General features: G+C 34.5%; 1 protein-coding gene across 1 annotated transcript; it reads left to right on the forward strand.

Moving 5' to 3' along the window:
- The first annotated feature begins 97,499 nt into the window (after nt 1-97,499).
- LOC139864643 (protein DETOXIFICATION 31-like) lies at nt 97,500-100,061 on the forward strand. The gene is made up of 7 exons (XM_071853220.1): nt 97,500-98,041; nt 98,251-98,337; nt 98,435-98,491; nt 98,955-99,193; nt 99,532-99,650; nt 99,787-99,873; nt 99,987-100,061. Exons 1-7 carry the CDS (start codon nt 97,506-97,508, stop codon nt 100,059-100,061), a joined length of 1,200 nt encoding a protein of 399 aa, XP_071709321.1. The 5' UTR covers nt 97,500-97,505.
- Nucleotides 100,062-144,179: the final 44,118 nt, after the last annotated feature.

Raw genomic sequence — 144,179 nt, forward strand, 5'->3', positions numbered from 1 at the left:
ACTTCGTAAAATTTATGGATTCGTATGATTTAAACTCTTGAAACAAAATGATATTCTATCCGTTGGAATTCACGCAAGGCCCCGAGCATACCTGGGAACGTGAAGACCAAATAAAACGAAAATATCCTCACCTGTTTACAAACAACGCCGACTGATGGCAACAACTAAAATTTCAGGACGAAATTTCTATTAACAGGGGGATACTGTGACAACTCGAAAAAAAAATCGACTTATTTTAAGTCAATTCTCAATATGAATTGATATTTCTGACATGATTAACAAAACTTGATAATTAAAATAGCTATAATAACTTGAAATATAATACGATTTAATTATAACTAAATATGTAAAATCATATAATATAGTTGTTACATTATTACTATTATTAATATTGATATTAATATTAATATTAATATCAGTATTAGTTATATTATTACTTGCAATATAATATGATACATTTAAATTGTTATATTAGTATTACTAGTATTATTGTTATCAATATTAATATCAATATTATAATTTATAATAAAATTATGATTACTATTATTTATTCATTGTCATTATTAAAATAAGTATTATTATAAAAATATCATTTATTATTAATGATATTATTATTATTAACATAATTATCAATAAATATCACTATTCTTGTTATTTATATTATTGTTGTATTAAAAGTATTATTATTATTATAATTATTATTATTAATGCAATTATTATTATTATTAATTTGTATTTGTATATATTAATTAAATGAAAAAAGGGCATATACCTAAATTAGGTATTAACACAACTGCTTTTTTTTTTAAAGATCACGATCTTCGTTAGATTTTATATATATTTTTATAAGAGAAAAATTAGGTATTAATCTGCTTTTATTTTTAAATTTGAAGATATCTGCTTCTTTATCTACTTTTTATTTTTTTGTATACTTTTGATTTCCTGATGCAAAAATGAGTCGACACCCACAAAGTTCATTACTATAAATCAATCCAAACGAGTACCAGTTAATCACACATTATCAGTATCATTATTCAAATTTATCAGGAAAAAAATTAATAATAACAAGCTCGTATTATCTCTGTTCTTATGCATTTTTTTAAAAGCACGAATTCGAGTTATATTTCAAAATCTGTTAATGTAGAGTTGTTAGGAATCCTTTAAATGATCTTTCTCCAAAATTTGAAGTTCCAATTCGTTGTATCGATCACGAATTTGCGAGTCAAAGTTTCAATTTTAAATAGTCAAACGATTGTTCATCATCAAATTCGAATTCGTTTTAAGGTTTCAAGTCAAATTGACGATTCCTAAAGATTCTAGGAGTCATTTACAACATATTTTATTTAGGAATCATGATCTAAAATGTTCTCTAAATCAAAATCAAGTAAATTTTTTTTCTTTTCTGCGTCGAACAGCAGCAGGCTGTGATGATATTTTTTTTTTTGTGTTTTCAATTAATATAACAATTAAATCTAATATTAATTTGTTATTATTATGTATTTAAATCACTAGACTGAATAATACACCCCTGGTCTCGATCGATTAAATTTTTGGAGAAGAAGAGGGAAAACATAAACGAGTTAAATAAATTTGGTTTAGGAATAAAATCAGAAAAAGCAGAAGCAGTGTAGTGGTTAAGGGTGTTAACGGGGTAGCGAGAGGTCACGGGTTCGAGTCCCGTCTTGGGCATATTCTTTTTAGAAAAACTTCAAAGGTAGTTTTCAACTCTATTTTCATTATTATTATTATTATTATTATTATTATACTCTTGGGCATATTCTTTTTAGAAAAACTTCAAAGGTAGTTTTCAACTCTATTTTCATTATTATTATTATTATTATTATTATTATTATTATTATTATTATTATTATTATTATTATTATTATTATTATTATTATTATTATTATTATTATTATATTCATGTTAATACTAAACTTAATATTATAATTATCATAATCATTAATATGATTATTATTATCATTACCATTATTATTACTATTATTAATACTAATAATATTGTTAGTATTATCATTAAAAGTTATTAGTAACATCATTACTAATAAAATTATCACTTTTATTACTAAAAGTATTATTTTATTATTATTATCATTATCACTATTATTATTGTTATAATTATCATTACCATCAGTATTTTTACTACCCTTATAATCAAATACCACTTTTGATTACCAATATTAATATTATTTTACTAAATAGATATTATGTATATAAAAACGTATTTATAGTTAATGTTACATATAAGTATGTATTAACCATATTATCAATTTTATACGAATATTCATATATAACAAATTAGATATTTTTAAAACAAACCAAATATATATTAATATAACTATATAAATATTTATCATTTTAAATACATATACACAAATTAAATATATATAATATATAATATAAGTTATAATATGTGAAATTGTTTAATTACGATTACATGTTTTAATATATATGAAACTGATATAGGTTTGTGAATCCGAGGACAACTCCACACTTATTCAGTACCATCATACACAAATTTACTACAAACTATCGTATCAGTATCGTGAGTTTTCATAGCTCCCTTTTTATATATATATTTTGGGCTGAGAATACATGCGCAACTTTTATAACTGTTTTATACGTTAGAAACAAGTACCAAACTGTTAAACTATGCTATACCCGGCTATGTCCGACTAAGTCCCTACAGTGATATTTTTAATTGCTGCTGCATGCTTAATTATTGGGGGTAGGCCTATCGGGAGTAACGTCCCCGATACATTTGACTAAGTCTTTGTATTACTCAATAATGAAATTAAACCGACAAGGACAGAACAACTTGTCACGGGGCAAACTTGAACGTTTAGTCTAAATATCACGCACTGGCATAACTTTTGGATCTGCGAGATCTACTTTATTAAATCTTGTGGTCTATATCTATTACTGAAATTATTGTTTTTGACAAACCTATGAACTCACTCAACCTCGTGTTGACTTTTTAAGCATGTTTATTCTCAGGTACTTAAATATTGATTCCGCTGTATATCTGCTTTGATGATGATTGCTTGCCATGCTTGGAGTCTTTATGCATTACTTACCAATTCATTTAAAAACATTTAATGTAATCTATTTATCTTCCGCTACAAAACTCAATAAAACGTCTCATATAGAGTCGTTCTCGTTTATACAACTGTAATTTGATATAATTAGTCACAAATACCCCAGGCCCTATTTGGGGGTGTGATACATTTAGAGGAAAAGTACATCCAAGTTATTACCATCTTTCTCCTTCCATCTTTCGATAACCATCCACCAACACCCTCCAAACTTCACCACCGCCACCCTCTTCCATCACATACAACCGCCACCACCTTCGTTTTACTATCACCACCATAACTAAACCACCATAAAAATAAACGAATTACTCGTTACTATTGTGCACCCCACGTTGTTAATATTCGAACACCCAGAACAACAGCTACGGCTATCACTATATATCTTTTATGTTAACCCGAGACCGAGAACCACTTTCTCTTTCCACCTCTTCATCTACAAAACCCACTTCTGTTTTCGAGTACCATCAACCATCTTCGTAAACCTTCCATCACCACCTTATCTCCCCATTACTACGACACCACTTACACCACCATAAACACACCATCTATATTGCTTTAAAATCGAGACCCATGTTATGTTGTTGCTATTCGATCATCACCACCTTCAACATATAAACCCACCACATCATCACCTTAATCGTCATCCTTACACCACCACTATCACCTCTGGTAAACACCATCACTGCCATATCTCTTTCGTTCTGTTTATTGGACGATACTAACCACGAACACCAACTACGAACCAACATCTTCAACCATCATCAAGTACCTATAATACCCAGACCCATTCGCCACAACTATTGCTATATTCTGTTTCTAGTTCCTATTATTATTCGACACCAAACATCACTACCACTATGATACTACGACTGTTTTCTATTTCTAATCGATCACTCAACAAACCATCACCACTTGCAGTCATTATTGTTGCATTTTTTTCTTTCTATTTTACGTTGAAACCGCCATAAACCATCGAATCAAAGCTGTAATTAAATTCGTTGGTTACTGCTGCTGTTCACTCGACTTTTTATTTATTCTTCAGTCGCTAAATGAGAACCAATCACCACAAACCAAACCAAGTTGTCCATGATCACTAATATTGGAAATAAAAACGAATGGTGTTGATGCAGTATGGTATCATGAGATCGATGACAGAGAGTAGATGACGATACATAAAATAATAGAGGTTGAAGATGATGAATAGTATACGAGTATGATTGTGATGATGTTGTAGCGAATTTACGATGATGATAGTGAATTTGATGAGAGTTGTCGATTTGTTGTCAAGTGGGTAGGGAAAAGGGATAATCCACCTTTTTACAATGTTTGCTACTTTTCCTTTACCACCGAAATAGAAAACAGTGTGTTAATGGATCGTTTATTTCGTGGACTTGGACTTAAACTTTGCTTATTGATAAGTGGGCTTGTGGACTCAGTTTAATTGTTGGGCCATGTCAATGGGAATGAGCGACGAATTGTTAAAGTAATATAGGGCCGAGATTAAATCAGAAAAACAAATGACGGATCAATGGTTAGGAGTGTTATTGGGTTAGTGGGAGGTCACGGATTCAAATCCGGGCTTGGGCATTCTTATTTTTTTTAAGGGCTACTCCTTTGAGGTAGTTATTACTAATACTCTTATTATTATTATTTCACTATTATTATTATTGTTATTATTATTATTATTTATTATTGATTAGTGATTGTTATCAAGTAATTATTATTATTACCAATATTAGAAATAAGATTATTAGTATAATTAATATTATTATCATTATTAGTATTACGAAAACATATATTATTATTATTAATATGAGTATTAGTATTATGACTATCATAAGTATTATTATTGTGACCATTATTACTAAAAGTATCATTATTATTAATAATAGTATTAGAATTGTCATTCATTAATATTGGTATTATTATTAAAATTTCTATTAAAATTATCATTTTTATTAAAAGTACCATTATTATTTAAAATATTATTTCTAAGAAAATTAACATTTTTATTTTATCATTATTATCATTTTTATTAAAATTATTATTATTACTAACATTATTTTTATTATTAGTATTATTATCAAGACTATTAATATCAGTATCATTACTAAATCTAATTACTTTTGGTATTATTATTATTATCATAAAAAGATACAAATTTTTATTTATTATTATTGATATTATTTTACCAAATAAATAGCTATATAAGAATATATCTAAAACACATCACATAACAACATTAATATTTTCATAGTAAATATTATTAATTATTTATCTAAAGGATATAAAATAAGAATAGTTAATTTAGTTATTAAAGAAACATACAAGTTACTAACATAACAATTAATAATAAAACATAAACTTATTCGATTATGATTATATGTTTTAATATATATAATTGATATAGGTTCGTGAATTCGAGGCCAACCCTGCATTGTTCAGTTCCATCATATGCATATTTTTACTGCAAAATATCGTATCGTGAGTTCATTTGATTCCCTTTTACTCTTTATATTTTTGAGACTGAGAATACATGCGCTGTTTTTATAACTGCTTTATTAAATGCTTCTGAAATATATTTTGAACTGAGAATACATGAAATGCTTTTATAAATGTTTGACGAGATAGACACAAGCAAAACATTCCTCGAATGAATTATTATACAGACAGAAGTTCTGTGGATTATTATTGAATTAGTTGGACGTGATAATTGTCACTAATTATTGTGAATATTTTCCCCTGATTATTATTGCTTGGTAACCTAAGAATTAGAAACGGGTATGCCCCTAATTCACGCGAATCCTAAAGGTAGCTACCGGGTTTAACACCTCCACCCATAATGTTCACTAGACGGAAGAGCTAGTGGGTGTGGTGTTTAGTACTTCAAATTTTATATATTATACAGACGAGATGTTCTGTTTTGGGGATATTATTGATGCGCATTACATAATAAGGTCGGTTACCAAGCCAAGCTATGAAAGCAAAGTGAATGTTATGTATCGAGAGAATGATTTTTATACACAGGTTATATGTATTATTTTTTTGTGCACGAGATATGTGTACAGTTATTTAAAAATTGCGAGGCAATCTACGGGGGAGAAAAGGATACGAACCTACTCTGCTAAGCATTATGAAAAATGGTTTTGTACACAAGATAGGTGTACTGTATTTAAATCTTGTGGTCTATCAAAATTATGAATTTTATTATTTATGATAAACCTATGAACTCACCAACCTTTTTGGTTGACACTTGAAAGCATGTTTATTCTCAGGTACGAAAGAAATCTTCCGCTGTGCATTTGCTCATCTTAGAGATATTACTTGGAGTCATTCATGACATATTTCAAAATACGTTGCATTCGAGTCATTGAGTTCATCAAGAATATTATCAAGTCATTTATAGTTTAGATATATTATGAAATTGTATGCATGCCTGTCAACTTTCGATGAAATGAAAGTTTGTCTTTTAAAACGAATATATATATATATATATATATATATATATATATATATATATATATATATATATATATATATATATATATATATATATTCGTTTTAAAATGTAAAATGTATCATATAGAGGTCAAGTACCTCGCGATGTAACCAAATGTAATGTATTCGTCCAGATGGATTAGGACGGGTCGTTATAGGTGGTATCAGAGCGGTGGTCTTAGCGAACCAGGTCTGCATTAGTGTGTCTAACTGATAGTCGTTAGGATGCATTAGTGAGTCTGGACTTCGACCGTGTCTGCATGTCAAAAGTTTTGCTTATCATTTGTTATCGAAAATTACTTGCTTATTATTCTTAGTCTAGACACATCTTACTGCATTGACTGCATGATTAGTGTATAGACAAAACTCATATCTTAGCGTATCTGCTAATTCATATCTTAGCGTATCTGTTACTGTAAAACTTTTTGCCTGACATATTATGAAATCCCTCCGTAATCTACGAAATCCTTTGTTCTATATATATAGATATTCTATGTAATTAGAATACCATCCGATAGCCGAAAATCATTTCATATCAAAAATCCTTTATTCAATCGTACAAAATGGAACTCGTCACTAGTTCAAGTTCCTCGGATTCCAACAGCTATTCCAATATGGAAGCACACTTGAGCTCCGAAAGCAGTATAACCGGAATGGATTAACAAATCAGTCATCACTAATTCTGGATGAATTGGGGATGGGTTCGTAGTCGACTTAATCAATAGAGACGAGAAGAAGGCGATCCTTACCACCAAACAAATTCACCTCTTGGCGAAGAACCTGAAGCACTTACCGGTGAACCTATCTGAAACACCATTTTCAGCCTCATTTCCAGGGTAGCTCGTCACGATTATATTCTATACACAATCCTAAACCTTACTCATCCGCTTGTTCTGACCGACAATCATTCCGAAATAATGGAAGAAGTCAACGAGCTTCGCGCTCGAGTAATCAATTTGGAGAATATGGTGCAAAACCTACCAGCTTTAGCAACATCACCAGCAACAACAGTACCACTAACAGCCCAAGATTCAACATCACATGCCTCAACATCTCATTCTGTACCTCGAGTATAATAATCGTTCTACGTATCGTTCTACATCAATTATCTTCGTTCTTCATGGCGATTATGTAATCTCTAATGTTTTAGAGATTATGTATTCTAGTTCTAACGGTAAATCAAATGAGATTAATATTATATTAACTCATTATATCCATGATCACATCTGAAGAAAATATATATGTATATATGTTTTCATAAAGATTGTAATTAAAAATTCTTTTATACAAACTGTTAATGGTGAAAATATTTTAACGGGTAGGTAATACCCGAGGAATATTTAGATTTAACATTAATAAGTTACAATGTATATTCTTCGAATTTGAATCAACGATCATTTATTATCCTACTTACATCCACAGATATACGAATCCGTTCACCACAGAATAACCATTTTCATTCAATTTCATATTTGGATTTTGACTTATCAGAATCCAACAAGTGGCATAATGAAGAAAACATTTGACAAAATAAAATTTGTTAGAAACAAAAAAATTAACTATGAGAAATTTTGTTAAGAAACCACGCTAACAAAATCCTAGCTAACTGTTCCTAGCTAACTATTAATTCCTTATTACATTTATTTATCGCAATTTAATTATCACAATTTTTATTTATCGTCATTTAATTTCTGTTATTTATTTTACGCACTTTAAATATCGGGACACGTATACAAGGTTTTGACATATCATATCGACGCATCTACATATATTATTTGGAATAACCATAGACACTCTATATGTAGTAATGCTAGAGTTAGCTATACAGGGTTGAGGTTGATTCTAAAATAATATATATACTTTGAGTTGTGATCGAGTCTGAGACATGTATATAATGGGTCACGACACGTATTAATTAATTCGAATATTATATATTAAACTATATATGAATTATTGAATTACTAACTGTGGACTGTTAACCGTGGACTACCAACATTGGACAATTAAAATGAATTAAAATATTGATTATAACATATGAAACTAAATAATTTTTCAAGTTTGCCACTTGATTTCATCTTAAACCTCATATTATCTTGACGATTACAATCTGCGTTCAAACCTTTCATAATTCTTGAAAACACCTCAATCGAGAGAATGAACCTACCGTACTTCATCTACAGGAGAAAAGATTGATGCATATAGATATGCACCTGAAAACACTCGGAACCTGAGTAAACGTTTAACACGTATCTATGCTAGCTTCTTTGGCGTTGTTATTACCGAAAATAACTTTGCAATCCCTTTTCAAAGTAGCAAATTTTGTCACAACTCCAACAAATCCAACTTCGACTTTTCGTTCGAAACAACCTTATTATAACCTTGATATATACGTTGTCTTTTCGCCTTTGTTACCGGGGAACCTTTTATATTCCACCATATTACCAGCAGACGTACCAGCAACCTCGTTGCTCCTTAGCTTAAATCTCTCCGACAAATCACTGTATTTATCTATTGAAGTCATATCATGAACTCATCGGCATCTTGTAACGATAATTACCATACCAAATACCGAGAGGCATCGATCGATAATCTCGAATTTCTCAGCGATTCTACGACAACAATTATATATATATATATATATATATATATATATATATATATATATATATATATATATATATATATATATATATATATATATATATATATATATATATAACTTCTATCTCCTGGATTTACGAACTTCAATTCTGAATTTCTGAAAAGCGCTTTAGCCTATGAATCAGTTTTTTGAGTTTTGAAAAAGCTGGTGAAGCAGTGAAAACTGAAGACTGCCTTAACAGTCAAATGTTTGATAATAAAGAATAGCATGCTGAAAAAGCTCAAAAAAAAAAATTTGATACTGAAAAACGAATTGAGCAAACCATGAAGGAGACTCTGGACAAATCACAAGGACTAAAATCATTAGCAAACTTGTACATGAAGAATCCAGATGATCCTGTTTCTGATGAAATCATTAGCAAATACCCTGCTCCTTACTTGTTCCGAATCATTGTGAATGAATTTCTTCATCACACTTTGAATCTAAAATCATAAGATATCATCGTATCCTTCATTATAAATATCCTCAATATTTCTAAATATATATTCATAAATATTCTTGTCTGATATTATCTGTATTACATCATAAAAGAAACTGTTAGTTTCTAAATTTCTGGAAAAAAAATCGAGTTTGAATTATGAATATTTTGAAGTAGTGTTGAAAATTGATGCATGAGTTAGTGTAATATAATGACACTTGATCAATGTGATTATATTACAGTAAGTCATGCTGAGTTTCTAATGGAACGTGATGATTCACAGACCATAACGTCATCATGTGCCATGTTTCACGACTCTTGCATTCTACTAAATCTCTAAACAAAATCAAGAATATATTTTCTTGATCACTCTATCTTTTTCAGTGACTTCTGATAATTTGGCAAATGTTTCGAAAATATGAATTGAAGTATAAAATATGTGAGTTGTGGAAATAATGGGACGGAAGAAGTTCATTTATAGTGAAATATCCGACAGAGCAATCAAAACGGATTATTGCATTTAATCAAAGAAGATTCTAATTTTCTTAATTACCGGAGAACCAAATCTTATTACGAAGATTTCTTCTAAATTCATTGATTTCCGAAAATCAACCGTGACTACGTCACCGCTTAAGACAAACCTGCATTTACTCTTTTCACTCTTTTGTGATAGCTTCACTCGTACTCTTTACATAAATGAATTGTTTTATCCATATTACTCACTGATGATAAAAACTTTAATTCCTAGCTCATATGTGTCATGAAAACATATTTATTGTCAGCCATGACCATCCAAATCAAATTTCGGGACGAAATTTCTTTAACGGGTAGGTACTGTGACAACCCGAAAATTTCCGACCAAATTTAAACTTAATCTTTATATTATTTTGACATGATAAGCGAAGTCGGTTAAGTTGAGTCTCAAAAACTTTGAACTGTTTCATATATGCAATTACCCTTCGACTATTCTCGACGATTCACGAATAACTATTTGTAAATAGATACATATATATTTAAATATATAAATATATATAATAATTTGAAAAAATAATTGAAAATAATATACAACTTAATTATTAGAAATAAATAAGCAAAATAATATAAGAAATAATAAAATTAATTATTAAAATAAATTTGTGTATATATAAATAAAGTATATTGAACAAAGTATATATGGTTTTGAATTTATTTTGTAATCGTCAGTAACACTCAATCACCATTCAATGGATAGTAAACAAGTTAAATTCAAACTTATAGGATTTTAAAATGAACGGTGATCCAAAAATGAGTTCTATAAATTTTAGGTTTACTAAAAATGTATTTAGGATCTAGTTATTAAATTTTAACACTTTTTATATTTTACCCAGAATTGAGAGGGACAGTTGATGTAATTTTTATTTAATAGTTAATGACTGAATTTTATACCATAATGACTGAATTAAATAAAGAAAGTTAATTTAAAAATTTGAGAATTTTCTGAAGACTTTTATCCGCCACTGATTTCAAATAATGCACGATACACAGTCCGTGAAAAACTGTCGGTAGGAAAATATCAAGGAAGTAGATGTCTCCTTTAAAAAAAAAAGTGAGATTTTGAAATCTCTTTTTCTTTCTTGTTCATTTGCTAATCTCATACAATTATAGATGATAATTGAATTGAACTTACTATATTATGATTACTGCATAAACACGTTTACTTTATATTATGATTATTATATATATATGTTTATATTATATAAACACGATAGATTCAATCATCAAACAACTTGAGGAAACTTTCTCCTAGTGCTCACTGTTTCTTTTTGTTTTGTTTCCACTGACCATCACATATCTCATGTATCTAGTCTCTATATATGATATACACATATACATATGCATTTAGAGGAAAAGCACATCCAAGTTATTACCATCTTTCTCCTTCCATCTTTCGACAACCATCCACCAACACCCTCCAAACTTCACCACCGCCACGCTCTTCCATCACATACAACCGCCACCACCTTCGTTTTACTATCTCCACCATAACTAAACCACCATCAAAATAAACGGATTACTCGTTACTATTGTGCTCCCTACGTTGTTAATATTTGAATACCCAGAACAACAGCTACGGCTATTACTATATATCTTTTATGTTAACCCGAAACCGATAACCACTTTCTCTTTCCCTCTCTTCATCTACAAAACCCACTTCTATTTTCGAGTACCATCAACCATCTTCGTGAACCTTCCATCACCACCTTATCTCCCCATTACTACGACACCACTTACACCACCATAAACACACCATCTATATTGCTTTAAAACCGAGACCCATGTTGTGTTGTTGCTATTCGATCATCACCACCTTCAACATATAAACCCACCACATCATCACCTTAATCATCATCCTTACACCACCACTATCACCTCCGGTAACCACCATCACTGCCATATCTCTTTCGTTCTATTTATTGGACGATACTAACCACGAACACCAACTACGAACCAACATCTTCAACCATCATCAAGTAACTATAATACCCAGACCCATTTGCCACAACTACTGCTATATTCTGTTTCTAGTTCCTATGATTATTCGACACCAAACATCACTACCACTATGATACTACGACTGTTTTCTATTTCTAATCGATCACTCAACAAACCATCACCACTTACAGTCATTATTGTTGATTTTTCTTTCTTTTTATTTTACATTGAAACCGCCATAAACCATCGAATCAAACCTGCAATTAAATTCGTTGGTTACTGCTGCTGTTCACTCGACTTTTTATTTGTTCTTCAGCCGCTAAATGAGAACCAATCACCACAAACCAAACCAAGTCGTCCATGATCACTAATATTGGAAATAAAAATGAATGGTGTTGGTGCAGTATGGTATCATGAGATCGATGACAGAGAGTAGATGATGATACATAAATTAACAGAGGTTGAAGATGATGAATAGTATACGAGTATGATTGTGATGATGTTACAGCGAATTTACGATGATGATAGCGAATTTGATGAGAGTTGTCGATTTGTTGTCAAGTGGGTAGGGAAAAGGGATAATCCACCTTTTTACAATGTCTGCTACTTTTCCTTTACCAGTGTGTTAATGGATCGTTTATTTCGTGAACTTGGACTTAAACTTTGCATATTGATAAGTGGGCTTGTGGACTCAGTTTAATTGTTGGGCCATGTCAATGGGAATGAGAGACAAAGTGTTAAAGTAATATAGGGTCGAGATTAAATCAGAAAAACAAATGACGGATCAATGGTTAGGAGTGTTATTGGGTTAGTGGGAGGTCGCGGGTTCGAATCCGGGCTTGGGCATTCTTATTTTTTTTAAGGGCTACTCATTTGAGGTAGTTATTACTAATACTCTTATTATTATTATTTTACTATTATTATTATTATTGTTATTATTATTATTATTATTATTTATTATTGATTAGTGATTGTTATCAAGTAATTATTATTATTACCAATATTAGAAATAAGATTATTAGTATAATTAATATTATTATCATTATTAGTATTACGAAAACATATATTATTATTATTAATATGAGTATTAGTATTATGACTATCATAAGTATTATTATTGTGACCATTATTACTAAAAGTATCATTATTATTAATAATAGTATTAGAATTATCATTTAACATTAATATTGGTATTATTATTAAAATTTCTATTAAAATTATCATTTTTATTAAAAGTACCATTATTATTTAAAATATTATTTCTATGAAAATTAACATTTTTATTTTATCATTATTATCATTTCTATTAAAATTATTATTATTACTAACATTACTTTTATTATTAGTATTATTATCAAGACTATTAATATCATTATCATTACTAAATCTAATTACTTTTGGTATTATTATTATTATCATAAAAAGATACAAATTTTTATTTATTATTATTGATATTATTTTACCAAATAAATAGCTATATAAGAATATATCTAAAACACATCACATAACAACATTAATATTTTCATAGTAAATATTAATTATTTATCTAAAGGATATAAAATAAGAATAGTTAATTTAGTTATTAAAGAAACATACAAGTTACTAACATAACAATTAATAATAAAACATAAACTTGTTCGATTACGATTATATGTGTAAGACCCTAATATTTATTGTACAAAGCTGTAAATAGAGTACATGAAGTGTGGGTGACGTTATGTATTTAAACTGAGGTCAGAAGCCGAACTGGGCAAAGTGCGCTCAGCGCACACCTAATGGTGCACGTGGCGCACTGTCCACTGTAGCCGGGTTCTGCTTGTTTTAATCAGATATTTTGATGGGCTTTTTGGTAATTTCACTTGGGGACGAGTTAAAGCCTACCAGACCAGTTTGGGGTGAGTCATAACTCCATTATCACCAACCTTATCCTTTTCCACTTCAATTTTATAGAGAGAGAGAGAGAGAGAGAGATTCTTGTGTGAGAAAGTTCAAGCAAGGGAAGAAGGAGCTAGTTTTGGGTCTTAGCTCGAGTTATAAAGTTGTTCATCTCCTCTCTAGCTACGTTTTGGTTGTAGTGGTATGTTCTAACTTTAATTTCCTTACTTTGATTTTGCGTAAGGGTTAGGGTTTGGGTAAATGAAGAACATAAAACCCATATTTGATGATTTTGGGTGTTCTTGGGTAAGATTGAGTCATGAAGACTCAAGAATTGCTAACCTAGGGTTTTAAAATGATAAATGAGTTTATGAGTCATAATTGGTTAGTTAATTACTAGCGCACCTAGTTAATAAAATGAATGGTTATTACGTGAGTTGGTGGATGACCCAAAATGGGCGTGTTGGCTTTAAAATGGTCAAAAGAGTAACGATTGACCTAGTGGGGAAAGAAGGGTACGAAATACCCTAAATGTGTATTAGTTTGTGTGCTGATTGAAGTACTTATTATATTAGGTACTTTGCTTTGAAGATTTCGGAAGTATAAAATCGTCACCAAATCGTTAAGGTGAGTGGAATGATTATATGCTTAGGTATATAATGTATTTATTTGTATGCTATGGTATGAACCAAAGAGCCAGTAGTGCCATAGTATGTGCGATTGTGCTATGATGTGAACCAAAGAGCCGATAGCGTCATAGTACATGTGTTGTAGTGTGAACCAAAGAGCTGGTAGCACTACGGCACGAGTTGTTAGAGTGTGAACCAAAGAGCCGGTAGCACTTTAACACGAGTATGACTCGAGTTGTGATGTGAACCAAAGAGCCGGTAGCATCATAACCGATGCGTATGGTGTGAACCAAAGAGCCGGTAGCACCATGACGCGAGAATGGTTAACCATGGTTGTGTATCGTTTTGTAGCATATTGTATTATGTCGATTATATGTTATTGATTACGCTAGTTACGGTTTGTTGGAGATTATTAGCTTTGTACATGAGATGGTATGCTAATTGTATTGATAGCGTGTATGCGGTATATGTGTAAGTGATTGCAAGTAGGTATATTATATATATATATATATATATATATATATATATATATATATATATATATATATATATATATATATATATATATATATATATATATATATATATATATATATATATATATATATATATATATATATGAGTATAATTATTGCATTCACTAAGCTTTGCTTACCCTCTCGTTGTTTATATTTTTATAGGCTCCGGTGGAGACAAGGGTAAGGGCATTCGTACAGATTAGAGATCCCGTTTGTTTGTTAGGGGACGCTTTTGGATGTAATAGCTTTTGGAGTTCGACCGATATTTGGGTAGTTTAACCCCAAACATCATGCTCATAGTGTCGTTTGGAATTTAAACTAGTGTGGTCGAAACTCAAACTTTTGTATGAAACTCGTATTACGGCATATGTGGGCCTGTTTTCGTAAAACTTATTTTATTATTGAATCGTGTGAGTTTTAACTATTATATCATGTTGTGAAAAGCGTTTCGTCTAAATATGTCGGGAAGTGGGAGATCTTTATTTGAAAATGGACAAAACCGGACAGAACTGAAATTGGCTTGTGCGCGCCGCGCACCCTGAGGTGGTGCGCGTGGCGCACTAATCTGAATTAAAAAAAAAAATTATTTCGCGCGTTCGGTTGGTTATTGGTTTGGGTTGTTACAAGTGGTATCAGAGCATGGTCTAAGGGATTTTGGCGACTTGAGATAGGTGCCTAGACTTAGACTTAAATGTGTATGCGTTTAATGCGGGACTTGTAGGAGACGGGTCGGACCGGGAGTTGATTAGTGGTTAGGTTTATGTGAACTAACCTTGCGCTAATTGTTTTGTGTTGTGTTAGCAATCATCAAGCGAGATAGACGTTGTACTAGCAAGTTAATGCGACGTGCTCGCGTAACGATGATTAGCTACCATTGTTACGGGTTCAAATCGTGTCAAACAAGTGATGTACAACGATTGTTGAGCAAGATGGGGTAGTGTGGTGTATATGTATATACATATGTGTTAAGTTCTTTCTTTTCGTTGCTTAATCTTTTCCGTTTTATAGTATGAAGGCGAGAAACGGACCCGAGAACAATGAAGGGGGTACGAGCGAGGATGTCGAGTTTATGGCCAAGGTTGAGGCCATTATGCAAAGGCATCATACGGCCTTCCTGGAGGATGTTAAGAAGATGTTCTTGGATTCGATTGACGAACAAGTAGTCAATCTAGTCAAGGAACAAGTTAAGATTGTTCTTAAAGAGGATAACGCTGGAAGGCGAGACTTCCACTATAAAAACTTCAAAGATGCTCAACCTCCCACCTTTGAAGGTGAGCGAGACCCACTCAAGAGTGCTCGATGGATCTCTGATATGGATGGGGCTTTTCATACTAGTGAGTGCCCTCTCGATAAAAAGATGAGGTTTGGTAGTAGCATGATGAGGGGTGATGCCAAGTTGTGGTGGGACGCGAAAATCCGAATTTATGGTGAAGAACAAAGTATGAGTTTGACGTGGGACGAGTTTAAAGAATAATTTTTCAAGGAGTATCGAACTTCGGCCGATCTTTCAAAACTTAAGGACGAGTTACGTACTTTAAGGCAAGTGTCAATGGATTTGAACACTCTCAAGTTCACTTTCTTATCAAAGACCCAATTTTGCCCGGAGTATGACGGGATTGAACATATGTTGAATGAAGATTTCTACCGAACCTTGAATGATAACTATCAAGAAAGGATTAGTAGGAATTCGGCGAAGACATTCGATGAATTATTTAATATCGCTAAGGGTTTTGAGTCGCTTGCTCCAAGAAAGAGTGACTTCACCTTTGGCAAACGAAAATTTGAAGCTTCTAGCCACTCGAACAAGAAGAGCAAGAGTGTGATCGAGAGCGTCGGTAGTGTGAGGAAGGGGGCTTCTAAGAATTTTGGGCCCACGTGCTACAATTGTGGTCGACAAGGGCACTTGGCCCGTGATTGTACGAACTCATCTTCCAACAAAATCGTCTGTTTTAATTGTAATAAGGAAGGGTATAAGAGGTCGGAGTGTCCCGATTTGAGCAACGATAATGTTAAGCGGCTAGAGAAGGCGGCAGGTACGGCTAGGGGTCAAAATTATTTGATGACCAATAAGGAAGCCAAGCAATCTAACGAAGTTGTCTCAGGTACTTTCATGGTTAATTCTAATCCGGCAAGGATACTCTTTGATACTGGTGCTAACTTGTCGTTTGTGTCACCAAAATTTGCGCCTAAACTTAATAAACCGAGCTAAGTTAAGTCGTCTGATAGAAGTTGAAATAGCGGATGGCAAGACGGTGCTAGTGGTTGATGTGTGTAAAAATTGTAATGTTGTGTTTGGTGCCGAAAACTTTAAAATTGATCTCGTTCCGATGACTTTGGGTGATTTTGATATCGTGGTTGATATGGATTAGCTCGATCATAATAGAGCCGATATTGCATGCCATGAAAAATCTATTTGCGTGAAAACCCCAAGTGGGGGAGAGTTAATTATTCATGGCGATAAGCGAAGAAGACTTGTGCCGATATGCACTTTTGCACGGACACGTCGTTTCCTTGTTAGTGGTGGCATGGCTTTTCTTGCCCATGTTGTTGATACTCGTGATGAGCCACCACCCATTCGTGAAATTCCGGTGGTCAATGAATTTGAAGACGGTTTTTCGGATGAGTTACCGGGTGTTCCGGCGGAAAGACAAGTTGAATTTCGCATTGAGTTGGTTCCGGGGGCTACCCCATTGCTAAAACTCCTTATCATTTAGCACCGACGGAAATGCAAGAGTTGTTAAATCAAACCCAAGAGTTACTTGTGAAGGGTTTTATGGGCGCTCCGGTTTTATTCGTGAAGAAGAAGGATGGTAGTATGCGGATGTGCATCGATTATCGGGAGTTGAACAAAGTGACGATCTAGAATCGTTATCCATTGCCTAGGATTGACGATTTGTTTGACCAACTCCAAGGTGCAATGTATTTCTCGAAAATCGACCTACGGTCCAGCTATCACCAAATACGGGTCCGTGAGGAAGATATTGAGAAAATGGCTTTTTGAACGCGTTATGGGCATTTTGAGTTTGTGGTAATGCCTTTTGGTCTTACGAATGCACTGGTGGCATTCATAGATCTTATGAACCGAGTGTGCCAACCTATGTTGGACAAGTCGATAATTGTGTTCATTGACGATATACTTGTCTATTCGAAGAGTATGAAGGAACATGAACATCATTTGCAGAGTGTGTTAAAGACGTTGCGGAAGGAGAAGTTGTATGCTAAATTCTCCAAATGTGAATTTTGGCTAAGGGAAGTTCAATTCCTTGGCCATATTGTGAACAGAGATGGTATTAAAGTAGATCCGGGGAAGATTGAGACGGTAAAGAGTTGGGGATGACCGACTACGCCTACGGAAATCTGAAGTTTTCTCGGATTGGCCGGTTATTATCGTCGGTTTATCCAAGACTTTTCTAAGATCGCTTCTCCATTGACGAAATTGACGAGAAAGAACCCAAGATTTAATTGGGAGAACGAGCAAGAAATTGCTTTTCAATTGTTAAAAGAGAAGTTATGTCAAGCTCCGGTGTTAGTGTTGCCGGAAGGGGTAGAAGACATGACGGTTTATTGTGATGCTTCTTTAAATGGGCTCGGGTGTGTTCTAATGCAAAGGGGTAAAGTCATCGCTTATGCCTCTCGACAATTAAAGGAACACGAAACGAGATATTCGACTCATGATCTTGAGTTGGCAGCGGTTGTGCATGCGTTGAAAATTTGGCGCCATTACTTATATGGTGTCAAGTGTACGATTTATTCAGATCACAAGAGTTTGAAACACCTTTTTGATCAAAGATATTTGAATTATCGTCAACATAGATGGATGGATATGGTGAAAGACTATGATTGTGAAATACTTTATCATCCGGGTAAGGCGAATGTGGTTGCGGATGCGTTAAGTCGAAAGAGTCAATATCCAGCAATACGAGTAGGATCGTTACACATGATTATTACTAACGTTTTTCTTGTAAAGCTTGGCTAGACTCAAATCGAAGCTTTTGTTAACAATAAGCATGAGGAGCGAATCGTGGGACAAACGGAGTTTATTACCTTAGGTCCGCATGGTTTGTTATCTTTTCAAGGAAGGGTATGGGTGCCTAAAATGGGTGATCATCGACGAGTGCTACTTGATGAAGCACATAAGTCAAAGTATTCTATTCATCCGGGCGCGACGAAAATGTATCTTGATTTGAGGAAGGAGTATTGGTGGCCGAGCATGAAACGTGATGTTGTTAAGTATGTTGAACAATGGGTCACGTGTTTGCAAGTGATAGCCGAACACCAAAAGCCGTATGGTAAGTTACAACCGTTAGAAATCCCGAAGTGGAAATGGGAGCACATTACCATGGATTTCATTACAAAATTACCAAAGACGGCGAGAACCCAATTTGATTCGATTTGGGTGATAGTTGATCGATTAACAAAAAGTGACTTGTTTCTTCCCATTCGGGAAGCGATATCGTCGGAGACCTTGGCAAGGTTGTTCATCAAGGAAGTGATATTGAGACACGGGGTTCCTATATCTATTATTTCAGATCGAGATACCCGTTTCACATCTCGGTTTTGGGAGAATTTTCATGAAGATATGGGTACACAATTGAAATTAAGCACGGCGTATCATCCTCAAACTGACGGTCAAACCAAACGTACGAATCAAACTTTGGAGGATATGTTACGGGCGTGTATTATTGATTTCAGTGGTAGTTGGGATGAGCACTTACCTTTGGTGGAATTCTCGTACAATAATAGTTATCATCCTAGTATCGGGATGCCACCTTACGAGATGCTCTATTGGCGTAGATGTCGAACCCCGATTTGTTGGGGTGAAGTGGGCCAAAGAGAAATCGGGAGTACCGATTTGGTTTTAGAAACAAATAGCAAGATTGATATGATTCGGACTCATTTGAAAAAGGCCCAAGATAGACAAAAATCTTATGCCGATAAGTGAAGATGACAAATTGAGTTCCAAGAGGGTGACATGGTGATGCTTAAAGTTTCGCCATGGAAAGGTGTTATTCGGTTTCGAAAATGGGGAAAGTTAGCTCCTCGGTTTAATGGTCCTTTTAAGGTTTTAGCTCGTGTGGGTGAAGTCGCGTATCGTTTGAAATTGTCCGAAGAGATTGCGGGGATCCATAATACATTCCATGTTTCCCATATCCGTAAGTGTCTTGCGGATGATTCATCATGGGTGCCATTAAACGAGATTGAGCTAAACAATAAGTTAGAGTATATTGAGGAGCCGATTGCTATACTCGATGAGAAGGTCAAAAGGTTGAGAAATAAAGAGGTGAGAACTTTTAAAGTTCAATGGCGTCGTAGTAAAGGTTCCGAGTTTACTTGGGAGCCCGAAGAGTTCGTATTGGTTTATCTTCCCTCTTGTCATGCGGCTTGGATCGCGAGGACGCGCTCTGATTCTAGTGGGGGAGAGTTGTAAGACCCTAATATTTATTGTACAGAGCTGTAAATAGAGTACATGAAGTGTGGGTGACGTTGTGTATTTAAACTGAGGTCAGAAGCCGAACTGGGCAAAGTGCGCTCAGCGCACACCTAATGGTGCGCGTGGCGCACTGTCCACTGTAGCGGGTTCTACTTGTTTTAATCAGATATTTTGATGGGCTTTGTGGTAATTTCACTTGGGGACGAGTTAAAGGCTACCAGACCAGTTTGGGGTGAGTCATAACTCCAATATCACCAACCTTATCCTTTTCCACTTCAATTTTATAGAGAGAGAGAGAGAGAGAGAGATTCTTGTGTGAGAAAGTTCAAGCAAGGGAAGAAGGAGCTAGTTTTGGGTCTTAGCTCGAGTTATAAAGTTGTTCATCTCCTCTCTAGCTACGTTTTGGTTGTAGTGGTATGTTCTAACGTTAATTTCCTTACTTTGATTTTGTGTAAGGGTTAGGGTTTGGGTAAATGAAGAACATAAAACCCATATTTGATGATTTTGGGTGTTCTTGGGTTAGATTGAGTCATGAGGACTCAAGAATTGCTAACCTAGGGTTTTGAAATGATAAATGAGTTTATGAGTCATAATTAGTTAGTTAATTACTAGCGCACCTAGTTAATAAAATGAATGGTTATTATGTGAGTTGGTGGATGACCCGCAATGGACGTGTTGGCTTTAAAATGGTCAAAAGAGTAACGATTGACCTAGTGGGGAAAGAAGGGTACGAAATACCCTAAATGTGTATTAGTTTGTGTGTTGATTGAAGTACTTATTATATTAGGTACTTTGCTTTGAAGATTTCGGAAGTATAAAACCGTCACCAAATCGTTAAGGTGAGTGGAATGATTATATGCGTATGTATATAATGTATTTATTTGTATGCTATGGTATGAACCAAAGAGCCAGTAGTGCCATAGTATGTGCGATTGTGCTATGATGTGAACCAAAGAGCCGGTAGCGTCATAGTACGTGTGTTGTAGTGTGAACCAAAGAGCCGGTAGCACTACGGCACGAGTTGTTAGAGTGTGAACCAAAGAGCCGGTATCACTTTAACGCGAGTATGACTCGGGTTGTGATGTGAACCAAAGAGCCGGTAGCATCATAACCGATGCGTATGGTGTGAACCAAAGAGCCGGTAACACCATGACGCGAGAATGGTTAACCATGGTTGTGTATTGTTTTGTAGCATATTGTATTATGTTGATTATATGTTATTGATTACGCTAGTTGCGGTTTGTTGGAGATTATTAGCTTTGTACATGAGATGGTATGCTAATTGTATTGCTAGCGTGTATGCGGTATATGTGTAAGTGATTGCAAGTAGGTATATTATATATATTTGAGTATAATTATTGCATTTACTAAGCTTTGCTTACCCTCTTGTTGTTTATATTTTTATAGGCTCCAGTGGAGACAAGGGTAAGGGTATTCGTACAGATTAGAGATCCCGTTTGTTTGTTAGGGGATGCTTTTGGATGTGATAGCTTTTGGAGTTCGACCGAGATTTGGGTAGTTTAACAACAAACACCATGCTCATAGTGTCGTTTGGAATTTAAACTAGTGTGGTCGAAACTCAAACTTTTGTATGAAACTCGTATTACGGCATATGTGGGCCCGTTTTCATAAAACTTATTTTATTATTGAATCGTGTGAGTTTTAACTATTATATCATGTTGTGAAAAGCGTTTCGTCTAAATATGTCAGGAAGTGGGAGATCTTTATTTGAAAATGGACAAAACCGGACAGAACTGAAATTGGCCTGTGCGCGCCGCGCACCCTGAGGTGGTGCGCGTGGCGCACTAATCTGAATAAAAAAAAAAAAATTATTTCGCGCGTTCGGTTGGTTATTGGTTTGGGTTGTTACAATATGTTTTAATATATATATATAATTGATATAGGTTCGTGAATCCGAGGCCAACCCTGCATTGTTCAGTTCCGTCATATGCATATTTTTACTACAAAATATGGTATCGCGAGTTCATTTGATTCCCTTTTACTCTTTGTATTTTTGAGACTGAGAATACATGCGTTGTTTTTATAACTGCTTTATTAAATGCTTCTGAAATATATTTTGAACTGATAATACATGAAATGCTTTTATAAATGTTTGACGAGATAGACACAAGCAAAACATTCCTCGAATGAATTATTATACAGACAGAAGTTCTGTGGATTATTATTGAATTAGTTGGACGTGATAATTGCCACTAATTGTTGTGAATATTTTCCCTTGATTATTATTGCTTAGTAACCTAAGAATTAGAAACGGGTATGGCCCTAATTCACACGTCTAAAGGTAGCTACCGGGTTTAACACCCCCACCCAGAATGTTCACTAGATGGAAGAGCTAGTGGGCGTGGTGTTTAGTACTTCGAAGTTTATATATTATACAGACGAGATGTTCTGTTTTGGGGATGCTATTGATGTGCATTATATGTTAAGGTCGGTTACCAAGCCAAGCTATGAAAGCAAAGTGAATGTTATGTATCGAGAGAATGATTTTTATACACATGTTATGTGTATTATTTTTTTGTCCACGAGATATGTGTACGGTTATTTAAAAATCGCGAGGCAACCTACGGGGGAGAAAATGATACGAACCTACTCTGCTAAGCATTATGAAAAATAGTTTTGTACACGAGATAGGTGTACTGTATTTAAATCTTGTGGTCTATCAAAATTATGAATTTTATTGTTTATGATAAACCTATGAACTCACCAACCTTTTTGGTTGACACTTGAAAGCATGTTTATTCTCATGTACGAAAGAAATCTTCCGCTGTGCATTTGCTCATCTTAGAGATATTACTTGGAGTCATTCATGACATATTTCAAAAGACGTTGCATTCGAGTCATTGAGTTCATCAAGAATATTATCAAGTCATTTATAGTTTAGATATATTATGAAATGGTATGCATGCCTGTCAACTTTCGATGAAATGAAAGTTTGTCTTTTAAAACGAATGCAATGTTTGTAAAATGTATCATATAGAGGTCAAGTACCTCGCGATGTAACCAAATGTAATGTATTCGTCCAGATGGATTAGGACGGGTCGTTATAGAATTCGAATAAATGGTTGGCGATGGTTGATTGGCGACACATTGACGTGTCACTACCAATGGTGCCAGTTTTGGCTAGCAAGATCGGTGATGGATTAACAATTTAATATTTTTGCTGGGAATGCTCTAATTATGTCTTTTCAACCTCCTATCCCCATTTGATTTTTTATTTTAATTCCTCTCACTTTTTTTATTTTATAGTAATTCTTCCTTAAACCTTTTTTACAATTTATTTATTCTTTCTTTACAAATTTTTTTTTATAATTACACCCCTCATGCCCCCACACACACATTTTACTATTACTTAGCAAAAGTATCCAAATTACGTGTGTTTTAATTAGTCTAATTATTGAAGATTAACTTATGCGTGTTTCGTGTTTTGAAATGGAATTTTGTCTTTCTTGTTATGTTAGGCTCATTTTCGTTAAAACATTTTAATTGAAAACTTATAATTAAGTACAATGAAAACTTCTCACACGCAACGGAACGTGTTGACCCCGTAGTTGTTATGGTCAAAATGAAATGATCTCAAACTCATATTCTAAGATCATCCGTTATGGTAAAGGGCGTGGATTGATGGCGTGGTTTTTTACGACGTGGTGGTATGGGATTAAATATAAAGTATGGTGGTGTGGGTCGGGGTGTGGTACTGATGTAGTAAAATACGATTGAGAGTTGAGTAAAAGAAAGATAAAAGTAATTTTATAGAAAACAATTAATATAAAAAAATTTAGACCAATCAGGACCACTCACGATATTTTATTCTTAATCGTTTCCTCGTCTAAAAGCCACATAGTGTAACAGAAAAATTAGGGTGTGGGTTGATGACATGTCATCACTCTCGACGTAGGTCTTCCGGTATAAGTGTATAACACATGGTCTAGGTGAGCCAAATTCAAATAAGTTCAAATTTTTTACATCATAACTAAATATTACAGAAATTAATAAATGAATTTTTCTAATGATAATTTTTAGTAATGCCGTTAAAAATTATATTTATGCAAAGAATAGTGCTGATACATTGAGTTTGTTAATGGTAGTTATTTTCAGAAATTAAGTGGTTATTTTTAATATACAAATAAATAAATAATGGATGCCTGAATTTTTTAATGTTAGTCTTTAAAATTGTCGGTAAAAAATATTTAATCATTAATAAATATATGGTTAAAGCTATAAATACGCTATAAACTTTCACTTTTGTTCCAATGTAAGCTATATACCCAATAAAATATCAGTGTATCAATTTTTTAATGTAGGCTATTGGTAACCGATTAACCAGTAAAATCATTTTTTTAACATTTTTTTATTTTATATGGCTACAAATAGGCTATATACTTTCATTTGTGTTCCGATGTAGGCTATATACAAAAATAATTGGTTCCAATGTAGGTCAAATACGTAAGCTCATTTTTGTTTTCCCGGTCAACAAATTCAGTGCGTTCATATTAGCACACTTTTTGAAAGTATATAGCCTACAATGATAATAAAAGCGAAAGTATATATCGTATATATTATATAGCTTTAACCCATAAATATATATATACTCCCGAATATTGTAACATTGATATCTCTTTGGGTGAATAAATATTGTAACATTGTTATCTCTACAGTACATATACCTATATATATATATATCTTCTCTTCTCTTCTCTACATCTTATAAAGCATGTGGAGTTAGTCTGACATGTCAGTCTGAGATTTAATCTGACAAAACACTGCCACTTGGAATTTTATGCATAAATCTTTATTATACAGAAAAATTACACGTGTCCCTTTTTAATCCACATTTATGTCGTTTTTCTTAAACACATACGCACCTTCAATCTATTTCTTAGACTCAAATCTTTCTCTCTCTTTAAACCTAAAAAAAAAACCCTAAACACCTTCTCATGATCGATTCGTGCTTATTTCACCGTAATATGTTACGCCACCACCACCAAAAAATTCGTAGCAAAATTTTGAACATGATGGTACCAATTTTTTTGGATTTTACATAACAACGCGTAATCGATTTTTCTGCGGGTTTTACTCTGATTGTTCGTAGATACCTTCAGATCTTGCATCATCTGTTGATAATAGGTATAAAATCCAAAAACGTAATCGATTACGAAAGACATAAAATCCAGGCCGGGTTGTAGCAGTAATTTGGTCTTGGGTTTCGTTGGAATCCAAAACCCTATAATTGATTGAAATTGCTTGAAGCTTTTTCGGTCATTTAATCGGTATCCGGAGGTCGGCGATTCAGATGCTAACGGCGGCTTCATAAAATTGCAGTTGCAAAAACCTACAATCTCTTCCTTAAACCCGCACTCACTGCCGCCAAGTGGTCTGGTACCGTCGTAATATTATTTTAATTTTTAAATTATTTTATAATTGTGTAAATTTCGAGATTGACTTGGTTTTACCGAAATTATGTGTAGAGTGATACTACTTGTGTTGGATCTTACATATTTTATTATGCAAAAAAGATGATATATTGATTTAGGTCGATCTTTTCTATTCAGTAATTTCGGGATTGAATTGGTTTTAATGAAATAATTGTGTACTGTGATACGATTTGTGTTGGCTCTTTACGTGGATATGATATTGAGAAAGATGACATTTTTAGGTTATTTGATTTGGATCTGAGCATTAAGTATCATTGGTGTGTTATTTGGTATAGATTGTATGATGAATGTTGATTAAATAGCTTTTGATTTTTTGTGTTAAAAGATAAACAAAATTCTAAAAAATAGTCATCTTTAAAGCCATGTACTGATAATATATAGTTTGATAGGTGATTTTTGAGTGAAATCATCTCACATTAAATTTATAGTTTGCTTTATAATGTGATTTTTGATGGTTCATGTTACTGAGTTTGCAGATCCTCAACAATTTAGCCATTGCTTTGTAAGATCATTTAATAAAGCATGTGGAGTTAGTCTGACATGTCAGTCTGATTTGGATCTGAGCATTAAATATCATTGGTGTGTTATTTGGTATAGATTGTATGATGAATGTTGATTAAATAGCTTTTGATTTTTTGTGTTAAAAGATAAACAAAATTCTAAAAAATAGTCATCTTTAAAGCCATGTACTGATAATATATAGTTTGATAGGTGATTTTTGAGTGAAATCATCTCACATTAAATTTATAGTTTGCTTTATAATGTGATTTTTGATGGTTCATGTTACTGAGTTTACAGATCCTCAACAATTTAGCCATTGCTTTGTAAGATCATTTAATACTCATAGAACTCTTTTTCTGTATGTACTTATGATCAGTTACTTGAATTTGGGATCATTTGTTTGGGTTTATTTTGCACGGAGTAGTATTTGTTGTACGCTCTATATGTATGTTGTATGGTTAAAAGAATTTATTGTAAAGCATGAAACTTCTAGGTGTTACACTAATGACTCACTTTAATGAAGATTCAATGATGTTTGACAATGCAAATAGGAAAGAATGAGAACATGGCTATTGAAACTTTCTTTTGTGCGTCTTATTAACATAAGTGCAAGTTGGGTGAATTTTTATGTAGTGTGTAGGGAGTATTGAGTTAGATGATATATACCAGCACCATAATGCATGCTTTTTGATGATATATTTTTGTGGTTGAAGAGAAATTAGTGGATGTGGTTCTGCATATTTGAAGGCTTGGAGAAAGACAGTTGGCCATTTTGATAGTTAAGCTGAAAATACAATTTCTAATAATAGATAGCTTATAGTAAATGGGTGAAAATTTACGTACCTAGGGTTGGTCCTTGTGTTAAGTTTACAAAACGTAAAAGTTAAGGATGACTTACGTTTTATGATGTTTAAGTGTAGAGAACGGTTGCCAGATATTTAATTCCTTCTGTACAAGATGTGTTACGTATGAGGTATGTCTTGGTGCCCACTACATGTGGCTAAATTCAAATTTTATTTTATTTTATTAATTTTTTTTAAGTTTTATTTAGAGTGCTATTCGGCTTATGTTATATCTCTCAAAGGTCAAGCGGCTAAATTTGTAATTTTTTTTTGTGCTAAATAGGAATCGGGTCAAATTGGTCAAAATTTGCAAAGAGTGTACCTGTAATGTATAAAACCTCATAAATCGCTTTATCCAAATATTTTAGAGTATCATCTAAGTAGCATAGTTTCTTCAATCATCTTTGACACATTAATCGATAGTAAAAGTAGTATTATTTTGGACAAAAATGGGTTGGGTCAACTTGACCCATGATTTGGCCCGTCACTCAACCTGTGTGACCCTACTTACTATGGTCCCTTGAACAAAGTTCAGTTCCCGTCAACCAAATGTAAAGTGCGTAAAGCATAAATTTTTTAACCTAATCTCTAGGTAAGTAAAATAGTTATTTGTATTTTGCCAATGCATGGACTATTTGAGATCCTGTCTCTTTCTGGTTCGTTTATGACTTTAGAGATTACTGGTCAATGTAGTAGAACAGGTGGATAAGAGTGGCTTTATCTGGTCCAAATGGTTGTCTTAGGTTGTAATGTGGCTGACCTTTTAACTAACACGTCAACGTTTCAGGTTTGTCTTCCCTGTTTGCTTTTCCAATAAACCCTCTGAGTAGAAGTATCAGTTTGGATACATTTACTTTTGATGGGTCGAATTGGGGTAATTTATCATGCCTAACAAGCAAAATGGATAAAATAAGCTAACCTGAATGGGTTGAAAACGTCAAACAGGTTAAACTCGAAAGTCATCCACGGTGTATCTTTAAAGTGTATCTTTTGGTCGGATTGTAAACAAGTAAACAGTGAATAGATCCACTTAGGGTAATATGTTGTGTTTTTGGTATTAAGAAATTGATCAGTTGGTTTGACTATTAAAATGTTACTACTTCTTATCTATAAATCAAATTTTGAATGTTTAGGTGTCAAATACGTTAATTTTGGCTTAAGAACTTAAATTCAGTATGGGATGAATAAAACTTTAATATCATCATGCTCTAACTTTTTCAAACATCTTTTTGTCTCGACAAAGTAGATTACTTTTTACTATTTAACACCATCACAAGTAAAGAAGACTCTCTACATATACGTTTCCAGTTTGTCTGAATAAGAGTCTCCGTGCAACGCACGGGCTCTTAAAAGATAGTATATATATATATATATATATATATATATATATATATATATATATATTGAAAGGATCCATAGAGAACTAGAGTATGTAGAGAACTCATAGAACTCATAGATTGAACTTCAATCTATGTGGAGATTGAGCTTCAAAAAAAATAAAAAAATTAAAAAAATTAAAACTAAAAAAAAAACAGTCAATCTGCACACTAAAGAAAGTCAATCTGCAAAAAAAAAGTCATTCTGCAAAAAAAAAAAAAAATGAAAAAAAAGTCAATCTGCAAAAAAAAACTGTAAAAAAGTCAATCTGGATCTGCACAAAAAAGGTCAATCTGCACAGAAAAAAAAAACTGCCAAAAAAAAGTCAATCTGCATACAGATTGACTCAATCTGCACAGAAAAAAAGTCAATCTGCAAAAAAAAAAAAAAAAACTGGAAAAAAGTCAATCTGCACAAAAAAAGGTCAATCTGCACAGGGAAAAAAAGTTAATCTGCAAAAAAAAAAAAAAAAAACTGCAAAAAAGTCAATTTCTTAATGATTCGGTCTTTTTCGAGGTATTCTGGTAATTTGACAAGTCAGATTGTGCTATTACCATTTCTTTCTTAGAACATTAGTTATGTTCATTTGAAACTTCATACCTACGAATTCTGGACAATTATCCGCTTGACTTAAAGTCGGGAAGAGAAAACGAAAGCATGAAGCTCCGAAATATAATGGAGAATATAAAGCCTGATAACAACCCCGAAATTACAAACCGTGTATATCAATGCGTATAGCAATATAAAGACACGGAAGAATGAAAAATATTATAACCCCAAGGTAATAGTAGAAGAAAATAACTTCCTCTGGTGGCAGATGAAAAAGAAGAATAAAGGATACGATAGCAGGAAAATATCAAGAATCAGAACTGGATTAAGCATTTTCACAATCTATTGGGATGTATGAAATAAGAAAGAAGATTATAGGAGTGGTGAAAATAAATGAAACGGAAGAGGTCAATTTATAGCGAAATATCAGACATAGCAATCGACGCAGATTACGCATTTAATCAAAGAAAATCCTAATTTTCTCAAATTTCGAAGAATCAAATTTTATTTAGATTATGAAGATTTTCTATTCCTTAATTTCTGAAAATCAATCGTAACTACGTCAAAAGTTAAGACGAATCTCTATTCTTTCATTTCACTCTTTTACGATAACTTCTATCATACGCTTCGAGAAATCGGATTATTTTATCCATATAATTCAACGGTGATAAAATTCTATTTATCAACTCATATCTGTCATGAAAACATTTTTATTGTCAGCCATGACGACCTCACTCAAATTTCAGGACGAAATTTCTTTAATGGGTAGGTACTGTGACAACCCGGAAATTTTTGACCAAATTTAAACTTTATCTTTAAATGATTTAACGTTTCTGACACGATATGCAAATTCTATGAAGTTGAATCTCAAAATTTTAGAACCGTTTCATTACATTTGACTGCTCTCGACGATTCATAAACAATTATATGTATGTATATATATATATATATATGTGTGTGTGTGTGTGTGTGTGTACAAGTAAAAACGACTTTCCTACAGTAAAACACTATTTGCTACAGTAAAATGGCTTTGCTACAGTAAAACACTATTTGATGTTGACAAACTAGCAAATAAAAACGGATAAGGCGGCCATGCGATCGCATGGCAAAAAGACTGAAAACTCATGCGATCGCATGAGGTACTGTAGCAGGCCACATACTATAAAAGCTCGGTTCATTCCTCCGAATTATTTTTTTTTATATTATTATTATTATTATTATTATTATTATTATTATTATTATTATTATTATTATTATTATTATTATTATTAAGATTAATATTATTATTATTATTAATCTTATTATAATATTATTATTAGTAGTTGATGTGTGAAATCTAGTATATAAATTTATCACTGGAAATATGCCTGGTTTAAAGATTACTACACACTAACGGGCAGTGTACCCGATCGTGCAATAGTATAAAAATGGTAATTCCAAGATCGTTCCAAGGACAGTATTAACGTGAGAATTAAGTTTGTAAATAAAAGTAAACTAAGTTAAACTATGAAAATCGAAAGTACGAGATAGTTTGTTTTGCGGCTATTTAACGATTAGCCAAATCAAGATAGCTTTGAAAATAAAAGACAATATTTTTGGTTTTTAAGTTTAAATAAAGGAAATGCAGACTCGACAGAAAAATAAAGATATTTGAATTCAATGGATAAAAGAATGTTCGCCTAGATATCCTATTCGCAGTGTTGGATGATTTGTTATTAAGCACTAGTTCTATTAATCAATGCACGCAATTACAGAGTCGGTTTACCCAGAGTTCTCTTTTAGCAAACACATCAAACTAGGACTTATTGCCTTAGGGTTCCCTTTCACCAAAAACCATCATTCATTTGTGACTTAGTAACTAGCTAATTATAAGATTAAGATTCAATTGGTTACGCGTTCGCTCCACACAATTCACCCCTATTTCGGTTAATTACATTACACAGTTTACCCCCTTGGTCCAGTAAGCACCCAATCGGTTAAGACAAATCAATTGGAAACTAGATCACTAAATTGAAACAGGGTTCCCTTTGTTCAAACAAGTTTCACTAATCAACCTAGTAACAATAATTAACACCCACAAGAATGGTTCTTTAATCAAAACTCATAATTAATCATGCATCAATCAATAAAACATTAAAGTGTCATCCAAACACTTGCAAATATTCAATCTAGACAAACATTAAAGGTTTTAGCCTACAATCATGGCTGAAATCAAAATAGCAATCAAAAACATAGAATAATTCATTATTGATAACAAACGAATAAAACTAATTAAAGATTGAATCCTGAAGAACACACGAATCAAGACTTGATTCCGGAATGATTAGTACCTTAGAATGACCTTGAAGATCTCTAAAAATCACCTAGGTTCGTCAAAAAGTGGCTGGAATTCGTCTCAATACGATTATTATTAATTAGGGTTAAATTCGGGCTTAAATACTTGCAAAAATCTGCTGAACCGCCAGACCTATCGCGCCGCGGCCTTAATTGTCGCGCCGCGACAATACAAAGGAAATTCTGGCCTTGTAAACTCTCTTTCTGATCTGGAATATAGTGCAATGTCGCGCCGCGGAGGGCTTTGTCGCGCCGCGACATATAGCTGAAACAGAAAACTTCGACTTTTTGCACACTTTCTTCACTTGAATCATCTAATAACCCAAAATACCTGATAATTACTGAACATATTCATCCTCGGTGCGCCATTATCAATAACATACTAACAAAATGCCTCATAAACATCGTAAATCACCACTTTTCAATAATTGCCTCTTCAAACTCACTTCTTCTCAAAATTACCAAGATAACCGCCAAATCGTATCCAAATGGACCAAAATGTAACCGATATCGCCAATGAAAATGTGTATAAAGTACGCGATATCAAACCACCCCACACTAGAGTTTTGCTTGTCCTCAAGCAATTAAACTCGAAAATTATCTTCTACAATACGATAACGTCTTCAATATGAATGTAGAACCAATGAATCAAGAAACCAACAAGCATCTAGCGTGGGCACGATTTGGCAAAAATAACAACCATGGTTCCCACTTGCATTCCCCCGATGTAACTTCCCAAACCGCATTCAAAATGAATCATTATAATAACCAAAAGTAATCTCGATAACGTACCATAATGATGAATCAGAGAACCTCGAATCATAAGTCTTCAATAGCATCGGGAATCAAGTGGGAACCTAGCACCAAGGAATAAGCAATCGAACACATGTGCCAAGAGAACGTACGGGCTACCCCGCAATTGGTCAAGCCAAGCCTCCCACAGTACCTAACATCGCGAGATGTCGGTAGAAAATAATGTGCTTAGGAGGATACACATTACGTCCGGATATCATCGACGGTTATGAGGTAACCATCTAATCCGTTATGTCAACCATAAAGATTGAGGTTCATCAGGCTTAAAAGCTGATATCTTACCTTTCCGGAGGTTATCCACTGGGAATCTGATCAATCACTGACATTTTGTGTATCATGGTGCGCTTCCCATTAAGCTAGCAAATCTCCCTCATTGAGATAAGCTTCAACTACCAGTTTCCCTGTTTGATGTTGAGGCCTGGTAGATTTCCAGTCGATTTTAGCAATGACTTTTCAAGACTTTTCGTCACCCTACAACTGGTCTGGACTACAACTTCTGAAACAAAATCAGCAAGTGTGTCGTTCGGGAGACTTGACTCCCTTTAGGATGGAGTGGATTCATCCTGTATGGTCATAAAAGGTGGTCGAGCGCATACATTGTCCTTGTTAGGAGAAACAATGAAGACCGCCCTATAAAGTTTTCGATCTAGCGTATGGCCCGGCTTCGACCACACGATCCAATCACCGTTCATACGGTTGACACCCGTTTTTGTACAAGTGACCTACGTATGAACTGAATGTTCATGTAGGATTTCACATTCAAAATAATGAACGTGTTTTGAAAGTTCAAGACTTCCTCCTCTAACAGTACCTCATCGTGATATGATGGATAATGAAATGGCACGCGTAAGAGGTATACGTACCAAGTAGGACGGTCGGAAGACTTTACTTCCTTAATGAGTGGATCTGAGTCACTCGGAAGTGCCAATTTGTTTCAATTGACACCGGTTTTGAAAAATCCCGAAAACCTTCGGGTTCCATAGCTTTTGGCTATGGGTTGTGTTGTCTAAGCAAACACAAGCACGTAGCTATTGCTCCTAAAAAGGACAGCACTGGTGAAGCTCAAGGCTCCTCTTCCCACAGTATCACATCATTAAATGATGCAATAATAAAATGATATAGTTTCGGAAGTATGCTATACCAAGTAACCAAAAGTTTTTGATCTGGCACGTAATTCGGTCACAATCACGCTATGCAATCACCGCTCTCTCACGGTTTACACCCGTTTTGGTACAGGTGACCTACTATTGAGTTCTTCGAACTCGTAGGATTTCATGTTCAATGGTAATGAACATGTGGAACAACTTTGGCTTCTTTAAACATCATGAAATATAAATACCAAGCCATACTTAAACAAGGGTTTTGGCCGAATTTTTAACTACTTTTATATTTTTTTTTTCTCTTTTTAACTAACTAATTTTTTCATTTTTTTTTTATTTTCCCCTAAATTTTTCAATTTTTTATGACCAAAACCCCGTGAAACGTCAAGTCTTTTAAATATCAAAACCAAAATAATGATGATTCTATTAATAACCAACCCGAGAGATTTTACATCCCCCACCCCACACTTGAGATCAAGTAATGTCCCCATCACATGAGATCAAAAATGGATTAAAATCAAAAGGGTAAGAAAAATAAAAACTTATCGAGCTTAACCACAGATCGTGGAATGACAGTGACAGATGGCGCTGAACTGACTGCCAGCATAAGAACATCGTCCATTCCCGATTCTCACACCAATATCATCACTCAAGTAGTTTTGCTGAACTTAATGCCAGACTTGAAAAACCGTTTCACCAACAACCTAATAAAAAGAAAAGCAAGCAAACTACATAAATGGGCAAGGTGGTACCACCCGGTACCGAAACGCCTTGCCCCGAATAAGTCTCAAGTACATCATACGAAAAATAAAAATATCAAGTACAACCAAATCGAAAAGAAAATAGTCTAAAACCAATACAACAAGATCTACGGGCACGCAGGCCCTCATCACTGAAACCCGTCATACGGCCAGCTGCCGTACGGGTACTGCTGCTCATATCTGCGCTGGGCATCCTGAAATCTCTCCCTCTCATCATAAATCGGGGCCTCAACTCGAGGCCTAACCTCACTCCGATAGTAGACTGGTTGCTGAGCGATGGTACCAAAATAATTCTCTGGATCGTGGTAATAGAGGCGATCGTTGTGGCGTTGCCAGTCATTACCGTATGCAATCCACTGCTGATCATGGTTTATCTCATTTAACCTTTCCTCCTGCCTAGAATTACTCGTCTCTATTCTCTGTTGGCTCGCCCACATTCTGTTATCATGTTCCCGCTGATCACTCCGGAAATCACTAAACCCACTCGACATACCAACCTGTATATTACCCACTGATGAAACCAAACCATCCCAAATTTCTTGGGAAATTCCCCATTGCTGCTCACCCCCAGCTTGCACATTTGGAGCAACCGGCTCCGGCTCATTTACACCCTGATTAGCACCCCCAACCTCGGGTGCTTGTGGCTCAACAAACGGCACCACAACATCTCGACTCTCATTCCACATAACGAAATTTGCATTAAAATAAAACCTTAGATTAAAAGGTTTCATAATCTGCAGCTGATCAGTCAATCTGGTACACCTGCTGAAATCTATATTGAAAAACTTTGCAATTCGCGTAACATAATGGCCACCAAGAATTGGCCGTGTGGCTCGAATCTCTCGTGAATGATTTGACAAATATGTGCCAATAAGATTGCACAAATCCACATGTGCACCTCGCGTATACCTAAACAAAATCCATAGCTCGGTGGAATTTACTTTATCATTCCCATTTCGTCGGGCACAAAAAGTACTTGATAAAAGCTTTTGAAACAACCGTAAGTCTTTTCGTTGAATATCAGAGCCCTTGGATTCATTTGACACAAAAGGCACCAAACCCGATATTTCCTCCCAAAAATCACGCTCAAGATAGCCTTCCTGATTACCAATAAACTCTGTCTCCTGTAAATACCGTTTCAAAAGATTATCGGTCCACCCTTCAAACAAATTCAACGCTCGCGCTAAATCGAATCGACTCATCGCCCTTCTCTCGCCCCCCAATCGAAAAGTTAAGAACCCTTTATCTTCCCCATTTCGTCTAGTACGAAAGCTAAGAGAGGAGAAAAATTCAACAATTAATTCCCTATAAAGATCCTCTCTTAGGGACATAGCGCTTTCCCATGCATCTAGTTCGAACCCACAATAAGACAACGACAATATGGAAGCAATTTCCTCTTTAACCTCATCAGATGCTCTGTCTAACTCATCCCAGCTGAAGAACCAAGTAGCTTGGATGTTTCGAACCGAAATAAATGCATAGTATTGAGGAAATTCTTCCTGAACTGTTTCCAACCACACTTCCGGGTCGGTTCGTCGTTCTTCCTCCATACGGGCCTGAGCCGTGGAGGATGATGGTGCACTAGCTCTGCTTCTCTGCACAAATTAAACAAAAACAAATCCAAACACAAACATTGAAGAGTTAGCGTTAAGCGAAATCAACATGTTCCACATACTTGCATCAATTGTCATCAAACTCGTTTCAACTTCAATTAAACATTTAAACAATAGCAAGTATCCAAAACATATGTTTGTGTTTCATGTATCACATTCAAACTAATTCCAAAACTCTTATAGCATAAATGTGTTTCTTTAAACAACTAACTTTAAACTCCATATAACAAACTTCATCATATCAACCATCCAATTACATCAAGATTAAACAACTCCACATTCAAATAGTCATCTCATTAATCACAAAAACTCAACAAACTTAACCAATTCCAAATTCTCACATGAAACCCGCCCAAATTACCCCACACTATCTTAAAACATACCATCATTAACAATCAACACCCTTTCAAACAAAATCCCCAAATATTTAACATGAAATTCGAATTTAATCACTACCATAATTTCAAGAATCAATATCATGCATAATCAACACAATAAATCATGAAGAAACACAATAATATCAAATTCCTCAACAATTAATTCATATTAAAGCATAAAAGATTCAATTAAACATAACCCCTTAAATTTTCAAACATGAACCCTAAAATTAACAAGATTAATCAAGATTAATGAAAGAAAAAGCAAGAGATTAGTTAAAATCGGACCTTAACCGGCATGATGTAGCAATTAATTGAAGAAATTAAGAAGTGATTTGGGTAATTGAATTTAGGGTTTGAAAAGCCTTAGGTGTTCTTGAGATAAGTGTGTGATAATATGTGGTGTAAAACTGATGCATATACCCTAAAAAGGGTCAAATTCGCGACGGGTCATGTAATTATTCGGGTTGGCCCATTTAACTTTAAACAAAACCGGGGGTTCAGTATCTGGTCGCGTGATTCGTCGCGCCGCGATGTTAACTGCCGCGCCGCGGCAGTACACTACCCCTGATGGTTAATTCTTTTGAGAAACGTGAATCCCCAAACCAATGATGCCTCGCGCCGCGACCAAAATTGCCGCGACGCGGTAATACACATATTTAAATATCATCTTTAAGTCCCTTTCTGTTTCCAACCTACGCACTTCTCCGCGCCGCGAAGGCCGTTGCCGCGACGCGGCAATACAAAGGGAACAGCCACTTCGTTTTTTTACTTAATTAACAACCATTAATTAACCTTAAACCTCAAAACCAACTAGCAATCAGTAAAAACCAATCATTTAGCATTTTAGACTCAGCGAACCCGTGATCTTAGCAAATTATACAAACTATACAACAATGTGAACCTTATTTAACGAGTCGTTCACGCGACTCGTCCCCAACTTCAAGTGGCGTTGGGATCGGGTTCAACGCGAACCTCATCATTAATCTCCAACGGACCCTCAAAATACTTCTTCACGCGATGTCCGTTAACCTTAAAGGTGATACCATTTGCATTTATTAACTCAATCGTACCGTATGGGTACACCTTAACAACCTCAAATGGTCCCGTCCACCGGGACTTAAGTTTTCCCGGTAAAAGTTTTAATCTAGAGTTAAACAAAAGCACTCGGTCGCCTTCGTTAAACTCTTTCGGACCCTTCAACTTCTTATCATGCCATTGCTTGGTCTTTTCTTTATAGATCAACGAATTCTCATACGCATCAAGGCGTAATTCACCAAGCTCGTTCAATTGCCCCGCCCTTAGGCGTCCGGCTTCCTTCAAGTCTAAATTGCACTTTTGAAGTGCCCACATAGCTTTATGCTCAATCTCTAATGGGAGATGGCACGCTTTCCCATAAACCAACCGATAAGGAGTGGTACCAAGTGGCGTTTTGAAGGCGGTTCTAAACGCCCACAAAGCTTCATCGAGCTTATTTGCCCACTCCTTCGGATTCGAACCCACAGTTTTCTCAAGAATACTTTTAAGAGCTCGATTGGTATTCTCAACTTGTCCGCTCGTTTGGGGATGGTATGAAGTAGAAACTTTATGGACAACTCCATATCGCTTCAATACCTTCTCCATTTGAGCGTTACAAAAATGAGTACCCCTATCACTAATTAAAGCTTTAGGAGTTCCAAATCGAGAGAATAAACGCTTAAGGAACGAAATCACAACTCGTGCATCATTTGTGGGTAAAGCTTGCGCTTCGGCCCATTTAGACACGTAGTCAATGGCAACGAGTATGTAACTATAATTCTGAGATTTCGGAAATGGCCCCATAAAGTCAATTCCCCAAACGTCAAATACTTCGCAAACTTGGATGCTTTGTTGAGGCATCTCATCCCGTTTGGTGACTTTACCGGCCCTTTGGCACGAATCACATGACTTACAAACCAGGTGGGCATCTTTGAAGATTGTCGGCCAATAAAAGCCGGCATCATAGACTTTACGCCCCGTAATTTGGGGTCCAAAATGCCCACCGGTAGGCCCACTATGGCACTCGGTCAAAATACGCATACACTCATCACCGGAAACACACCGGCGGATAACTCCATCGGGACAACAACGAAAAAGATAGGGATACTCCCAGAAATAGTACTTAAGGTCACTGAAAAATTTCTTCCTCTTTTGATGTGACCACCCTTTCTCCAAGAATCTCCCAACTAGATAATTAGCAATGTCCACGTACCACGGCTCATCAACCTTATCCACCTTCATGAGATATTCGCCGGGAAAATCATCATGAATGGTAGTCTCATCTAGAACCTCACGGGAGGGGTTCTCAAGACGTGAAAGGTGATCGGCCGCTAAGTTTTCAGCACCCTTTTTATCCCGGATCTCCACATCAAATTCTTGCAAAAGCAAGATCCATCTAAGAAGTCGTGGTTTTGCGTCCGGTTTAGCAAATAGGTACTTTAGAGCAGAATGGTCCGTAAAGACAATAGTCTTAGATAAGACTAAGTAGGACCGGAACTTATCGAACGAGAAGACCACCGCAAGGAGCTCTTTTTCAGTGGTAGTATAATTTAATTGCGCTCCTTGCAAGGTCTTGCTTGCATAGTAGATGGGTCGGAAATGCTTCTCGACCCTTTGACCCAAAACTGAGCCAACAGCGAAATCAGATGCATCGCACATAAGCTCGAACGGAAGGGACCAATTCGGAGCAATTATGATTGGCGCATTGATGAGTTTCTCCTTCAAAAGCTCGAATGCCTTTTGGCATTCGTCGGAGAATTTCCACGGGGTGTCCTTTTCAAGGAGTTTATTCATCGGGTTGGCAATCTTAGAAAAATCTTTAATGAATCGCCGGTAAAAACCGGCGTGCCCGAGAAAACTCCTAACACCCTTAACATCGGTAGGGGGTGGAAGGTTCTTAATAGCGGTAACCTTTGCGGGATCCACCTCTATACCGTTTTTAGAAATCTTGTGCCCGAGAACGATGCCCCCTTGAACCATGAAATGGCACTTCTCCCAGTTGAGCACAAGATTGGACTTTTCGCACCTGACCAACATCCGTTCTAAATTAAGAAGGCATGAATCGAAAGTGTCACCGAAGACCGAGAAGTCATCCATGAACACCTCCATGCAATCTTCGATCATGTCATGGAATATGGCCATCATGCACCTTTGAAAAGTGGCCGGAGCATTGCAAAGGCCAAAGGGCATGCGTCGATATGAAAACGTGCCATACGGGCACGTGAAAGTAGTCTTCTCTTGGTCCTCGGGCGAGATAGGAATTTGAAAATAGCCCGAGAAACCATCGAGAAAGCAATAGAAGCTGTTTCCCGCCAACCTCTCTAGCATTTGATCCATGAAAGGTAGCGGGAAGTGGTCTTTACGTGTGGCGTCGTTCAACTTACGGTAGTCGATACAAACACGCCACCCCGTGACAGTCCGGGTGGAAATTAACTCATTTTTATCATTGGTGGTAACAGTCATACCACCTTTCTTAGGTACACAGTGTACCGGGCTAATCCATGGACTGTCAGAAATCGGGTAAATCAGACCTGCATCAAGGAGCTTAACGATTTCTTTCTTCACGACATCCTGCATGTGCGGGTTCAACCTCCTTTGACGTTGCACCACAGGTTTGGAGTTATCCTCCATTAGGATTTTGTGGGTGCAATAGGAGGGACTAATACCCTTAATGTCGTGAATCTTCCATGCAATGGCCGGTTTATGGGCCTTTAGCATGGTAATAAGCTCATTTTTCTGACCTGCTGAAAGAGAAGAAGAAATAATTACCGGAAGCTTAGATTCCTCTTACAAGTAAGCGTATTCCAAATGATCTGGAAGTGGCTTCAATTCAAGCTCGGGAGGTTCTTCAATTGAAGACTTGCTCCGGTAATTAACATCACGTTCGAGTTCTTTGAACTCCTCTTCAGTCGGCTCATAGCCGTTTTCCATCAAGGTGGTTAAAAGATCCACCTCCTCAACCTGCACATCCTCATCAATCTCAACCAATGAGCATTCTCCTGAACCCTGTAACTCTGGGAATTCCTGCAAAAACTCAGACTGGACATTCACAGTGTTAAGAAAATAACATGTATCATCAGTGTAGCCAGGGTATTTTAAAGCATGGTCGATTGAGAATGTTGCACTCAAATCATCTATCCTAAGGGTCAGCTTTTGGCCATACACATCAATCATACACCTAGCAGTATTTAAGAATGGCCGACCCAAAATTAGTGGAATCCTTTCATCCACTTCCATATCCAAAACCACAAAATCCGCCGGAAAAACTAACGACCCGGTCTTAACTAGCATATTCTCTATGATTCCACGAGGGAATTTAATAGAGCGGTCGGCTAGCTGCACAGCCATACGCGTGGGTTTTAACTCCCCGGGGTCTAGCTTTAAGTAAATAGAATAAGGCATTAAATTAATGCTAGCCCCCAAATCCGCCAAAGCCCTCATACAGTCCAAATTACCAAGTAAACTGAAATGTCCCGTTCTTATTGATTAAAAACGTTCCATATTAATTGATTTCGTTGCGAGGTTTTGACCTCTATATGAGACATTTTTCAAAGACTGCATTCATTTTTAAACAAACCATAACCTTTATTTCATCAATAAAGGTTTAAAAAGCTTTACGTAGATTATCAAATAATGATAATCTAAAATATCCTGTTTACACACGACCATTACATAATGGTTTACAATACCAATATGTTACAAAAAAATAAGTTTCTTGAATGCAGTTTTTACACAATATCATACAAGCATGGACTCCAAATCTTGTCCTTATTTAAGTATGCAACAGCGGAAGCTCTTAATAATCACCTGAGAATAAACATGCTTAAAACGTCAACAAAAATGTTGGTGAGTTATAGGTTTAACCTATATATATCAAATCATAATAATAGACCACAAGATTTCATATTTCAATACACATCCCATACATAGAGATAAAAATCATTCATATGGTGAACACCTGGTAACCGACATTAACAAGATGCATATATAAGAATATCCCCATCATTCCGGGACACCCTTCGGATATGATATAAATTTCGAAGTACTAAAGCATCCGGTACTTTGGATGGGGTTTGTTAAGCCCAATAGATCTATCTTTAGGATTCGCGTCAATTAGGGTGTCTGTTCCCTAATTCTTAGATTACCAGACTTAATAATAAGGGGCATATTCGATTTCGATAATTCAACCATAGAATGTAGTTTCACGTACTTGTGTCTATTTTGTAAATCATTTATAAAACCTGCATGTATTCTCATCCCAAAAATATTAGATTTTAAAAGTGGGACTATAACTCACTTTCACAGATTTTTACTTCGTCGGACTTGGCCACTGGTTGATTCACGAACCTATAACAATATATACATATATATCAAAGTATGTTCAAAATATATTTACAACACTTTTAATATATTTTGATGTTTTAAGTTTATTAAGTCAGCTGTCCTCGTTAGTAACCTACAACTAGTTGTCCACAATTAGATGTACAGAAATAAATCGATAAATATTATCTTGAATCAATCCACGACCCAGTGTATACGTATCTCAGTATTGATCACAACTCAAACTATATATATTTTGGAATCAACCTCAACCCTGTATAGCTAACTCCAACATTCACATATAGAGTGTCTATGGTTGTTCCGAAATATATGTAGATGTGTCGACATGATAGGTCGAAACATTGTATACGTGTCTATGGTATCTCAAGATTACATAATATACAATACAAGTTGATTAAGTTATGGTTGGAATAGATTTGTTACCAATTTTCACGTAGCTAAAATGAGAAAAATTATCCAATCTTGTTTTACCCATAACTTCTTCATTTTAAATCCGTTTTGAATGAATCAAATTGCTATGGTTTCATATTGAACTCTATTTTATGAATCTAAACAGAAAAAGTATAGGTTTATAGTCGGAAAAATAAGTTACAAGTCGTTTTTGTAAAGGTAGTCATTTCAGTCGAAAGAACGACGTCTAGATGACCATTTTAGAAAACATACTTCCACTTTGAGTTTAACCATAATTTTTGGATATAGTTTCATGTTCATAATAAAAATCATTTTCTCATAATAACAACTTTTAAATCAAAGTTTATCATAGTTTTTAATTAACTAACCCAAAACAGCCCGCGGTGTTACTACGACGGCGTAAATCCGGTTTTACGGTGTTTTTCGTGTTTCCAGGTTTTAAATCATTAAGTTAGCATATCATATAGATATAGAACATGTGTTTAGTTAATTTTAAAAGTCAAGTTAGAAGGATTAACTTTTGTTTGCGAACAAGTTTAGAATTAACTAAACTATGTTCTAGTGATTACGAGTTTAAACCTTCGAATAAGATAGTTTTATATATATGAATCGAATGATGTTATGAACATCATTACTACCTCAAGTTTAGTAGGTAAACCTACTGGAAGTGACAAGAAATGATCTAGCTTCAAAGGATCTTGGATGACTTGAAAGTTCTTGAAGTAGGATCATGACACAAAAACAAGTTCAAGTAAGATTTTTGCTCGAATTAAGATAGTTTATAGTTATAGAAATTGAATCAAAGTTTGAATATGAATATTACCTTGAATAAGAAAGATAACCTACTGTTTATAACAAAGGTTTCTTGATCTTAGATGATTACTTGGAATGGATTAGAAAGCTTGGAAGTAAATTAGTAAACTTGAAGGGATTTTTGAAGTATTCTTGAAGTGTTCTTCCTATGATGATTATAGCTTGATTCTTGAAGTGATTTTTGATGAAGATGATGATTAACTACTGGAAAAATACGTTCATAATAGTGTGGGTGTGTTGAGAGAGAATTAGAAAGAGATTTGGAAGTGAAATGGAGTGAATGATGAGTGTTAATTGGTGAGTGGTGAGTGGGGTTAAAAGGAGTTCTAGTTAGTTGACTAGCTCATGGTAGAAGTTAAAATTGATTAGTCATACATGACATAATCAAGAGTGGAATCCCATGCTAGTTCCTATTGGTATATACCCATAGTAAGTACGTTTTGAAGCTGTGTATAATACGGGTAAGAATACGACTAGAATTCTTGATGAAAGAAAAGAATGGGAAAGTAACTGTAACCATTTTCGTTAAGTATGAGTGTTTTGATATATGTCTTGAAGTCTTCCAAAAGTATTTTAATACATCTAAATACACTACATGTATATACATTTTAACGAAGTCGTTAAGTCATCGTTAGTCGTTACATGTAAGTGTTGTTTTGAAACCTTTAAGTTAACGATCTCAATTAATGTTGTTAACCCATTGTTTATTATATCTAATGAGATGTTAAATTATTATATTATCATGATATTATGATATATTAATATATCTTAATATGATATATATACATTTAAATGTCATTACAACGATAATCGATACATATATGTCTCGTTTCGAAATCCTTAAGTTAGTAGTCTTGTTTATATGTATATAACTCATTGTTAATATACTTATGGAGATACTTACTTATCATAATCTCATGTTAACCATATGTATATCCATATATATATCGTCAAGTCGTTTTTACAAGTTTTAACGTTCGTGAATCACCGGTCAACTTGGGTGGTCAATTGTCTATATGAAACATATTTCAATTAATCAAGTCTTAACAAGTTTGATTGCTTAACATGTTGGAAACATTTCATCATGTAAATATCAATCTCAATTAATATATATAAACATGGAAAAGTTCGGGTCACTACAGTACCTACCCGTTAAATAAATTTCGTCCCGAAATTTTAAGCTGTTGAAGGTGTTGATGAATCTTCAGGAAATAGATGCGGGTATTTCTTCTTCATCTGATCTTCACGCTCCCAGGTGAACTCGGGTCCTCTACGAGCATTCCATCGAACCTTAACAATTGGTATCTTGTTTTGCTTAAGTCTTTTAACCTCACGATCCATTATTTCGACGGGTTCTTCGATGAATTGGAGTTTTTCATTGATTTGGATTTCATCTAACGGAATAGTGAGATCTTCTTTAGCAAAACATTTCTTCAAATTCGAGACGTGGAAAGTGTTATGTACAGCCGCGAGTTGTTGAGGTAACTCAAGTCGGTAAGCTACTGGTCCGACACGATCAATAATCTTGAATGGTCCAATATACCTTGGATTTAATTTCCCTCGCTTACCAAATCGAACAACGCCTTTCCAAGGTGCAACTTTAAGCATGACCATCTCTCCAATTTCAAATTCTATATCTTTTCTTTTAATGTCAGCGTAGCTCTTTTGTCGACTTTGGGCGGTTTTCAACCGTTGTTGAATTTGGATGATCTTCTCGGTAGTTTCTTGTATAATCTCCGGACCCGTAATCTGTCTATCCCCCACTTCACTCCAACAAATCGGAGACCTGCACTTTCTACCATAAAGTGCTTCAAACGGCGCCATCTCAATGCTTGAATGGTAGCTGTTGTTGTAGGAAAATTCTGCTAACGGTAGATGTCGATCCCAACTGTTTCCGAAATCAATAACACATGCTCGTAGCATGTCTTCAAGCGTTTGTATCGTCCTTTCACTCTGCCCATCAGTTTGTGGATGATAGGCAGTACTCATGTCTAGACGAGTTCCTAATGCTTGCTGTAATGTCTGCCAGAATCTTGAAATAAATCTGCCATCCCTATCAGAGATAATAGAGATTGGTATTCCATGTCTGGAGACGACTTCCTTCAAATACAGTCGTGCTAACTTCTCCATCTTGTCATCTTCTCTTATTGGTAGGAAGTGTGCTGATTTGGTGAGACGATCAACTATTACCCAAATAGTATCAAAACCACTTGCAGTCCTTGGCAATTTAGTGATGAAATCCATGGTAATGTTTTCCCATTTCCATTCCGGGATTTCGGGTTGTTGAAGTAGACCTGATGGTTTCTGATGCTCAGCTTTGACCTTAGAACACGTCAAACATTCTCCTACATATTTAGCAACATCGGCTTTCATACCCGGCCACCAAAAATGTTTCTTGAGATCCTTGTACATCTTCCCCGTTCCAGGATGTATTGAGTATCTGGTTTTATGAGCTTCTCTAAGTACCATTTCTCTCATATCTCCAAATCTTGGTACCCAAATCCTTTCAGCCCTATACCGGGTTCCGTCTTCCCGAATATTAAGATGCTTCTCCGATCCTTTGGGTATTTCATCCTTTAAATTTCCCTCTTTTAAAACTCCTTGTTGCGCCTCCTTTATTTGAGTAGTAATGTTATTATGAATCATTATATTCATAGATTTTACTCGAATGGGTTCTCTGTCCTTCCTGCTCAAGGCATCGGCTACCACATTTGCCTTCCCCGGGTGGTAACGAATCTCAAAGTCGTAATCATTCAACAATTCAATCCACCTACGCTGCCTCATATTCAGTTGTTTCTGATTAAATATGTGTTGAAGACTTTTGTGGTCGGTATATATAATACTTTTGACCCCATATAAGTAGTGCCTCCAAGTCTTTAATGCAAAAACAACCGCGCCTAATTCCAAATCATGCGTCGTATAATTTTGTTCGTGAATCTTCAATTGTCTAGACGCATAAGCAATCACCTTCGTTCGTTGCATTAATACACAACCGAGACCTTGCTTTGATGCGTCACAATAAATCACAAAATCATCATTCCCTTCAGGCAATGACAATATAGGTGCCGTAGTTAGCTTTTTCTTCAATAACTGAAACGCTTTCTCTTGTTCATCATTCCATTCAAATTTCTTCCCTTTATGCGTTAATGCAGTCAAGGGTTTTGCTATTCTGGAAAAGTCTTGGATGAACCTTCTGTAGTAACCAGCTAGTCCTAAAAACTGGCGTATGTGTTTCGGAGTTTTCGGGGTTTCCCACTTTTCAACAGTTTCTATCTTTGCCGGATCCACCTTAATACCTTCTTTGTTCACTATGTGACCGAGGAATTGAACTTCTTCCAACCAAAATGCACATTTTGAAAACTTAGCGTACAATTCTTCCTTCCTCAATACTTCTAACACCTTTCTCAAATGTTCACCGTGTTCTTGGTCATTCTTTGAGTAAATAAGTATGTCATCAATGAAAACAATGACAAACTTGTCAAGGTATGGTCCACACACTCGGTTCATAAGGTCCATGAACACAGCTGGTGCATTAGTTAAACCAAACGGCATGACCATAAACTCGTAATGACCGTAACGTGTTCTGAAAGCAGTCTTTGGAATATCATCTTCTTTCACCCGCATTTGATGATACCCGGAACGTAAGTCAATCTTTGAATAAACAGACGAGCCTTGTAGTTGATCAAATAAGTCGTCGATTCTCGGTAGTGGGTAGCGGTTCTTGATGGTAAGTTTGTTCAACTCTCGGTAGTCGATACACAACCTGAATGTACCATCTTTCTTCTTGACAAACAAAACAGGAGCTCCCCACGGTGATGTGCTTGGTCGAATGAAACCACGCTCTAAAAGTTCTTGTAATTGGCTTTGCAGTTCTTTCATCTCGCTGGGTGCGAGTCTGTAAGGAGCACGAGCTATTGGTGCAGCTCCTGGTACAAGATCTATTTGAAATTCAACGGATCGCTGTGGGGGTAATCCCGGTAATTCTTTCGGAAATACATCGGGAAATTCTTTTGCAATGGGAACATCATTGATGCTCTTTTCTTCAGTTTGTACTTTCTCGACGTGTGCTAGAACAGCATAGCAACCTTTTCTTATTAGTTTTTGTGCCTTCAAATTACTAATAAGATGTAGCTTCGTGTTGCCCTTTTCTCCGTACACCATTAAGGGTTTTCCTTTTTCTCGTATAATGCGAATTGCATTTTTGTAACAAACGATCTCTGCTTTCACTTCTTTCAACCAGTCCATACCGATTATCACATCAAAACTCCCTAACTCTACTGGTATCAAATCAATCTTAAATGTTTCGCTAACCAGTTTAATTTCTCGATTCCGACATATATTATCTGCTGAAATTAATTTACCATTTGCTAATTCGAGTAAAAATTTACTATCCAAAGGCGTCAATGGACAACTTAATTTAGCACAAAAATCTCTACTCATATAGCTTCTATCCGCACCCGAATCAAATAAAACGTAAGCAGATTTATTGTCAATAAGAAACGTACCCGTAACAAGCTCCGGGTCTTCCTGTGCCTCTGCCGCATTAATATTGAAAACTCTTCCGCGGCCTTGTCCATTCGTGTTCTCCTGGTTCGGGCAATTTCTAATAATGTGGCCCGGTTTTCCACATTTATAACAAACTACATTGGCATAACTTGCTCCGACACTACTTGCTCCGCCATTACTTGTTCCGACACCATTTGTTCCTTTCGTTCTATTAACCCCTGGTCCGTAGACATCACACTTCGCCGCGCTATGACCATTTCTTTTACACTTGTTGCAAAATTTGGTGCAGAACCCCGAGTGATACTTTTCACACCTTTGGCATAGCTGCTTCTGATTGTTGTTGTTGTTGCGATTATTATTGTTGTTAAGATGATTGTTGTGGTTGCTGTTGTTGTTGTTGTTGTTGTTGTTGGGCCGTTTGTTGTAGTTGCGATTGATGTTGCGATTGTTAGGATAGTTGTTGCGATTATTGTTATAATTGCTGTTGTTATTGTATTGGTGATTCTTATCACCGTTTTCCTCCCACTTTCTTTTGACTTGCTTCACATTGGCCTCTTCAGCAGTCTGTTCTTTAATTCTTTCTTCAATCTGGTTCACTAGTTTATGAGCCATTCTACATGCCTGTTGTATGGAGGCGGGCTCGTGTGAACTTATATCTTCTTGGATTCTTTCTGGTAATCCTTTCACAAACGCGTCGATCTTCTCTTCCTCATCTTCGAATGCTCCCGGACACAATAGGCACAATTCTGTGAATCGTCTTTCATACGTGGTAATATCAAATCCTTGGGTTCGTAACCCTCTAAGTTCTGTCTTGAGCTTATTGACCTCGGTTCTGGGACGGTACTTCTCGTTCATCAAGTGCTTGAATGCTGACCACGGTAGTGCGTACGCATCATCTTGTCCCACTTGCTCTAGATAGGTATTCCACCATGTTAACGCAGAACCTGTAAAGGTATGCGTAGCGTACTTCACTTTGTCCTCTTCAGTACACTTACTTATGGCAAACACCGATTCGACCTTCTCGGTCCACCGTTTCAATCCGATCGGTCCTTCGGTTCCATCAAATTCCAAAGGTTTACAGGCAGTGAATTCTTTGTAGGTGCATCCTACACGATTTCCTGTACTGCCAGATCCAAGGTTATTGTTGGTATATAGCGCAGCCTGTACTGCGGCTATGTTTGAAGCTAGAAAAGTACGGAATTCCTCTTCATTCATATTCACGGTGTGTCGAGTAGTCGGTGCCATTTCCTTCAAAATAGTTAAATGGAACAAGTTAATCATACAGAATATTAAGAGTAGTTAATAGTATTTCGTAGCATAATATGAACTCATTTATAAAAGCTTTTTCTTCATATCAGCGTTTTATAAGTTTAAATTCGGGTAGTACCTACCCGTTAAGTTCATACTTAGTAGCTAATATACAATTCAACTACTACAATTCTATATGAAAAACTGATTATAATAATATTTCGCGTTCAAACTTTTACACAATATTTTACAAACTTACAATACCGCTTATTTTACATATAGCATGAAATATAGCACACAACAAATTTGATACAAGATGGTTGTGAAGATAATTCTAGCTAGTACACAAGTCGTTCAGCAAAGGCAATAAAGACACGTAATTCATACGTCCAGAAACAAGTCATGCATTCTGGTTTTACTAGGATTACTTCCCATCCTTGGTCTTGTGGAACATAACCGTTATGGCCGTTGATAAGACAGCGTGTTGTAACATCGTCAAAGGGACGAGGGTTACGTAATGACCAACAGTCTCGTAATAACCTAAAAACCTCATTTCTTACCCCAATTACCGACTCCGTCACTTGAGGGAACGTTTTGTTTAATAGTTGTAGCCCGATGTTCTTGTTCTCACTTTGGTGAGAAGCGAACATTACTAACCCATAAGCATAACATGCTTCTTTATGTTGCATGTTAGCCGCTTTTTCTAAATCACGAAGTCCTATATTTGGATATACTGAGTCAAAATAATTTCTTAACCCGTTGCGTAAAATAGCATTTGGGTTCCCCGCAATATATGCGTCAAAGTAAACACATCGTAACTTATGGATTTCCCAATGTGATATCCCCCATCTTCCGAACGAAAGCCTTTTATAAACCAAATCATTCTTGGAACGTTCTTCGAATGTCTTACAAACTGATCTCGCCTTAAATAGTTGTGCCGAGGAATTCTGACCGACTCTAGACAAGATTTCATCAATCATGTCTCCGGGTAGGTCTCTTAAAATATTGGGTTGTCGATCCATTTTGTGTTTTTATACTGTAAAATAGACAAGAGTTAGATTCATAAAAAAAATACTTATTAATACAAGCAATTTTTACATATATCATAAAGCATAAGCACACTATATTACATATATTACACCACACGAATACAACTATCTTATTCTGACTCGCTTGTTTCTTCTTCTTTGGTTTTGGTTCGTTTTCCCAAGTTTCTAGGGATATATGATGTTCCCCTAATACGAGCCATTATTTTCCACATTGGTTTAGAAAAACCTGGTGGTTTAGAGGTTCCCGGGTCATTGTTACAACTTAAGGACTTCGGGGGTTGACGATACATATAAAGTTCATCGGGGTTGGAATTAGATTTCTCTATTTTTATGCCCTTTCCCTTATTATTTTCTTTTGCCTTTTTAAATTCAGTTCGGGTAATTTCTATAACATCATTGGAATTCTCGTCGGAATCCGATTCATCGGAGAATTGGTAATCCTCCCAATATTTTGCTTCCTTGGCGGAAACACCATTGACCATAATTAACCTTGGTCGGTTGGTTGAGGATTCTCTTTTACTTAACCGTTTTATTATTTCCCCCACCGGTTCCGATTCTTCTTCCGGTTCCGATTCTTCGTCCGGTTCCGATTCTTCTTCCGGTTCCGACTCTTCTTCCGGTTCCTCTTCGGGAACTTGTGAATCAGTCCACGAATCATTCCAATTTTCATTTGACTCTTCATTATTATTAGGTGAGTCAATGGGACTTGTTCTAGAGGTAGACATCTATCACATAATATCAAACGCGTTAAGAGATTAATATATCACATAATATTCACATGTTAAAAATATATAGTTTCCAACAAAATTTGTTAAGCAATCATTTTTCAAGTAAACACGGTCGAAGTCCAGACTCACTAATGCATCCTAACAAACTAGATAAGACACACTAATGCAAAATTCTGGTTCTCTAAGACCAACGCTCGGATACCAACTGAAATGTCCCGTTCTTATTGATTAAAAACGTTCCATATTAATTGATTTCGTTGCGAGGTTTTGACCTCTATATGAGACATTTTTCAAAGACTGCATTCATTTTTAAACAAACCATAACCTTTATTTCATCAATAAAGGTTTAAAAAGCTTTACGTAGATTATCAAATAATGATAATCTAAAATATCCTGTTTACACACGACCATTACATAATGGTTTACAATACCAATATGTTACAAAAAAATAAGTTTCTTGAATGCAGTTTTTACACAATATCATACAAGCATGGACTCCAAATCTTGTCCTTATTTAAGTATGCAACAGCGGAAGCTCTTAATAATCACCTGAGAATAAACATGCTTAAAACGTCAACAAAAATGTTGGTGAGTTATAGGTTTAACCTATATATATCAAATCATAATAATAGACCACAAGATTTCATATTTCAATACACATCCCATACATAGAGATAAAAATCATTCATATGGTGAACACCTGGTAACCGACATTAACAAGATGCATATATAAGAATATCCCCATCATTCCGGGACACCCTTCGGATATGATATAAATTTCGAAGTACTAAAGCATCCGGTACTTTGGATGGGGTTTGTTAAGCCCAATAGATCTATCTTTAGGATTCGCGTCAATTAGGGTGTCTGTTCCCTAATTCTTAGATTACCAGACTTAATAATAAGGGGCATATTCGATTTCGATAATTCAACCATAGAATGTAGTTTCACGTACTTGTGTCTATTTTGTAAATCATTTATAAAACCTGCATGTATTCTCATCCCAAAAATATTAGATTTTAAAAGTGGGACTATAACTCACTTTCACAGATTTTTACTTCGTCGGACTTGGCCACTGGTTGATTCACGAACCTATAACAATATATACATATATATCAAAGTATGTTCAAAATATATTTACAACACTTTTAATATATTTTGATGTTTTAAGTTTATTAAGTCAGCTGTCCTCGTTAGTAACCTACAACTAGTTGTCCACAATTAGATGTACAGAAATAAATCGATAAATATTATCTTGAATCAATCCACGACCCAGTGTATACGTATCTCAGTATTGATCACAACTCAAACTATATATATTTTGGAATCAACCTCAACCCTGTATAGCTAACTCCAACATTCACATATAGAGTGTCTATGGTTGTTCCGAAATATATGTAGATGTGTCGACATGATAGGTCGAAACATTGTATACGTGTCTATGGTATCTCAAGATTACATAATATACAATACAAGTTGATTAAGTTATGGTTGGAATAGATTTGTTACCAATTTTCACGTAGCTAAAATGAGAAAAATTATCCAATCTTGTTTTACCCATAACTTCTTCATTTTAAATCCGTTTTGAATGAATCAAATTGCTATGGTTTCATATTGAACTCTATTTTATGAATCTAAACAGAAAAAGTATAGGTTTATAGTCGGAAAAATAAGTTACAAGTCGTTTTTGTAAAGGTAGTCATTTCAGTCGAAAGAACGACGTCTAGATGACCATTTTAGAAAACATACTTCCACTTTGAGTTTAACCATAATTTTTGGATATAGTTTCATGTTCATAATAAAAATCATTTTCTCATAATAACAACTTTTAAATCAAAGTTTATCATAGTTTTTAATTAACTAACCCAAAACAGCCCGCGGTGTTACTACGACGGCGTAAATCCGGTTTTACGGTGTTTTTCGTGTTTCCAGGTTTTAAATCATTAAGTTAGCATATCATATAGATATAGAACATGTGTTTAGTTAATTTTAAAAGTCAAGTTAGAAGGATTAACTTTTGTTTGCGAACAAGTTTAGAATTAACTAAACTATGTTCTAGTGATTACGAGTTTAAACCTTCGAATAAGATAGTTTTATATATATGAATCGAATGATGTTATGAACATCATTACTACCTCAAGTTTAGTAGGTAAACCTACTGGAAGTGACAAGAAATGATCTAGCTTCAAAGGATCTTGGATGACTTGAAAGTTCTTGAAGTAGGATCATGACACAAAAACAAGTTCAAGTAAGATTTTTGCTCGAATTAAGATAGTTTATAGTTATAGAAATTGAATCAAAGTTTGAATATGAATATTACCTTGAATAAGAAAGATAACCTACTGTTTATAACAAAGGTTTCTTGATCTTAGATGATTACTTGGAATGGATTAGAAAGCTTGGAAGTAAATTAGTAAACTTGAAGGGATTTTTGAAGTATTCTTGAAGTGTTCTTCCTATGATGATTATAGCTTGATTCTTGAAGTGATTTTTGATGAAGATGATGATTAACTACTGGAAAAATACGTTCATAATAGTGTGGGTGTGTTGAGAGAGAATTAGAAAGAGATTTGGAAGTGAAATGGAGTGAATGATGAGTGTTAATTGGTGAGTGGTGAGTGGGGTTAAAAGGAGTTCTAGTTAGTTGACTAGCTCATGGTAGAAGTTAAAATTGATTAGTCATACATGACATAATCAAGAGTGGAATCCCATGCTAGTTCCTATTGGTATATACCCATAGTAAGTACGTTTTGAAGCTGTGTATAATACGGGTAAGAATACGACTAGAATTCTTGATGAAAGAAAAGAATGGGAAAGTAACTGTAACCATTTTCGTTAAGTATGAGTGTTTTGATATATGTCTTGAAGTCTTCCAAAAGTATTTTAATACATCTAAATACACTACATGTATATACATTTTAACGAAGTCGTTAAGTCATCGTTAGTCGTTACATGTAAGTGTTGTTTTGAAACCTTTAAGTTAACGATCTCAATTAATGTTGTTAACCCATTGTTTATTATATCTAATGAGATGTTAAATTATTATATTATCATGATATTATGATATATTAATATATCTTAATATGATATATATACATTTAAATGTCATTACAACGATAATCGATACATATATGTCTCGTTTCGAAATCCTTAAGTTAGTAGTCTTGTTTATATGTATATAACTCATTGTTAATATACTTATGGAGATACTTACTTATCATAATCTCATGTTAACCATATGTATATCCATATATATATCGTCAAGTCGTTTTTACAAGTTTTAACGTTCGTGAATCACCGGTCAACTTGGGTGGTCAATTGTCTATATGAAACATATTTCAATTAATCAAGTCTTAACAAGTTTGATTGCTTAACATGTTGGAAACATTTCATCATGTAAATATCAATCTCAATTAATATATATAAACATGGAAAAGTTCGGGTCACTACATAAACAAGGAATGGTAAAACTTCCAGGATCTTCAAGCTTCTCGGGAAGCTTGTTTGCAACAACCGCTGAGCATGCGGCATTCAACCTGACTGAAGACACGTTCTTCAGCTTCTGCCTGTTAGTCAGCAAATCCTTAAGAAACCTCGCATACTTAGGCACACCTGCAATAACATCAATAAAAGGCATATTTATGTTAACTTTTTTAATCAAGTCCATGAACTTGGACTTTTCGGCCTCTAGCTTCTCCAATCGCTGTTTCCTCGGGAATGGGAGCGGTGGTTGATACTCTCTAACTACCGGTTTAGCAGCAACAGTAACCGGTTCCTTAACAACTTTTTTAGCCACCTGTTCCAGCTCCTTCTCCCCTTCCGGTTCACTTTCAACAACCGGCTCACTATCATTAACTAACGGTACCCTCAAATCATACTCGTCGGGCTTCCTCGGTGGATCATATGCTAAACCACTTCGGGTGGTGATAGCATTAACATGCCCGTTTTTCGGGTTAGTATCCGTCTTGCTCGGTAACTCCCCCGGTTTCCTCTCACTACTCTTATTAGCAAGTTGACCAATCTGCTGTTCAAGATTATGAATAGCTGCTTGTTGATTTCGAAACATCTGGTCATTCTTTTCATTATTCTGAGTAACGGTAGTGACAAGTTGAGTCTGAGATATCACTAACTTCTCAAGCATAGCCTCAAGGTTGGACTTTTTCTCGTCGACCTGTGGTTTCTGAAAATAACCGGGAGCTTGCTGCTGAAAACCTCCACTAGAACTCGGTTGGAACCTCGAACCCTGATTACCTTGCGGATTATAAGGATTATTAAAATTCCTATTAAACTGAGCACGTCCCTGAAACTGATTGTTATTCTGCTGACTAATATAGTTGACCTCTTCTTTCTGATTCATAGTCAAACCCGCATCACAATCTTTGCCCAGATGCAAACCTCCACAGTATTCACAACCAACCTTCATACCATGAATATCCTTGTTCATCTTCTCCAAATTCCTACCAAACGAATCCAACTTAGCACTGAAAGACCCAAAATCATCATAAGCACCTGTACCTGTCGTCTCTGTTCTCTTAACTGAAGCTGAATGGAAAGACTCATGATCCTGATGCCACTCATGAGAATAAGCAGCTTGTTTTTCAATGATCTCTAACGCCTCTTCTTCAGTCTTATCCATTAACGTACCACCTGCAGCTTGATCAATACTCTGACGCGTAGGAATATCACAACCTTTGTAGAAAATCTGAACCTTCTGTAAATCATTCAACCCGTGTTGCGGGCACGAGCGTAACAAAGTAGCAAAACGGTCCCAAGCATCAAACAATGTCTCACTGCTCTTTTGTCTAAATTGAGAAATATCTGCTTGAAGTCGAGCAGCTCGAGATGCAGGGAAAAACTTCGACAAAAACTTATCTTCCAAAGTCTCCCAAGATGTAATCGTACCTTCTGGTTGCTTATCTAACCATCTCTTAGCTTCTCCCTTAAGAGTCCAAGGAAAAAGTCTTGTCTTAATTGAAGTGTCGGCAACCTCATGTAGCTTAAACAAGTTACAAACATCATTAAAATTACGAAGATGCTCGTTAGCATCCTCGGTATCTTTGCCATAGAATCGGCAATCAGAAGAAATCAAATTCAGGATCGGCCCTGTAATTTGAAAAGGCTGAGTAATATTCGGCTGAGTAATCGAATTGCCTTGGCCTCCTCGGGTGGCCTTCAACTTTTCAGCCATAGTCTGAGGACGGGGTGCTTCTCCTTCGGCCATTTCTTCAGTTTCTGTAGTATCAGACGAAGCGTAAGAGTCTTCTTCGTTAAAAATTTCAGGTGGTGTCTCGGGCACCACAGTCTCAGAAGTACTACCCAAATTAACGTAAGTATCACCCGATAAAACTGATGAATCCACTGTTAACTTTTGCTTCTGACTTAAAGCTTTAAACAACTCTCTTTCAGGCTCGTCAAATGGTTTAACAATTGGAGAATCGGAAGAACGCGTATGTTGCATGCACTACCTGTAACTGCAAGAACACAGCTAACAAACCGATTAAACGCACCGACTCAATTAGAATTAAATTAAACTAAACAGTTAAAATTAACTAAAAACAAACTTAATTTTCAAACTTAATTTTCAACACAACTGTCCCCGGCAGCGGCGCCAAAAACTTGATGTGTGAAATCTAGTATATAAATTTATCACTGGAAATATGCCTGGTTTAAAGATTACTACACACTAACGGGCAGTGTACCCGATCGTGCAATAGTATAAAAATGGTAATTCCAAGATCGTTCCAAGGACAGTATTAACGTGAGAATTAAGTTTGTAAATAAAAGTAAACTAAGTTAAACTATGAAAATCGAAAGTACGAGATAGTTTGTTTTGCGGCTATTTAACGATTAGCCAAATCAAGATAGCTTTGAAAATAAAAGACAATATTTTTGGTTTTTAAGTTTAAATAAAGGAAATGCAGACTCGACAGAAAAATAAAGATATTTGAATTCAATGGATAAAAGAATGTTCGCCTAGATATCCTATTCGCAGTGTTGGATGATTTGTTATTAAGCACTAGTTCTATTAATCAATGCACGCAATTACAGAGTCGGTTTACCCAGAGTTCTCTTTTAGCAAACACATCAAACTAGGACTTATTGGCTTAGGGTTCCCTTTCACCAAAAACCATCATTCATTTGTGACTTAGTAACTAGCTAATTATAAGATTAAGATTCAATTGGTTACGCGTTCGCTCCACACAATTCACCCCTATTTCGGTTAATTACATTACACAGTTTACCCCCTTGGTCCAGTAAGCACCCAATCGGTTAAGACAAATCAATTGGAAACTAGATCACTAAATTGAAACAGGGTTCCCTTTGTTCAAACAAGTTTCACTAATCAACCTAGTAACAATAATTAACACCCACAAGAATGGTTCTTTAATCAAAACTCATAATTAATCATGCATCAATCAATAAAACATTAAAGTGTCATCCAAACACTTGCAAATATTCAATCTAGACAAACATTAAAGGTTTTAGCCTACAATCATGGCTGAAATCAAAATAGCAATCAAAAACATAGAATAATTCATTATTGATAACAAACGAATAAAACTAATTAAAGATTGAATCCTGAAGAACACACGAATCAAGACTTGATTCCGGAATGATTAGTACCTTAGAATGACCTTGAAGATCTCCAAAAATCACCTAGGTTCGTCAAAAAGTGGCTGGAATTCGTCTCAATACGATTATTATTAATTAGGGTTAAATTCGGGCTTAAATACTTGCAAAAATCTGCTGAACCGCCAGACCTGTCGCGCCGCGGCCTTAATTGTCGCGCCGCGACAATACAAAGGAAATTCTGGCCTTGTAAACTCTCTTTCTGATCTGGAATATAGTGCAATGTCGCGCCGCGGAGGGCTTTGTCGCGCCGCGACATATAGCTGAAACAGAAAACTTCGACTTTTTGCACACTTTCTTCACTTGAATCATCTAATAACCCAAAATACCTGATAATTACTGAACATATTCATCCTCGGTGCGCCATTATCAATAACATACTAACAAAATGCCTCATAAACATCGTAAATCACCACTTTTCAATAATTGCCTCTTCAAACTCACTTCTTCTCAAAATTACCAAGATAACCGCCAAATCGTATCCAAATGGACCAAAATGTAACCGATATCGCCAATGAAAATGTGTATAAAGTACGCGATATCAGTAGTATATATACCTAAAATACTACGACGAGGTTATGAGCGTGTCACCTTCAAAATGGATTTTTGAGCGGGATAGAGCTAAGGAAATTATGGGTTATTGCCAAGGAGGTTATGGGTAATGTTCGGGGGTATATTTGTGAATCAAATCTAGTGTTTATCATCTCCATTACGTCTACGTACTTTCCTATAATATTGAATCTCAATATTTATACGTAAGCACTCATATTTTATCTTTTATATATTAATTGTGTATCCATGTCTAGTGTTCGAGTATATATATATTTATATATGCTTGTATGCTAAATTTCGTCGTTAAACAGTTATAATGAATCACGAATTAAATACATATATTACTGGTAAAAAGTATATGATATACATGTTTTTGGAAAGCTGGCGAAAAATCAATAACTTTTCATTTAGATATCGAATAATTTCGATGAACGGATTAAAAGATATGATCAACTGAATTATGATTGACGTTAATTGAAATTGCTTTTGAATCTACAATTAATATTTAAACAACTCGTTTACGAGATTGATAATTTGGATTTTTGAATATTACCAACCGAGTAAATGAATCCTTATATAAGGTATGTCTCGTTTTGTTAAACAACTGTCAAAATTGATTTTTTGAAACGACATTGGATAACTTTTGTATGTCGATCTCGAGCATTAGGATTATGATACACTATGACCTGACCTAGCTTGATAGACGTTTATTGACCAACATATGTTCTCTAGGTTGAGATCTACGATTATTTGGTAATCCGAGTTTCGATCACATTTTGGTGAACGACTTTATATGCTGCTAAGGTGAGTTTCATTGCTCCCTTTTTAATTGCTTTTGCAATCTATATTTTTGGGCTGAGAATACATGCACTTTATTTTAAACGCAATGGATACAAGTACATACTAAATTCTACACTGAGTTTGAACCGAAAATCCCTTAGCTTTGGTAACTGTTAACTGCCAGTTATAAGAAGTGGTGGGCGCGAGTAGTAGTATATGGATCCATAGGGCTTGATATCCCCGTCCGAGCTAGAGCACTAGCCTTTTAACGGATGTATGCTATTTGAGAAGCGTACACGTTGGTTTGCGTGTATTATTAAGATGATTATACAAAGGGTACAAATTATATATACGTTAAAGTTTAGTTACCAGGGTGCTCAATTTCGTAGAATATTTTGATAAACGCTTCTGGATGAAACAACTGAAATCTTGTGATCCACCTTTATATACAGATTATACGAAATATTAAAACTATAAACTCACCAACCTTTGTGTTGACACTTGTTAGCATGTTTATTCTCAGGTTCCCTAGAAGTGTTCCGCTGTTTGATTATATGTTACACAAGCTATGTGCATGGAGTCTTACATGGCATATTTTTTCAAGGAAACGTTGCATTCACCAAATCATCACCATGTATCTTATTTTGACTGCATTGTCAACGGAAGTACTATTGTAAACTATTATTTATGGTGATTGTCTATATGTAGAAATCATCAGATGTCGAAAACCTTTGATTTAAATATTCATTTATGGTGTGCCTTTTCAAAAGAATGCAATGTTTACAAAACGTATCATATAGAGGTCAAATACCTCGCAATGAAATCGATGAATGACGTGTTCGTCCATATGGATTTGGAGCGATCGTCACAGTTAGTATCAGAGTGTTGGTCCTAGCGAACTAGGTCTTGCATGAGTGTGTCTAACTGATAGTTGTTAGGATGCATTAGTAAGTCTGGACTTCGACCATGTCTGCATGTTAAAAGTTTTGCTTATCATTTCTTGTCGGAAATTACATGTTTATCATTCTTAAGTCTAGACACGTTTTCCTGCATTTATTGCATAAATAGTGTATAGACAAAAATTCATATCTTAGCGTATCTGTTACTGTAAACTTTTTCTGACATCTTCCGAAAATTCCTCCGTGATTTATGGAATTTTGGTATTATATATACATATGTAAATTATGTATTGAAGAGTACCAATCTAAATTCTATAATCTATTTCATATCAAAAATCATCTCTCTAATTATACAAGATGGATCTCGTATCTAGTTCAAATTCCTTAAACTCCGACAACTATTCTGATATGGATATTCACCTGAATTCCGAAGACAGTGTAACCGGAATGGATCAACCAATCTGCCATCATCTATTCTGGATGAATTGGGGATGGGTTCGTAGCCTACTTAATTATTGGAGACAAGAAGAAGGCGATCCCTTCCATCCACCACATTGCCCTCTTGGCAAAGAACCTGAAGCACTTACCGGCGAACCTGTTCGTAATACCATTTTCTCTCTCATCTCCAGAATATCTCGTCATGATCATATACTCTCTCAAATTCTGGATCTTATTCATTCGCTCGTCCGAACCGCCAATCATCCCGGTCTAGTAGAGGAAGTCAACGAGCTTCGCGCTCGGGTAGTGGCTTTGGAGAATATGGTGCAAAGTTTACAAGCACCAGCAGCATCACCGGCATCAACAGTACCACCGACAACAACACCAACAGTACCATTACCACCGCCAACAACATCCGCATCGTAAACCTCAACTTCACAATCTGTACCACAAGCATCAACGTCATACGCACTGTAGTTACCAAGAAATACCAGCAACAATAACCGATGAAGTATTAACTCATTTCCCCTGAAGAAATTTTATGTATATTTAATATATATGAATTTTGAAATCAAAATAAATCTTTTCGTACTAAGCTATTACATGTGAATCTTAACTGGTAGGTACTACTCGGTTAGTTCATATTACTAATATGCAATGATGTACATCATTCCTTAACAACTTAACCATTGTTAACTACAATCTCTGTTTTAACCTAATGAATTCCATTTCATAATAAACCAAGTGTATTAATCAATTACATAATTGATTTTACATTTTCAATTTCGGTATACTCGAAACTTTCCAGAAAACATCATCTGTGCCTTGTAAGGTTCACAAAAATTCCACGAGCACCAACATCCTTCACTGAGGAATATCAATAAGAATAAATAATGAAGTGTTGATTTCATTAGTGAAAAACTCCGCAAAGATTATGTAATCTTTAATGTTTTAGAGATTAATCATTTCTAAGTCAAGCCGAAAATTAAATGAGCTTAATATGATATTAACTCATTAAATCCGTATTACATCTGAAGAAATATACATACATATATTTTCATAAAGACTGTAATAAAAAAAATTTTTTGTACAAAATATTACTTGTGAAATCTTTAACGGGTAGGTAATTCCCGAGAAATATATAAGTTCACAATTAATATGTTATACTGTACATTCTTCAACTTTGATTTAAAAAAATTATTAACTATGCTCACAGCGATATACAATCGTTTCCATACAAATTCAATTACATATTCTGATATTGAAGGATCAGAATCCAAGTCATAACTCTGAACCGGTGACATCATTCTTAGATCTCTACATCTTTCAAAGCTATACTTTGACTTTAAATCTGTGCAAGATCCATTAGCATTGTTTTTACCGAAAATAACCTTGCAATTCCTTTTCAAAGTATCCAGTATTATCAACCAGTCAACGACAACCTTTCAGACTTGTAACTTTGGCATATACGTTATTGTTACTGGGGAACCTTTCATGTTCTACCACATTAGCAGTAAATTTACCAACAACTTTATTAATCCTTGACCTTTAGAAAAATCCTTATACTCATTGAAACCCTATCATGTACTCATCCACATCTTGTAATAATAATTGCCATACCAACCACCGGGAATTAGCAATCAGTATTTTGAATCTCGCAGCATTTTCTACGACAACAGTTATATATACATATAATGTCTATCTTCTAGACTTACATACTTCGAATGTGAAGTTTCTGAAAAAACATCCCAAACTATGAACTAGTTCTCTGAGATTGGAACAATGCTGAAGAAGCAGCAAAAACTGTAAACGACCTTAACAGTCAAAAGTTTGATGATAAAGAATAGTATGGTGGTAAAGCTGGAAAAAAAAGAGAAGGTTTGGAACTGAAAAACGGATTGAGCAAAGTATGAAAGAGGTTGTGGATAAATCACAAAGACTGAACCTGCCTTCAAAGAATCCAAATGATTCAGTGTCTGCTGAAACCATTAGTAAGAACCTTACATCTTATTCTAAACCTTCACAGACAGATTTTCTGCATCATCCTCTGATATTAGAAATTCTAAGATATCATCGTATCTTTCATATCCTCGATATTTCTGGAGATAATTCCATAATCATTCTTATCGGAAATCAATTTTCTCCTTGCGATATCTGTGTTACATCATAAAAGAAACTATTTTAGATTCTAAATTCTGAAACTTTCAAGTTTAAAATATGAATATTTTGGAAGTGGTGTTGGGAGCTGAAGCATGAGTTAGTATAATATAATGACACTTGATCAACGTGATTATATTACAGTAAGTCATGCTGAGTTTCTAATGGAACGTGATAAAGGTTCACAGATCCCACCCTCATCATGAACCATGTTACATAACTCTTTCATTCTATATAATCTCTAAATATATCAAGAAAATATATTTCTTGATGATTCGGTCTTTTTCGAGGTATTCTGGTAATTTGACAAGTCAGATTGTACTATTACCATTTATTTCTTAGAACATTAGTTATGTTCATCTGAAACTTCATACCTACGAATTATGGACCATTATCCGCTTGACTTAAGGTCGGGAAGAGAAAACGAAAGCATGAAGCTCCGAAATATAATGGAGAATATAAAGCCCGATAACAACTCCGAAATTACAAACCGTGTATATCAATGCGTATAGCAATATAAAGACACGGAAGAATGAAAAACACTATAACCCTAAGGTAATAGTAGAAGAAAATAACTTCCTCTGGTGGCAGATGAAAAAGAAGAATAAAGGATACGATAGCCAGGAAAATATCAAGAATCAGAACTGGATTAAGCATTTTCACAATCTATTAGGATGTATGAAATAAGAAATAAGATTATAGGAGTGGTGAAAATAAATGAAACGGAAGAGGTCAATTTATAGCGAAATATCAGACATAGCAATCGACGCAGATTACGCATTTAATCAAAGAAAATCCTAATTTCCGCAAATTCCGAAGAATCAAATTTTATTTAGATTATGAAGATTTTCTATTCCTTAAATTCCGAAAATCAATCGTAACTACGTCAAAAGTTAAGACGAATCTCTATTCTTTCATTTCACTCTTTTACGATAACTTCTCTCATACGCTTCGAGAAATCGGATTGTTTTATCCATATAATTCAACGGTGATAAAATTCTATTTATCAACTCATATCTGTCATGAAAACATTTTTATTGTCAGCCATGACGACCTCACTCAAATTTCGGGACGAAATTTCTTTATCGGGTAGGTACTGTGACAACCCGGAATTTTTTGACCAAATTTAAACTTTATCTTTAAATAATTTAACGTTTCCGACACGATAAGCAAAGTCTATGAAGTTGAATCTCAAAATTTTAGAACTGTTTCATTACATTTAACTGCTCTCGACGATTCATGAACAATTATATGTATGTATGTATATATATATATATATATATATATATATATGTATGTATATGTACAAGTAAAAACGACTTTCCTACAGTAAAACACTATTTGCTACAGTAAAACACTATTTGCTACAGTGAAACCGTATTTTGCTACAGTGAAACCGTGTTTTGCTACAGTGCTACAGTGAACACCTTTTGTTACAGTAACACACTATTTGCTACAGTAAACACTTTTTCCTACAGTAAAACACTATTTGCTACAGTACACTATTTGATGTCGACGAACTAGCAAACAAAAACGGATAAGGCGGCCATGCGATCGCATGGCAAAAACACTGAAAACTCATGCGATCGCAAGAGGTACTGTAGCAGACCACATACTATAAAAGCTCGGTTCATTCCTCCGAATTATTATTTTTTATATTATTATTATTATTATTATTATTATTATTATTATTATTAAGATTAATATTATTATTATTAATCTTATTATAATATTATTATTAGTAGTATATATACCTAAAATACTACGACGAGGTTATGAGCGTGTCACCTTCAAAATGGATTTTTGAGCGGGATAGAGCTAAGGAAATTATGGGTTATTGCCAAGGAGGTTATGGGTAATGTTCGGGGGTATATTTGTGAATCAAATCTAGTGTTTATCATCTCCGTTACGTCTACGTACTTTCCTACAATATTGAATCTCAATATTTATACGTAAGCACTCATATTTTATCTTTTATATATTAATTGTGTATCCATGTCTAGTGCTCGAGTATATATATATTTATATATGCTTGTATGCTAAATTTCGTCGTTAAACAGTTATAATGAATCACGAATTAAATACATATATTACTGGTAAAAAGTATATGATATACATGTTTTTGGAAAGCTGGCGAAAAATCAATAACTTTTCATTTAGATATCGAATAATTTTGATGAACGGATTAAAAGATATGATCAACTGAATTATGATTGACGTTAATTGAAATTGCTTTTGAATCTACAATTAAGATTTAAACAACTCGTTTACGAGATTGATAATTTGGATTTTTGAATATTACCAACCGAGTAAATGAATCCTTATATAAGGTACGTCTCGTTTTGTTAAACAACTGTCAAAATTGACTTTTTGAAACGACATTGGATAATTTTTGTATGTCGATCTCGAGCATTAGGATTATGATACACTATGACCTGACCTAGCTTGATAGACGTTTATTGACCAACATATGTTCTCTAGGTTGAGATCTACGATTATTTGGTAATCCGAGTTTCGATCACATTTTGGTGAACGACTTTATATGCTGCTAAGGTGAGTTTCATTGCTCCCTTTTTAATTGCTTTTGCAATCTATATTTTTGGGTTGAGAATACATGCACTTTATTTTAAACGCAATGGATACAAGTACATACTAAATTCTACACTGAGTTTGAACCGAAAATCCCTTAGCTTTGGTAACTATTAACTGCCAGTTATAAGAACTGGTGGGCGCGAGTAGTAGTATATGGATCCATAGGGCTTGATATCCCCGTCCGAGCTAGAGCACTAGCCTTTTAACGGATGTATGCTATTTGAGAAGCGTACACGGTGGTTTGCGTGTATTATTAAGATGATTATACAAAGGGTACAAATTATATATACGTTAAAGTTTAGTTACCAGGGTGCTCAATTTCGTAGAATATTTTGATAAACGTTTCTGGATGAAACAACTGAAATCTTGTGATCCACCTTTATATACAGATTATACGAAACATTAAAACTATGAACTCACCAACCTTTGTGTTGACACTTGTTAGCATGTTTATTCTCAGGTTCCCTAGAAGTCTTCCGCTGTTTGATTATATGTTACACAAGCTATGTGCATGGAGTCTTACATGGCATATTTTTCAAGGAAACGTTGCATTCACCAAATCATCACCATGTATCTTATTTTGACTGCATTGTCAACGGAAGTACTATTGTAAACTATTATTTATGGTGATTGTCTATATGTAGAAATCATCAGATGTCGAAAACCTTTGATTTAAATATTTATTTATGGTGTGCTTTTTCAAAAGAATGCAATGTTTATAAAACGTATCATATAGAGGTCAAATACCTCGCAATGAAATCGATGAATGACGTGTTCGTCCATATGGATTTGGAGCGATCGTCACACGCGTCCCAATTTTTGCTCGACTACCTTAGTTCTCAGAGTTCTCATTTTAAAAATGGTTCTCATTTAATCCCTCTACTATATATATATATATATATATATATATATATATATATATATATATATATATATATATATATATATATATATATATATCACTTCACTATCACTATCACTATATACATTAAAAGAGGGTCTTGATTAGCTAATAATTGTTTTCAAAACCCCCTTAATTACCGTTAGATTAGAAAATTACATAAGAATACCCCTTGATCCAACGGTCCTTAATCATTCACTAAGGGGGTGTTTGGATGAGCGATTTGAAAATTTATTATGCGTTCTAAATAATTGTAATCAGATAATCTGCTGTAGCAAAACGTGATTTTGAAAAATAGTGTTTAGATTGGATTATGTTGTTTGATATCGTAATAATCAGATAATTAATATTTTGAGTGTTTGGGAAAATCAAATTATTTGATAACTTAACGCGTAAAATTACCAAAAAGACATTCATTTAAGTAATAATTTATTTTATAAACTTAATATCTAATAATACACTTTCATGAGTTTTAACAAACTTTTATCAAATATAGTTTAAATAAATTAACATATTAACATATAAGGTATAAACAATATTATCGTGGTCGGCGTTACTTTAATTGAAGACATAAGTTGAATATTTAATTAACACACATTAGAGTATTACAGAATAAAAGAAATGTGAGGTTACTTGTTAATACAGAATCAAAGAGTAACCTGCAAAAAGTAAGATATAGTTTTGTACTGTGTATAATAGAGAGTTACTCCGTATAAAAATGAGGGTATAATGGGAAATCAAAATGGCTGGAGCTCTTATTGAGTATCGCGTTTTCATTGCAGTACCATCATACATACTGCTGGATATCCGCGTTTTGAAGAGGACAAAACGCAAAAAATCATTTTTCACTATGTATTTGCCAAACACCAAAACTAAATTATTTGTGATTTGTAAAACGTGATAATTAAAAAATCTAGCTCAAATTGCTAAGCCAAACACCCCCTAAAAAATTAGCTAATAAATCAATTTTACATACACTACATCCAAAAATACTCTTCTAATAAAACACGGCAGCTTCTAATAAAATTAGGGTTTCGTTCAATTTGAAGTTATCAAATATACACTTTACAAAGACTAACAAATTGACAAACATGTTCGTTCTTTCCCAACTTGCTTTTCAAAATTTCAGGTTATATTCCTTCAATTTTCTATTCGGATCGGGCATGATTTATGATTATAATCGTTTGATTTCTTAGGGTTCTTTCGTTTGTTGCGATTAATATAAACAATTTGGGTTTCTATCGATTGAGTCACTTATGTGATCTCGATGTTGTTTGTTTCTGGTAGCGCTACTCTTGCTGCTGGTCGTCGTTGCCACTATCGCCACCGTTCCATTCGATTTTCTACTGTAAGTGTGTTCTATTTTGAAGTGTTCGCATTTATTGGTGGTATTTTGTGTTCGCATTTTGACTCAGGAGAGCTTCTTGCTGTTAAGCTTGTGTAATTGACATATGCCTTATGATATATGTTACTTGCAATAGTTATCGATTTTGGCGTTTTGATGTGCATGTTTTTGTTGTGGTGAATGTTGCTTCGAAGGATAAAACACAGGTATGTGTGTATAAATTTGTGTATCTATTTTATTATTATTACAAGTTCAAAGTGTGCTAAATAATTCGAGTGGTTAATAGATCAGATTAGGGTTGGTAATGGGGTAATGGCTAGGTTTTGGATTAGTAATTGGCCAGGATGTAACTAATCCCATTAGTAAATGGCCAGGACAAGCTAAATTATGTGTATGCATGGTGCAAATTTTTAACACTTACGGCAAGATAAAATTCTTTGTAGAATAAAGCACTTGTATTTGGTATCTAAATTTTAGAACTTTGGAAGATTCCTTTTAAATTTCTCATTTTTTGAAACATGAAACAGGTGTTAAGAATGTATACGAAGCAAATATTATTGGGGTTGGAGTATCTCCACAAAATGGTATTATGCACAGAAATATAAATGTACGTTCTTGTATATATACACATGTGAATAAAGTGAAAAATGTGACTGCTTGTTTGTTAGTTCATGTATAGACTATTATGTTACAAATGTCTCCCCGTATTGGATGGCTCCCGAAGTTATACAACAAACCGGTCACAGCTTGTAAGTGAAATTACAAAACATATGGATAAATCTAATCACTTTGATCAATTCTTTGTTAACAGTTAGGTGGCTATGCGACTGATTATAATTTAACCACCAGTGACTTTGTAATTTTAGTTATAGTATAATTTGTTTATGCTAATAATAGGATTGGAGTCTTTATGTGTTTATTGATTGATTGAGAATGGGTTGTTTGCAACCTGTCGTCTTTGTTTATGTTGTTGCAGATTGTGGGTTTATAATGGTGCGCGCGTTTGTTGACGTTATCTATCGGAATTTGCTTTCTTTGAAACTTGATTCTTTCTTATTGCTTGGTAGAGGTATTGAATAACGTTATGGCAAGTGACAAAAGGCGAAAGAAAATTAGCATTAGCGTATGGTTTTCTGATAAGGCTTTACTATTGATGCTGAAAGAATGTGGTTAATATAAATCTCTACTATTACTTGCCTTTGAAATGTTTTATGCAATGTTATAGGTGTATATTTCTTACTTTTATACCTTTTGACATAGGAACTCAATGCAAGAAATATAGGAGCAAATATTTGTGATGAGCTTCGTGGTTACAGGATGTCAGGTTTGATCTTTTCTAGCCAAAGAGAATTTCTCGCGTATGATACAAGAACTTTGAACGCTATTGCATTTCAGTCTTTGCCTATGTCTTATATACTATGTTTAATATTATGTCGATTAACACATAGTACCCGCAAAAACTATTTTCTTTACATTTTTTTCTTTGCATTTCTTATTTTGCAGGATGGCTTAAATAGTTCCTGTTATTCCTTTGAAATGTATGTCATGTCAAAGATAATTGATGTATAAGTATAGAGGAAGTGGGTTGAGAAGAATCCAAATCCAACTGCACTAGGCTACTGTTACATGCTTATAGATGAAACGGTAAACTACATAATCCAAAAACTTACTTATTCATACTTTTGCTGTTCAAATGCGTTGAACTAATGCAATACCAATTGACATTTGAGACAGGGAGATGCAATTCAAGGAAATATGAGCGCTATCGATATGAGATAATATTTCAGTGCCATATTAGACCTGGAAACAACATATAAAATCTCAAAGTTTATTATCAAACCATCTCTCAAATGGTAACAGACAGTTCCCGACTCAACATGTGTAAGATTTTGCAAATGCACCATATTTGAAATTATTCCTAAAAATGGTTTCCCACAACAAGTAAGGTGTTCTTGGAAGTAAGGTATAATGATTGTAAAATACACCATAGAGTAAGGTGTAATGATTGTAAAATCACTAATCACACTAACCCTAACCCTCTCATTTTTTTATAATATTTTTTTTTGTTTTTTGAGGTTTTTTACAAGCCTGCCAAGTGTTAAGTTTTTAAAATAAGGATTGAAAGTGAATCATCCAGTTGTGTTTGTATCTAAAATTGTTGCGTAGTCATTAATTACAATACTTCATCTAATTTGTTTTCATTTTGTAAAAAATCTTTTTTATATTTATTTACAGGTAATTTGGTAGACAAACAATGGCTACAGGACAACTGTTCTCCCATACAACACAAGAACTGTTCTATAACTATTGCAGTTACAATCAGAGTTGTGGCTATGATTGCATAAGCAAGATCAAACAACAAGGTACGAAACTTTGGTTGCTATTCATATCACCTTTTAAATTCATATTCAAGCAAAAACATCTATCTTGATCCAAACTGTAACTGCTGATATAAAAGAATATGTTAAAGCTCTGCCATCTCGGACTAAATTATTTCGGTATGTATAAACTGATAGTTTGATTATTTAGAGGCAAGTTGTGTGACGACCCGGAAATTTCCGACCAAATTAAAACTTAATCTTTATATGTTCCAACACAATAAGCAAAGCCTGTAATGTTGAGTCTCGAAATGTTTGAACTATTTATATAGATTCATTTAACCTGTGACTATTTTCGACGATTCACGAACAATTGTGTGTAAATAAATATGTAAATATATATACATATATAAATATAAGAGTGCATATTAAGTTGTATTAATAAAATACAAAATAATCATTTGAATTGGAAATGTAAAATAATGTACAAGATAATTAAGATTAAAATTTATTTATGATTTAAACGAATTCTTATTTTTATTTATTATCATTTTTATGATATTATTTAGTTATTTTATTAGAATTATTATTAATATTATTAGGGTATTTACTATTAATATTTATTAAAAATAAAAATAGGGAATCCCATTCTGTTAGAAGTAACTATCAATTTTTTTTCTTTTTCTTCACATGAAAATAATTTACGTACTTCATGTCTCCAGTTTGTTACAAGTCTACTTCACAAATCAATTGGAAATCAATTTAACTGTTAAATCATGTACCTAATCACACTATATAAGTTACAAACTGCAATTTGAGTTGAAAACAAAGAAAACCCAGAAAATAAGCTCGACACTCTGTACATTCATCTTTTTCACCATATTTTGATTTAGAACAAATTTTCAAAATGTAATAATGCAGTCATGTTAGGAATCGTCTATCTAAACTATCTGTAAGTTTTCAATCCTCAATTCTTTCTATTAATTTCTAATTTGAGAGTCAAAGTTTTGGTTTTCAAAGTCAACTAAGTGTTCTTGAATCAAATTCGAGTTTGTTTTGATATCTCCAGTTAATTTGATGATCCATAAAGATTATAGGAATGATTTGCAACACAATTCATGTTGTAATCATAACCTATAACACTCTTAATCTAAAAATCAATTTTTGAGTTCTTGAGTTCTTCACAGTGATATACACTAACGTGAATTCGAAACAAATTTCAAAAACTAAAAATGTAGAGTTGTTAGGAATCATTTGCTTAAACTTCCTGCAAAATCTCAAGTTCCAATTCTTGATAACGAATTCGAATTTGCGAGTCAAAGTTAAATTGTCAAAAGTCAACTGTTTTGTTCTTGGAGAAATTAGAGCTTGTTTTGATGTTTTAAGTTCAATTGACGATTTCAATAGTTTTTAGGAATGATTTGAAACATGTTTCATATTGTAAAGATTGTCCAAAACGAACTCAAAATTGAAAACAAATTTTTTTTTCTTGGCTACCAGCAAGCAGTAGGATTTTTTTGTTTTTTTTTCTCATTTTTTTTATATCATGAACACATTTTTATTTTTTGTTTCATGTTTGTTTAGAAGTCCTAAAACCATTTTGATGATTGACTATTAAGAATGAAGTTGTTTGATTGTTTAGATTTTGGTGAAGAAGATGAAGTGGGTTGAAACATGTAATAGATAAGTATTTGGGTTTGTATTATAAATCAGAAAAACTGAAATGGAGGAATGGTTAAGGGTGTTGATGAGTGAGCGAGAGGTCTCGGGTTCGAGCCCGGCTTGGTGCAATTTTTTTAAAACTGACTCCTAAGGTAGTTTTATACTTTTAAAAATTATTATTATTATTATTATTATTATCCTTAGGTATTTCTACAATTATTAATTTTACAAAACAAAAGATATATATGTAAATATATTATTACATAAAATATACTAATATTACATAAAATTATGTTTCAACTAATATTATTGATATAACATTAATTAAATATCAAATAAGTATCATAATATATTATAAGAATAATTAATACATAACAAATATATAAACTTAATTGATTTATACTATAATGTGTTAATACTTGATATAGGTTCGTGAATCCGAGGCCAACCCTGCATTGTTCAATGTCGACATATGTATTTTTACTACAAAATACAGTATTGTGAGTTTCATTTACCTTTTTACCCTTTATATTTTTGGGCTGAGAATACATGCGCAACTTTTATAACTGTTTTACGAAATAGACACAAGTAATCGAAATTACGTTCTATGGTTAAATGATCGAAACTGAATATGCCCCTTTTTATTAAGTCTGGTAATCTAAGAATTAGGGAACAGACACCCTAATTGACGCGAACTCTAAAGATAGATCTATCGGGCCCAACAAGCCCCATCCAAAGTACCGGATGCTTTAGTACTTCGAAATTTATATCATGTCCGAAGGAGGATCCCGGAATGATGGGGATATTCTTATATGCATATTGTGAATGTCGGTTACCAGGTGTTCAATCCATATGAATGATATTTTTGTCTCTATGCATGGGACGTATGATTATGAGAAATGGAAGTATGAAATCTTGTGGTCTATTAAAATTATGAAATGATTCTTTATGATAAACTAATGAACTCACCAACCTTTTGGTTGACACTTTAAAGCATGTTTATTCTCAGGTACGAAAGAAATCTTCCGCTGTGCATTTGCTGATATTAGAGATATTACTTGGAGTCATTCATGACATATTTCAAAAGATGTTGCATTCGAGTCGTTGAGTTCATCAAGATTATTATTAAGTCAATTATATTTGGATATATTATGAAATGCTTTACATGCCTGTCAACTGTCGATGTAACGAAAGTTTGTCTTTTAAAAACGAATGCAATGTTTGTAAAATTTATCATATAGAGGTCAATTACCTCGCGATGTAGTCAACTGTTGTGAATCGTTTGTAATCGATATGGACTTCGTCCGGATGGATTAGGACGGGTCTCTACAGTTGGTATCAGAGCGGTGGTCTTAGCGAACCAGGTCTTGCATTAGCGTGCCTAACTGATAGTCGTTAGGATGCATTAGTGTGTCTGGACTTCGACCGTGTCTGCATGTCAAAAGTTTTGCTTATCATTTTTATCGGAAAACATCTGCTTATCATCCTTAGGAAATTACCTACTCATTATTCTTAGTCTAGACACATTTTACTGCATTGACTGCATGAATAGTGTATAGACAAAATTCATATCTTAGCGTATCTGACAATTCATATCTTAGTGTATCTGTTACTGTAGACCTTGCCTGATATCTCTCGTAAATTTCTCCTTAATTTAAGGGATCCTGGTACTATATATATCTATGCAAATTATGCATTGAGAATACCATCTAACTATCAATTGATGCCACTAAACTCTTCGTACCAAAAATCTTTCCTGAGATCGTTTAAGATGGCCTCTACGAATCGACCAAGTTCCTCTGACTCCGAAGACAGCGTGACAGGAGCACACCAACCAATCAACTACCGTGATTACGGGAGAAAATGGGGATGGGTTCGCGACATACTCACCCTATGGAGAAAGGAAGAAGGTACTCCATATCATGAATCAAATCTACCACCTAACCTTGGAGTACTTGACCCGCTCACCGGCGAACCCGTTCGCAATACCGTTTATACCCTATTTGCAAGAATTTTTCGTCTTAAAACTACCATTAATGGAACTAGAGAAGATATCCGACCTCTACCTCACATTGATAAACAACTCGGGTTAGTAGAAGAAGTTAGAGAACTCCGAGCTCGAGTATTAACTTTAGAGAGCACGGTATACAATTTGCAATCATCAACAGTATCACCAACACCAGTAACATCACCAGCCTTAGCACCAATGGCACCAGTACCACCAACAACCCAAGTTTCAACAATCCATGCCTCAACATCTCATTCTGTACCTCGAGTATAATTATCGTTCCACAAATCATTCTACATCATTTATCTTCGTTCGACATGACGATTATGTAAACTCTAATGTTTTAGAGATTATGTATCATAGTTCTAATCGTAAATCTGATGAGTTTAATATCACATTGACTCATTAAATCCATAATTACATCTGAAGAAAATATATATGTAAATATATTTTCATAAAGATTGTGATTAAAAATTCTTTCGTACAAACTGTTAATGGTAAAAATATTTTAACGGGTAGGTAATACCCGAGAAATATTTAAGATTTCACATTAATAAGTTACATTGTACAGTCTTCGAATCTGATTCAACGGTCGATTACCATCCTACCTACATCTATCGATATACGAATCCGTTCACCACAGAATAACCATTTTCATTCAAATTCAATTTCATATTTGGATTTTTACTTACCAGAATCCAACAAGTGGCATAATGAAGAAATAATGGACACAATAAAAATTGATTAGAAACAGACTAATTAACAATATGGAATTTTGTTAAGAAACCATGCTAACTGTTCCTAGCTAACTGATTACATTCTATTTATCGCATTTTATTTATTGCAATTTAATTATCGCAATTTACATTCCCGCAATTTTATTTATTGTCATCTAATTTCTGTTATTTACTTTACGCACTTTAGTTATCGTTATTTAATTCCTGTTATTTATTTTACGCACTTTAAATATCGGGACACGTATACAAGGTTTTGACATATCATATCGATGCATCTATATATATTATTTGGAATCACCATAGACACTCTATATGCAGTAATGATCGAGTTCTCTATACAGGGTTGAGGTTGATTCTATAATAATATATATACTTTGAGTTGTGATCGAGTCTGAGACATGTACACGGGTCCCGATACGTATTAATTAATTTAGATATTATATATTAAGCTATATATGTATTATCGGACTGTTAATTGTGGACTATCAAATATGGACTGTCGACATTGGATAATTAAAATGAATTAAAATATTGATTATAACATATGAAACTAAACATATCTTCAAGTTTGCCACTTGATCTCATCTTAAACCTCATCTGTATCTTGACGATTACAATCTGCGTTCAAACCTTTCATGATTCTTGAAAACACCTCAATCGATAGGATGAATCAACCGCACTTCATCTACGGAAGGAAAGGTTTATGCATATAGTTATGCACCTGAGAAACTCTCGGCAACTGAGTAAAAGTTTAACACATAGCCGCATCAGATCCTTTGGCATTTATTAGCAAAAATAACTTTGTGATCCCTTTTCAAAGTAGCCAATTTTGTCACAGCTCCAGCAAGTCAACTTCGACTTTTCATTCGAAGTAGCCTTACTATAATCCTGATATATACAATTACCCTTTTTATAACGGAGAATTCTTTTATATTCCACCATATTACCAGAAGACGTACCAGCAGCCTCGTTGTTTTTTTTTGGCTTAAATCTCTCTGACAAATCATTATATTTATTCATTGAAACCCTATCATATACTCATCCGCATCTTGTAACGAGAACTGCCATACCAATTACCGAGAATCAGCAAATTTGTATTTTGAGACTCGCAACGTTTCCACATCAACAGTTATATGTATCCATATAACATTTATCTCTTAGAACTATGATCTTCCATTCTGAAATTCAGAAAAGCACCCAGTCTGTGAATTAATGCTCTAAATTTTGAAAAGTTGAATGAAGCAACAAAAACTATGGATGATTTTAACAGTCAAAAGTTTGATAAAAAAAAAAAGATACGTTGGAAAAGCTCAAAAGGAAGTTTGGTACTGAAAAACGAATTGAGCAAACGATGAAGGAGACTCTGAGCAAATTACAAGGACTAAACTTGTACATAAAGAACCCTGATGATTCTGTTTCTGATGAAGTCTTTAGTGAATATCTTGCTCCTTATTTATTCTAAATCCTTGCGAAAGGATTTTCTTCATCAACATTCGATCTCAGAAATTCTGAAAATATCATCATAAATATCTTTGATATTTCCGAGAATATTTTCATAACAATTCTTATCTGAAATCATTAATCTCTTCGTGCTATCAGTGTTACATCATATAGAAACTGTTAGTTTCTATATTCTGTAAACTTTTGAGCTTGAAATATGAATGTTATTGAAGTAATGTTGGGAACTGATGCATGAGTTAGTATAATATAATGACACTTGATCAATGTGATTATATTACAGTAAGTCATGCTGAGTTTCTAATGGAACGTGATGATTCACAGATCATAACGTCATCATGTGCCATGTTACACGACTCTTACATTCTACCCAATCTCCAAGTATATCAAGAACATATATTCTTAATAGTTCTATCTTTTCAGATATTCTAGTAATTTGAAAAATCAAGATCGTGCCATTACGATTTCCTTCTAGAACATTAACTATGTTCATTTCAAAATCCATATCTACGAATTCCGGACCATTATTCGCTTGACTTGAAGTCGGGAAGAGGAGACGAAAGTATGGAACTCTTGAATATAAAGAAAATATAAAGCTCGACAACAACACATAAATTACAAACCGTGCATATCAATACGTATTGCCACGTAAAGGCACGGGAAAATTAAAAACACTATAACCCCAAGATAATAGTAGAAGTAAATATAATCCTCCGGTGGTAGATGAAAGAGAAGAATGACAGATATGAAAGTTAAGAGTATATCAAGGATCAGAACTGGATGCAGCATACTAATGAATGCTTTAAAAATATGAATCAGGGGAGAAAGAATGGAAGGTGTGAGCTGTGAAAATAAGGAAACGAAGGGAGTGGATTTATAGTAAAATATCCGACAGAGCAATCGAAACAGATTATTTCAGTTAATCAAAGAAGATCTGATTTCCTATATTGTAAAGACCTCGTCCTTATCCTCCTGGACGAAATCATCAACATCTGGTTCCATTGCGATGGTCGACTCCAAGTAATGTCTTTAGTATGAGCTAATGCACAGCGGAAGACCTAATTCGTACCTGAGAATATACATGCTTTAAAACATCAACATAAAGTTGGTGAGATACATAGGTTTGATGCTAGCAGCGTTATAACTATGGACCACAAGATTTCATATATAATCAGTTTAATAAAAATATTCTAAGTGGTTGAGCACTTGGTAACCATTCTTAACAATTAATCACGTCGCATATTCCCTTTAATATGAAATCTTACTACACTGTACCAAGTGTAGTCACGAAACGAAGTACTGTGCAACCGTTGAATACTGGTCGTCCAGTCCGGTTGGGGTTGTCAGGCCCGATAGATCTATCAACAGGATTCGCGTTTACAATACCGCTGTAAATATTAGTTACCAAGCTACAGGGAAGTATGCCAGTGGTACAACTCAACGTAGAATATATTTTTCAGTTACTTGTGTCCATAACGTAAAACATAAAATACATGTATTCTCATCCCGAAATATTTAGAGTTTAAAAGTGGGACTATATACTCACCTAATGTATTTTGTAGTAAAAATACATATAACACCCTTGGTAAATTATAAGGTTGGCCTTCGATTCACGAACCTATATTATTTGTATATTTATTAATATGCATATTTGTGATTGAGCACACATATATATAAGTTTATTAATTATATTATTTTTATATCAAAAAATATATATATCAAAAATATATATCTATTTCATATATTCATTTTGTATATGAAAATGTCAATTTTATTAAATTATATATATATATATATATATATATATATATATATATATATATATATATATATATATATATATATATATATATATATATATATATATATATATATATCGTTTGTTTGTTAAAAGTAGTATAAATAATATTAGTAATGGTAAAAATGTTAATAATGATAATACGTAGTATTATTAATAAATATAATAACATTAATAATCCCATTAATGATGATAATAATTATAATCTTGATGATAATAATAATTATAGTTGTATTTATAATTATAATAATAATAAAAAGGTAACTAATACTTTTTAGTAGTATAAATAAAATAATAATAATAACTATAATACATATTAATAATTAATATTACAATAATAATGATAACAATAATAATAATAATCATAATAATAGAAATAAAAATATAAGGAAGTATGTATACCCTTAAAACTTTGATTAAAAAGAGATGCCATGAACCAGACTCGAACCCGAGACCTCCCGCTACCACACAACACTCCTAAACCATCCAGTCCAATCTGTTTTCCTTATCCTATATTTGTTTTATTTATTTATAAACCGTATTATGTATCCTGATCCATCCTCATGCTTTTACTCGGTTCAATATTACAACTATGTTCTGGCCCAATACAAGTATAATCTTAACGACCCAAAAGGAAAACATGAATACGGCCCAATGAAAGAAGAAAAAATATGGAAGCCCAATGTTACTCTCGGTCCAACAACAAATTCGGTCCAATTGTTTCTCTCGGTTTGCAATTCATAAGGAAAACCGAAAATAGATAGGAACAAGGGGATTCTCATTGCCAGCTAGCATTCTCCACTATCTCTTTAAATAACTCAAGTGGCTTATCTGTTTTTGGATTTGTCGGCCACAAGGCTTTAAAGAAAAAAAATTGCGTAAGATAAAAAAAAATCATCTCTCATCATCTTCATTATAGCAGGAAGTGTGTTTGTTCTCAGTTAATTAATAACAGAAACAATTTCAGCTGCAGAAGCTATGGTTCAAACAACAGTTGGAATAGAAAGACAGCAGGAGTTGTAGCAGGTTTGGTGATGGTTTACGATTTACAACGGAAAGATATAGGTTCAATAGTTTGTGACTTACAATAAGGTATATATAGAAAGATGATGCGTGTGATTTGCAGCTGCAAAATAGCAACTATAACATCGGTGGAGGTTTACGATGGTTCATGTGGTGAAGTGGTGGTTTCGTGATGTTTATCAACAAAAGGAAGGTGGTGGTTGAATAGTGATTGAAGTAAAACAATTGTTTTGGGTTGGGTTTTGTTGATGGAGAATAATTCGTTGGTTATGGAGGTTGAAGGGTTTTGATTTCGATAGTTCTTGTTCAAGTAATCCAAATGGTGGTGTGGGTATCGATTAAATAAGTGGGTTTTGGGTTTTGTCAACAAGAACCGAAGTGGACAGAGTAGTAGCTCGTCAATGGCAATAGTTTGAGAGATGGTTAATGTTGTTCGAGTAAAAAAAAACAAACCAAGTGACCGATAGTAGTGAGCAGGTATGATAAAAGGTGTCGATTTTTGGGTCTAAGTGTGGGTTCGAGGTGGTGTTGTAAGTGGTGATGATTTAGATGAAAACACAAGTTTGCCGGTGTATGTGTGAGTTGTTTTGGTGATTGAAGATAGTATATGGTGGCGGGGTTTGTTGAAAAAGGAGAGGAGAGATGGATTTCGGTGGTGATTGTTTGAGTTTGATCTTCAGGATAGAAAACAGGAACGAATAACAATGGTTATGATGGATTAATGGTGTTAACGGGTTATTGTACAAGATGATCGAAGAAAACCATATGGATTCAAGGTGGTTATCGATGGTCTCGATGAAGTTTGTTCCCGGACGAAAGAAAAACCAGGTGGAAGTGGGTTTAGTTTGATATTTGGTTGTGATCACGTATGTGGGTGATTAATGGTGGTTATAATAAAGTGGTGAGGCTTATCTATTATCAAATGAATCAAGGATCATTAATAGTAGTGGTTTCACAAATGAAGATGAGAAAGTGATGGTTTATAATGGATGAAGGTGGTTCATGGAAGGGGTGATACAAGTGTGGTTATACAGAAAGAAGATTGAGTGAGGTTGATGATCGAGCATAATTGAAACAAGGAGATGAGTTTGTAATATCTCAAACACTTGTATACACTTGTATATAATATATAGAATCAGAGAGGTGAAAAGTGATAGTGATATATCCCCGTTAATTACGCAATTTTAAACAGAAGGATAGTGAAGTGAAACCAAATTTAGACTTTGATTAGTACGTTTCATTTTTATACAATTATTGTTATTAGTTAAAAAAAAAATATAAATATTTTAATAATAATGTAAATACAAATAATAATAATAATTATGATAATAAGGATATTAAGTCACAAAATTTAGAGTTTTTATGAAATTAGTAATAATAATAATATGGTTAATGATAATCTAATAATAATACTAATTATTATTTATTATAGTATTAATAATAATATTAATAATATTTATATGTAAATTTGTATTTCATATATGTATATGTATTTATATATATTTATATCTTTCATAATACAGAATCACATAATAATTTAATTTATAATGTATAAATATTTATATATACATACCTATTTACATACATTGGTTCGTGAATCGTCAGGCTTGGTCAAAGGGTAACTAATTAGCCGAATATAGATTTCAAATTTTCTAGACTCAACATTACAGATTTTGCTTATCGTGTCGGAAACATATAGGGTTTAAGGTTTAAATTTGGTCGGAAATTTCCGGGTCATTACAGTACCTACCCGTTAAATAAATTTCGTCCCCGAAATTTGGTAGAGGTCGTCAAGGATAACAATAAGGATGTTTTCATGACGAATATGGAATTTTATCATTATTGAGAGATATAGATAAAGCGATTTGATCATGTGAAGCGTACGAGTGAAGCTATCACAAAAGAGTAAATATGGAATTGTTTTAACCGATGACGTGGTTAGGATTGAATTTCCGGAATTCGCAGAATTTAAAGAATATCTTACGTAATAAGATTTGATTTTTCGGCGATCCGGATCTTCTTTGATTTAATGCGGCAATTTGTTTCGATTTCTTTGTCGAATATTTTTCTATAAATTCACTTCCTTCGTTTTCTTATTCTCCACACCTTCTATTCCTTATTTCTCTACTCATTCCTTAATATGCTTTATCCAATCCTAATTCTTATCATACTTCTAACTTTCATATCTTTCATTCTTCTTTTTCATTTGCCGCCAGAAGAATCTATTCACTTTTATGATTTCCTTGGAATTATAATGTTTCTAATTGTCCCGTGTCTTTACGTTGCAATACGTATTGATATACATGGTTTGTAGTTTCTGGGTGGTTGTTGGGTTTTATATCTTTCCTTATACTTCGATGTCCTTGCTTTTGTTTTCTATAATCATTGTCATCCACAGTTAATGTTCTTTCCTAGTTGCTGCGATTTTTACTACAATTTTTATTTCAGAGCTTCATTCTTCTTCTTTTCCTCCTCTTCAACTAAACATCTTTTGTAATGGTCCGAAATTCGTAGATATGAGATTTGGAATGAGCATTACTAATGCTCTAAGATGGAAAAGGTATTGGTAAAATTTTGACTTGTCAAATTACCAGAATACCTTGAAAAAAAAAATAGAACTATTAAGACGATATGTTTCTTAATACGTTTGGGGATTAGATAGAATGTAAGAGCCGTATAACATGGCACGTGATGATGGTACTGTGAATCATCACATTCCATTAGAAACTTAACATGAGTTACTGTAATATAATGAAGTTGATCAAGTTTCATTATATTATACTAATTCATGCATCAGTTCTCAACATTACTTCAAAACATTCATATTTCAATTTCGAAGGTTTCAGAATTTAGAAACTAACATAGTTTCTTTTATTTTATAACACAGATATTACGGAAAGATACATGATCGCAGATAGGAGTAGTGGTGAAAGTATCTCCTGAAATATGGAGAATATGTATAACAGAAAATATGAAGATATCTTATAATATCTAGGATAAGGTAATGATGAAGAATATCATCCGGAAAGGTTTAGAATATCGAGTAGGGTTCTTACTAACTGTTTCAGCAGGTTCTGAATCGTTTGAATTCTGTGAAAGCAGATTCAATTCTTGTGATTTATCCACACCTTCCTTCATACTTTGCTCAATCCGTTTTCCGGTTCCAATTCTTTTTCTGAGCTTTACCAACACTTGATACTTTATCGTCATCTTTTGACTGCTAAATTCATTCACAGTTTTTGCTGCTTCATCAGCGTTTTAAGAACTACTTCATGGTTCAGGGTGTTTTCAGAAACTTCACATTCGGAGTATGAATTTCTTAGAAATAAATATTATAGTTATAACTGGAGAAATGCTACGAGATTTTCAAAATACTAATTGCGGATTCCGCCGAAGAGATAACGAGCTGCTGGTATATCTGCTGATGATGTCGGGGATATAAAAGGTTCTCCAGTAACGACGGCGAAAGGATAACGTATTTATATCGAGATGATAGTAAGACTAGTTTTACCGAGAAGTCGAAGTGGAGCTGTGACAAAATTGGCTACTTAAAAAGGAATCGTAGAGTTGCTTTTACTAATGGATGATGAGGAATTTTGACGCGGATACGTTTTAACTATAACTTCGGTTTTTGAAAGTTTTTCATGTGCATAACTGTATGCATGAATCTCTCTTCCATAAATGAGGTGTGGCTGGTTCAATTTCTCAATCGAGGTGTTCTCAAGAATCATGAAAGATTTGAACGCGAATTGTAATTGTCAAGATACGAATGAGGTTTAAGATAGAATCAAGTGGCAAACTTGAAGATTAGTTTAGTTTCATATGTTATAAACAATATTTTAATTCATTTTTAATTGTCCAAAGTTAGCAGTCCAATAGTTCGATTGTTCAATGGTCCAATGCTTTCATGTACAAATTATAATATTCGAATTAAATAATACGTATCGTGACCCGTGCACCGGTCTCAGTATTGATCACAACTCAAACCATATATATATTTTGGAATCCACCTCAACCCTGTATAGTCAACTATAGAGTGTCTATGGTCGTTCCGAAATATATATATAGATGAGTCAATATGATAAGTCGAAACCTTGCATACGTGTCCCATAATTTAAAGTGCATAAAATAAATAAATATATATATCATGACCCATGCACCGTGTTGTCTCAGAATTAATCCGACGTATTGCGTACATGTGTCCCGACTTAAAAATGCATAAAAGTAAATAACAGAATTTAAATGACGATAAATAAAATTGCGAGAATGTAAATTGCGATAAATTAAATGTTAATCAGTTAGCTGGGAACAGTTAGCCAGAACAGTTAGCGTGGATTCCTATCACAATTTCAATTAATTAATTCGTTTGTTTCTAACACTTTTTATTTTCATCCAATGTTTTCTTCATTATGCCACTTGTTGGATTCTGATAGGTCGAAATCCAAATATGAAATTTGAATAGAAATGGTTATTCTGTGGTGAACGGATACGTATATCGGTAGTTGTAAGTAGGATAGTAAATGATCGTTGAATCAGATTCGAAGAATGTTTAGTGTAACTTATTAATGTGAATTCTAAATATTCCTCGGGTACTACCCACCCGTTAAAATATTTTCATCATTAACAATTTGTACGAAAGAATTTTTTTTTAATTACAATCTTTATGAAAATATACTTGCATATATATTTTCTTCAGATGTAATCATAGATTTAATGAGTCAATAAAATATTAAACTCATCAGGTTTATTGTTAATACTAGATTACATAATCTCTATAGCATTAGAGATTACTTAGTCGCCATATTGAACGAAGGTAATGAGGTAGAATGGTACGTAAATCGAAGATAATCGATGTAGAACGATATGTAGAACGAAAATAAAGTGAATAGAGTGATGCGTAGAACGGTGATTATACTCGAGGTGTAGTTTGTGACGTTGAGATTTACGACGTGGTTGTGGTTTGAGGGTGATAAGGATACCATTGACGTTGATGATGGTGATATGGATTATGCTGCTGGTGCTGCTGCTGGTGTTTGTAACCTCCGCACCAGATTCTCCAAAACCATTACTCGAGCACGTAGTTCGTTAACTTCTTATATTATGTCAGGATGATTGACGATTGAAACGAGCGGATGAGTAAGATTCGGAATATATAATCGTGACGGGATACTCTATAATTGAGAGAGAAAATGGTTTCTCGAACAGGTTCGCCGGTAAGCGTTTCAGGTTCATCGCCAAGAGGACAATTTGGTGGATGGAAAAGATCCTCGATGTGATATGATTTTCGGATGTCGGATGATATTCTAACTATATAGAATATCTATATATAATACCAAAGATTTCGTAGACTACAAAGGATTTTACGGCATATGTCAGGCAAGTCTACAGATGCGCTAAAATATGAATTTGGTCTATACACTATCGATGCACTAAATGCAGTAGGACGTGTCTAGACTTGAGAATGATAGGCAGGCAATTTCCTAAAGATGATAAGCAGATGGTTTCCGACTAGAAACGATAAGCAAAACTTTTGTCATGTAGACACGGTCAAAGTCCAGACTCATTAATGTATCCTAACAACTACTAGTCAGACACACTAATGCAAGACCTGGTTCACTAAGACCACCGCTCTGATACCACCTGTAAAGACCTCGTCCTTATCCTCCTGGACGAAATCATCAACATCTGGTTCCATTGCGATGGTCGACTCCAAGTAATGTCTTTAGTATGAGCTAATGCACAGCGGAAGACCTAATTCGTACCTGAGAATATACATGCTTTAAAACGTCAACATAAAGTTGGTGAGATACATAGGTTTGATGCTAGCAGCGTTATAACTATGGACCACAAGATTTCATATATAATCAGTTTAATAAAAATATTCTAAGTGGTTGAGCACTTGGTAACCATACTTAACAATTAATCACGTCGCATATTCCCTTTAATATGAAATCTTACTACACTGTACCAAGTGTAGTCACGAAACGAAGTACTGTGCAACCGTTGAATACTGGTCGTCCAGTCCGGTTGGGGTTGTCAGGCCCGATAGATCTATCAACAGGATTCGCGTTTACAATACCGCTGTAAATATTAGTTACCAAGCTACAGGGAAGTATGCCAGTGGTACAACTCAACGTAGAATATATTTTTCAGTTACTTGTGTCCATAACGTAAAACATAAAATACATGTATTCTCATCCCGAAATATTTAGAGTTTAAAAGTGGGACTATATACTCACCTAATGTATTTTGTAGTAAAAATACATATAACACCCTTGGTAAATTATAAGGTTGGCCTTCGATTCACGAACCTATATTATTTGTATATTTATTAATATGCATATTTGTGATTGAGCACACATATATATAAGTTTATTAATTATATTATTTTTATATCAAAAAAAATATATATCAAAAATATATATCTATTTCATATATTCATTTTGTATATGAAAATGTCAATTTTATTAAATTATATATATATATATATATATATATATATATATATATATATATATATATATATATATATATATATATATATATATATATATATCATTTGTTTGTTAAAAGTAGTATAAATAATATTAGTAATGGTAAAAATGTTAATAATGATAATACGTAGTATTATTAATAAATATAATAACATTAATAATCCCATTAATGATGATAATAATTATAATCTTGATGATAATAATAATTATAGTTGTATTTATAATTATAATAATAATAAAAAGGTAACTAATACTTTTTAGTAGTATAAATAAAATAATAATAATAACTATAATACATATTAATAATTAATATTACAATAATAATGATAACAATAATAATAATAATAATCATAATAATAGAAATAAAAATATAAGGAAGTATGTATACCCTTAAAACTTTGATTAAAAAGAGATGCCATGAACCAGACTCGAACCCGAGACCTCCCGCTACCACACAACACTCCTAAACCATCCAGTCCAATCTGTTTTCCTTATCCTATATTTGTTTTATTTATTTATAAACCGTATTATGTATCATGATCCATCCTCATGCTTTTACTCGGTTCAATATTACAACTATGTTACGGCCCAATACAAGTATAATCTTAACGACCCAAAAGGAAAACATGAATACGGCCCAATGAAAGAAGAAAAAATATGGAAGCCCAATGTTACTCTCGGTCCAACAACAAATTCGGTCCAATTGTTTCTCTCGGTTTGCAATTCATAAGGAAAACCGAAAATAGATAGGAACAAGGGGATTCTCATTGCCAGCTAGCATTCTCCACTATCTCTTTAAATAACTCAAGTGGCTTATCTGTTTTTGGATTTGTCGGCCACAAGGCTTTAAAGAAAAAAAATTGCGTAAGATAAAAAAAATCATCTCTCATCATCTTCATTATAGCAGGAAGTGTGTTTGTTCTCGGTTAATTAATAACAGAAACAATTTCAGCTGCAGAAGCTATGGTTCAAACAACAGTCGGAATAGAAAGACAGCAGGAGTTGTAGCAGGTTTGGTGATGGTTTACGATTTACAACGGAAAGATATAGGTTCAATAGTTTGTGACTTACAATAAGGTATATATAGAAAGATGATGCGTGTGATTTGCAGCTGCAAAACAGCAACTATAACATCGGTGGAGGTTTACGATGGTTCATGCGGTGAAGTGGTGGTTTCGTGATGTTTATCAACAAAAGGAAGGTGGTGGTTGAATAGTGATCGAAGTAAAACAATTGTTTTGGGTTGGGTTTTGTTGATGGAGAATAATTCGTTGGTTATGGAGGTTGAAGGGTTTTGATTTCGATAGTTCTTGCTCAAGTAATCCAAATGGTGGTGAGGGTATCGATTAAATAAGTGGGTTTTGGGTTTTGTCAACAAGAACCGAAGTGGACAGAGTAGTAGCTCGTCAATGGCAATAGTTTGAGAGATGGTTAATGTTGTTCGAGTAAAAAAAACAAACCAAGTGACCGATAGTAGTGAGCAGGTATGATAAAAGGTGTCGATTTTTGGGTCTAAGTGTGGGTTCGAGGTGGTGTTGTAAGTGGTGATGATTTAGATGAAAACACAAGTTTGCCGGTGTATGTGTGAGTTGTTTTGGTGATTGAAGATAGTATATGGTGGCGGGGTTTGTTGAAAAAGGAGAGGAGAGATGGATTTCGGTGGTGATTGTTTGAGTTTGATCTTCAGGATAGAAAACAGGAACGAATAACAATGGTTATGATGGATTAATGGTGTTAACGGGTTATTGTACAAGATGATCGAAGAAAACCATATGGATTCAAGGTGGTTATCGATGGTCTCGATGAAGTTTGTTCCCGGACGAAAGAAAAACCAGGTGGAAGTGGGTTTAGTTTGATATTTGGTTGTGATCACGTATGTGGGTGATTAATGGTGGTTATAATAAAGTGGTGAGGCTTATCTATTATCAAATGAATCAAGGATCATTAATAGTAGTGGTTTCACAAATGAAGATGAGAAAGTGATGGTTTATAATGGATGAAGGTGGTTCATGGAAGGGGTGATACAAGTGTGGTTATACAGAAAGAAGATTGAGTGAGGTTGATGATCGAGCATAATTGAAACAAGGAGATGAGTTTGTAATATCTCAAACACTTGTATGCACTTGTATATAATATATAGAATCAGAGAGGTGAAAAGTGATAGTGATATATCCCCGTTAATTACGCAATTTTAAACAGAAGGATAGTGAAGTGAAACCAAATTTAGACTTTGATTAGTACGTTTCATTTTTATACAATTATTGTTATTAGTTAAAAAAAAAATATAAATATTTTAATAATAATGTAAATACAAATAATAATAATAATTATGATAATAAGGATATTAAGTCACAAAATTTAGAGTTTTTATGAAATTAGTAATAATAATAATATGGTTAATGATAATCTAATAATAATACTAATTATTATTTATTATAGTATTAATAATAATATTAATAATATTTATATGTAAATTTGTATTTCATATATGTATATGTATTTATATATATTTATATCTTTCATAATACAGAATCACATAATAATTTAATTTATAATGTATAAATATTTATATATACATACCTATTTACACACATTGGTTCGTGAATCGTCAGGCTTGGTCAAAGGGTAACTAATTAGCCGAATATAGATTTCAAATTTTCTAGACTCAACATTACAGATTTTGCTTATCGTGTCGGAAACATATAGGGTTTAAGGTTTAAATTTGGTCAGAAATTTCCGGGTCATTACATATATCGCCGAAGAACCAAATCTTATTACGAAGATTTTCTTTAAATCCCATGAATTCCGGAAATCAGTCATAACTACATCATCAGTTCCCTCTCTTGCGATAGCTTCGATTATACTCTTCGCGTAATCAAATTTTTTTTTACCTATATTACTCACTGATGATAAAACTCTAATTTCTAGCTCGGATACGTCATGAAAACATACTTATTGTCAGCCATGACCATTCCACTCAAATTTCAGGACGAAATTTCTTTAACGGGTAGGTACTGTGACGACCCGAAAATTTCTGACCAAATTAAAACTTAATCTTTATATGTTCCAACACAATAAGCAAAGCCTGTAATGTTGAGTCTCGAAATGTTTGAACTATTTATATAGATTCATTTAACCTGTGACTATTTCTGACGATTCACGAACAATTGTGTGTAAATAAATATGTAAATATATATACATATATAAATATAAGAGTGCATGTTAAGTTATATTAATAAAATACAAAATAATCATTTGAATTGAAAATGTAAAATAATGTACAAGATAATTAAGATTAAAATTTATTTATGATTTAAACGAATTCTTATTTTTATTTATTATCATTTTTATGATATTATTTAGTTATTTTATTAGAATTATTATTAATATTATTAGGGTATTTACTATTAATATTTATTAAAAATAAAAATAGGGAATCCCATTCTGTTAGAAGTAACTATCAATTTTTTTTCTTTTTCTTCACATGAAAATAATTTACGTACTTCATGTCTCCAGTTTGTTACAAGTCTACTTCACAAATCAATTGGAAATCAATTTAACTGTTAAATCATGTACCTAATCACTCTATATAAGTTACAAACTGCAATTTGAGTTGAAAATAAAGAAAACCCAGAAAATAAGCTCGACACTCTGTACATTCATCTTTTTCACCATATTTTGATTTAGAACAAATTTTCAAAATGTAATAATGCAGTCATGTTAGAAATCGTCTATCTAAACTATCTGTAAGTTTTCAATCCTCAATTCTTTCTATTAATTTCTAATTTGAGAGTCAAAGTTTTGGTTTTCAAAGTCAACAAAGTGTTCTTGAATCAAATTCGAGTTTGTTTTGATATCTCCAGTTAATTTGATGATCCATAAAGATTATAGGAATGATTTGCAACACAATTCATGTTGTAATCATAACCTATAACACTCTTAATCTAAAAATCAATTTTTGAGTTCTTGAGTTCTTCACAGTGATATACACTAACGTGAATTCGAAACAAATTTCAAAAACTAAAAATGTAGAGTTGTTAGGAATCATTTACTTAAACTTCCTGCAAAATCTCAAGTTCCAATTCTTGATAACGAATTCGAATTTGCGAGTCAAAGTTAAATTGTCAAAAGTCAACTGTTTTGTTCTTGGAGAAATTAGAGCTTGTTTTGATGTTTTAAGTTCAATTGACGATTTCAATAGTTTTTAGGAATGATTTGAAACATGTTTCATGTTGTAAAGATTGTCCAAAACGAACTCAAAATTGAAAACAAATTTTTTTTTTCTTGGCTACCAGCAAGCAGTAGGATTTTTTTGTTTTTTTTCTCATTTTTTTTATATCATGAACACATTTTTATTTTTTGTTTCATGTTTGTTTAGAAGTCCTAAAACCATTTTGATGATTGACTATTAAGAATGAAGTTGTTTGATTGTTTAGATTTTGGTGAAGAAGATGAAGTGGGTTGAAACATGTAATAGATAAGTATTTGGGTTTGTATTATAAATCAGAAAAACTGAAATGGAGGAATGGTTAAGGGTGTTGATGAGTGAGCGAGAGGTCTTGGGTTCGAGCTCGGCTTGGTGCAATTTTTTTAAAACTGACTCCTAAGGTAGTTTTATACTTTTAAAAATTATTATTATTATTAATATTATTATTATTATCCTTAGGTATTTCTACAATTATTAATTTTACAAAACAAAAGATATATATGTAAATATATTATTACATAAAATATACTAATATTACATAAAATTATGTTTCAACTAATATTATTGATATAACATTAATTAAATATCAAATAAGTATCATAATATATTATAAGAATAATTAATACATAACAAATATATAAACTTAATTGATTTATACTATAATGTGTTAATACTTGATATAGGTTCGTGAATCCGAGGCCAACCCTGCATTGTTCAATGTCGTCATATGTATTTTTACTACAAAATACAGTATTGTGAGTTTCATTTACCTTTTTACCCTTTATATTTTTGGGCTGAGAATACATGCGCAACTTTTATAACTGTTTTACGAAATAGACACAAGTAATCGAAATTACGTTCTATGGTTGAATGATCGAAACTGAATATGCCCCTTTTTATTAAGTCTGGTAATCTAAGAATTAGGGAACAGACACCCTAATTGACGCGAACTCTAAAGATAGATCTATCGGGCCCAACAAGCCCCATCCAAAGTACCGGATGCTTTAGTACTTCGAAATTTATATCATGTCCGAAGGAGGATCCCGGAATGATGGGGATATTCTTATATGCATATTGTGAATGTCGGTTACCAGGTGTTCAATCCATATGAATGATATTTTTGTCTCTATGCATGGGACGTATGATTATGAGAAATGGAAGTATGAAATCTTGTGGTCTATTAAAATTATGAAATGATTCTTTATGATAAACTAATGAACTCACCAACCTTTTGGTTGACACTTTAAAGCATGTTTATTCTCAGGTACGAAAGAAATCTTCCGCTGTGCATTTGCTGATATTAGAGATATTACTTGGAGTCATTCATGACATATTTCAAAAGATGTTGCATTCGAGTCGTTGAGTTCATCAAGATTATTATTAAGTCAATTATATTTGGATATATTATGAAATGCTTTACATGCCTGTCAACTGTCGATGTAACGAAAGTTTGTCTTTTAAAAACGAATGCAATGTTTGTAAAATTTATCATATAGAGGTCAATTACCTCGCGATGTAATCAACTATTGTGAATCGTTTGTAATCGATATGGACTTCGTCCGGATGGATTAGGACGGGTCTCTACAAGTTGGATGGGTCAGGTAATGGGTCAAAACAAGTTCAGGTTGAAACGAGTCATATTTATCACGAGTTTATTATTTTTTCCCCCTTAAATTTAACGTACGAGGTTTACAAGCAGAATCTTGGACGAGTTTCAACCTGTTTGACCGTTCTTCATTGTGTAGTTTTGTTGACAAAAACTTTCTTTTTGGCCTATGCTTTCTCCACTTGAGCTTGGGCAGTAGTGACAGGATCCATTTGTGGGACTTCACAACCAGAAGATTTCAATGTGAAATATATGGCTCATATATCTTCGACCCGCACGAATTTTACCTTTTGGTTGTAAAGTAAGTTTTCTCGTCACTTGTTTTAGTGTTTATAGCCCAACAGTGTTTTGTAAACTGAAAGAGTTGACTAATCCAGTTTGATTACTTGTTAAACTTTATTGTAGGACAACTTTTGGGAGATGGGTGATACTGGGCCATGTGGACCATGTACTGAAATACACTTCGATAGAATAGGTGGTCGTGATGTTCCAGAGTTGGTTAACAATGATAATCCTACATTGATTGAGATATGGAATAATGTGTTTATTCAGGTAAAGCTCTTTCTACTTTCTATTTCTTAAGTAGGACTGCCTAGCCTTTGTTCTGTGTTATATAAGACTGAAATACACGATGTTATATTTCTTATCATACAGTTTAACAGGGAAGCTGATGGTTCCTTGAAACCTTTGCCTGCAAAACACGTGGATACTGGTATGGGTTTCGAAATATTGACTTCAATACTCCAGAACAAGATGAGCGACTATGATACTGATGTCTTCATACCTATCTTTGATGCAATCCAGCATGTAATGTAAATACTTCTATATGTACTCTTCTTACTATCTTTAGTTCCAATTTGCATTTAATTGAGTGTGTTTGATTTCTTCTGGGTAGGCAACTGGTGCTAGACCATATTCAGGCAAAGTGGGCCCTGATGTTGATGGAATTTACATGGCATACAGAGTTGTTGACCACATTAGAACTCTCTCATTTGCCATTGCAGATGGTTCACGGCTAGGTTGATATGTAAACCTGCTTTTATTGTATTTGTACACTACAATCTTGTAGTGTCAAATGTTTTTTCATTTTAATTTCTCATATATTTGATCAGGGTGTTATAAGACTACTACTTCTACATTGTTTCTTGATCTATTGTGTAGTATAACATGCCCCAACTTTCGTGTTAATAATTATGATAAACAGGCAATGAAGGGCGTGAATATGTTCTGCGGCGTATTCTTCGCCATGCTGTACGTTATGGAACTGAAGTACTGAAAGCACAACAAGGATTTTTTTTAATGGGTAGCATATAGTTTTGACTCACAATAGTTAGAAGTTGAACAATAAAGCTAACATCTTTGGTTGTAAAATGTAGGTTTGAGGTGGCTCAGCTCATAGAGTGCTCATTCCTATCCGTTTAAAATGCTGAAAACACTCGCTATGCATGATCAGCAAATAGTCATTAAATATAAGGATCTTTTATATGTGATCAGCAATAAAGCAGTGGAGAAAAACCCATTTGTGGAGAAAAACCCATTTGAACTGTTGTTTCTATATTATGTATATGAGTTGATACCCATTCGACATGTCCTTTTATAAAGTATATGAGTTGATTCCCATTTGACATGTACTTTTATATTATGTATAGGACCCAATAGGTTGGAGAAAAACCCATTAGAACTTTTTTTTTTTAAGTTTTTAATTGCATTGCTAGGCCTAACTTTTTTCAAGACCCAATTGACCCGAATGCTTGACCCATTTGATCTAATTTCAAGAGTATGGGTCTTAATTGCCAGGTATAGGTTTACTATATATTGAGTTGTGCCTGAAACAAGCGATTGTAACGGTGTTTCAATCCAAAGTTAATTGTCTACACAAAAATTTGCCACTATTTAGTGGTAATATCATGATTTTAGGTGTTTCAACGGTACCATATTTACCTTTTGTGTGGATTTTTAGTGATCTATTGATTTTGTTACTAGTGTTGATTTAAAGTCATTTACTAAAAAATGGGTTGATTTGGGTTGTGTTTTATCTGAAATGAGTAAAGTGGGTCAAATGGGTTGATATTATGAAAGAGTATACAGTTTACTTATTTGGATAGTTTCTTTTGAGACAACTTTTAAAACTTTGTGGATGCTGGAACTAATCTGGACATATGTGCTGTCATGAAGAAGAAAGAGAAGGTGAGGTTTCCCATATGCCCACGATGCTTCTATGCCGTGCACTTTAAATCAGCCAGGGATCATGGTGTAGTACTTCAATCAAAGTTCTCTGATATTGTTTACATTTTTTGTTTTGGTAGTTAGCCATCTTTCTATCCATGAGTTAAGTCATGGTTCTTAGCTATGTTTGAGGTATTAGTCAATCTATACTAGCATATTGATTTATTGAGTTTTCAGTTTTATGTACTTTATTGCTTATTATATATTTTAGTTTAAAGTTTAATATGTGTATTGTAGTTATTCATTATTTTCATTTTAGTTGGTAGTAATCTTATTTGGTAGTCACATTTCTTTATTATGGGATACAGATTGTTAATTATAAATGGTTATAGATGGTATATATCATGATGGTTGAATAGTTGGTACATATTTACATGTCAAGGTAAGATTAGGGAGTAATGCGATGTTGCAAGCATACACTATTGGCTTACTAGGATGTATTTTTTAAAAACAAACTTTTAATATAATATTCTGAGAACTAAATTCTTCACCTCAGCACCTCATAGGGAAGGAAAAACGAGTAGTCGTTCTACTTGTTATTATGTTATTATACATTGTCATATATGTTTTTGTTGAAGTTGTTGAGACTTTTCAGCAGGAGTTGCATAAACCTTTGAAAGTTGTTATCTTAGAAGAAGCGATTACATGAAAAGGCTTTGTCGGAGATTCAAAAGATACTCACCACAAGAAAAACAAGCTATGGAGATACGAACAGTTGATTACTACCCTTTTTGAATTCAATTATGTTACTTTATTTTGAACAAGATTTTCTCATTTATATTTTTAGGCACTTGAAATTTTATACTGTCATACGGAGTATTATTTATTTGTGTTATCATGGTTGAATATCGTCTTCAAATACCGTAATTTAATAACGCCTGCGAAATCCGGGTCTTTAAATATAAACCATTTGTGTATATAAACACTAAAATTAATATACTTCACAACCATTTGTGTATTTGAATAGCTTGATTAAATTGGTTTGAAGTGTACTTTTAATATGTAGATTTTCCTAAATCATTTTCTTACGATGTTAGTTTTTCAATTTTATTTATTATGTATTGTTTTAAACTATAGATAGCTACATTGATTATAAGTCATGTAACACTACGACTGTAACTGAATTGATTTATCTTAAACTTTACGAACACTATATAAAACATAATGATTCTTAAAATTCAATGGTGGGTTTAGGGTTTAGGTTTAGGGTTTAAATTCTAGGGTTTAAGGTTTATATTTTAGGGCTTAGGGTTTAGGGTTAGGGTTTAGAGTTTTTAGGATTTAGGTTAGGGTATATGGTTTAGGTTTAGGGTTTAGATTTAGCTTTTGGGGTTTAGGTTAAGGTTTAGAGTTTAAGTTTTAGGTTCGAGTTTAGGTTTAGGGTTAGGGTTTTGGGTTTAGATAGGGTTAGGGTTTTGGGTTTAGATTCTAGGGTGTAGGGTTTTAGATTTAGATTTAAGGTTTAGGATTTAGATTTAGGGTTCAGGTTTAGGGTTTAGATTTTGGGATTTAGGGTTTAGGGTTATGGTTAACAGTTTTTAGGATTTAAGTTAGGGTTTAGATTTAGGGTGTAGGGTTTAGAGTTTACGTTTAGGGTTTTGGGTTTAGATTTAAGGTTTAGGGTTTAGGTTAGGGTTTAGGGTTTAGATTTAGGATTTAGATTTTAGGGTTTAGAGTTTTGGGTTTAGATTTATGGTTTAGGGTTTAGATTTCAAGGTTTAGACTTTAGGGTTTAGGATTTAGGGTTAGGGTTTAGATTCGGGGTTTAGGCTTATCAAGTAAAGTTAACTGTATTATTATTTTTTGCACTTTACGCTTATATTAAGTAGTCATTCTGACATTGTCATATAGGTAATAACAGAAATTGATGACCAATCCGATCATAGCTCTGATGTCCAAATCATTAGTGAAAGCGAGTTTAATGATTACACTAAAGTTGTTGAAAGGTCCGTTCCGAGCATTCCTAAAGGTGCCACTACATTTGTGTTTTTCGTCATGCTATACGACAATACCTGGGTAAGTTAGTATAATTCCAGACATACATGTATTTTAATATAAGATAGTTATCCATTATTATCACAAAGTAGAAAAATTAGTTAATAGGTATATCTAAAACTTATTCACAAAAATTGTAGTTTGGTATAATAAATGTAATATTGTTTTTGATATAGCGTCTTTCAAAAGAGTTGGTTCAACTTCCCGAGCTAAAGCCTGCATACAAATATGAATGCTTAGATATCCAAAAAGTAACTCATATTTGGGGACTGAAGGAAGATCACGGGGGAAAAAATTGTATGTTTCGTCTCCATATGTGAAATTAAATGGCTACGTTGGTGGTGAAGAATGTAATATTGCATTTGATTCATGTGAACAAAAGTTTGTTATGCTCGAAGATGAAACTCACAAATTTGGTATTTAGAAGATCTTAATCTGCAATTTTCCCTTTATTTGCAGATTAAATATTAAATAGGTCGGATTTAGTAGTTTCAATCTGTATGTGGATATATGCTACCTTTCATTTTGCTGTTTAATGTTCTTAACCTCTGTGTATGTATCCACGTTAGCTTTTGGTATGTATGATAACTAATCTTAAATCATGTTTAATATTTAATTGGTTTTTAAAAGGGTTAAAGCTATAAATAGGTCATATACTTTCATTTTTGTTTCAATGTAGGTTATATACCACGAAAAATACCAATGTATGCTATATACTTTAATAAAGTGTACTAATATGAACACACAAGCCTTATTAACCAGATAAACAACTAAACGATTACGTGGCTCCTACGTGGAGAATGACGTTGGTGATACATTGGAACAAAACTGAAAGTATATAGCCTACATCGGAACAAAACTAAAAGTATATAGCCTAAATGGAAAACAAAACTGAAAGTATATGACCTATTTGTAGCCATATAAAATGCAAAAAATGTTAAATAATTAACTTTACCGGTTCATCAGGTAACTTGTTAAATTTGTGTACATCGATACAACTTTTAAGAGTATATAACCTATATTGGTATTTTTTGGGGTATATAGCCTACATTGAGACAAAAATGAAAGTGTATGGCCTATTTATGGCTTTAACCCTTTTTAAAAGTAATGTTACCAGTACATGTAACCTATAGTTTGTGTATGGTTCTACCTTCTACTAATTTTTGCACGATAACTTTATCATCTGAACATTACCACAAACAATTAACTTAGTAGTCACGATGACTCGTTAAATGTGATTAATATATGATTAAAGTTAATTGTATTCAATATGAGCTATTGGGTTTTGTCGATGTTTATCGTCGTGTAAAAAGTTATACAGTAGTTCATAACCAATAGCTCTTTGTCTCTACACCTATATCATTTCAAACATCACAAATTATTTGATGCACATGGTTATTAACATGTATCTTAGTCATGTAAACCTCTTCATTTTCAAAATTCACTATATTTAAATTGGTTATTTAAAAAAAATGATGCTAGCGTAAGTGTTTATGATCATTAAACACGAGTTGTAACTAAACAACTAAAATGTATGATCTTATGTTTGTATAATCTTATTCTATAGTATATTAAAAAAAAGATGATAATATAAATATGTTACAAATAATATTCTTAGTATGAAAACATCAACTTAATATTGATCATTTTTTATTGTTAGATTGTTTGGACAATCAAATTCTCAAGATAAAACCGAATACAATATAATATGGTATTAATAAATGATTTCAACTGTCAAAAATCCCGCGAAATCGCGGGTCTTTAACTAGTATATATATATATATATATATATATATATATATATATATATATATATATATATATATATATATATATATATATATATATATATATATATCAACTACGGAGTATATTGGAAAAATTGTAAATCAAGAGAAACATGTTTCTAACGTTCAAAACTTCACAAACTTTCTACTACGGACTATAAATTTTTAATCATCATTATCATTATGAAATTTCAAGAAAAAGGGAAACGAAAAGAAATTGAACTTTATTAGTAAATTATAAGACATACTGTATATGTTTGTATAAGATCTTGTCTTTATTTCCCCACTCCAAAACAGCACAGTCTCTGCTCTGGTCACTCACAATGCAAACCAGCCCCGCAAAAGACATAACACAACCGCTTCATTCTACCAATGATATCGATTCCGGTGACATCTCTCCGATCACCGGCGTTGACGATTTCTTGACTCAATTCGCTATTGAGTCTAGAAAACTTTGGTACCTTTCTGCTCCAGCTATTTTCACGTCCGTTTCGCAGTATTCGCTTGGTGCAATCACCCAAACGTTTGCTGGTCATGTTGGAACTCTTGATCTTGCTGCTTTTTCCGTCGAAAACTCCGTCATTGCCGGTTTCTCATTCGGCATCATGGTAATATTATCTTTGAAACTTTCTAAACCCGAGTAAATTTTTTACCGTTTAAATAAATTATTTGAAAATTGTTCTCATTCAATAGAATTTATGATATTAAGTAGGGAAGGAAAATTCTTTTGTATTAACTTAACGCAAACTCTGCTTTATCTTAATGTTCTTTTATTTGTTTTAAAAAATTATGAAAACACTCAACGCAATACTAAGTAGACTGTAAACATAAATGGATAATGTTTTTCATGTTCACGCTAACCAATGAGTATCTTTACTCAAACGTATGCAACTTAACCTACCCGTGACCAGGGGCGGATGTAATATGTATTCAGTGGTGGCACGGGACACCACTGACATACGCAATGTAGTGAAATTTTTATTGAGTTTTTAACTAATGACACACCACTTGATAGTGTAAATTTTTTTTAGTGACACCATTAAAATACCCATATAGTAGAAAAATTTTCGGAGTTTTACCCAGTGACTACCATTCCTAGATCCGCCACTACCGTGACCATTTCTGAACATTATCCCTAGCCACCCCATGATATGCTTCAAATGAGGTTTGAACCTGAGACCTATTGCGAGGATATTATGACTCCAATCATTGGGCTATGTTGGAATGGTTACTGACTAAACTGTGTATATTTAGTGAAAATGGCCTTGATTTGTAATTTGCGCGCCTGACCTTTTTAAGCGTCGTTTGGATTTGAAAGCCGAAAATACTAGATTCATTTTCTTATAGATTTTTAATTATATGTAAGTTTGAATTATTGAAAAATAAGAAACTTGTTGGCTGTAATACTTATGTTTTGATCTATTTGTTTTATTATATCAATAGCTTGGAATGGGAAGTGCATTAGAGACGTTATGTGGACAAGCATACGGAGCAGGCCAACTAGATATGTTAGGAATATACATGCAAAGATCATGGATTATACTTTTAGTTACCGCTCTATTCTTAATGTTCTTCTACATCTTCGCGACACCTTGGTTGAAATTAATTGGACAAACTGAAGAAATATCAAATGCGGCAGGGCAACTAGCGTTATGGATGATACCACAACTATTTGCTTACGCGATGAACTTCCCAATCTCTAAGTTTTTGCAATCGCAAAGTAAAATGATGGTGATGGCATGTATTTCAGCAGTCGTGTTAGTTCTGCATACATTTTTTAGTTGGTTGTTTATGTTGAAATTGGGATGGGGGCTCGCGGGTGGAGCTGTGGTGTTGAATTTGTCGTGGTGGTTAATTGTGGTGGCTCAGTTGATTTATATTTTTAATGGGACGTGTGGTCGAGCGTGGTCTGGTTTTAGTAGGGCCGCGTTTCATAATCTGGGGAGCTTTGTTAGGCTATCTCTCGCATCTGCAATTATGCTCTGGTACTACTGCATTATCTTTGATTAATGCTCATGTCTACTATTCTATCCGCTAGCTTAACTCGGTTTTTTGACTCTAAGTTCTGTTATATTTTTTTTTTGCTAACCATGTGTATGTATCGAAATATAACTTAATAACTTCTTTTCTGATTTGTGATATTGATCATCCTACAAAAGTCTAATTTATAGAAAATTTATGTAAATGAATGCAGCTTAGAGATATGGTATTTTATGGTTTTAGTACTATTTGCTGGATACTTAAAAAATGCTGAAATTGCTGTGGATGCACTTTCAATATGGTAAGCAACATTCATCCATTAGAAGACTTGCATTTTTTTTATCAGGAAAAAAATTAATTGATAGCTATTTGAGTATGATTATATTTTTATTTTACAGTACAAATATTCTTGGATGGGTAGTGATGGTGGCTATTGGATTCAATGCAGCTATCAGGTTAACTGTCATTCCTTTAACCTTTAAGACAGTTTGTAGTGGTTGGAGGCGTGGGTTGGAGGCGTGGGTTGCTTTTTGTACCTTTTTGATGACTAGGACGTGTGAGTTGTTTTTGTGGAGTAGTGGTGGTGTGGGTTTTTGGTGTGGGTTAGGAGTATTGTGATGATGTGTTAAAATATAATTGGGGTAAGTATTAAAAAGAGATAAAAATAAGATTTAAAAAAAAAAAAAATACAGCAACCCACGTTGCCATCCCCGTTGCAGGGCAAGGAACGCCTCACTTTTTGGGTTGGGCAACGCCTTGATACGCAGGAAAAGGGGCGGCGGTTGGTGCCAACTCACCACCCCACGCCGTGGCACCCAACCAATACAAGCGGTCTAAGAATCAAACTGTCATCTGTTATATAGTTATTTTAGTATATATATAAAAAGTAAAACATGAGATACTGATTTTTGGATGCAGTGTAAGGGTGTCAAATGAATTAGGTGCTGCACACCCAAGAACTGCAAGGTTTTCGGTGCTGGTGGTTGTGGTTTCATCATTTTTAATCGGCCTTCTGCTCGCTATTATTCTTATTATCTTCAGACACCGGTTTCCAAGTTTATTTTCGGAAAACGCACAAGTTCAAGGAGTGGTTTACAAACTTACACCTCTCTTAGCAACTTGCATTGTCATTAACAACATTCAACCTGCACTCTCAGGTATATGTATATTCTTTATTAGAGATGGGTGGGTTGAGTAGCATGTCAAAATGGGTTAGTGTCAAAACATACATGTTAAGTGTTAATTTGGGATTACACCTCTTTCTTTTAACAACTAATGTGTTAAATATGAAAACAGGAAGTATACAATTCAAAGAGTAACGTATTCTTTTTTGTTTTTATCTTTTTCATTTTAGCTAGATATCCTAATCTAACATGTTTGACGTTGACTTTGATCGATTATCAGTACAACTTGAATTGGCCCATTTCCATATGAATCGATCAAATTCATCAATTATTTATCATCAGTCTAATAAGATGGGCAAAAATAAATGCAGGCGTGGCTATTGGGGCCGGATGGCAAGCTGTTGTTGCATATGTCAACATTGCATGTTATTACATATTCGGCATACCTTTAGGGCTCTCGTTAGGTTTTGTAGTCAACATGGGCGTACAGGTTAGCAGTATTTATTCCTCTTAGTCCTTTTTGTGATACATTGATTCACAACTTATTTGAATAATTCGTTGCAATATGTACTGACTTACAAATTAATACATAACTTCAAGATGTTAACAGAAGCATAATTTTTCAGGGAATATGGATTGGGATGATGACTGGGACAATGGTGCAGACAATGATTCTGTTCTGGTTTGTTTACGCGACAAATTGGAATAAAGAGGTATTGCATTATTAACTCTATAATATAACATGTTTAATTATTGATAAACCATTGAGCTAAGGAAGATGGTGTTACTGTAACACGTACAAACGGCGTATGTATTTGGAATGCAGGCTGCGATTGCAGGAAGGCGAATCAAAGAATGGGGAGGACATCAGACGGTTTCACCAACGGAGATAGAAGATTAAAGCATTAGATTAAGTACTACTCTTTAATATAAAATATAAAATATTTCAATAATTCAAATTGGTGGTAATTTTGAAAAACCCTCAAAGAGTGACATTGTATTGTGATCATGTTGATTAAAACAGTTTATTGACAAATCTTTCAATTTGATGTTGGTCAAAGAGTGACATTTTAAAAGCTTCAAGACTTGAGTTAGGGGTTAAAGCAATTGGTTTTACAAATTATTATGTTAAAGCTTTAGATTTGGGTACTAATTATATAGATTTTTTTGTTTTGGAGGGCAATTTTGAAACACCTTCAAAGAGTGACGTACATAAAATGTTTATAAAGTGTAAATTTCGTGTGCTTAAATGTATGTTGGCTTAACGGCTTGTTTAGTTAACATAAAACCCTCGAGATGTACATTGTGATTGATTTATTAATATAATTTGTTGCTTTTTGAAAGGAAAAAAAAAAAAGTTTATAAAGTGAAACGAAGTTTGAGTCGGCCAAACTTTGATTAACTTCCTAAAAGTATTCAATAGGTTAGTTATTTATAGATTTATAGATTAAGATTATAACAAAAACATGCTTTGGTAACTCAACCCGACCAAATGAGAACCTTGGTAACACAACCAGCCCAGTTGCAACAGGCCCAATCGTTCTTTCTAATCAAATCTTAATTATTACTCCATGTTGTCTTAGTTAGAAACTAGTATTAATGTATGCTTTGATTAGGGGTGACATCCGGTCAGGATTAAGTTGGGTACATGTAATGCTGACCGCGAACTCAATTTGAAAAATCATGTCCTAACCTCCGAGCCATACCCAAAGGGTCGCCATTTAATTACCAAGTGTTAGGTTATCTGGTTTCTTCACGGCTAAATGGGAATCCTGATTACACGGCTAAATGGGAATCCTGATTACTTACTAACTGTCGAGTTAACGAGTTTCCCCGAGAGTATCGAATATTCTCGTTATTAGTCATTTGTATTCATCATTCACCTATTTCTATTGTTGTTTCTATAATCTATAATGCTATTAAAATGTGTAACAAATCTAAAGTGTACAATATATCACCTCCAAACAAAAAAGATAACGATAAAAATAAAATCCAAATAACAGAAAATGGTATTGAAATTAAATTCCTCATCGGAACAGGAATACGAATTTGTACCTAAATCTGTCCCCGGACCCGAACCCGCGAGAAAATTTTAAAACCGTCTACATACCCAAGTGTCACACCCCCAAATAGGGCCTGGGGTATTTGTGACTAATTATATCAAATCATAATTGTATAAACGAGAACGACTCTATATGAGACGTTTTATTGAGTTTTGCAGCGGAAGATAAATAGATTACATTGTATTTAATAAACAACGCATTAAATGAAATGTCCCGTTCTTATTGATTAAAAACGTTCCATATTAATTGATTTCGTTGCGAGGTTTTGACCTCTATATGAGACGTTTTTCAAAGACTGCATTCATTTTTAAAACAAACCATAACCTTTATTTCATAAATAAAGGTTTAAAAAGCTTTACGTAGATTATCAAATAATGATAATCTAAAATATCCTGTTTACACACGACCATTACATAATGGTTTACAATACAAATATGTTACATCGAAATCAGTTTCTTGAATGCAGTTTTTACACAATATCATACAAACATGGACTCCAAATCTTGTCCTTATTTTAGTATGCAACAGCGGAAGCTCTTAGTATTCACCTGAGAATAAACATGCTTTAAACGTCAACAAAAATGTTGGTGAGTTATAGGTTTAACCTATATATATCAAATCGTAACAATAGACCACAAGATTTCATATTTCAATACACATCCCATACATAGAGATAAAAATCATTCATATGGTGAACACCTGGTAACCGACATTAACAAGATGCATATATAAGAATATCCCCATCATTCCGGGACACCCTTCGGATATGATATAAATTTCGAAGTACTAAAGCATCCGGTACTTTGGATGGGGTTTGTTAGGCCCAATAGATCTATCTTTAGGATTCGCGTCAATTAGGGTGTCTGTTCCCTAATTCTTAGATTACCAGACTTAATAAAAAGGGGCATATTCGATTTCGATAATTCAACCATAGAATGTAGTTTCACGTACTTGTGTCTATTTTGTAAATCATTTATAAAACCTGCATGTATCCTCATCCCAAAAATATTAGATTTTAAAAGTGGGACTATAACTCACTTTCACAGATTTTTTACTTCGTCGGTAAGTAAGACTTGGCCACTGGTTGATTCACAAACCTATAACAATATATACATATATATCAAAGTATGTTCAAAATATATTTACAAAACTTTTGATACATTTTGATGTTTTAAGTTTATTAAGTCAGTTGTCCTCGTTAGTAACCTACAACTAGTTGTCCACAGTTAAATGTACAGAAATAAATCGATAAATATTATCTTGAATCAATCCACGACCCAGTGTATACGTATCTCAGTATTGATCACAACTCAAACTATATATATTTTGGAATCAACCTCAACCCTGTATAGCTAACTCCAACATTCACATATAGAGTGTCTATGGTTGTTCCGAAATATATATAGATGTGTCGACATGATAGGTCGAAACATTGTATACGTGTCTATGGTATCTCAAGATTACATAATATACAATAAAAGTTGATTAAGTTATGGTTGGAATAGATTTGTTACCAATTTTCACGTAGCTAAAATGAGAAAAAATATCCAATCTTGTTTTACCCATAACTTCTTCATTTTAAATCCGTTTTGAGTGAATCAAATTGCTATGGCTTCATATTGAACTCTATTTTATGAATCTAAACAGAAAAAGTATAGGTTTATAGTCGAAAAAATAAGTTACAAGTCGTTTTTGTAAAGGTAGTCATTTCAGTCGAAAGAACGACGTCTAGATGACCATTTTAGAAAACATACTTCCACTTTGAGTTTAACCATAATTTTTGGATATAGTTTCATGTTCATAATAAAAATCATTTTCCCAGAATAACAACTTTTAAATCAAAGTTTATCATAGTTTTTAATTAACTAACCCAAAACAGCCCGCGGTGTTACTACGACGGCGTAAATCCGGTTTTACGGTGTTTTTCGTGTTTCCAGGTTTTAAATCATTAAGTTAGCATATAATATAGATATAGAACATGTGTTTAGTTGATTTTAAAAGTCAAGTTAGAAGGATTAACTTTTATTTGCGAACAAGTTTAGAATTAACTAAACTATGTTCTAGTGATTACAAGTTTAAACCTTCGAATAAGATAGCTTTATATGTATGAATCGAATGATGTTATGAACATCATTACTACCTCAAGTTCCTTGGATAAACCTACTAGAAATGAGAAAAATAGATCTAGCTTCAAAGGATCCTTGGATGGCTTGAAAGTTCTTGAAGCAGAATCATGATACGAAAACAATTTCAAGTAAGATTTCCACTCGAAATAAGATTGTTATAGTTATAGAAATTGAATTAAAGTTTGAATATGATTATTACCTTGTATTAGAAATATAACCTACTGTAAGTAACAAAGGTTTCTTGATCTTGGATGATTACTTGGAATGGATTTAGAAAACTTGGAAGTAAACTTGCAATCTTGGAAGTATTCTTGATTTTATGAAACTAGAACTTTTGGAATTTATGAAGAACACTTAGAACTTGAAGATAGAACTTGAGAGAGATCAATTAGATGAAGAAAATTGAAGAATGAAAGTGTTTGTAGGTGTTTTTGGTCGTTGGTGTATGGATTAGATATAAAGGATATGTAATTTTGTTTTCATGTAAATAAGTCATGAATGATTACTCATATTTTTGTAATTTTACGAGATATTTCATGCTAGTTGCCAAATGATGGTTCCCACATGTGTTAGGTGACTCACATGGGCTGCTAAGAGCTGATCATTGGAGTGTATATACCAATAGTACATACATCTAAAAGCTGTGTATTGTACGAGTATGAATACGGGTGCATACGAGTAGAATTGTTGATGAAACTGAACGAGGATGTAATTGTAAGCATTTTTGTTAAGTAGAAGTATTTTGATAAGTGTCTTGAAGTCTTTCAAAAGTGTATGAATACATATTAAAACACTACATGTATATACATTTTAATTGAGTCGTTAAGTCATCGTTAGTCGTTACATGTAAATGTTGTTTTGAAACCTTTAGGTTAACGATCTTGTTGAATGTTGTTAACCCATTGTTTATTATAACAAATGAGATGTTAAATTGTTATATTATCATGATATTATGATATATAATATATCTTAGTATGATATATATACAGTTAAATGTCGTTACAACGATAATCGTTACATATATGTCTCGTTTCGAAATCATTAAGTTAGTAGTCTTATTTTTACATATGTATTTCATTGTTAATACACTTAATAATATATTTACTTATCATTTAACATAATTAACCAAGTGTATCAATATCTTAATATGATTCATATGTACCTAGTAAGACGTTATAACGATAATCGTTATATATATTGTTTTCGAGTTTCTTAAATTAATAGTCTCATTTTTATGTATATAACTCATTGTTAAAATACCTAATGAGATACATACTTATAATAAAATCATGTTAACTATATATATAACCATATATATGTCATCGTATAGTTTTTACAAGTTTTAACGTTCGTGAATCACCGGTCAACTTGGGTGGTCAATTGTCTATATGAAACCTATTTCAATTAATCAAGTCTTAACAAGTTTGATTGCTTAACATGTTGGAAACACTTAATCATGTAAATAACAATTTCATTTAATATATATATAAACATGGAAAAGTTCGGGTCACTACAGTACCTACCCGTTAAATAAATTTCATCCCGAAATTTTAAGCAGTTGGAGGTGTTGACGTATCTTCTGGAAATAATTGCGGGTATTTCTTCTTCATCTGATCTTCACGCTCCCAGGTGAACTCGGGTCCTCTACGAGCATTCCATCGAACCTTAACAATTGGTATCTTGTTTTGTTTAAGTCTCTTAACCTCACGATCCATTATTTCGACGGGTTCTTCAATGAATTGAAGTTTTTCATTGATTTGGATTTCGTCCAACGGAATAGTGAGATCTTCTTTAGCAAAACATTTCTTCAAATTTGAGACGTGGAAAGTGTTATGTACAGCCGCGAGTTGTTGAGGTAGCTCCAGTTGGTAAGCTACTGGTCCGACACGATCTATAATCTTGAATGGTCCAATGTACCTTGGATTTAGTTTCCCCCGTTTACCAAATCGAATAACGCCTTTCCAAGGTGAAACCTTAAGCATGACCATTTCTCTAATTTCAAACTCTATATCTTTTCTTTTACTGTTCGCGTAGCTCTTTTGTCGACTCTGGGCGGTTTTCAATCTTTGTTGAATTTGGATGATTTTCTCGGTAGTTTCTTGTATTATCTCCGGACCCGTAATCTGTCTATCCCCCACTTCATTCCAACAAATTGGAGACCTGCACTTTCTACCATAAAGTGCCTCAAATGGCGCCATCTCAATACTAGAATGATAACTGTTGTTGTAGGAAAATTCTGCTAACGGTAGGTGTCGATCCCAACTGTTTCCGAAATCAATAACACATGCTCGTAGCATGTCTTCAAGCGTTTGTATCGTCTTTTCGCTCTGCCCATCAGTTTGTGGATGATAGGCAGTACTCATGTCTAGACGAGTTGTCCAGAATCTTGAAATAAATCTGCCATCCCTATTAGAGAAAAATAGAGATTGGTATTCCATGTCTGGAGACGACTTCCTTAAATACAGTCGTGCTAACTTATCCATCTTGTCATCTTCTCTTATTGGCAGGAAGTGTGCTGATTTGGTGAGACGATCAACTATTACCCAAATAGTATCAAAACCACTTGCAGTCCTTGGCAATTTAGTGATGAAATCCATGGTAATGTTTTTCCATTTCCATTCCGGGATTTCAGGTTGTTGTAGTAGACCTGATGGTTTCTGATGTTCAGCTTTGACCTTAGAACACGTCAAACATTCTCCTACATATTTAGCAATATCGACTTTCATACCTGGCCACCAAAAATGTTTCTTAAGATCCTTGTACATCTTCCCCGTTCCAGGATGTATTGAGTATCTGGTTTTATGAGCTTCTCTAAGTACCATTTCTCTCATATCTCCAAATTTTGGTACCCAAATTCTTTCAGCCCTATACCGGGTTCCGTCTTCCCGAATATTAAGATGCTTCTCCGATCCTTTGGGTATTTCATCCTTTAAATTTCCCTCTTTTAAAACTCCTTGTTGCGCCTCCTTTATTTGAGTAGTAAGGTTAGTGTGAATCATTATATTCATAGATTTTACTCGAATGGGTTCTCTGTCCTTTCTGCTCAAGGCGTCGGCTACCACATTTGCCTTCCCCTGGTGGTAACGAATCTCAAAGTCGTAATCATTCAACAATTCAATCCACCTACGCTGCCTCATATTCAGTTGTTTCTGATTAAATATGTGTTGAAGACTTTTGTGGTCGGTATATATAATACTTTTGACCCCATATAAGTAGTGCCTCCAAGTCTTAAATGCAAAAACAACCGCGCCTAATTCCAAATCATGCGTCGTATAATTTTGCTCGTGAATCTTCAATTGTCGAGACGCATAAGCAATCACCTTCGTCCGTTGCATTAATACACAACCGAGACCTTGCTTTGATGCGTCACAATAAATCACAAAATCATCATTCCCTTCAGGCAATGACAATATAGGTGCCGTAGTTAGCTTTTTCTTCAATAATTGAAACGCCTTCTCTTGTTCATCCTTCCATTCAAATTTCTTCCCTTTATACGTTAATGCAGTCAAGGGTTTTGCTATTTTGGAGAAATCTTGGATGAATCTTCTGTAGTAACCAGCCAATCCTAAAAACTGACGTATATGCTTCGGAGTTTTTGGGGTTTCCCACTTTTCAACGGTTTCGATCTTTGTCGGGTCCACATGGATACCTTATTTGTTCACTATGTGATCGAGGAATTGAACTTCTTCCAACCAAAATGCACACTTTGAAAACTTAGCGTACAGTTTTTCTTTCCTCAATACTTCTAGCACTTTTCTCAAATGTTCTTCGTGCTCTTGATCATTCTTTGAGTAAATAAGTATGTCATCGATGAAAACAATGACAAACTTGTCAAGATATGGCCCACACACTCGGTTCATAAGGTCCATGAACACAGCTGGTGCGTTAGTCAATCCAAACGGCATAACCATAAACTCGTAATGACCGTAACGTGTTTTGAAAGCAGTCTTTGGAATATCATCTTCTTTCACCCGCATTTGATGATACCTGGAACGTAAGTCAATCTTTGAATAAACAGACGAGCCTTGTAGTTGATCAAATAAGTCGTCGATTCTCGGTAGTGGGTAGCGGTTCTTGATGGTAAGTTTGTTCAACTCTCGGTAGTCGATACACAACCTAAATGTACCATCCTTCTTCTTGACAAACAAAACAGGAGCTCCCCATGGTGATGTGCTTGGTCGAATGAAACCACGTTCTAATAGTTCTTGCAGTTGGCTTTGCAGTTCTTTCATCTCGCTGGGTGCGAGTCTGTAAGGAGCACGAGCTATTGGTGCAGCTCCTGGTACAAGATCTATTTGAAATTCAACGGATCGATGTGGGGGTAATCCCGGTAATTCTTTCGGAAATACATCGGGAAATTCTTTTGCGACGGGAACATCATTGATGCTCTTTTCTTCAGTTTGTACTTTCTCAACGTGTGCTAGAACAGCATAGCAACCTTTTCTTATTAGTTTTTGTGCCTTCAAATTACTAATAAGATGTAGCTTCATGTTGCCCTTTTCTCCGTACACCATTAAGGGTTCTCCTTCTTCTCGTACAATGCAAATTGCATTTTTATAACATACGATCTCTGCTTTCACCTTCTTCAGCCAGTCCATGCCAACTATTACATCAAAACTCCCTAACTCTACTGGTATCAAATCAATCTTAAATATTTCGCTACCCAGTTTAATTTCTCGATTCCGGCATATATTATCTGCTGAAATTAATTTACCGTTTGCTAATTCGAGTAAAAATTTACTATCCAAAGGCGTCAATGGACAACTTAATTTAGCACAAAAATCTCTACTCATATAGCTTCTATCCACACCTGAATCAAATAAAACGTAAGTAGATTTATTGTCAATAAGAAACGTACCCGTAACAAGCTCCGGGTCTTCCTGTGCCTCTGCCGCATTAATATTGAAAACTCTTCCGCGGCCTTGTCCATTCGTGTTCTCCTGGTTCGGGCAATTTCTAATAATGTGGCCCGGTTTTCCACATTTATAATAAACTACATTGGCATAACTTGCTCCGACACTACTTGCTCCGCCATTACTCGTTCCGACACCATTTGTTCCTTTCGTTCTGTTAACCCCTGGTCCGTAGACCTCACACTTCGCCGTGATATGACCATTTCTTTTACACTTGTTGCAAAATTTGGTGCAGAACCCCGAGTGATACTTTTCACACCTTTGGCATAACTGCTTCTGATTGTTGTTGTTGTTGCGGTTGTTATTGTTGTTAGGATGATTGTTGTAGTTACTGTTGTTGTTGTTGTTATTGTTGTTGGGCCGTCTGTTGTAGTTGCGATTGATGTTGTGATTGTTGGGATAATTGTTGCGATTATTATTGTAATTGCTGTTGTTGTTGTATTGGTGATTCTTATCACCGTTTTCCTCCCACTTTCTTTTGGCTTGCTTCACATTGGCCTCTTCAGCCATCTGTTCTTTAATTCTTTCCTCAATCTGGTTCACTAGTTTGTGAGCCATTCTACATGCCTGTTGTATGGAGGCGGGCTCGTGTGAACTTATATCTTCTTGGATTCTTTCCGGTAATTCTTTCACAAACGCGTCGATCTTCTCTTCCTCATCTTCGAACGCTCCCGGACACAATAGGCACAATTCTGTGAATCGTCTTTCGTACGTGGTAATATCAAATCCTTGGGTTCGTAACCCTCTAAGTTCTATCTTGAGCTTATTGACCTCGGTTCTGGGACGGTACTTCTCGTTCATCAAGTGCTTGAATGCTGACCACGGTAGTGCGTACGCATCATCTTGTCCCACTTGCTCTAGATAGGTATTCCACCATGTTAACGCAGAACCTGTGAAGGTATGCATAGCGTACTTCACTTTTTCCTCTTCAGTACACTTACTTATGGCAAACACCGATTCGACCTTCTCGGTCCACCGTTTCAATCCGATCGGTCCTTCAGTTCTATCAAATTCCAAAGGTTTGCATGCAGTGAATTCTTTGTAGGTGCATCCTACACGATTTCCTGTACTGCTAGATCCAAGGTTATTGTTGGTATGTAGCGCAGCCTGTACTGCGGATATGTTTGAAGCTAGAAAAGTACGGAATTCCTCTTCATTCATATTCACGGTGTGTCGAGTAGTCGGTGCCATTTCCTTCAAAATAGTCAAATGGAAGAAGTTAATCATACAGAATATTAAGAGTAGTTAATAGTATTTCGTAGCATAATATGAACTCATTTATAAAAGCTTTTTCTTCATATTAGCGTTTTATAAGTTTAAATTCGGGTAGTACCTACCCGTTAAGTTCATACTTAGTAGCTAATATACAATTCAACTACTACAATTCTATATGAAAAACTGATTATAATAATATTTCGCGTTCAAACTTTTATACAATATTTTACAAACTTACAATACCGCTTATTTTACATAAAGCATGAAATATAGCACACAATAACTTTGATACAAGATAGTTGTGAAGATAATTCTAGCTAGTACACAAGTCGTTCAGCAAAGGCAATAAAGACACGTAACTCATACGTCCAGAAACAAGTCATGCATTCTGGTTTTACTAGGACTACTTCTCATCCTTGGTCTTGTGGAACATAACCGTTATGGCCGTTGATAAGACAGCGTGTTGTAACGTCGTCAAAGGGACGAGGGTTACGTAATGACCAACAGTCTCGTAATAACCTAAAACCTCATTTCGTACCCCAATTACCGACTCCGTCACTTGTGGGAACGTTTTGTTTAATAGTTGTAGCCCGATGTTCTTTTTCTCACTTTGGTGAGAAGCGAACATTACTAACCCGTAAACATAGCATGCTTCTTTATGTTGCATGTTAGCCGCTTTTTCTAAATCATGAAGTCCTATATTCGGATACATTGAGTCAAAATAATTTCTTAACCCGTTGCGTAAAATAGCATTTGGGTTCCCCGCAATATATGCGTCAAAGTTAACACATCGTAACTTATGGGTTTCCCAATGTGATATCCCCCATCTTTCAAACGAAAGTCTCTTATAAACCAAGACATTCTTGGAACGTTCTTCGAATGTCTTACAAACTGATTTCGCCGTAAATAGTTGTGCCGAAGAATTCTGACCGACTCTAGACAAGATTTCATCAATCATGTCTCCGGGTAGGTCTCTTAAAATATTGGATTGTCTATCCATTTTGTGTTTTTATACTGTAAAATAGACAAGAGTCAGATTCATAAAAAAAAATACTTATTAATACAAGCAATTTTTACATATATCATAAAGCATAAGCACACTATATTACATATATTACACCACACGAATACAACTATCTTATTCCGACTCGCTCGTTTCTTCTTCTTCGGTTTTGGTTCGTTTTGCCAAGTTTCTAGGGATATATGATGTTCCCCTAATACGAGCTGTCGTTTTCCACAACGGTTTAGAAAAACCTGGTGGTTTAGAGGTTCCCGGGTCATTGTTACAACTTAAGGGCTTCGGGGGTTGACGATACATATAAAGTTTATCGGGGTTGGAATTAGATTTCTCTATTTTTATGCCCTTTCCCTTATTATTTTCTTTTGCCTTTTTAAATTCAGTTGGGGTAATTTCTATAACATCATCGGAATTCTCGTCGGAATCCGATTCATCGGAGAATTGGTAATCCTCCCAATATTTTGCTTCCTTGGCGGAACCACCATTGACCATAATTAACCTTGGTCGTTTGGTTGAGGATTTTCTTTTACTTAACCGTTTTATTATTTCCCCCACCGGTTCTATTTCCTTCTCCGGTTCCTCCTCTTCCGGTTCTGATTTTTCTTCCGGTACTGATTCTTCTTCCGGTTCTTCTTCGGGAACTTGTGAATCAGTCCAATATATATTCGACTCTTCGTTATTATTAGGTGAGTCAATGGGATTTGTGCTAGAGGTAGACATCTATCACACAATATCAAACATGTTAAGAGATTAATATATCACATAATATATACATGTTAATAATATATAGTTTAAAACAAAAATGTTAAGCAATCATTTTTAAAGAAAACACGGTCGAAGTCCAGACTCACTAATGCATCCTAACAAACTCGATAAGACACAATAATGCAAATTTTCTGGTTCTCTAAGACCAACGCTCGGATACCAACTGAAATGTCCCGTTCTTATTGATTAAAAACGTTCCATATTAATTGATTTCGTTGCGAGGTTTTGACCTCTATATGAGACGTTTTTCAAAGACTGCATTCATTTTTAAAATAAACCATAACCTTTATTTCATAAATAAAGGTTTAAAAAGCTTTACGTAGATTATCAAATAATGATAATCTAAAATATCCTGTTTACACACGACCATTACATAATGGTTTACAATACAAATATGTTACATCGAAATCAGTTTCTTGAATGCAGTTTTTACACAATATCATACAAACATGGACTCCAAATCTTGTCCTTATTTTAGTATGCAACAGCGGAAGCTCTTAGTATTCACCTAAGAATAAACATGCTTTAAACGTCAACAAAAATGTTGGTGAGTTATAGGTTTAACCTATATATATCAAATCGTAACAATAGACCACAAGATTTCATATTTCAATACACATCCCATACATAGAGATAAAAATCATTCATATGGTGAACACCTGGTAACCGACATTAACAAGATGCATATATAAGAATATCCCCATCATTCCGGGACACCCTTCGGATATGATATAAATTTCGAAGTACTAAAGCATCCGGTACTTTGGATGGGGTTTGTTAGGCCCAATAGATCTATCTTTAGGATTCGCGTCAATTAGGGTGTCTGTTCCCTAATTCTTAGATTACCAGACTTAATAAAAAGGGGCATATTCGATTTCGATAATTCAACCATAGAATGTAGTTTCACGTACTTGTGTCTATTTTGTAAATCATTTATAAAACCTGCATGTATTCTCATCCCAAAAATATTAGATTTTAAAAGTGGGACTATAACTCACTTTCACAGATTTTTTACTTCGTCGGTAAGTAAGACTTGGCCACTGGTTGATTCACAAACCTATAACAATATATACATATATATCAAAGTATGTTCAAAATATATTTACAAAACTTTTAATACATTTTGATGTTTTAAGTTTATTAAGTCAGCTGTCCTCGTTAGTAACCTACAACTAGTTGTCCACAGTTAGATGTACAGAAATAAATCGATAAATATTATCTTGAATCAATCCACGACCCAGTGTATACGTATCTGAGTATTGATCACAACTCAAACTATATATATTTTGGAATCAACTTCAACCCTGTATAGCTAACTCCAACATTCACATATAGAGTGTCTATGGTTGTTCCGAAATATATATAGATGTGTCGACATGATAGGTCGAAACATTGTATACGTGTCTATGGTATCTCAAGATTACATAATATACAATACAAGTTGATTAAGTTATGGTTGGAATAGATTTGTTACCAATTTTCACGTAGCTAAAATGAGAAAAAATATCCAATCTTGTTTTACCCATAACTTCTTCATTTTAAATCCGTTTTGAGTGAATAAAATTGCTATGGTTTCATATTGAACTCTATTTTATGAATCTAAACAAAAAAAAGTATATGTTTATAGTCAAAAAAATAAGTTACAAGTCGTTTTTGTAAAGGTAGTCATTTCAGTCGAAAGAACGACGTCTAGATGACCATTTTAGAAAACATACTTCCACTTCGAGTTTAACCATAATTTTTGGATATAGTTTCATGTTCATAATAAAAATCATTTTCCCAGAATAACAACTTTTAAATCAAAGTTTATCATAGTTTTTAATTAACTAACCCAAAACAGCCCGCGGTGTTACTACGACGGCGTAAATCCGGTTTTACGGTGTTTTTCGTGTTTCCAGGTTTTAAATCATTAAGTTAGCATATCATATAGATATAGAACATGTGTTTAGTTGATTTTAAAAGTCAAGTTAGAAGGATTAACTTTTATTTGCGAACAAGTTTAGAATTAACTAAACTATGTTCTAGTGATTACAAGTTTAAACCTTCGAATAAGATAGCTTTATATGTATGAATCGAATGATGTTATGAACATCATTACTACCTCAAGTTCCTTGGATAAACCTACTGGAAATGAGAAAAATAGATCTAGCTTCAAAGGATCCTTGGATGGCTTGAAAGTTCTTGAAGCAGAATCATGACACGAAAACAATTTCAAGTAAGATTTCCACTCGAAATAAGATTGTTATAGTTATAGAAATTGAATTAAAGTTTGAATATGATTATTACCTTGTATTAGAAAGATAACCTACTGTAAGTAACAAAGGTTTCTTGATCTTGGATGATTACTTGGAATGGATTTAGAAAACTTGGAAGTAAACTTGCAATCTTGGAAGTATTCTTGATTTTATGAAACTAGAACTTTTGGAATTTATGAAGAACACTTAGAACTTGAAGATAGAACTTGAGAGAGATCAATTAGATGAAGAAAATTGAAGAATGAAAGTGTTTGTAGGTGTTTTTGGTCGTTGGTGTATGGATTAGATATAAAGGATATGTAATTTTGTTTTCATGTAAATAAGTCATGAATGATTACTCATATTTTTGTAATTTTATGAGATATTTTATGCTAGTTGCCAAATGATGGTTCCCACATGTGTTAGGTGACTCACATGGGCTGCTAAGAGCTGATCATTGGAGTGTATATACCAATAGTACATACATCTAAAAGCTGTGTATTGTACGAGTACGAATACGGGTGCATACGAGTAGAATTGTTGATGAAACTGAACGAGGATGTAATTGTAAGCATTTTTGTTAAGTAGAAGTATTTTGATAAGTGTCTTGAAGTCTTTCAAAAGTGTATGAATACATATTAAAACACTACATGTATATACATTTTAATTGAGTCGTTAAGTCATCGTTAGTCGTTACATGTAAATGTTGTTTTGAAACCTTTAGGTTAACGATCTTGTTGAATGTTGTTAACCCATTGTTTATTATAACAAATGAGATGTTAAATTGTTATATTATCATGATATTATGATATATAATATATCTTAGTATGATATATATACAGTTAAATGTCGTTACAACGATAATCGTTACATATATGTCTCGTTTCGAAATCATTAAGTTAGTAGTCTTATTTTTACATATGTATTTCATTGTTAATACACTTAATAATATATTTACTTATCATTTAACATAATTAACCAAGTGTATCAATATCTTAATATGATTCATATGTACCTAGTAAGACGTTATAACGATAATCGTTATATATATCGTTTTCGAGTTTCTTAAATTAATAGTCTCATTTTTATGTATATAACTCATTGTTAAAATACCTAATGAGATACATACTTATAATAAAATCATGTTAACTATATATATAACCATATATATGTCATCGTATAGTTTTTACAAGTTTTAACGTTCGTGAATCACCGATCAACTTGGGTGGTCAATTGTCTATATGAAACTTATTTCAATTAATCAAGTCTTAACAAGTTTGATTGCTTAACATATTGGAAACACTTAATCATGTAAATAACAATTTCATTTAATATATATATAAACATGGAAAAGTTCGGGTCACTACATTAAATATCTTTAATTGATATGATATGTAATGAAGACTCCAAGCATAGCAAGCAATCATCATCAAATTAGCAAATGCAAGTCCTTCAAATTATCCATGAATGGCTCGTTGAAATGTTGCTTTCAATTAGCAAATACACAGCGGAAGCATTATGCAGGACCTGAGAATAAACATGTTAAATAGTGTCAACCAAAAGGTTGGTGAGTTCATAGGTTTATCATAAATAATGATTTCAATAATAGTGTTAGACCACAAGATTTAATAAAGTTGATATAGAAATATCAATATAAAGTGTTGATTGATATAGAAATACCAATCTAAAAGTAATGCTGAGTTTCTAATATCGCGACTAAACAAAAGTTACCCCGTGACACTTGTTATTCATGTCGTTGAATCATTATTATGTAGTCAAAGACCAACGGTCAACTGACTAGAGACGTCACTCTCAGTAGCGCTACTCACAATAACTAAGCTTGCATCTTATACCTCAGCAATTAACGATATTACGGCAATGATTTAGCATGTATATAGCATAAAAGTTTGAGTACTTGTGTCTAAACGTAAAACAGTTATAGAAGTTACGCATGTATTCTCAGCCCAAAAATATATATAAAAAGGGAGCTATAAAAACTCACGATACTGTATTTCGTATTTCGTAGTAATTATGTGTATGATGGCACTGAACAAGTGCGGAGTTGTCCTCGGATTCACGAACCTATATCAAGTATATATATTAACACATATACTCATAATCGAATAAGTTTATATATATATTATTTCAACCGTTATATATTTCTGTATATATATACTTATATATATATTTTATATATAAGTATTTGTTTGATAAAATAATATTAATAAAGATAATGATTAATGAGTTGTATTATTTTGTAATAACAATAATAATACTAGTGGTAAAATGATAATAATCATAATAATGTTTAATAATAATAATAATAATAATAATAATAATAATAATAATAATAATAATAATAATAATAATAATAATAATAGAAAAAATGAAAGTTCTTATAATAATTAAAATGTTATATGTTTACAATAATAATGATATTAATAATTTTTGTAATATCCATAACAATAATTATAGTAGTAATAATAATAATAATGATGATTTTTATTTAAAATGATAGTTTCAATGAAAACGTAAATTTTTATAATCATGATACTACTAATAATATTCTTAATGATAATATTAGATAAATCGATAGATTTAAAAATAATGATACGTTTAGTATTAATGATGTCGATAATAATTCTAATAATAATAAAAACTATAAAAATAATCATTTCATTATTAATGATAAAAATAATAATAATAATGTTAATTCCATTAAAATGATAGTTTTATTAATAATGAACATAATACTACTAATAATAATTATACTTATGTCAATTTTGATAATAATACTAGTAATGATAATAATATTTAGTAATAATAAATAATAATAATAACACTACTTGTAATTATGATATATGATAACTAATACTTTTTCAATAATAATAATAATTATAATTCTTTGTAATATTAAAAATAACTAATAATCAATAATAATAATAATAATAACAATAATAATAATAATGATAATAAATGAATAAATAAATAAATAAATAACTACCTTAGAAAGCTTTTTCCAAAAAGATTGCCCAAGACGGGACTCGAACCCGAGACCGCCCGCTAACCCGACACCACACCAAACTAGCTAGGCTAGCCTGTTTATCCGTTTATATTCATAACCCATTTCTATTTAAATCTTATTATTTCTGTTAACTCTTCTTCCCCAAAAATTAAATCGAACAGAGGTGGATTATTAACTAAAATAACGATTTCTAGTATTGAACTATGATGTGAAATCGAATTTCAAACAACCAGAGTGATAGATTTCGTCTTAACAGAAAACAGAAGGAAAGTAAATAAAAAAATTAAAAAAAAAATGCAACAGCAGCTTGCTGTTCGAGAAAGAAAAAAAAAACTTAAATCGTGATTTTTAAATTAAAGACGTTTTAGATAATACTTACAACACGAATTAGGTTTCAAATCCATCATAGAAACTTTCTAAATCGTTAATTTAACTTGAAATATAACAGAAACTTCAAATTTGTTCAAGAACGAATGTTTGACTTTTATTTTTAAAAACTTTGACTCAGGAATTCGATTTCAATACAACGAATTGGAATTTGATGTTTTGCAGTTAGTTTGACTATAAGAATCCTAACAAAACCACATTAATACATTTTGCAATTTCGTTTGATTTCGGGATTTTGATTTAAAAGTGAAATACAGAGGTATAAGAGCTGAAGAAGAAGGGAAAAAAAATTGTGTGTTCTTCAATTGTGATTGCAGAAGTCGAATGTTATAGCATTATTGTGATCGACAATTACAAAATCTTAACCAGTAGAGGACTAAAAAAATATATCACGATTTGATAAAAAAAAAATAAGAATGGCGACAGGAAATAATAAAAAATTTATCACGATCAATCAGATTAATAAAAAAATAAAGCAGATAAAAATAAAAATAACAGATCACGTAATAAAAAAAACTAAAAAGCAGCTCATAAAAGCAGATTGCAGTTCATGAATCTGATGGAGATAAAAAGAAAACGTGGAGCTGACTCACGATAATTAAAAAAAATAAAAAGATTAGGTCAATTAGGTATCTGTTGTATTCATCAATTTATATATATATATATATATCTGTATTAATAAATATAATAATAAAAATACTAATAATAGTAATAATAATACTTTCAATATAATTAATAATGAGAATAATATGATAAATAATAATATTAATAATAAAAATGATAACTTTAATTATAATTAATAATAATGATAATAATAACTATAAAATGTTAATTTTATTATTATTATTAATGATAATAATAATAAATTGTATTATTTTTATACAAGATAAATGTAATAATAATAATAATGATAATAATTTTTGTTGTTGTTGTTTAATAATAATGATTTTTATGATAATGGTCATAATAATAACAAAAACAATTTACATGTATATATACAAATATAGAGTAGTTGATATATATATTTAGATTGATAACGTATCTATTTACAAATAGTTGTTCGTGAATCGTCGGAAACAGTCGAAGTTTAATTTAAATTTAATCAGAAATTTTTCGGGTTATCACACCAAGCCTAGACCCATATACGGTATAACTGAACCTCAAACCGGTCCAAAGCTGTCAGGTTTCGAGTTTCTCAATCGGGTACGTATCCTTTTGTTTTCCCTAGTTTGGATGATCAATTTTAAGAGCTTCTTATAGCTTATAAAAGCTCGAGCTTATTATTTTAATAAACTATAAGTTATAAGCTTTAGGTGTATCTGGATGAACTAACTGGTAGCTAAAACTGAAAGTTGGAGCCGAGCTTGTAGCTGAAACTGGAAGCTATAGATTATTTTTGAAGTTATAAGGTGAAGCGTATTTTTTATAAGTGTTTGATAAAATAGCTAGAGTTGAAAGTATATTGTTGTGAAGTGACTTAAAATGGCAAAGTATAAACTTGTAAAATATTATATCGAAGGGCAGACTTTATGTTTCATAAGCTCTACTTTTTTTTTCCTTCATAAATTAGTCGAGAAAAGCTTTATTTTTAAGCTTTACAATTTTAAATAAGCTTCTTTTTTTACTACCAAACAATGTTCAAAATCACAAGCTTCATAAAACCATAAGCTCTGATTTTAAAGCTAATATAAGCCCTACTTAGTGTTATCCAAACACACTAGCTGCTTTTAGAATAAACTCATAGCTTATGATTGTGTTTTGACAAAATTAGCTGGAGTTTATGGCTATAGCTGGAGTTGAAACTTATTTTAAAACTGGAAGCTAGAGCTTATTGATTTTTGTATGTGTTTGGTAAAGTAGATGTAACTAGAGCTTATAGTTGTGAAATGGCTCAAAAGAACTTATATATAAAATGTAAACTAATATAATAAAAGGTTATACTAATAAATTTTCTATCATAAGCTCTTCTTTTTTCAACCTACTTCAAAGAGCGTCTTTTTATAGAGCTTTTTTTTTTTTTTTTTTCATAATTTTTAGTTTTGATTGGCAAACAAAGCTCGTAGATTGTAGCTTATTGAAATCATAAGTTCAAGGTCATATAAGCTTTTATAAGCTCTCACAAGCTCGTTGGTCAAACACACCCGTACATAACTACCTTTTGTATAATTACTTAATAGATTATGTTGTCCTTTTAATCAATTTACAACTATATACATAAATTCTAAACCTTAAACCCTTCTAAAATCTAAACCTTAAAATCTCTTTAATAAAAAAAAAAAAAAAAAAAAAACCTTAAAATCTAAAGCATAAATACTAAATTCTAAATATAGCTTATGTGTTTGGTACACAAACCTTTAAGAGCTTAAACTTCTTTTTTTCATAAGTTCTAGCTTCTAGCTTTGTTTTGTAGAAAAGTATTACAGAGCTTAAGGAAAAAATAAACTCTGGAAAAACAAGTTAGCTGAAGTAGCTTATGAAGTTATGCTATGAAGCTTATGGAAATAAAATTACATTATTAGCCCCTAAATCATTATTTATTATTTATTTTTTGTCCTTTTATATCATGTTATATACATAAGCTCCATCTATTTTATCAAACACTTATAAAACATAAGCTCCAACTCCTAGCTTAAAAAATACGCTCCAACTTTCAACTCTAGTTATAAGTTCCAGCTCCAGCTACAAGTTAGTTTCCCAAACACACCAAAAAAATTGGTTTTTATTTTGATTTTCTCTGCATTTTTACATTTTGAAAAATTGATATTGGTCTTTTTCGTTAAAGATAGTGATATATTCAAAATTATTTTTACTTCATCCATCACAAATCATGCATTAACATGTTGTACAATACAACTATTTAATGCACAGATATAGTGGATGAAGTAAAAATAATTTTGGATATATCAATACCCGTTCGTTAATCGTTAGATAGTCGGTCAGAAAGAATCAAAAACCAACTAACCGAGTATTTAACGAATTAGTTGTTTAATATAATAATATGGTCCTAGAGAAAGCATGGGTTATGGTAAAGAGGTGTGGAAATACCATCCCCATGTTGATGGAAGAATATCCAATGAGGAGGTGCACGTCATCTGGCAAGTGGCAACTCCATATATTGTGTCTTCATTTTAGCCCATAATTAACAATTGTGGGAATTTATACATTTTACCAGGTCCTCTTTTATCTCACATATAAATAATCTTTCCTTTTTATTTGTTTGTATTGAGATATGATTAAACATAAAAGAAAGACATGAATTTAATTACGTTATTGTTAAAGTGGGAATAAAAAATGTATAAAGAATGAGCATTTGTCACCTATAGCAGGATAGATCATGTAAATATGTAATGTAGGCCATAATCCTTTTCCATCATTCGTCTACCCCAACACACCTAAAATGTGAGGCCCTACTTGAAACATGGTTGTGCAGAATAGTGAGGGTATGTCTTTGAAGTCGAAGATGAATGGACGTCCATTTGTCGACTCGTGTGGTAATCGTGTGGTTTCGTTTTTGTTTTTTAATTTCCCGGATAATTGGACTCGAGGTGACTGTTGGAGTCTATTCGATCGTTACGGATCAGTCTCTGACGTGTACTTAGCTAGGAAGAGACTATCGAGTGGTCAACGATTCGGTTTTGTGAGGTTTGCAGAGGTCCGAGATATCGAAAGCTTCGTTAGAATATTAAACTCTATTCATATAAATGGTAAAGGAATTCACGCATACATAGCTAAAGAGAGGAAAAAGATGGGTGATTGTAGTTCTGGGTTTGAAATGGAAAAAGACTCTACAAAAGCAGATTGGAAAGTTGATCGTACGAACGCAAAGAACTTTGTTTCAGCTAATGGAGAGTGGTGGTGTGGGAGATCTTTTTCCGACATTGTTACAGGGGTTACTCCTGCCAATCTAAATAACCATCCTCAGGTCACGAATCAAATGCCATGTTGTTCCAGTGAGCTTTCTGAAAATTCCAATTCTATAGAAATTAAAGTTAGCGGTAAGCTGTTCGTGTTTAATTTACCCGAGTCGGTGAGCAATCACAATGTCGTATTTAGCTACAACAAAGATCGGTTCTCCTGGTCCTTGGTCGAAATCGATAGCAAATCTCCTGAAGTTCTACTTAAGGATAGTAAGTCTTTGAATTCGAATGTCGGTAATTTAAATGAACAACCTTATTCATCAAGCCTCTCCTCAGGTGATGAGAATACCTCTGGTGCTAAAAATGGTGTTTTTAATAGTAAGATGGATATTAATCTAAGTGTCAATGTTCCGGCGGCCAAAATTGTGGCAAATGGAATCTCGGATCGTTATTCGACAGTGAAACCACCTGAATTGGTCAATGACGCAGAGGTGAAGGGTGACGAAAATGAAGAGTTTCATAGCTTTGTTTCAAGCGAGGCGGTATCGAGTTGCGTGGGCAGCAGTGGAGACACCGATGATGAAGATCATATTACCGAGATATTTAAGCGTGCTTCAAATGGAGAGAAGCCGACTAGTCAACAACATCCAAAATCCAAGGATTTAAATTTAAATTCAAATTCACAAAAGGTAGAGGTAAATGCTTCTTTAGGTGACCAAGTTGATTCGTATGGTGTGCAGCATGAACAAATTTCCAAAAGTGAAAAAGAGGTGGATGTTATCGAGGAAAGTAAATGTACGCATGAGAAAAGTGATGTGAATAAAGTCCCATCTAAAATTCAAAATAAAGATTTGCATAATGATTCTGTGGACTTTAACATCTCGAATGAAAATGAAGGTGAGGTGGGTGATCCTAGCTTAAATAAAAAGGATTGCGTAGATTTGCATAACGTAGTCCCTAATTCAACATCTTCATCGGTAGTGCGTTTTCGTGTTAAAATGAGAAAAGTTCATCCACTGATTAAAAGTCATTTCATTAAACATGTTTGGGGAAGGAGAAATATGAAACGTAGCCGACGTCGGAATCACCTTCGATGGCATGATAGATTTTTTATCGAGAATGTGATGAAAAATTCGGAAGAGAACGATGTTGAAGTTGTTTGTTGCTCATGTTGCTCATGTTGCTCTTCATGCGCGTCCTCAGATTCGGAAACATAGATTACAACTAGTCGTGGTGTGTCGTGTTCCCTAAATGTCGTGTCTCGTCCTAGAGCTTTTATGTTTCCTTTAGTTTCGAGTTTTTGTGTGGTTTGCGTTTTTTAATTGAGCGTCGGGATGTGGTCTCGTGTCTTGTCTAGCTTCTTGCTAGCTTGCTTCGCGTATCTTTTTATACTTGCCCTTTCAAAAAAAAAAAAAAAAGAAAAAAAAAAAGAAAAAAAGAAAATGTAACGTACAATACCGTTTACAAAAGTTATAGTCAGATTAAGACGCTAAGCAAACATCAACCACTTATGAGACGCCAAATTCACGTACACTAAATCACAAAGGGTTGTATATAGATGAAATTAGCTGAAGCCGAAGATTATAGCGGGACTTTATAGTTGGAGGTGTGGCTTATTTATTTTTTTAAGTTGTTAGTTGGAGTTGTGGCCACTCCTAACATAACGTTGATATATAAATATAATTGTTTGTTTAAAAAAGAAATATATCAAAAACTATATTCATATTTGGAACGTAATGAGTAAATATTTTTGTTGTTCGTTCATATAAACAAACCTTACCAAATTGGTGGTTCGAGATGAAATGCACACAAATCGAAGGAAGGGTCGGGACCATGATGACACGTGTGTTATCGGCAGATTTTGTGAACAAGCACAGCCTCCCATACTTGAGCATTGTTGGTTTAAGTACGTGTCAATATGAGTCAGATCCTACTAGACATGTGTCATATATGCTTTGGTCTCACCTTCCGCGTGTAAAGCATTATGATCTTATGTTATTATTTGCGAACTATCGCAGTTTTAATCATAATCCATTCGTATCGATTTAAATTTCGTTGATTTAAAAGCACAAAGTTATCAACTCTAATGGTTTCAAATACATACTCAGATCTCCACATACGGGAGATGCCATATTTTGTCCGGAATATATCAACGTTCTAAAAGTTTATATTGTACGCTAAAATCATTTTGTCAATAATAAAATCATTTTATCCTTTTGATAAAATATATCATATCCGGGCCCCTTAGACCATAGATAATGGTGACTGTGACGTGGAGTGGTAGAGTTGCACTTTTTGGAGAAAAACTGTGACTGGGCCATGACATTTTGGGGGGAGTTGTAATGGGGGGCTTTTGTAAGGGCGTTTGTGGGTGATGTGTCAAAATATGATTGGAGGTTGGGTTAAAAAGTGGTGAAAAAGGTAGAAAAAAATTAAAAAAGAAAAAAAAATCACAAACGCACATTTTTATGCCCGTGCTCGCTTGACAAACGCCCCAACACAAACGCCCCATTCCGGGTGTTTGTGGGGCGTTTGTGGGTGGATTCAAGGCAACAAACGCTGCAATATCTGTGGTCTTAAGAGTATTAAGAAAAGGGATTTCTCAAGGATTAAAAACCGCAATCCATTTTGAAGGACAAATACCTCCGATTTCTTCTATAGGTGCTATGCCTGAGCATTAAGAAGGAAAGACGCTTTCAGAGGCAAAAGGATGAAAAATATATTTCAAGCTCTGTCACAATTTATATTTATATTTACGTTTATGTTTTTCACCACCCAATTAGGATGAAGAAATGAAACAAAGCGGATAATAGTGTGTATATTTATTGAGAATTTTGCTAACGATACTTCTTAGGGATGCCTTTAACAGGTATAAAATTCTTATACAAACCATTAACTTCCATCATGAAAGTGATATGTAACTGTCGTATACAATAATTTACTGCATACTCACGACAATCTTAAGAATTAGCGTTAACAATATCTTCTGGTTATTACAATAAACAAATTTCGGTTCGGTTGATGTATGTCATTCCTCTTTCGGGTGTATATAAATAAACCGTATAGCAAACCGATGAGTTAGATGTTGTACACCTTATATAAAATTATACGATACGATACGAAGTATAATGAACTTGGAGGCCTCGGGTTCGATTTTTAGCATCGTAAAATGTTCAAGGTATTCTTTTGAATCTAATTATGATCTTCAACGGAAGGTGTTTTACCGGATATCACGGTAACGCCCGAGTTTCTGATATCCAAATTTTACCTGCTATGGGGGTGTGTTTGTTCAAAATGTGGTTCTTTGTAAAACATAAGGAGAGTCAATATATTCGTTCGTAATGGGGTTTGTCATAAAAAAGTAAACATTTTGTTTGAAATGCAAGTATTTGGAATCACTAACGGCCGATCATTTTCGACGCACACACATGATTTCGGGCGATAACCCGAACCGTATTACTGGAGCCCAATCTTTAAACCATCCCGAGTGGTAGACGGAGGGAGCAAAAATTCTGAAATACGGGTCAGTAAAACTTCCTTAGAGTCGATTCATAAATCAGGTAAATACTCAAAAATGTTTTAAGAGATAAATTAACTGAACTTAAAATCTGTCACTCTATCCAACACACATTGTGCTGGGCGTACCATTAAATTACAAGGACGAATACATTATACGAAAAGAAAAGAGGGGATAAAAAAATGGGAAAAGAAAATTAGAGAAGAAAAAAATAAATGGGAAAAGAAAAAGGGAGAAGAAGATAATAGGATATGCTCTCTCTTGTGTGGGATCCACAGATTATAGGGAGTTAGGGACCTCCTCATCCGATTTATTCATTCATTTATTCCCCATATTTTTCTTTTTCCTGGTAATCGGAGATATTCCTATTATTCGCGCTCTTCATCTGAAATATTCAGATAGATTTCATATTTTCGTATATCATACGAACTTATTCGATTTGATTAACTAATCAAATGGTAATGTGTCGTTGATTTTATTAAATGTGAATAAAAAATAAGTAGTTAATCTTTTAACCTAGTTTTAACTTAAAATTATACTCTTCTTTTTAATTAACATTTCATGCTTTTAAATTTTTAAAAGAAAATAAGATATCTTTCATAGAAAATAGAAAATTAAGATAAAAAGACTAAAGGCCTGTTTACTTTTTTTCTATTAAGTTCCTGTATGGATAATGATAGCAGTATGGATATAGATAGCAGTATGTAGTAATCTCAAAAGCTATAATGTTGTTTACTTTTTGTGCTGAATGAATGAACTGAATGGTTAAAATGACTAATTTACCCCTAAATATAAATTGTAAGATATAAATAAATTAAACAGTCCTTTAAGAAACATCATCTTAGAAATTGGAATCACGATTAAATACTTCGTAACTAATTACCGAATATAATAGTAATAATACTCCACTTTAAAATAAAATATAAAATATATAAATAAAAAAAGAAACGAAAGTATTTTTTATTATTTTTATTTCATCAAAAAATGTTACAAACTGAAGATGCAGTTGCTGAAAATACACATATCATCAAACCCCATGAAATCAAGAACATACATATCATCAAAGTCCATGAAGTTAGAACCCAACCGACTCACAAGTTTCCAGACCATATCATACGGAGTAAAATTTTGATTCGCAATCTTATATTAACAAATTGAAAAAAATAAAACTTCATGATACGTACACAAAGAAATTGTTCATAGGTTCAACAACGACGAATTTGAGATGATATTTTTTATTTGGGTTTATGAGATGAAGTTTATGAGATGATTTCAATGACATATAGATGTGGATTTATGAGATGGGTTTTCAATTTCGGGGTGGATTTGATTTTGGGTGCTTTTGATTTGGAGATGGGTGTTTGTAGGAGAGAGGGCATAACAGTAACAATTTTGGTTATATGGGGAGGACACCACTTTTTTAGCTTACCAATAATCTTTCAATATAGCATGTCATTTAGCAGTAAGTCAAAAAGTAAACACCATTGTTGGTGACCGAATAAGGAGGCCACTCAATCCAGCCCAATAAGTCAAAAAGAAACAGCCCCTAAGTTTTAATTGAATTTACCATATGAATTACTTCGTATTAGGCTGCTAACAACGATGCGCCGTTGCTAGCGTGGTTGCCATCGCCATTAAACATTAAATGGAGCCGATATTAGCAACTTAGCAAGTATGGTTGTAGCGCCATTCAAAGACCGTGCTGCACCATGTCGTTATTAGGCATATTTAAAGACGGAGCATTTGGCATTTTTTTTTTGTACATTACTTATTAAAAGTGGTACATCGTATTAATTAATTAATTAATTTTAGTGGGTTCACTTTATGGTAAAAATGTATGTCATGAATATTAGAGAGTGTGATGAATTAAGTGATATGAATAAGTTGCTGAGGTGACGCTAATGTGTCACAATGTGATTGTATGACAGTATGAATAAGAGTACTCTGACCTTATTTTATTGGGTGTTGATATTTCCAACATCTTTTTTACTTATTCCACCACATTTTTAAGTCATTTCCGAAAATACCCCCACTATTATATGTACTTCTTCCACCACATTATGACACCTTTATATTATTTTTGTCTCTTATTTGGTTTACCAGATGCATTTATCTCAACACACTCTTCATTTTGCCTCTTCAATTCTCACTCTAAAACCCAGAAAATCTATCTAATCTTTTAACTATGATTAATCTAAACTCTCAAAAAATTAGAAATCACCACCACCAGGGTAGAAGAAGAAAGCAAGTGTCGGCTTTCATGCTAGTTAGTGGTTGTTTAAGAAGATCCGGCGACGGAGTGTGGTGGTTGTCGAGCAACGACGGCGGAATGGGTGTGCGACGCTAGAAATGGAATGGAAGGGACTAGGGAGTGATGTTAGGTTTAATATGGAATGGATGTGGGTTAATAATAATTAATATGCATATAGAGGAAGAATGGGGTATAAGTTGAATATTTTTTTTTTTTTTTGAAAAGCCATGAATATATTACCAGAAACACACAAAACATACAGGAGCATAGGGACCTTACAACAAACTTGGTCACCTAAGAAACACGAAACAAGCAGACTATACTAGACTAAAATTACAAAAGAAATACAGTTACGAAGATATGGAACAGCAGAGATGCAGAGACAGCAGCTCAGCAATGACGAAGATGAACACCTACAGATTAAGATACACGCTTGGATTACTTAGCCACACATGCCATTCGACTTTCTTCCCTTTCACCCTATTAGAGATCCACTCAAAAGATTTAGCTTGTATCTCGTTTAAAGCCACCGGCGCGTTCCAACATTTGTCTTTAAACACCTTGTTGTTTCGGTTACTCCAAATGAGGTACGCACACACCCACTCTATCGCTTGCCATATTTTTTTTTTCCCAAACTAGTCATTGATTGAGAACCTTTATCATTGAGTACATCGATTAGAGTATAGCTACCAAAGTTACCCATATTCCACCATCTAAAGACACGATCCCACACTTCAATTGCGAGCTTACAAGAGATGAGCGAATGGTCAGCGGACTCCACATCTTCATCTCACAAAGGACATCTTACACTATGTAGGTCAATTCCTCTCTTATCTAGTTCAATTCGTACTGGCAATCTTTTCCGCAAAGCTCGCCACACGAAAATCTCAATTTTCTTTGGTACTAAATTGTTTCGAAGAGTTTTATGCTGAGAAGTATTTGCCACCAATATTTTCTCATCGATTTTGGATGTTAGAATCTTGACTTTAAATAGTCCATCTGGTGCCATGGACCATACCCACATGTCAACCGAATCACGTAATGGATAAAATGAGGTCAGCAGGTTTTATAGATTTTCAAATTCACCAGCAGCTCGCCCATTTGGAGGATGTCTCCAATTCCAACCCCATCTGAAATTTGACCCGCCTTCATCGAACACCAGTTTGTCTTTTACCATTACATTAGTAGCTTGATCTAGTTTGAAAAGTCTTGGAAACGACTTGCTCAACTTTTCTTCGCCAATCCAATGCTCGTGCCAAAAGGATGTGGACCAGCCATCACCTATTTTTTTTTTGAGAACGAATCTTTGAAGCGAACTTGTAAGTCTTCCATTAGTGTACCTGCTTGAATAATGCTATGCCACACGCCTATTGTCTGGGAATGTGAATTAACGTTACCCGACAACAAGCCACCAAAGGAACCATAAATACTACGAATGACTTTGACCCAAAGTGAATCGGCTTCGGTTTTAAACCTCCACCACCACTTTCCCAAAAGCGCAATATTTTTACTTTTTAAAGACCCGATGTTTAACCCACCATTCCCGAAAGAATTTATGACATTTTCCCATTTAACCCATGAAATTTTTGAACCCGACCCCAACCCGCCCCAAAAGAAATTACGTCTTACGCTCTCAAGGTATTTAATCACGGTAAGCGGAGCACGAAAGAGCGAGAAGTAGTACAATGGTAGACTTGTTAGAATCGATTTAATAAGGACTACCCGTCCTCCAAATGACGTCGATCTCGCTTTCCAACTCGAAATCCTATTATTAAATTTCTCTACTACCGCAATCCAATCATTTAGCTTCCTCATCCTCGAACCAATGGGTAAACCAAGATAGATGAACTGGAACTTTCCAACTTGACAACCCATATGATTAGCTAATACATTAAGTTCCACTTCATCAACCCCGATGCCAAAAATGCTACTCTTGTGAGCATTGACTTTCAACCCCGATGCAAGTTCGAAGCACTTTAATAAGTTCATCAAGTTAATGGCATTTAAACGACTCCAATCCCCGAAAAATAATGTATCATCCGCGTATTGCAAATGGGAGATTAGAACTCTATCTTTTCCAACCTCAATCCCTTTGAAAAGTCTTCTATCTAGGGCTGCCTTCGTAAGGATGTTTAACCCTTCCGCCGCAATGATAAAAAGAAAAGGAGACAACGGGTCGCCTTGTCTAACACATCTCCCGAGTGCAAATTCGTTAGTGGGTGCACCATTGACGAGGACCGAGATGGAAACCGAATTAAGACAAGTCAAAATCAACTTGCGCCATTTACATCCGAACCCCATACTTTTCATAACATCGAGAAGAAACTTCCAATTAAGGCTATCAAAAGCCTTTTCAAAATCCGCCTTAAAAAGAAACCCTTTTTTCCTACTAGACTTCAAAAAGTCCACCGTTTCATTTGCTATTAGTGCCCCGTCTAGTATGTAACGACCTTTCAAGAAGGCACTTTGTTCCATGCCAATTAAAGTCGGGAGGACTCTTCGTAGCCTATTTGAGAGAAGTTTCTCCACAATCTTGTAGTAGCTACCGATGAGGCTAATGGGACGATAATCTCCCAATCCTAGTGGGTCTTTCTTTTTTGGAATTAGGGTAACAAACGAGGCATTACAACTTCTAGAAATCTCCTCTTTTTCCTAAAACCACGAAATAGCATCTACAAGGTCATCCTTTAACACATCCCAATATTTCTTGTAGAATCGTAGATTAAAACCGTCAGGACCGGGGGCTTTCGTGCTACCACAATCATTAATAGCCTCTAAAATTTCAGAATCCAGAAACTTACCCTCTAACGCATCAGCTTCTTCACTTGAGATTGAAGGGTAACACAAATCTTCCAATGAGGGTCTTACGAAGTCAGGTTCCTCAAAAACTTTTTTAAAATGAATAACAGCTTCATTTTTTATGTCGGTCGGGTTTTCGTTCCACCCCCCATTGATGATAAGGCCTCTGATGTTGCTTCTATTATAATTATTCCTTATGACCGAGTGGAAATACTTTGTGTTTTCGTCCCCCTCTAGTACCCACCTGACTCGATCCTTTTGTTTCAGCATGCTAGTTTTGATTTTTTCCTTTTCAAGCCAGCACTTCCTTGCATTCGTCCACCTCTCCTGTTCATCATTGCTAAGTGTACCCAATTCAGCTTTAAGCTCGAGATTTTGTGCAATATTTTTGTGGGCTTCTATTTCCCCATCTAGTTTACTGTACTTCAATTTACTCCAGTCCTTAAGAGCTATTTTGACATTCTTCAATTTGAATAAAAACATCCTGTCCTTTCGAGACCCCGCAGGTACAGCAGCTTCCCACGCGTCTTTAATAATCTGCTCACTTTCATCATCGTCCAACCACGCATCAAAAATTTTGATAGGTTTTGGGCCAAAGTCTTTATCATCGTCTTTAAGAACAATTGGACAGTGATCCGAATCCTTTCTTTCCAAAGCTATAGCTGCCAAGTCCTTCCAAATATTAAATATAGATTCCGAAACGAGAAAGCGATCTAATTTACTAAATTTAATCCCGTCGTCGCTTACGCGCGTGAACAGTCTTCCACCTAATGGTATATCCATCAGATTACACGATTGGATAAATTGATTGAACTTTTTTGCCCTGCTCTCCACGAATTCACAATTAAATCGTTCCGCTTGGTCTCTGACTTCGTTGAAATCCCCGCAAATCACCCAAGCATCATCCACATTCCCTATTAGTTTTGTGAGATCGTCCCACAATTTCTGCTTCCTAGCGTCGTCATGTGGCCCGTAGATATTTAGAATATTGAGATTTGACCCATTACTTTTCCAAACACCTCGAATTCCAATAACCTGATCGATTGAAACAACATCAACAGCTTCGAAAACATTGGTGTCCCAGATTAGCAATTGTCCTCCTGATTTGCCTAACTTTTCACGTTGTATAAAGTCACAATCCCTTGAACCCCATAACGCTTGAATCCATTGAAGATTAACAATGTTTAATTTTGTTTCTTGAAAAGCAACAAAGGACGGTTTCTCACGTGCAATTAATGATTTCACAGACCCGAATTTGCTAAATTTACCCGACCCAAAACCTCTTAAATTATACGAAACAAACTTCATTAAAAAACTGAAACAACGATAACGGAGCAGCAAAAACTTACAAAACAGAGGCTTTCTTTTTCCATTTTAACCCCAAACGACGTCCATATTCGTAAACTCCTTCAGTGTTGATATAATTGAACGAACACGATGTCTCTTTAAAGGCACCATCACTTCTCAGACTAGAGCTTGATACTCTACTTCGTTCTCCTGTTGCAATTGCTTTCAATTTTTGATTTTTAATAGCACATCTCGTACATCTGGATCTAATAGGTTGACCCCTAGATCCGACTTTTCTAGCTGTGCTTTTAACATTCATCATACGTGATGAGGTTTTCCATCTGCAAAGGTTTGCCCAACAACAGTCCCTCCTGTGCGAGTCTACACGTTTTGATGTTTTGCCCTCTTCTTTCCCCAAGCTGCGTTGATTTTTAGTATTGTTTAGATGAGCTCCATTCTTTCCCAGGTTGCTATTGGGATCCACCTTGATAGGCCTAGTGTTGTTATTTGGCCAAATAGAACTCTCACTTTGTGAGCCATCTGCCTTTACTGAACTATTGCTTTTAGTTGGGCTACTAACAATTGGGCTGCTAGGAAAATTAATTGGGCCTGTCTTGACTATAGGGCTAGCATATGGTATCGGGCTCCTGGGTGTAGGCCCAACACCAGAGTCTTGATCTCTACCCTTGTAACCAGTCACAAATTTCTTTGAAACGTTCTCTTGGGAATTTGCACTGTTACCTTCCACCGAATTATGGGTAAAAGCCGTATTATTCGCCTTGGGAGTTGCACAAGTTACCTTTTCACCCACGACATCATCATGGTTGGCATGCGTACAGTGGACCCCATCCCAATACCCAGACCTTTCATCTTTCGCCTTTTGGTTGTTATTGCCAGAATATTTCCGGTGACCGTTGCCGGAACTATGAACAATTCCAGGATCGACAATGTTTTCTTCAACCTCAATGTTATAATCATTGTCATCTTTTTCACAATTTTTCACAATTTTTCACAGCATCTTGGTTTATGATGGATTCATTAACTTCATTGTTCTCTTCCTCAGAGTAATCAAAAGTGTCATTCACAAATTCGTCATCGTCATCTACGTCTTCATCAGGAATTATCTTTATATCTTCTTCTTCATCGTCGTCTTCGCTCTTGTAAACGCTTTCTTCTTCAGACCTGTTGAAGGAGAATTGAAGAACCCTGTTCACATCTTCTTTGATACTTACATAAGTGATTTCATTATCGTCTTTTAATTGCACCCATCCGTCAATATTCAAAGTGTTACTCCTAACAAGAACAAGAACTTTCCCACAGCTTAGATCTTGGTTTTTTTCTTTGACGTTGCAATTTTCCATCTCTATGATTCTACCCCACCATTGTGACATTTTCCTGAAAGTTTCCTCATGCCATTGAGTTATCGGAACTCCATAAATATTAATCCAGACTAATTTTCCAGGTGACCGAAAATTGTTTCCAAGAGCACGAACATTGCTACACCACTTGTGTATAGCGTGACCTTCATTGTTTATAACATTATTAGCAGCGTTTGTAGATTCACAGACCACCATCACCGTCATGCCTCCTAAGTATTTGAATGAGGTGTTACAAATTCCTTCTGCTTTGCATAAGTCCTCGAACTGATACAAATACTCCAATCCATTTAATTCACACAAAATAGACCTTCCAACTAGGTTGCAGTTATGCTTTTGGTTTCTGATATCAATGCATCGTCCATCATTGTACTTCATGGGGTTGTGGGTTACCTTAGGGTTATCCTTTTTTCCTTCTTTCAGTTCATTAAGTTTGTCCCTTAGGTCTTCTTGGTGGCCTCTCAATTCATTGAGTTTGTTCCTTAAGTCTTCATGCTGGCCTCTAGTTACTTCACTAAACTTACGATCGTCCCTGAATGAGTTGAGTTGTTGGTGATGAATGCCTTGACCCGTGCCTGGTCTATTAACTTCTTGGTCTCTGACTTTATGTCTTTCATCTCTTTCTGTAGCCTTGAATATTCTGATTGGAAGCCCACTGAACGTGATCTTTTCAAGTGATAATAGCAGATGATCCACATTGCCAACATTCCCAAATCTTCCAAACGCAAACCTTCTGCCATTTTTTAATCTTTTCCCAGCCAAGTAGATATCTCTTATGTCACCGTATGGTTTAAACGAACGCCACAAATCTGTCACCGACCAATTGTCCGGAAAGTTGAAAAACATGAAGGAAGTCAGTTGGATTCCGAATAGCCTTGTTAACCGATCTTGAAGTCCAACGTTGTACCGATCTCGCATTCTTGTCGTGCCGCCATGAACCGGAATACTTTTCCTCTCTTTCTCTCTCCTATCACTCTCTCTCATCATGCTATTCTTATAAGTTGAATATTTACTATACTATACTAATCTATCTTGTTACTCATTTTTATTTATACTGTATAATTTTGATAGATTTTCTTTTACATAATGTACCATATAATTAGTATGGTGACCATATGGTTTGCATTGTTTAAGAACATTAAAATGATGTGAAGGTTGTATAAATGTATAATAGACATTGAGAAGAAGTTATCAGTTCCTGGATTGGAAAAATGGAAGAGAGAGAGACTATGGGGTCATGAGATGGAAGAGAAGTGAAATAAAGCAAACTTTTAGTATTAAACATTTAGTTATTTCACAACGGTATTTTAGGAATTAGCTTAGAATTGTGGTGGAAGTAGTAAGAGGGATGTTCGAATTATCACCTACCTATTTTATTTTATCTTTACATAAAAAAGGATGGACCACATATAACGTCGGCATATATCCGGGTCCACGTATCTATTCAAAACAAGCCTATACCTCAACTTTATTTTATGAATTTCTACTTTATTACTCCTACTATGCACTTTTATTAGTTACACAAGCCGCCTTCTCCTACAAGTTCATTTGATAAAATAAAAAACGAGAATTCCATAAACAAGCGTATTGTCACAACCCAACAAGTTTGTGGCCCAACCCACTAAGATTATGACTCAATTAAGAGTTTTAACCCAAGAACCTCATGGAAGGCCCAAGAACATCATGGAAGCTCCCTAGAACTTTTCCATGAGTTCTTCCATGGAATGGTATAGAATGTTCATGGAAATATCTATCTCCATGTATATACTTGAAGTTTCTAGTACTTAGATCCTAACCATTGATTTAGATTAATCTTAGCCATCCATTTTGTGTTAGGAGTAGTATAAATATGGGTGGTCTCATTTGGCACACCACACCTCAAATCTCCAACATTTTCTCTTGTAAAGCATTCTCAAGCAATATAAGTATTTTCTTCAATTCCACTTGTTCTATAATATTTTCTCTTTTGGTTACTTGAATCGTTATAAGGTCCGAGTAAGGCTGACTTAGTAGAGACTAAGTGACGCACGTGAGCTTATCGAGATAAGTCCGTGACATTTGGTATCAAGAGCAAGGTCGATTCAAGGAGATGGCAACCGAGACCGAGAAGAATGTGAGCGTAACAAGTGGTGTGATGGGTGATGAGACACATGGCCGGGTAGAGACTCGCCAAGGAGCCAAGAAGAACCGAGGTACGTCCAAAGACTTTGTCGCAAACTTGGACAAAAGGATCATGGATGTAGAGACATCCATGGACGACGTGAAAGCAAAGGTCGAAGACGTCCACCAACGTTTGGATGGTTTGGACGGAGACTTTGACGAATTGAAAGATGATTGTGAGAGTGCAATCAACGTGCTAGACGTTGACATGCGACGTGAGATCCATGACTTAAGGGGTATGCTTGTGACACCGCTGATTTTTTTTTTTTTATAAATACGTGGCGGAAGCATTAACGTTAATTAAACCATTATAATAATATAAACATATCATAATTACATAACCAAAACAGTTGACAGCTAGCATTTAACTAATACATATGGTGTCACGTGACGTTTCAACAAAAGTTTAGTTTTATAGGAAAAGACACATCAGAGTTGGCTCCTGTCAAACATAACATTAGCATGCCCCGTCTTCTCCCCAAAAGCATCATCTCTACAAAAGCTAATAACCTGCAGGGAGGAGATGGAGGGGAATTAGCACGAAGCTAAGTGAGTACGACTAACCACAGGCAATAGTATACAGAACAGTTATACTAATCATGTCACAAAGAGCTAACACACAAACATCACCCAAGTGCCGTCTACAGAGACTCTGGCGGCTCGGCCAAACCATTAACCACCAGTTGATCGGGCTGGGGCTTACCAGAAGTTCCTCCACCACCGTATGTATATATATAATCCACACGCGACGGACGCGTCATTCACATATATATACACCACGGCTGTCTAGGCTACCACAGAGGAACCCAACCCGCAGGTTGATCTCTCCTACCGAGGCTACCACACAATAGGGACGCACTGGGCTCCAGCAGACAAGCATCAACTAACATGCAGTCATCACAATAAACTAACTAACTGTATCAATAAGTACAACTAACTAGCATGGCAGTCATAATATAACATGCTACTCTATACTAAATTCCACAGTTAGTCCCACTCACCGATTACCAGCAAATGAGAAGGTGTTCAGCTATCTAATCACTGAACCTTCTCTGTCTCCTTTTCTCCTGAGAAATACATATACACGAGTTAGTTTATGTCCATAAACACCAAATAACACAAATATAGAAATTTTGTCAGAAAATCTGTCCGCTAAAATTTTTCTCCTTAACACTTATGCACTTTTGAAATTTACATCAAAATCTCAAAATACAAACGGACAGCATAACGACTAGAAATCAACACTCAGTAAAAATTTCACTGTCTAAGACCATCGGTCGATCGTCAGAGACTATCGGCCGATCGTCACTACTCCATCGGCCGGTGGACTACACCATCGGTCGATCGTTAAATTTTCAACCGTTCGTCGAAGGACTTCCACCATCGGTCGATCGTCTAGTCTGTCGACCGATCGTCTCACTCCATCGGTCGATGGTCAGAGACCATCGGTCGAGGGTAGTTCATCTGCAGTAGCAGCTACCAAAGTGACGGGTTTCAACCAAATTCATCCAATTCTCGATCTAGAGCTCGTTTTTAACCTCAAAACTTACCAAATCTGATACACTAATCATTTAGAAACACAAACCCACAAGATTTTGACACTAACAACACCAAATCAACCCATTTTGACCCAATTTATACTTTTAATAAAAACTAACACAAAAGCTTCAATTTCTCAAAGATTAGATCAAGAAATGATACAAACCTTACCTTAAAAGAATCAGTAAATCGTAGAGAACACAAAGCTATGAACGATTTGAGCTCTAGTACAAGAATTTGGAATTAGGGTTTGATAGGTGGAGAAGGTGAAGTACGGGTTAGTTTGGGAAGGATCTGGAAATGAGAAGAGAGAGACAGCACACTAGTCACTTAATGGGTTTAATTCCCACACTGTGTGGCACACGGGTATTTATCAGTTATCTAATATCTTTCGTACATCATTTGGCGACCCAAACGAAGTCCAAATTAAATAAACAAACCTGTTCTGTGACCCTTGTCACAAACTGGTCCTAACCTCATCATTAATTAATAATAAACATTAAATAAAAATAAAAGCATATAAAACCACACAACGGCAAAATAGACCATTTCAACTAGGCCCGATTCAAGGATGTTACAATGCTCATGGGTGAGATTACGAAGTTGCGAAGCGAAATGGAGGGGGAGGTCTCCACTATTCACCAACGCCTCGTGGATTTACAAACCAACATGAACTCTTGTTTGAGATTCATGGCTAGTGGGGGTGGCAACACTGGATGCAATGCTCTGAAGGTGGACGTTCCCAAGCCGTCACCGTTCGTGGGGAAGCGGGAAGCCCGAGCGGTTGATGATTTTATATGGGAGATGGAACAATACTTGGAGGGAGTCAACATAGTGGATGATGCAATGAAGATCAAGACGACAACCCGTTACCTGAAGGATACCGCAGCGTTATGGTGGCGTCGTCGATATGGAGATATCGAGAAAGGTACGGTTACTATTGATACTTGGGATGATTTCCTTACCGAACTTAAGAATCAATTCTACCCCAAGAATGCTCAAAAGGATGCGATGAGTCGTCTACGTAAATTACATCATTCCGGGACGATTCGGGAGTATATTAAAGAATTCACGAACCTTAGCCTGGAGGTCCCAGATATTCCCGATGATATTCTTCTCTTCTATTTTCTCGATGGTTTGCAACATTGGGCTAAAACGGAGTTGGAGAGACGAGGAGTCCAAGACCTTGCCACCGCAATTGCTCAAGCGGAGGCACTAGTCGACCATGCTAATAGGAAAGATTCGTTCAAGTCAAAAGATAAGAAGGTGAGCCATGAGAAAGGTGGGGGAGATAAGCCCGCCCAATCAAGGAATGATAATACACGTAAGCCACCAACCGGGAATAACAAGAGCATAAAAACTTCTTACAAGAATGATGGATGTTTCATATGTGATGGACCGCATAGAGCCCGAGATTGTTCGAAGAAAGCTAGCCTTCATGCTATGGAAGCTCAAAAGGTGGGTTGTCAGGATGAGGATTTGTGCATGGGATCGATGCAAATACTCAACACTATCAAGGCCAAGGTGGAGGTACCCAAAGTAATGACTAAAGGACTCCAATTCGTGGAAGTTTATGTTCGAGGAAACCGGGTACGAGCTTTGGTAGATACGGGAGCTACTCATAACTTTGTCTCCACCGAGGAAGCTAAGAGATTGGGGATTAAAGGGGTAAAGGAGGGCGGAATGATGAAGACGGTGAACGCGAATGCTAAACCGATTAGTGGAGTGGCTAAAGATGTGCAAGTGAAGATTGGAGAATGGGAAGGAACGATTGATCTATCGGTCGTGCCTATAGACGACTTCAAGTTAGTACTTGGGATGGAGTTCCTAGATAAGGTACGCGGTTTCCCTATACCGTTCGCTAACTCACTGTGTATCTTGGATGGTGAGAAGACATGTATGGTGTCAACCGAACGTGGAAGCAAGAGTGCATCCAAGTCACTTTCGGCCATGCAATTCAAGAAGGGGTACAACAAGAATGAGACATGCTATTTAGCGGTAGCAAAGCAAGAGACGGTCGAAGATAAGGAAAAACTAGAGGTACCCAAGGAAATTGAGAAGGTCCTTGATAAGTTCAAGGATGTCATGCCCAAGGAGTTACCAAAGAAGTTACCACCTAGGAGGGAGGTTGACCATGTGATCGAGTTGGAGTCGGGATCAAAACCACCTTCCAAAGCCCCATACCGAATGCCACCACCCGAGTTGGAGGAGTTGCGAAGACAACTCAAGGAGTTGCTGGATGCGGGATACATCCGACCGTCAAAATCCCCGTATGGTGCTCCGGTGCTATTTCAAAGAAAGAAGGATGGGTCCTTGCGGATGTGTATAGATTACCGGGCACTCAACAAGGTAACTATCAAGAACCAATACCCAATCCCACTTATTGCTGATTTGTTCGATCAACTTGGGAAGGCGAGATACTTCTCCAAGTTAGACTTGAGATCGGGATATTATCAAGTCCGAATTGCCGAAGGAGATGAGGCTAAGACCATATGCGTGACGAGGTATGGCGCTTATGAATTCCTAGTCATGCCCTTTGGTTTAACCAATGCCCCTGCCACATTTTGTACTTTGATGAACAAATTATTCCACCCGTTCCTCGACAAGTTTGTCGTGGTGTACTTGGATGACATAGTCGTGTATAGCGACACCATGGAAGATCATGTGAGGCACTTGAAGCAAGTATTCCAAGTACTAAGGGACAACGAGTTGTATGTGAAGCTAGAGAAATGTTCATTCGGATTAGAGGAGGTGGATTTTCTTGGACATCGAATTAAAAATGGGAAGTTACTCATGGATGGGCTAAGGTCAAGGCAATTCAAGAGTGGGAGGCACCAACGAATGTGACTGATTTACGATTTTTCCTTGGTTTAGTAAACTACTATCGTCGTTTTATCAATGGATACTCGGCGAAAGCGGCTCCATTGACAGAATTGTTAAAGAAGAATAAAGTTTGGTTGTGGGATGAGAAATGTCAAGCAGCATTCAAGGAGTTGAAAGGAGCTGTCATGGAAGAACCGGTGTTGAGACTTCCGGATGTGACCATTCCGTTCGAGTTACACACAGACGCATCAGACTTTGCTATTGGAGGAGTTCTAATGCAAGAAGGTCACCCAATTGCGTTCGAAAGTCGAAAACTTAACGAGGCGAAAAGGAAGTACACTGTGCAAGAGAAAGAGATGACGGCTGTAGCGACCCCGACAAATCGTCAAGTGACGGCGTCGGCTACGTGGGTCCCATTACCTGATTATAAGTCTTTAAGATAACGTTTGACCAAAAATATGTCGCCTTCATTTCAAAATAAAGATTGTTTCAAAGTTTACAAGAATTGTTCAACCAAAAGTTAAGTTACAACGTTATAAGTACGATTGAAATCTAGGCGACACGGTTTAAAGTAAAGTCAAAAGACGCTCCATGAAATGCATGTATACTCGACATCGGATGCAAGTATCAAATAGTGAGCGGAAGCATGTATCACATATCGTGCAAGACCTGAGAAAATCATAAAAGAATCTGTCAACGAAAACGTTGGTGAAATCATAGGTTTAGTAAGTATTAAACGTTGTCTTTGAACCACAAGATTTTTGTATATCCATAACGTAGATTATCCAAATCATTTGCATTCCAAAAGTGTTGTTATACGCGAGCACTCAATTATCAAAACTTAACCAACGTTACCCCATCACACAGTGCTAGAACCCACACTAAAACACAAAAATATATTTCATCCGCATAACGGTAGCGAACCGTCCGAATGAGGGTTTGTTAAACCCGTATGGCCACACAATATAAGTTCTCGCTTACACCCTGCAAGTGTAACTAATGATAATCGAATTGAGGCATTTTGTTCTAACTCGCACGTGGAATGTTTGTTTTCACACTTGTGTTCAAAACATAAAAGTAAGTAGTACAAGATGTAACAAAGTATATGTTTTCTCAGCCCACGATTTAAAAGTATAAAAGTTGTTGAAAAGGTGGGACTATGATCTCACCTCGAGTGCACGAGTATAAAGGTACTTCAACAAGTAAACGTGTGCATGAAAGTTGCTTAGCCTTGACCTAAACATATAGGTTGTATCAATTAACGGTAAACACGATCGGTCAAAGTTGTTCAATTAGTCCTATGGCTCGACACGACTCGATTATGTAGCATGTGAAGCAAATTGTCAAGTTTCATGCAAGATACAAGTATAAAAGCATGTTAGGAAGATTGCATAAAAGTTTGGTTAAGTTTGACTAAAAGTCAAACTTGGTCAAAGTCAACGAAAAAGTCAACACGTTCGGGTCGGGTCTCGGACAAATTTTCTATGCTAGTTATTCATATATAAGCATGTTAAAACAAGTTGCATGTGAATTGGAGGTCTAGAACATGGCAAACATTTTTGATAAAATGGAAAAGTTGGACAGAATCTGGACAAGGCAAATGTCGCGCCGCGGCAAGGGGTGTCGCGCCGCGACATAACACATGGTCTGGGGTCAGGTCGTTTTCAAGGTTCAAGTCTTGGTCAAAACTTCAAACAAACGCAAAACGCAAACCGCAAACAATTAGAAGACGTATCTTATACCGTTGGAAAGCTCTTTTGACAAGGAACACAACTAAACACAAATCCTCAAACAAAAACATCATTTACAACAATCGAATTCTCGTCATGTGATCAATAAACGCTCATTTCAAAGCCTCAAGTTCATCAATATGCATTTTAAGTTCCGGGAATCCAATTTACACATATGATATGCCGTTTTGAAGGTAATGAAGCATACATTACAACTAATCACTAACAATTAACATTCCATGGCATTCAGGCATCAAAAGTTCATGTCAAGAACTATCAAACCCTAGTCAAACATCACAAAATCAATATTCATGTTTTTGAAGTTTTCTTAATCAACCTACGCATCAAAACGAAGCTAGTGATACTAGTAACACAATTAAAACATGCACTTTAACAATCTAACAACATTAACTCATCCAAAATCAAGGATTTAGCACACCCACTTCAAATGTTCAAACTAGTTACTCCAAACCACAAATCGAGCAAACAAAACATATATTCATGTTACACACGAGCCATAGACACTAACTAACACAATTTCAAGTATATAAAACGAATTTAGAGAAATTTAGTGTTTTAGAAATGTTACCCAAAATGGATGAAATTGGTACCAAATCGAAGAGGATGATGAGAGGATCACGAATATGTAATTTGTTTTGAAGTTTGCTTCCCGATCCGAATTTAGATGATGATTCTATGAAGTTGGGGTTTGTGTGTGTTCTTGCTAGAGAGAAAGAGAGAGAGGGAGATGATGGAAATGGTGGAGAAATGGGTTGACTAGTTGACCTAGTCAACTAGTTTGCCCATTTGGCAACTCCGGTCCCTCGAGTTTCAAAGCGGGTGCGGAATTTAACCGATCGAATATTTTTAAAACGCAAGTTAACGAGAGATGTTATACTTAAATGACGGAATTATTATGAACGTTAGTCAACGGAAACTACGAATTTAAATAACGAAAGGTATTATTTAAAAGAAAAAGACGGTGTTAAAAATAAATTTAACGGAAAAACGCGGGATGTTACATTATCCACAACTCAAAAGAAATTTCGTCCCGAAATTTAGTTGGAAGTAGTAGTCGATATCTCTTACTCGAGACTTTACGTTGTCAATGCTATGAATAAGTGAAAGTACGTTCTTGAGGGTTCTCATGAATTTGGATAGTCAGGGTTTTACGTTGCATTAAGGTTCGGTTTTTACGATCCCCAGTTTCAACTGGTTTTCCTATGAAGAGAAGTTTGTCATCGATAGTTGATGTATCCAGCAGGATTGCATGTTCCTGTTCCGCAGGACACGTTTCTAAGTTTGTTACACGAAATGTAGGGTAAACGGAAACTTAATTGAGTCGGCCGTTCTAAATGGTAGGAAGCGGCTCTAATACGCCCCAAGGTTTTCAAAAGGTTCAATATTGCGGATATGACCTTTCTCGATTTCCCAAAATGGATTACACCTTTCCAAGGTGCGGTTTCTCAATATTACGCGGTTACACACTGGGATTTGTGAGGTTTTCATCTAAGTTTAGTATAACTCTTCTGGCGACTACGGATCGCCTCGAGCCCTCCTCGGATTTGAATGATTTCAATTGTTGTTTCTTGATGGAGTTCAGATTTCGGTGGTTGATGCTTTGGTTAAATGAACAGGGGTATGACATTAGCGGTCATATAGGGTTTCGGAAAGTGCGCGTGAACACACGAGTGGTAACTACTGTTGTAAGAGTGATCTACTAAAGGTGACAATACGAGTTTGTGACATGTCTTTCCAAGACGTAAATCGTTCGTTTGCTCGGCTCGTCGGTTTGTGGGTGGTACGCGGTACTCATGTCTAAACGGGTCTCCAAGGTTTCTTGTAAAACTAGAAGTGAAACGAGTATTTTGATACGGAATAATTGACAAAGATACGCCGTGTTGGAATAGAATCTCTTAAGATACGTTTGAACAAGTTAGTTAGGGTTCGAAATATGTTCGTTAGGACTATTCATCCTCGTGGCGAATACTTAGGTAATATGAGGAATTTCTTTAAACGGAAATGCGGGCGATAAAGATAGGAGTGAAATGAGGACTTAGAATAGGATGAGCTTGCATCTCGAGGTTGCTATAACGTGCCTCTAGTTGTCGAAAGTTGAAGTCTGAAAGAGAAACGAGGTAGTACACGTAGTTGTATAGTTCGGGGTTGAATGATAGTTGACCGATTATCAGAAACACAAGGGCGTTAAGTCAAAGAAGAGTGAAGCATCGTTGGATTGTGTGTTATCTTAATTTCCAGTAATATCAGACGGTAACGGTGAAATAACAGAGGTATGTAGTGTGGTACGTGATGACAAGAATATTGATCGGATCCACAATTTAGTATTTGAATTCTTCGTGCAAAATAGCGAATTTCCGTCCCGTTGATTTCGAGTCGAGAGAGTATGCCTTTCGGCGTCCAAGTAGAAATATTTCCATATTTGTGTCCCATCTGGTGTTGTACGAATTTAGCTAGAAATGTTGGTGTGAAGAATCACGCTCAAGGTTCGATCGTGGAGAGATTAAAGTCGTGTAATACGAGAAAAGTCAGAAATGAATCTTCGGTAACAACCGGTGAGATCTAAGATTTTTACGAATACAAGTCTGAGTTGGGAGAGTTTCCTGATTACATGTGGCTTGATTTCGAGATTGATTGTAATTCCTTGACCATTAACTTCATGGTCTAGAAAATTGGACTTCGTTCAACAGAAATTCTCACTCGGAGAATTTGGTATAAAGTTGCTCTTTTCTCAAAAGTTCGAGCTTAAGATGGTGATGTTGTTCGTTTTCTTCTTTACTTAAATAAGTTAAGATGTCATCTATAAATACGATAACAGATTAGTCTATATGAATTTGCATACGCGGTTCAAGAGGTTTATGGATACGGGCGAGCCCTAAATAAATCAAGCGGTACTAAGAGAGACTTACAACTAACGTTGCGAGTTCGGAAAGTGGCTTAGGAGACATCGTCTCACTTAACCCCCAATTGATGATAACCGGAACGGAGGTCGATTTGGAACATACGGGATTCGTGCAAATAATCATGAGGTCATGGATGCGAGGGAGAGGGTATCGGTTTCCAACCGAAAATTACTCAGTTCACAATAATCTATACAAGGTGATGGGGAAACATTTTTTTTTTTTTTTTTTTTTTTTTTTTTTTTTTTTTTTACGAATAGGTTCCGAGCTCCCTAGTTCTATAGGTGTCAAGTCAAAAGTCTTAACGTATTTCCTCCAATAAAATTTATAGGCACACAATATTTTTCCGTTGGTCGCTTAAATTGCCTAAATAGTATCTAGGGGAAAAGATGGAAGGTAATGAGTACAAGTCAAAGTATTGGTTGTAAAACGTCTAGCGGTAATCGAATCGAACGAGTATGAAATATACGGTTTGTTGTGAAGAAACGTACCCGTGACTAGTCCATCATCGTCTCGGGCATCCTAGGTGTCGATGTTGTAAGTTCAACGGCGCGCGTTGGTTTTTGCTTTATTCTTTGGGCATTCATTCCTAAAATGACCCGATTGGCCACATTTGTAGCAAATACTCGGCTTTGGTGCGCCGGGCCCCTTTTGAGTGGCGGGGGCGGTACTTCCACAATACTTGGCAATATGACCACTACCTTGGCACCGATGGCAAATTAGCTTGCCACATTCACCAAAATGATGCTTGTGGCATTTGTTGCAAAAAGGTCGTGTCCCGGCATAACTTTTCTTGCCGACGGGGGTGAGAGGTTCCTTGGAAAAGTTGTTGTTGTAGTTACTCGATTGGGGGGCTTCCCATTTTCTTTTGTTGTCACCCGACTCATCCTCGGCTTTAGGTGCCGGCACTTCAATCTCGTCTACCGTTTCGATCAATTGACGGGCCATATTCAGGGCCTCTTGGTGGTTACTGGGTTTGGATGACATTACTCCTTGTTTGATGCTCTTGGGAAGAC

Source organism: Rutidosis leptorrhynchoides, chromosome 8 (assembly GCF_046630445.1).
Source record: "Rutidosis leptorrhynchoides isolate AG116_Rl617_1_P2 chromosome 8, CSIRO_AGI_Rlap_v1, whole genome shotgun sequence".
In the NCBI taxonomy this organism is placed as follows: domain Eukaryota; kingdom Viridiplantae; phylum Streptophyta; class Magnoliopsida; order Asterales; family Asteraceae; genus Rutidosis; species Rutidosis leptorrhynchoides.

What these genes read in the sequence shown, in the direction of transcription:
- LOC139864643 (XM_071853220.1), top strand. Translation starts at nt 97,506, where the DNA reads ATGGGAAGTGCATTAGAGACGTTATGTGGACAAGCATACGGAGCAGGC. An exon ending in GTGGATGCACTTTCAATATG is followed by an intron (nt 98,338 to 98,434) that starts GTAAGCAACATT and finishes TTTATTTTACAG; the next exon opens with TACAAATATTCTTGGATGGG. An exon ending in GGATTCAATGCAGCTATCAG is followed by an intron (nt 98,492 to 98,954) that starts GTTAACTGTCAT and finishes TTTTGGATGCAG; the next exon opens with TGTAAGGGTGTCAAATGAAT.